This window comes from Oncorhynchus masou, chromosome 9 (assembly GCF_036934945.1).
Source record: "Oncorhynchus masou masou isolate Uvic2021 chromosome 9, UVic_Omas_1.1, whole genome shotgun sequence".
Classification (NCBI taxonomy): domain Eukaryota; kingdom Metazoa; phylum Chordata; class Actinopteri; order Salmoniformes; family Salmonidae; genus Oncorhynchus; species Oncorhynchus masou.
Genome location: NC_088220.1, coordinates 61,365,045 through 61,480,620, shown reverse-complemented (window position 1 = coordinate 61,480,620; position 115,576 = coordinate 61,365,045). Strand labels below are relative to the sequence as shown.

At 43.2% G+C, this 115,576-nt stretch overlaps 3 protein-coding genes across 6 annotated transcripts in view; all 3 read right to left on the bottom strand.

Moving 5' to 3' along the window:
- Window positions 1-3,509: 3,509 nt before the first annotated feature.
- LOC135546390 (Golgi SNAP receptor complex member 1) lies at window positions 3,510-51,240 on the bottom strand. 4 transcript variants are annotated; one of them, XR_010456576.1, is made up of 10 exons: window positions 51,152-51,240; window positions 50,367-50,478; window positions 49,982-50,072; window positions 49,765-49,872; window positions 49,482-49,573; window positions 41,059-41,133; window positions 15,111-15,140; window positions 10,104-10,186; window positions 3,833-4,235; window positions 3,510-3,725 (listed from the first exon to the last, which is right to left on the bottom strand). XR_010456576.1 is itself a non-coding variant. In XM_064974769.1 (10 exons), exons 4-10 carry the CDS (start codon window positions 50,024-50,026, stop codon window positions 4,111-4,113), a joined length of 558 nt encoding a protein of 185 aa, XP_064830841.1. In that variant the 5' UTR covers window positions 50,027-50,072; window positions 50,367-50,478; window positions 50,662-50,709; window positions 51,152-51,186; the 3' UTR covers window positions 3,510-4,110. The 4 variants fall into 4 exon arrangements, 2 of the variants coding, with proteins under 2 accessions (XP_064830841.1, XP_064830840.1); XM_064974769.1 differs by adding an exon at window positions 50,662-50,709 and having other exon boundaries at window positions 3,510-4,235; window positions 51,152-51,186; XM_064974768.1 differs by having other exon boundaries at window positions 3,510-4,235.
- Window positions 51,241-51,780: 540 nt separating this feature from the next.
- On the bottom strand, window positions 51,781-83,942 carry LOC135546389 (carboxypeptidase D-like). Its single transcript, XM_064974767.1, has 21 exons — window positions 83,151-83,942; window positions 81,731-81,978; window positions 63,812-63,954; window positions 63,353-63,522; window positions 62,641-62,964; window positions 62,399-62,511; window positions 61,731-61,922; window positions 59,255-59,422; window positions 59,058-59,167; window positions 58,769-58,871; window positions 58,547-58,689; window positions 58,194-58,363; window positions 57,768-58,070; window positions 57,022-57,217; window positions 56,622-56,757; window positions 56,349-56,495; window positions 56,171-56,269; window positions 55,974-56,038; window positions 55,584-55,715; window positions 54,871-55,159; window positions 51,781-54,339 (listed from the first exon to the last, which is right to left on the bottom strand). The coding sequence occupies exons 1-21, from the start codon at window positions 83,807-83,809 to the stop codon at window positions 54,107-54,109; spliced, it is 4,143 nt and encodes a 1,380-aa protein (XP_064830839.1). The 5' UTR covers window positions 83,810-83,942; the 3' UTR covers window positions 51,781-54,106.
- A 27,369-nt stretch (window positions 83,943-111,311) lies between these two features.
- Window positions 111,312-115,576, bottom strand: part of LOC135545054 (geminin coiled-coil domain-containing protein 1-like) — a 16,649-nt gene continuing 12,384 nt past the window's right edge. Inside the window, exon 5 of the mRNA XM_064972707.1 lies at window positions 111,312-112,208. Within this exon, the coding sequence (XP_064828779.1) occupies window positions 111,312-112,208 (897 nt within the window). The remainder of the gene's footprint in view (window positions 112,209-115,576) is intronic.

The window sequence follows — 115,576 nt, the reverse complement described above, 5'->3', positions numbered from 1 at the left end:
ATTACCATGCATGGTCTCCGGTGAGTTGGATTGATTTATGTGGGTTTGGATAGCATTGATCTGTGTGTTTGTGCTTGTGTATGGACAAAGTATGTCAGAGGAATGGTCTAGGGGTAGTGTGAGAGAGGGGGTGTAAGGGGTAGTGTGAGAGAGGGGGTGTAAGGGGTAGTGTGAGAGAGGGGGTGTAAGGGGTAGTGTGAGAGAGGGGGTGTAAAGGGTAGTGTGAGAGGGGTGTAAAGGGTAGTGTGAGAGAGGGGGTGTAAGGGGTAGTGTGAGAGAGGGGGTGTTATGGTAGTGTGAGAGAGGGGGTGTCAAGGGGTAGTGTCACAAAATGGGACAAAGGGGTAGTGTGAGAGAGGGTGTAAAGGGTAGTGTGACAGGGGTGTAACCAAATAATGCATGCAGAGCAGAATGTAAAGGGTACCCACTAATTATCAAAGGGGGTGAAAAGGGTAGTGTAAGGGGGTATAACCACCTAGTGTGAGATTCCCAGGGGGTTCCACAACAAAGCCATCACCTACAGAGGGATGAACCTGGAGGTAGTGTAAGCAAGCTGGTCCTGGGGCTCTGTTCACAAACACACCCTACAGGGGTAGTGTGACAGCAGGGGGTGTAAAACCAAGTGTGAGAAAACAAAAGGATAATTACTTGACACATTGGAAAGGGTTAACAAAAAAACAGAGCAAACTAGGGTGCTATTTGGCCCTACACAGTGTACAGAGCGGCAGAATACCTGAGGGGTAGTGTGACTGACCCAGGGGGTGTAAGGGTAGTGTGACTATGTACAGACTGTAAAGCATAGCCTTGCTATGTGAGAAAGGGGGTGTAACATGGGTAGTGTGAGAGAGGGGTGTGTGGTAGTGTGAGAGATGGGGTGTAAGGGGTAGTGTGAGACCTCCTGCCTGTGTAAAGGGTAGTGTGAGAGACATATTTCCCTCAGATTACACAGATCCAGAAGGGGTGTCGAAAACAAGGGTCCAATTTTGAAAGAGGGGGTGTACTGGGGTAGTGTGCCAGAGAGGGGTGCAAGGGGTGAGTGTTGCCACGAGAGGGGGTGTAAAGGGTAGTGTGAAGACAGGGGTGTAAAGGGTAGTGTGACATAGGGGGTGTATTTATTTTATCTTGTGTCCTTTAGATTTGCACATTGTAAAGGGTAGTGTGAGATAGGGGTGTAATATGACATTTGTGAGAGGGGGTGTAAAGGGTATGTGTGATGTCTAGGGGGTTAATTTTTAGTGTTATTTCACTTTATATATTATATAGGGGGTGTAAGGGGTTTGGAAGGGGTTGACACAGGTTTCCCATGCCAATAAAGTGTAAAGGGTGAGTGTGAATTGAGAGGGGTGTAAGGGGTAGTGTGAGAGAGGGGGTGTAAGGGGTAGTGTGAGAGAGGGGGTGTAAGGGGTAGTGTGAGAGAGGGGGTGTAAAGGGTCAGACAACCTGCCTTTTAAAGTGGCATCTGGAGTAAAGCAGCAGTAGCTTCACTGACAATGATCAAAGTGAATGTTCCTGTCTGGAACACTAGAACAGGGAAAGCTGTGGAGATAAACCCTCATGTTAGCATATACACACTCTAACTACTCTAAGAATGAACATTTTTTGTAATTTTTTTGATTGATTATTAAAGAATAAGATTGGATCTCTTTAGCTACAGCAGTAGCCCCTTGGTATATCCCGTTGCTCTGAAAAATGGGTTGAACCCATAAACAGAACGAGCCTCGCAAGTCAAGTGTGCTTGAAAGGTCTATGGACCCACAAAAACGTTTGCTTGATTTCTCAAATAGTCGTGTTTTTTGGTGACGCCACCTTTACTTGTTTGTGGTTCTACACGTCATTAGACACACTCACGTGAGCTGCATCTGTGAGCTGTGCTACAATCAGCCTTTTAAACTCACTTTATACTTCTTTGTGGAGGAACTTGAGTCAGTGAAAGTTCACAATACTTAGTTCTGCTCCAGTGATCTTCAAACCAGACAAAAGGATATGAAATATTCAGACTTTATACTGTAGCACCAGAGTAGGCTAGCTGTGTTTACTGTAAGGATGTTTGTTGAACCAGTTATAGACCAATAGCAGTACTGCACTCAGGTGCCAAAATACAGTCCCCATTTACCCTCAGAGAAGAAACCTGAAAATAGAGATAAAGAATGAAAGGAATAAAGGAGTGACATAACATGAAAAAGGAGAAGATTGGTGTACTTTGAATGGTTATCGATAATCCCACTTCATGTAGCTATACAAATATAACAAACTTCAATATTTCACAGTCAACTAACACTAAAACATCCTTGTCTAGTTACCAGATGATAAATGGTGAGATGTAAAACAGAGACAGAAAGACGAGGTAATTAATTTAAAACTCAGTAATTGACTATGGAGATGACAGGGGAGACATGACAGGTTCCTGTAGAGTCCTGGGGGGAAGCCGTCACCCCCCACAGACTGCAGTAACATCTCCCCTGCAGTGTGGCTGTCACGACACACACACATGCTCACAAGCAGGCAGGTGCACACAGTTTTACAAAACAGAGGTCTGAGGGAGTGTGTGCGGGTGACTCAGATTCTGTCAGAGTGAATTAATGTGAGAGCACCTCATTCCTCCAACAGTAATCTAGCTGCTGCAGCTTTGTTTACTGTAACATCTTCAGCCACTTCCACTAAAACCACTTAAAATGCCACTGACAATTTCAAGCGAAAGAAACTAAACTTCTTAGAACTGTAGCATCTTTCAAATCAACATTCATATTAGTGATGTTAAATGTTAGTCGAATAAGCAATTATTCAGCCTAGAGCTGGGGGAAATTTCAGTTGACATCAATGTATGATCTAAAGTTTGTTGACTTTTGCCTATCTCAAGGTAGGCCTTAGCAGTATACGATCCTAGATCATGAAGAAGGACAGAGGCCTGAATGCTGGTCACTCTTCCAGATCTCTGGATTTCAAGTGATCTTGTGTGGCTCAGTTGGTGAAAGCATGGTGCTAGCAACACCAAGGTTGTGGGTTCCATCACCACGGGGGAGCACATACACAAGAAAAAAAGTATGCATGCACTCCCTGTACTGTAGATAACTTTCTGCTAAGTGGCATATTAAGCTAAATAGATTAATCTTAGAATGTAGCCCAGGGCTGCCCTCTTCCTGGAGATCTGTAGGTTTTCAGTCCAACCCTAATTCAGCATATCAGATTCAGCTAGTTAAGGTCTTGTTGAGCAGCTAATTAGTAGAATCAGGTGTGTTAAATTAGGGTTGGACTAAAACCCACAGGACAGTAGATCTCCAGGAAGAGGGTTGGGCAGCCAGGGCTGGGGTAGAGGTTGTGAGTTGAAGGAAACACGTGATGAAAGAGGTCTGAGACTTTCAGTTTAACCATACACCTGTGTGTGGCCTTTGTTTAAAGAATAACTGTACTTGCAGCACTGGAGTTCCATCATGGTCTTCAATGAAAAATACAATTTATCAATACATGTCAAAGTAAAAAAAAGACAAATAAAACAAGTGCCAAGTATCACATACTGTAAATGAATAATTTATTAATAATGCAATGTACAGCCCATGATGAATACGAACCTCCTGAATATCCCATCACGAAAAAGGACCATTCAACTAAAAATCCTTCCATCACAGAAATCAACAGACAGACGGGGGAAACAAAAGAGAGGGACTCCTTAAAGCAAGTGTTATTTTTTTATTTTCTTTAATATATAATTCTTTCAAATATATTAGTACCTTGAGATAGGCGAAAGTCATATGACCCATCTCAAGGTACTAATATATTTGAAATAATAAATATATATATATATATATAATTCTTTCAAATCTAGTCATATCAGTACATTTTGTCTCTGTTCCCTTAACCAGCGTTGAACAGAAAACTTTTGATAAAAAAGAAAAAAAGTGCTGCTCCATCTCACATATCCTTCTCCTCCTTCCCTCCCACTGCTAAATACAAAATCAGGTAGTCCATGCTGCCTTTGATCAATCTTGTTAAGCGATTGGGTCAAGAGGGTGTCTTTCTGTCCAGTAGCCTCCAATCACTAAAGCCCATTCTCCAGAGTTCTGATTCCGATGTTACAAACGCAGAGTAACGATTGTTCGACCGGTCTGTTCGTCATCAGTGGAAGGCGTAGAGCAGCAGGAGGATGGTGCAAACGCCGATGACTCCGCCCAGGATTAGGGAGTCTCGTCTCTTCCGCAGGTTGAGTCGCTGGACGAGGTTGTTGATGGCTGGGAAACGATCTGGAGGAGGAAGTTAAGGCAAACAGAAACAAGTGCCAACCACCTCTTATTACAAGTACTGTTCAAATAATCATTACATTGTAAATATAAACTGGGTGGTTCGAGCCCTGAATGCTGATTGGCTGACAGCCAGGGTATATTCAAGCAATAAGACCAGAGGAGGTATGATATATGGCCAATATACCACGGCTAAGGGCTGTTCTTAGACAACACGTCGCTGAGTGCCTGGATACAGCCCTTAGCAGTGGTATATTGGCCATATATCACTACGCCCCGACGGGGGCTTTTTGCTATTATAAACTGGTTATCAGCGTAATTAGAGCAGTCTGAACCCCGTCCTGCGCAACCGGGTCCTGAACTTCCTGACGAGGTCGCCCCCAGGTGGTGAAGGTAGGAAACACCTCTTTGTTGATCCTCAACACAGGGGCCCCATAAAGGTGCGTGCTCAGCTCCCTCCTGTACTCCCTGTTCACCCATGACTGCGTGGCCAAGCACGCCTCCAACTCAATCATCAAGTTCGCAGACAACACAACAGTGGTAGACTTGACTACCAATGATGAGACTGCCTACAAGGAGGAGGTGAGGGCTCGGAGGGTGGTGCCAGGAAAACAACCTCACTCAACATCAACAAAACGAAGGAGATGACCGTGGACTTCAGGAAACAGCAGAGGTAGCAGCACCCCCCCCCCCCCCCAATCCACATTGATGGGACCGCAATGGAGAAGGTGGAAAGCTTCAAGTTCCTTGGCGTACACATCACTGACAAACTCAAATGGACCACCCACACAGACAATGTGGTGAAAAAGACACAACAGAGCCTCTTCAACCTCAGGAGGCTAAAGAAGTTAGGCTAAAAAAAGAACACCAAAAACCCACACAAACTTTTAGATGCACAATTGCGAGCATCCTGTCGGGCTGTATCACTGCCTGGTACGGCAACTGCACCGCCCACAACCGCAAAACTCTCGATGAGGGTGGTGCGGTCTACCCAACGCATTACAGGGGGCAAACTTCCCACCCGCCAGGACACCTACAGCACCCGATGCCATAGCAAGGACAAAAAGATCATCAAGGACATCAACCACCCGAGCCACTGCCTGTTCACCCCGCTATCATCCAGAAGGCGAGATCAGTACAGGTGCATCAAAGCTGGGACTGAGACTGAAAAACATCTTCCATCTCAAGGCCATCAGACTGCTAAACATCTTCCATCTCAAGGCCATCAGACTGCTAAACATCTTCCATCTCAAGGCCATCAGACTGCTAAACAGCCATCACTAGCACATTAGAGGTTGCTGCCTATAGACATATAATAGGAATCACTGGCACTTTAATGTCTCCATATCTTAAATGTCTCATCTCTTGTGTAAACTGTACTCTATACTATTTTACTGTATTTTAGTCACTTTAATTGTTTGTAAATATTGCATCACCCATCTCATTGGTATATACTGTACTCTATACTATGTGACTGTCTCAGTCCAATGCTGCTCTGACATGTGTATATACACTGCTCAAAAAAATAAAGGGAACACTAAAATAACACATCCTAGATCTAAATGAATGAAATATTCTTAGTAAATACTTTTTTCTTTACATAGATGAATGTGCTGACAACAAAATCACACAAAAATGATCAATGGAAATCAAATTTATCAACCCATGGAGGTCTGGATTTGGAGTCACACTCAAAATTAAAGTGGAAAACCACACTACAGGCTGATCCAACTTTGATGTAATGAACCTTAAAACAAGTCAAAATGAGGCTCAGTCCACGTGCCTGTATGACCTCCCTACAACGCCTGGGCATGCTCCTGATGAGGTGGCGGATGGTCTCCTGAGGGATCTCCTCCCAGACCTGGACTAAAGCATCCGCCAACTCCTGGACAGTCTGTGGTGCAACGTGGCGGATGGAGCGAGACATGATGTCCCAGATGTGCTCAATTGGATTCAGGTCTGGGGAACGGGCGGGCCAGTCCATAGCATCAATGCCTTCCTCTTGCAGGAACTGCTGACACACTCCAGCCACATGAGGTCCAGCATTGTCTTGCATTAGGAGGAACCCAGGGCCAACCGCACCAGCATATGGTCTCACAAGGGTTCTGAGGATCTCATCTCGGTACCTAATGGCAGTCAGGCTACCTCTGGCGAGCACATGGAGGGCTGTGCAGCCCCCCAAAGAAATTCCACCCCACACCGGTCATGCTGGAGGATGTTGCAGGCAGCAGAACGTTCTCCACGGCGTCTCCAGACTGTCACATGTGCTCAGTGTGAACCTGCTTTCATCTGTGAAGAGCACAGGGTGCCAGTGGCGAATTTGCCAATCTTGGTGTTCTCTGGCAAATGCCAAATGTCCTGCACGGTGTTGGGCTGTAAGCACAACCCCCACCTGTGGACGTCGGGCCCTCATACCACCCTCATGGAGTCTGTTTCTGACCGTTTGAGCAGACACATGCACATTTGTGGCCTGCTGGAGGTCATTTTGCAGGGCTCTGGCAGTGCTCCTCCTGCACAAAGGCGGAGGTAGCGGTCCTGCTGCTGGGTTGTTGCCCTCCTACGGCCTCCTCCACGTCTCCTGAAGTACTGGCCCGTCTCCTGGTAGTGCCTCCATGCTCTGGACACTACGCTGACAGACACAGCAAACCTTCTTGCCACAGCTCACGTTGATGTGTCATCCTGGATGAGCTGCACTACCTGAGCCACTTGTGTGGGTTGGAGACTCCGTCTCATGCTACCACTAGAGTGAAAGCACCGCCAGCATTCAAAAGTGACCGAAACATCAGCCAGGAAGCATAGGAACTGAGAAGTTGTCTGTGGTCACCACCTGCAGAACCACTCCTTTATTGGGAGTGTCTTGCTAATTGCCTATAATTTCCACCTGTTGTCTATTCCATTTGCACAACAGCATGTGAAATTTATTGTCAATCAGTGTTGCTCCCTAAGTGGACAGTTTGATTTCACAGAAGTGTGATTGACTTGGAGTTACATTGGGTTGTTTAAGTGTTCCCTTTATTTTTTTGAGCAGTGTATATTCTTAATCCATTCCTTACTTAGATTTGCATGTATTTTGGGTATATGTTGTGAAATGCTAAACCCGTGTATGAGACCAATAAAACATGACTTGATTTGATCAGCATTCAGGGCTCGAACCACCCAGTTTATATTTCCAATTTAATTATTATCTGAACATTACTTGCAATAAAGAGGTGGTTGACACTGCTGAATTAGAATCTAAAAATGCCTAACTGCCTGCTTTTGTTGTATCTGCAACATTTTTATCTGTTCTGAAATTGTCTCTGAAAGGCAACTGATCTCTTGACAGCAAAGTGAAATAGTATCCTATACATTGCCTTCGGAAAGTATTCTGAGCCCTTGACTTTTTCCACATTTTCTTAGGTTACAGCCTTATTCTAAAATGTATTAAAATAGTCAACCCACACACAATACCCCATAATGACAAAGCAAATTTATATTTTTGCAAATTTATAAAAACTAAAAACTATTCAGACCCTTTACCTAGTAATTTGTTGAAGCACCTTTGGCAGCAATTACAGCCTCGAGTCTTCTTGGCTATGACGCTACATGCTTGGCACACCTGTATTTGGGGAGTTTCTCCCATTCTTCTCTGCAGATCCTCTCGAGCTCTGTCAGGTTGGATGGGGAGCATTGCTGCAGGTCTCCCCAGAGATGTTCCATCAGGTTTAAGTCTGGGCTCTGGCTGGGCCACTCAAGGACATTCAGAGACTTGTCCTGAAGCCACTCCTGCATTGTCTTGGCTGTGTTTAGGGTCATTGTCCTGTTGGAAGATGTACCTTCGCCCCAGTGAGAACCTGCTCCAGAGCGCTCAGGACTTCATCAAGGATCTCTCTATATTTTGCTCCGTTCGTCTTTGCCTCGATCCAGACTCCCCACAGCATGATTCTGCAACAACCATGTTTCACCGTAGGGATGGTGCCAGGTTTCCTCCAGGCATTCAGGACAAAGACTTTCACCTTGGTTTCAGCAGACCAGAGAATCTTGTTTCTCATGGTCAGAGTCCTTTAGATGACTTTTGGCAAACTCCAAGTGGGCTGTCATGTGCCTTTTACTGAGGAGTGGCTTCCGTCTGGCCACTCTACCATAAAGGCCTGATTGGTGGACTGCTGCAGAGATGGTTGTCCTTCTGGAAGGTTCTCCCATCTCCACAGAGGAACTCTGGAGCTCTGTCAGTGTGACTACTGGGTTCTTGGTCACCTCCCTGACCAAGGCCCTTCTCCCCCGATTGCTCAGTTTGGCCAGGCGACCAATTCTAGGAAGAGTCTAGTAGTTTCAAACTTCTTCCATTTAAGAAGGATGTAGGCCAGTGTGTCCTTTGGGACCTTCAATGCTGCATAATTTATTTTCTACCCTTCCCCAGATCTGTGCCTCAACACAATCCGGTCTCTAATTACAATTAATTCAACCTCATTGCTTGGTTTTAGCTCTGACATGCACTTTCAGCTGTGGGACCTTATATAGACAGGTGTGTGCCTTTCCAAATCATGTCCAATCAATTGAATTTACCACAGGTGGACTCCAATCAAGTTGTAGAAACATCTCAAGGATGATCAATGTAAACAGGATGCACCTGAGCTCAATTACATGTCTCATAGCAAAGGGTCTGAATACTTAAGGAAAAAATTTATTTAAAAAAATCAAAATATCTTTTCGCTTTGTCATTATGAGGTATTGTGTGTAGATTGCTGAAGACCCATTTTTAAAATCTATTTAAGAATAAGGCTGTAATGTAACAAAATTTGGAAAAGGTCAAGGGGTCTGAATACTTTCCGAAGGAACGGTGTTGTTCACAGAAAACCCTAGCAGCAGTGAAATCCCCCCCCCACACACAGTTAAATGGACCAGATTGCTCAGATATTTCCTTAGACAAGAGTTTCTCTCTCCAGAGGCTGGTGTCCCATGTGCGGAAACAATGGAATCGCCGGCCAGAAGGCCTGATAACAATGCTCTCTGAGAAAAGAGAAGAGACCAGACAGAATCAGGCACCCATTAGTGGTGCTCCAGAATCCTTTTCACCTCATTTAACACCTGATTTACTTAACAAATGGCACATCTCAATAGGTGGTCCAGGTATGTCATGACATAGCACAAGTCGGGGGGTGGGGGGGCTTTCCTCTTTTTTTCTCCTCAATTGTTCCTCAAGCAAGGTGGGAGGCAGATGACGTCACAAATTCACACCAGACCACCTCATTAAATACCATACTCCTTGAAGTTTGCAGTTGTGTGTAAAAATAACAAATTTTGCTCAAAACATTTCACTGTATTTATACTTGGGATATCACTTTTCAACAGGAAAAGTTTGAAGACCACTGGAGAATGTCTCTGGGGCCTCAGACTGAGATAAAGCATTCTAATTGAAACATGCTCAGTGTGCCTTTCAAACAGTTAGGATGCGTAATGTGAACCGACAGGCACTCTGGCTTTCATAGTTTATGGGACTCTATAGCTGTATTGTGTCTGGTTGCAGCTCACAGGAGGTAATAGTACAGTAAAATAAGAAGCCTAATGAGTAAGAGTGTTGCGCTAACAATGCCAAGGTCATGGGTTCAGTTCTTGCAGGGATCAGATAACATGTACTCACTTCTGTAAATTGCTTTGGATAAAAGTGTCTACTAGGTGGCCTTAAAAGACAACAATGATCTAATAAAAGTTAATCTCCAGAAGTTATTGTCTGATTAAAAGGAAAAATATGGCATATTTGTGAATTTGTTCTCTCTCACACAGACATGAACATTGGGTTGCTTTCCCAGACAAAGAGTCTAGGACAAAAATGTGATTTTTAATGGAGAATCTCCAATGTTCATAAGGTTTGCTTGGTGTTGTAAAGGATACTGGCCAGAGTGTTGACTCTGCTTTGTATGGACTTCAATAGCCCTCTCTGGGATGTCATGTTCTCCTTGGTCGCCATGGCAATACTGCAGGGAGAGAAGACAGTGACATACACTACTGTTCAACTGTTTGGGGTCACATAGAAATGTCCTTGTTTTTGAAAGAAAAGCAAATTTTTTGTCCATTAAAATATAAAATTAATCAGAAACACAGTGTAGACATTGTTAACGTCTTATGGCTAGGGACAGTATTGAGTAGTTTGGATAAATAAGGTGCCCAGAGTAAACTGCCTGCTACTCAGGCCCAGTTGCTAATATATGTATATTATTAGTAGATTTGGATCAAAAGCACTCTGAAGTTTCTAAAACTGTTTGAATGAAGTCTGAGTATAACAGAACTCATAAGGCAGGTAAAAACCAGAGAAAAAATCCAACCAGGAAGTGGGAAATCTGAGGTTTGTAGTTTAACTCATTGCCTATTGAATAAACAGTGTCTATGGGGTCAAATTGCACTTCCTAAGGCTTCCACTAGAGGCCAACAGTCTTTAGAACCTTGTTTGATGCAACTACTGTGAAGGAGGGGGGAATGGGAGCTGAATGAGTCAGTGGTCTATTATAATATTTTTTTGTTGCTTTTCTAAGACATTTCTAAAATGACCCCAAACTTTTGAACGGTAGTTTACATAGGTTAAATAAGAGAGGTGACCCACCTTACAATATCAACCCTGTAAGACTTCTGCTATGTTATAAACAGCTTTTTTCTAGCAGAGAGTATGAGCCACAATTGTGTGTGTAGGTCCCCCAGGTGCAACTACCATGACAGACAGAAGGTGTGTGGAGGAGGAGAAATCCATTGGGGGGGGGGGGGGGGCTTTCACATTAACTTAAAATGCAGAGAGCATTACAGGGGGAGCTGAGTCACTGAGGACCGGTGGATATTAGCGCATGACTTCCCTTATAATGTGTTAAGACCTCAAATAAGACAGTATTTGGCAACATACTGAGTTGTTTTTAAGTGGAATTCCTGGATTTAAATACAGGTGTATTCAAATGTATTCACTGGCGTTGTGCTCTGGATATAGGCAGACTCTTTTTGGGGGGCAGCGAGGAGAAAAAAGGTTGGGATCAAACAGATGTAAACTATTTATCCCTGGTTACAAATATGGGAACAAATCTGTTGTCGCTAATTGCCTAGCTGCAGGGACAGGTAGGATTACGCAACAGTCTGCCCTGGCCTCAGAGACTGTAACAAGGTGACAACAGTAAAACACGAAAGGGTGTCCTGGGGGCCCCCATTGCCAGGTATGGCCCTTGGTGAGCAGAACCCATGGGGGGGGGGGGGTCTACCAGACTTGTTTACATGGCTGTCAGAACCTAGTATACTGAGCCTGGTTGTCAGATTAGTGACTTGGTCAGGTGAGTGAGCATGTGTGCGTGTTTGGTGTTTTGGGTGAGTTTGACCAAGCAAGGATGTGAGTGCACTGTGTGTTTGAGTGTGTATGCATGGGTGCGAGTGTGTTTGATTGAGAAAGTGTGGTTGTTTAAAATTTGTACTCTGTTTTCTTTGTAAGTACAATGTGATTCTGAGTAAATACAGTAAGCGTGTGCAACACCTCTTGCAGGGTATTGCTGACGGGACAATCTCTCTCTATGCCAAGGGTCTAGCTCATATATCATGTTCTCCAGAGTCAGAAGGGAAGACTGATCGCCTCTCTTCCCAAAGCCCAACACTGCTGACGGACTGTAACACTGGGCCAGCGTTAGCGCTACGCTAATGTGCTACTGGCAATCAGAGCTGCTATCTGATAGGGGCTAGTCTAATGCTAACTCATACACACACCGACTCAACCTGGCTGAACACCAGCTCAATGCTAAACTAGCTTAGCTCATCACCGTTAGCATCTCAAGGAAAATTACCTAAAGTAAACTCGCTGTGGGGCTTCTAGATATGCTTATTGAGACCAATTCTCGCCAGTTAAACTGCAATTTGAAAAACCTAAATATGGAGATGTTAATGTAACTACCACAAACAGCAGCATTTTTGGGCTGTAAGAATCTCACCCTTTCCTTTCTGCTTCGGGGCACTCACTGGAGTACCTGATCAACTGTTACTCTCAAAAATTTGCGTGTGTGTCTTGTTAGGCGTGTTCAAGACTTTGAGAGAACCGGTAATGATGGTGACTTTCTCATCCAGTGTAATTTTCTGCTTCACTTAAACAAGAGGAAGGAGAGTGGGAGAGGGAGGCTGGGGGGGAAGAGGCGCTGCATGGCTCACAAGTCCACTTAATGAAGCACCTGCGCCAGTAGCCTCCCCTATGGGCAGCAATCTGTGGGTGGACTGCGGCAAGGAGAGAAGATGGATATGAGGGGGAGGGAGGGAAGGATGGATAGATGGAGGGTGGGTGGGTGGAGGAGGTTGGCCACACATGACTGGGGACACCCCTTATGGCATATGAGGCAGAGGCAACAGGGAGGCTGAGATGGTGGGAGGGATAGCGGCAGTCCACTTCCTCTCTCCTCAAACTGTGCTTGACCATATCAGCCCACTTAGGCCTGAAAGCTGATCTTGTATCCATCTCTGGGCTAATGGTGTAATCTCTTCATCTAATGGTGTCACAGTGGATGTTAAGAGGTGGGGTCAGAGGCAAAGCGCTCCACACAGGTCACCATCTGATTTGTCAGGATCACTAATGTCTCTGTACTCGACTCTTTAGACTTCACCTCATGCCCATGGAGATGTCTAACATCCACTGTAGCTATGTGGAGGAAATTGATATTCACAACATACTATGCTGTTTTTTTCTTAAATATTGTACGTTGTCATATGGGAGTATTGTTTACTGATACAAACTTGTCTTGTGTGACACCGCAGTGTGAGCTTCTGTGTTTACAATTGGCAGGAATTTAGCTACGTGGGAATTGCAGGGAAAAAAGAGAATTCAGCTAACTGTCACATGACAAGAAGATGTACTTTCTATAAAAAGGAGAAAGCCAACTCTGTTCGTTGGGCTAACTGTATAAGGTGAGTGGATTGTTAAACTGCTCCATTTTTGCATATCTTATAATAAAATTGTTGTTTGAAAGAATCTTCAGTCCCTCTTCCTATAGAATTTTTACCACACCAACCCCTGTGGTAGCAATTCTATAGGTTGTGGTAGAAATATTATATATATATATATATCAGTACCAGTCAAAAGTTTGGAAACACCTTGTCATTCAAGGGTTTTCCATTATTTTTTACTATTTTCTACATTGTAGAATAGTAGTGAATACATCAAAACTATAAAATAACACATACGGAATCATGTAGTAACCAAAAAAGTTTTAAAACAAATCAAAATAAACATAAACATACATGTACATATATATCTTAGATTCTTCAAAGTAGCCACCCTTTGCCCTGATGACAGCTTTGCACACTCTCGGCACTCAACCAGCTTCACCTGGAATGCTTTCCCAACAGTCTTGAAGAAGTTCCCACATATGATGAACACTTGTTGGCTGCTTTTCCTTCACTCTGCAGTCCAACTCATCCCAAACCATCTCAACTGGGTTGAGGTCAGGTGATCGTGGGGGTCAGGTCATCTGATGCAGCACTCCATCACTCTCCTTCTTGGTCAAATAGCCCTTACACAGCCGGGAGGTGTGTTGGGTCATTGTCTTGTTGAAAAGAAATTCTAGTCCCACTAAGCGCAAACCACATGGGATGGCGTATCGCTGCAGAATGCTATGGTAGCTATGCTATGCTGGTTAAGTGTGCTTAATCTAAATAAATCACTGACCATGTCACCAGCAAAGCACCCCCACACCATCACACCTCCATGCTTCACGGTGGGAACCACATATGCAGAGATCATCCGTTCACCTACTCTGCGTCTCACAAAGACAAGGCGGTTGGAACCAGAAATCTCAGATGTGGACTCATCAAACCAAAAGGACAGATTTCCACTGGTCTAATGTCCATTCCTCATGTTTCTTGGCCCAAGCAAGTCATCTTACTGGTGTCCTTTAGTAGTGGTTTCTTTGGAGCAATTTGACCATGAAGCCCTGATTCAAGCAGTTTCCTCTGAAGAGTTGAAGTTGAGATGTGTGTTACTTGAACTCTGAAGCATTAATTTGGGCTGCAAATCCTGAGGCTGGTAACTAACGACCTTATCCTCTGCAGCAGAGGTAACTCTGGGTCTTGCTTTCCTGTGGCAGTCCTCATGAGAGAGTTTCATCAAAGCGCTTGATGGTTTTTGCAACTGCATTTGAAGAACCTTTCAAAGTTCTTGACATTTTCAGGATTGACTGACCTTCATGTCTTAAAGTAATGTCTTTGCTTATTTGAGCAGTCCTTGCCATAATATAGAGACTTGGTCTTTTACCAAATAGGATCTTCTGTATACCACCCCTACCTGTCACAACACAACTGATTGGCTCAAACGCATTGAGGAAAGAAATTCCACACAAATTAACTTGCACAAAGGCACACCTGTTAATTGAAATGCATTCCAGGTGACTACCTCATGAAGCTGGCTGAGAGAATCCCAAGAGTGTGCAAAGCTGTCACCAAGGCAAAGGGTGGCTACTTCGAAGAATCTCAAATATATTATGATTTGTTTAACACTTTTCTGCTTACATCATTCCTTACGTTATTTCATAGTTTTGATGTCATCACTATTATTCTACAATGTAGAAAATAGTCAAAATAAAGAGAAACCCTTGCATGAGTAGGTTTGTCCAAACTTTGACTGGTACTGTATGTGTGTGAGTGTGTGAGTGCCTATACTCGTGGGTACCGAAAAAAAAAGTCCCAACAAGGATAGTAAAACAAGGAAAATTCTCCCGTGGGGATCTTTCTCAGTTATTTTAGGCTTAAAGGTTAGGTTTAGGGTTACAATTAGGGGTAATGGTTAGCTTTAAGGGTCCGGGAAAATTAGATTTTTGAATGGAAATACATTTTAGGTCCCCACAATCATAGTAAAACATATGCTGTGTGAGAGAGAATGTCTGTCTGCATTAGGCTTACCTTATTGTGTCATCCATCAGGCGGTCAGAGCTGCAAGGAGAGAGAGGAGAAAAGACAAGGAGATGGTTAGTTTCTGAGGTGAGACAGCATTAGTGTGGTGATATGGGGGAGACTGACTGACTTTATCTCCACATCTCTCTGGGAGTCGGATCAGGGAAGAAGCAATCGATGCCAAGCTACCCAGAGTTCTGATCAGGTCCATGGGCTCGCTGCGCTTGGCTGGGAACCCCCTTCCCTCCCTCCCCAGCAGCACCCAGCCTAACAGAGCCGATGAGCTGAAATACTCAACTTTGATTTATGTTGTGGGCCTTCATTCCAATTTCTCATTGACTTCAATGCATGATTTACAAGAAAATACAGAGTTGCTTTTGTGCATCTTGAGTTAGGATGAGGAACCACTGAATGTATCACATGGCACAGATGGTGTCATAAATACCAAATGATTTGATGGGATTGCTTATGACAGCTGTTGTGTCACCTTTATAACAGCTCTATGGCATTGCATTCACTGAGGTGAAAGGTCACATGAAACATTCATAACAGGAGTCATGTCCTGTCCACACACATCAGCCTGCAGTCAGGGATAGCATTGTCAACACAGTATGGTACTACTATGGCTTTCTCTATAGCCGACAGAGTAGACTTTATTGGCTACAGCAGCATTGCGGTTATCTTCACAAATCAAATATTTCTTGAATCAAAAAACATATTCCCAACAGATATAAAATGTCATCTTGTCAATTTTTTTGAACTAAAACAACCTCTCTCAGAGGCGCATAAAACAGTGTTAAATAAATCTTCGGCCTAATTCTTTAGAATGTCATGTCATTGTCAGGTGGTTTCAGGGGAGGTGTGGAAAACATATCAATACTGTGATCTGTCCATCCATCTCTACATCTCATAAAAAGGAGGAATGACTGTCTAACAGGTTTCAGCTCCATTACATGTATAATACGTAGAAGCGAGAGAAAGGCCGCACTAAGCTCCTAAAGTGCTTTCCTTCACTCTCTCCCTCCAACCCTCGCTCTGAGCTAGCCTAGCACCAAGACCACAGCTAACACTTTGCATGATAATGCTGCATGACCAGACAGGAGGGGGTCGAAGGAGGGAGGGGGTGAGAAACGCTCTCCTGAATGTACAGTTGAAGTCGGAGGTTTTCAATTAGCCTATTGGAGGTGTACCTGTGTCTGTATTTCATGGCCGACCTTCAAACTCAGTGCCTCTTTGCTTGACATCATGGGAAAATCTAAAGAAATCAGCCAAGACCTCAGAAAAGAAATTATAGACCTCCACAAGTCTGGTTTATCCTTGGGAGCAATTTCCAAAATGCCTGAAGGTACCACGTTCATCTGTACAAACAATCTTAAACAAGTATAAAACACAATGGGACCATGCAGCTGTCATACCGTATCAGGAAGGAGATGGTCGCAAATGGGTCTTCCAAATGGACAATGACCCCGAGCATACTTCCAAAGTTGTGACAAAATGGCTTAAGGACAACAAAGTCAAGGTATTGGAGTGGCCATCACAAAGCCCTGACCTCAACCCTATAGAACATTTGTGGGCAGAACTGAAAAAACGTGTGCGAGCAAGGAGGCCTACAAAACTGACTCAGTTACACCAGCTCTGTCAGGAGGAATGGGCCAAAATTCCCCAAACTTATTGTGGGAAGCTTGTGGAAGGCTACCTGAAACGTTTGACCCAAGCTAAACAATTTAAAGGCAATGCTACCAAATTCTAATTGCGTGTATGTAAACTTCTGACCCACTGGGAATGTGATGAAAGAAATAAAAGCTGAAATAAATCATTCTCTACTATTATTCTGACCTTTCACATTCTTAAAATAAAAGTGGCGATCCTACTTCAACTGTATGCATGTATTCCTACCACTCCTGACTTCCTACTACACATGGTACCTCATCCTATCCCAGTCTTGTTGTTTATGTGGGGTGTCACCCAACCCATTGAAGACAAAGCCTGTGAGATTAGCACTGTTAGCACTGTGCTGCTAATTGTTATTAATGGCCCAGTTGCTGCTGACGAGGCACTTTACTAGATCTCTCCTTCTCTCAAGCTATAGTCTCTCTCCCTGTCCTATATTGTTACAAAGCTCTCTTTAGGCAGCAGCATGGAAATGGCTAACTCCCTAATTTCCCATAACATCATCTCTCCTTTCATCCCTCTCTCTTTCAGCTAGCCTAGCGTTAACACCCCAGGTAACACTTTGCATGCTAATGCTGCATAACCAGACAGGAGGGAAGGAGGGAGGGATGGAAGGGGATGAGGGACCCTCTCCTGAATGTACATCTGAGAGGTGTGCTATATCATTTTCACTGTCGGTCAAAGTCAGGCTTACATCATAGCTTCCACCTAAATTCACCTTGTCAGTCTAGGTCATTGAAAGAGCAGGTGTTCATAACGTTTAGTAAACTCAGTGTATACTGGACTTGAATATGAACACACAGCCAAAATAGTACCATTCCAAACCTCTTACTGCCCACAGTTCCCAATCCTATCCTTCAAACAAATAGCTTTGCTATCATCCCTAGCCCCCATCACCGTGACACAGTACCAATCACCTCAGAGCTCGTCTTCAGACACAGCTAATAGCCTGTTTAGCTGGTGTGTCACCTCATACAGTGTCATTCATCTGCAGCCAACCCGTTGATGACATACAGTGCCTTGCGAAAGTATTCGGCCCCCTTGAACTTTGCGACCTTTTGCCACATTTCAGGCTTCAAACATAAAGATATAAAACTGTATTTTTTTGTGAAGAATCAACAACAAGTGGGACACAATCATGAAGTGGAACGACATTTATTGGATATTTCAAACTTTTTTAACAAATTAAAAACTGAAAAATTGGGCATGCAAAATTATTCAGCCCCTTCACTTTCAGTGCAGAAAACTCTCTCCAGAAGTTCAGTGAGGATCTCTGAATGATCCAATGTTGACCTAAATGACTAATGATGATAAATACAATCCACCTGTGTGTAATCAAGTCTCCGTATAAATGCACCTGGACTGTGATAGTCTCAGAGGTCCGTTAAAAGCGCAGAGAGCATCATGAAGAACAAGGAACACACCAGGCAGGTCCGAGATACTGTTGTGAAGAAGTTTAAAGCCGGATTTGGATACAAAAAGATTTCCCAAGCTTTAAACATCCCAAGGAGCACTGTGCAAGCGATAATATTGAAATGGAAGGAGTATCAGACCACTGCAAATCTACCAAGACCTGGCCATCCCTCTAAACTTTCAGCTCATACAAGGAGAAGACTGATCAGAGATGCAGCCAAGAGGCCCATGATCACTCTGGATGAACTGCAGAGATCTACAGCTGAGGTGGGAGACTCTGTCCATAGGACAACAATCAGTCGTATATTGCACAAATCTGGCCTTTATGGAAGAGTGGCAAGAAGAAAGCCATTTCTTAAAGATATCCATAAAAAGTGTTGTTTAAAGTTTGCCACAAGCCACCTGGGAGACACACCAAACATGTGGAAGAAGGTGCTCTGATCAGATGAAACCAAAATTGAACTTTTTGGCAACAATGCAAAACGTTATGTTTGGCATAAAAGCAACACAGCCCATAACCCTGAACACACCATCCCCACTGTCAAACATGGTGGTGGCAGCATCATGGTTTGGGCCTGCTTTTCTTCAGCAGGGACAGGGAAGATGGTTAAAATTGATGGGAAGATGGATGGAGCCAAATACAGGACCATTCTGGAAGAATGGAAGAACCTGATGGAGTCTGCAAAAGACCTAAGACTGGGATGGAGATTTGTCTTCCAACAAGACAATGATCCAAAACATAAAGCAAAATCTACAATGGAATGGTTCAAAAATAAACATATCCAGGTGTTAGAATGGCCAAGTCAAAGTCCAGACCTGAATCCAATCGAGAATCTGTGGAAAGAACTGAAAACTGCTGTTCAAATGCTCTCCATCCAACCTCACTGAGCTCGAGCTGTTTTGCAAGGAGGAATGGGAAAAAAATTCAGTCTCTCGATGTGCAAAACTGATAGAGACATACCCCAAGCGACTTACAGCTGTAATGGCAGCAAACGGTGGCGCTACAAAGTATTAACTTAAGGGGGCTGAATAATTTTGCACGCCCAATTTTTCAGTTTTTGATTTGTTAAAAAAGTTTGAAATATCCAATAAATGTCGTTCCACTTCATGATTGTGTCCCACTTGTTGTTGATTCTTCACAAAAAAATACAGTTTTATATCTTTATGTTTGAAGCCTGAAATGTGGCAAAAGGTCGCAAAGTTCAAGGGGGCCGAATACTTTCGCAAGGCACTGTATTAAGCCTGTGAGCACTGTTAGCAATGTGCTGCTAATTGTTATAAATGGTCCGTTGCTGCTGACGAGGCCCTTTACTCCGTCTCTCTTCCTGTCCTTCAGCAATAGTCTCAGTGACATTGGACCCCCCATTTTGTGGTTGTACAGAGAGCCTCACACACAGGTTATCCAAAAAAGTATGGAGCTTAAAAACAGGTAAATTACTACTAGCTTACCCTAGACTCATTCATCTACATTAAGTTAAATGAATCAAAGTGTAGGCTGCCTCTCACCTTGGGTGGGAGTTCTGGAACTAAGTATTTATTGATGAACCAAACAAGTCTTTATTGCTATTATCCCAAATTGTTGTTAGAGCTCTCTTTAGGCAACAGCATGGAAATGGCCAACTCCCTCATTTCCCCTAAGATCACAGAAAATTCCAAAATGAAGTTGATCTTCCCTTCTCCCTCCCCCAGTTTAACTTGAACACATTTGTCGGATGGCTGTGCTTTGTAGGTGTGATGAGAAAATGGCTAACGTCGTGAAGTGGCTCAACAGACAGAAATAAAGTTGTGAATCTGAACTACAGTGAATTTTTATTTTATCTTTATTTTACTAGGCAAGTCAGTTAAGAACAAATTCTTAATTTCAATGACGGCCTAGGAACAGTCAGTTAACTGCCTGTTCAGGGGCAGAACGACAGATTTGCACCTTGTCAGCTCGGGGATTCGAACTTGCAACCTTTCGATTTCTTGTCCAACGCTCTAACCACTAGGCTACCCTGCCGCCCGAATGCAACACAGCCAGCTGCACACAGAGACCAGGCACTGCTTCACAGTATGTCTCAAATGGCACCCTATTCCCTATATTAGACAGTGAACTACTTTTGACGGGCCCTGGTCAATAGTGCACTATATCGGGAATAAGGTGCCATTTCTTCACTGTGGAAGAGATAAGAGCCAGGAAGCATTGCACTTCCTGTATATATTACAGCATTATGGATGCTAACCAATTAGAATGGAGCTAATGGTGTGGAATGGTGGTGGGATGGGATGACTGTTACAGTATATGGGCAATGGGCAGCATCTTACAATAAATAATGCTGTAATGGAAATACTGTACGCATACTGAAGACAAGGCAATCTGCTGCACCTGTAGCTCTGTGTGGCTTTTAAAAAGGAGCACCCCCGCCCCACCCTTTTCCTGAACCGACCGAGAGCGAGTGTGTGCGCACGCGCGTGTGTGTGTGTGTGTGTGTGGGGACAGGTTAATTAATCCCGAGGTATATTGTTGTGATGTTGATGGAACCAGGCAGTAGCATCTAAGCGAGAGATAATGAGCTTTAGCTGGAGCCAGTCAGAGTAAATAATTTGTTTGGTCTTCCAGGCCCTGGATGACTAAGAGGGATAGGCTCAGTAGAACCAGGATCTTGCTCCCCTGAGTAGGAGAGTCCCCAGAGTCTTCTTCCCTACCCTGGAGGAAGAGGACATGGCGAGAACTCTCCTCCATCTAGTTCCACAGACCCTAATAACCTCTGAGCAGGCACACATATTCTTCTAGTGTCACAGTCCCCCCCTTGCGGCTCAAGTTGCTCAAAAACAATTGTCACAGCACTTTATTTCCTAATTTAAATCAATACTGGTAATGTCTCAGAGAAAAGAGGATAAACAAAAACAAAGTAGCAGTCAGTAGTGAGTTTAGTTCTCCCTTCACGGGAACAGGACACCAGAGAGTATTGCTTGGTCTTTGGTGGACAAACCTCAATTATTGGTCAGAACAATTATGATTTTATATTCTGCTAGACAGGATGCGATTGTGATAGTCAAAGCAATTGTAATCATGTCGTACACAACAGTACTACACAATGTCTCAGCTTTGTGAAAGCACACACACTTCATCCCATAAACCCCCCTCCCAATGATTCATGTCCTCCGGGGGCAGTAGGGGATGCGGGCTTGGCCATCCTTCCATCCTGTGCCACCTGGCTTTACTGAGAGAGACAGATCTGACTGGCTAGGCCCCCTTTTTACTAATGGGCTGACCCCTGCCTGACAACCACATCTTTTATGGTTAGGACAGGAAGGAACAGCACAACTCGAGGAAGGGGAGAAAGAGAGTAGGAGGGGCAGCACGACAGAGGGAGGAGGACAGCGAGAGGGAAGGGCAGCAAGACGAGGAGAGAAAGGAGGGCGAGGCGAGTATAGAGCTAAGTTGGTCTGGCTCGTGTCCAAGGGGAAGAAATGGGTAGTCAAATCAGGGCAGAGCTCTTGATCATCAGGGTGGAGAGAGAGTGTAGACAGAGTAGGAGGGGAAACAATATTAGGGTTATTTAGTGAGATGTTTTAAGATCATCTGTCTCACTTTCAACAAATATACAAGTTGTGTGTTCCTACACAAAACTGTTATAGCTTCTTATCAAACCATTATGGGTACAACTGCATTTAGTGAGATGGTTTAACTAAACATGGTTTTGTCATTTCATTGCTCCGAAAATAACATGTCCGTTATGTCTTGATTCCTGTTTTAAAACTTACTGGGACATAAAAAGGGGGTTGTTATGGGACATTGGCTGCGTTAGGATTATCTACCCTTCCTGAAGCGTGTACTTTTAAATCTCTGATCCACCTCCACGCAGACGACACCATTCTGTATACTTCTGGCCATTCTTTGGACACTGTTAACAACCCTCCAGGCAAGCTTCAATGCCATTCAACTCTCCTTCCGTGGCCTCCAATTGCTCTTAAATACAAGTAAAACTAAATGTATGCTCTTCAACCGATCTCTGCCTGCACCTGCCCGCCTGTCCAACATCACTACTCTGGACGGCTCTGACTTAGAATACGTGGACAACTACAAATACTTAGGTGTCTGGTTAGACAGTAAACTCTCCTTCCAGACCCACATCAAACATCTCCAATCCAAAGTTAAATCTAGAATTGGCTTCCTATTTTGCAACAAAGCATCCTTCACTCATGCTGCCAAACATACCCTTGTAAAACTGACCATCCTACCAATTCTCGACTTCGGCATTGTCATTTACAAAATAGCCTCCAATATCCTGGATGCAGTCTATCACAGTGCAATCCGTTTTGTCACCAAAGCCCCATATACTACCCACCATTGCGACCTGTACGCTCTCGTTGGCTGGCGCTCGCTTCATACTCGTCGCCAAACCCACTGGCTCCATGTCATCTACAAGACCCTGCTAGGTAAAGTCCCCCCTCATCTCAGCTCGCTGGTCACCATAGCATCTCCTACCTGTAGCACACGCTCCAGCAGGTATATCTCTCTAGTCACCCCCAAAACCAATTCTTTCTTTGGCCGCCTCTCCTTCCAGTTCTCTGCTGCCAATGACTGGAACGAACTACAAAAATCTCTGAAACTGGAAACACTTATCTCCCTCACTAGCTTTAAGCACCAACTGTCAGAGCAGCTCACAGATTACTGCACCTGTTCATAGCCCACCTATAATTTAGCCCAAACAACTACCTCTTTCCCTACAGTATTTATTTAGCTCCTTTGCACCCAATTATTTTTATTTCTAGTTTGCACATTCTTCCACTGCAAATCTACCATTCCAGTGTTTTACTTGCTATATTGTATTTACTTTGCCACCATGGCCTTTTTTTGCCTTTACCTCCCTTATCTCACCTCATTTGCTCACATTGTATATATACTTGTTTATACTGTATTATTGACTGTATGTTTGTTTTACTCCATGTGTAACTGTGTCGTTGCATGTGTCGAAATGCTTTGCTTTATCTTGGCCAGGTCGCAATTGTAAATGAGAACTTGTTCTCAACTTGCCTATCTGGCTAAATAAAGGTGAAATAAAGTTTTTTTAAATCCATGAGGGGGAGTGTATAAGGAATGGACTGGTGTGAGGAATATGGTAGAAACTCCTTCCAGCTAGGCTTGCACCAATCCAACGCATGATTGTTAGTGAACGAGTGCACACCCCGAGAACAGTAGAGAACTGGATCGAAGCCAGGTTGTCCATATGAAGGGACCATCTGGACTATAGGTGTCAGGACAGGAGGACCAACAGGAATGCAGCAAATGACCATGAGGAGATGGAGGATAGTGGTTTAAAATAATTACTCTGCAAAGTCACTGGTGGAGGGACACCATAGCCAAAAGGCCGTGTTCTCATATGGTACCTGACCAGTCAGACCTCTGAAGTCCAGATGGGTCACACACATAAACAGGTGTTCCATTCCAATACAAAACAGTCTTAAACTCGCACAATTACATCAACCACAGCATCACACATGTACCACCAAAACATAGCCCATGGTAAAAAATACAAAATAAAGGCTGGATACTGCATTATGAATAACCATATAAGGTATTTACCCCTTTGTTGCAGTTTTCCCATTTAGTCAAGAATAGATAAATGTTGCCCCAAGAGGAGATAAAACATTCAGTTTTAAAGCCGTTTTGGTAAAAGTCTGAGGGATGGGGCTGGAGAACTACTCTTACATTCATAGATAGCTCTGGATGTAAAGACTGTCCATCTACGGAATGAAAATGATAGTTTACCATGTTTTGAATAGTTCTGATTGGGTAAGAAAGTTGCACTAAGCTCATGTGGCATAATCTATATTCTTCAAGAATCAATGGCTATATCTCAGAAAGTATTGATCTCACAGTAGCTTTAAAAAGTTGCTAAGACCAAATGCTTCCAGGGTCTAAGGCAACAAAATTGTGAAAACTGTGCAAATCCACCTACAATCATAGATTATCAAATTGTAAGGCTGTTTTTGTCAAACTTAGCATGCACACACATATTGGTTCAGGAAAATACACAGGCGTCTGATTCTCACCATGGCTTGTTAGTCAAGAACCAAAAAGCAGTACTGGTACCTTGACGTCAATGAACACACAGCTACAACATTTCCACCCAGTTAACTGCATACAAATCTGTAATGTTGATCATGTTATTTTGGGCTCATCACAGGCATAAGAGTCCGAATCAATCAGAAAAACCATCAAGACAGAAAACTAGAAGACAGAAATCAACGTGAAACAACTCTCCATCCAGTAGAAAGAAGGTAATGTTGCTCCAGGCTCTATTGGCTCCTGTAGCCGTCCACTCTCATTAAACCCTGCCTTTATACTGTGCTGACATCTACAACCATGACAACACCCAACCCAGCAGCATCTACAGCTTCTACCTACTTGGCCCAACGTCCGGCGTGCAGGTGTACTGGCCACTGACGGCAGGATGGACGGCACAGGCGATGGGATCACTACAAGAGAGGGTTTGGCAACGCAGATGGAGAGTATTGGCTGGGGCTGGAGGACATATTCCATCTCACCCGGAGGAGGAAGTATGAGGACGGACATGAGCTGAGGAAGGACATGGAGGACTTTGAGGGGAAACGAGAGTTTGCCAAGTACTCCTCCTCTGTGGGTCCAGGAGCCACCGACGACACATTGCACATCACTGGATTCACCAACGGGGAAGCAGGTGATTCAAATGTCCTACCACAGCGGTCAAAATTTGACAGAGATCAAGACGTGATACTGATTTAAACTGCACTTGAGAGTTATTGAGGGCATTTTGGTATAATGTGTGTGCTCTGACAAGCCCTAATGGTGTGTATGTATGGGGAGTTGATGATTACTTCCTTCCCGTTGGTGTTAACTAGCGTTCCCGGAAAGATGACCTTTCTTAAGTCTATTAGCATGAGACCTGCAGTCTCTCTGGCCACTCTAGAGGAGTAGTGTGACAGTGTCTTCCCATCGGTCTTACAGCTGTTGATGAACTAAAGCCTCATGTATACCCTACGCAAGTATGTAATGTAAGACTGCAATTAGCTACTCATTGGAGCATGAGTCAAGATCCAAATCAAATGAGCTTGTAAACTTTTTAGGACTAACTATTTGGCTAGAGACAAAGACTTAGGATGTAAGCCATATAAAAAGGTTCCAAAATCAATATAAAAAGTGTCTTAATAGGGTGTTGGGCCACAATGAGCCGCTTCAATGCACCTGTGCATAGATTCTACAAGTGTCTGGAACTCTATTGTAGGGATGGGAAAAAAAGTACAAAATCAGAAAAATGACATTCTAGTGCAAATTAATGAGCCAATGAAATGGCCCAATGCTGCCGTTTTTGGATCAATATGAAATCATTTCTGGGTAACAATTAAGTACCCTACTGTAATAGATTTCCATTCAAAAGGAAAAATGTTTTAGCAAAAATAATTCAAGCAAGAATTGTTCTAGGACAGTCTGGGAGTGGTCTGAGCAGGAAGGGGTAACTGAAAACTAGCTGTTATTGGCAGAAAGGTTTAAATTCTTTGTTATTGGCCTATTAATCATGGTGACAGCTGGGTGAGGATAGTGGTGAGGGGGGTAAGGAGGACAGCCGGGTAAGAGTGAGGGGTTGACACCCACCTGACAAAGCTGTTATTAGAGGTTGGTTGAATTAATAAAAGGCAAGGTGGCCAATGGTAGGAAGAAAGGATGACTCGTAAAAGTCTGGACCTTCACCATCAGTCTGCTGTGGTGCTCAGTTAGTAAATCATTAGGTGCAGAAGGGGGGGGGGGGGGCGTTGAGAGCTGCGGCGGAAGCTGATTCATGGCATTTTTATAAGCGCCAATGAGACTGGGGACGGATGTGTGTTGCGCACTCGCTCTCAGGCTTTATGGTTCAGTTGTAGAGGGGAGGTAGGACAAGATAGGGATGTGTGTATCCTCGCGGCGGGCACAGCTACAACCGGGGTATTCTCCATCCTGCCTCTTAGCTCAGTGCTCTGTTGTTGCGGTCATTAAAATCAGCCATTAGAACAAAGCGAATTCTCTGTGGTATTGCAACTTATCCTCTAGAAACCTACCTTTTCTAGGAGCAAAACTTCCCAGCAAGTGCAGAGATCAATGATTCAGTGAAGCACCAATGTCCAGGAACAACTGCATTGCGGAAGGCATCCACACACTACTGCATTCTGTCACACACTGTCCACAATGCCTCCTAAATCAGAAAGAAACTACTTGGATTAACCTTCATAACTTTTTCAGATAGTACAGAAGTTTCTGTCTTGATAACTTTTCTGAGACAAAGGGGGTGAGGGAGGAGATCGATGCCAGATTAGGAAATCAAATAGCTAATTAAACAGGCATGGCTCCAAGGCTCAGTGGTGCTGTCAATCATCCAGTAAGGAAAATTGACCCTGTTATGTGATCAATCAAATTGGACCTCATGTGATTCCTCAACCATGATCAATCAGCCTCAGCTCTGCTAGGAGTATGTCCGTTTCATTGATGGATCAAACAAAATAGATGCACTATTGTAAAGTGGCTGTTCCACTGGATGTCAGAAGGTGAATTCACCAATTTGTAAGTCGCTCTGGATAAGAGCGTCTGCTAAATGACTTAAATGTAAATGTAAAGACAGATATTGGAGAAAGATACTATTTAAACAAAAATAAAAACCAGTCTTGTTACAGCTTCTCATTGGGACTGTGTGTGTGAGAGAGATTTATGTCCACGCTACTGAGAACTGACACAAACGGAGGGAGGGAGAAATGGTGTGTGTGAGATCGTACTGGCACGAGAGGTGATGGGGAGACACCATGAGGAAGAAAAGGAGGTAGAGGAAATCACGTGAGTGTGAATAAGACTGGAAAAACACAGTGTACAAAACATTAAGAACATCTTCCTGATATTGAGTTGCACCCCACCCTTTGGTGTCAAAAACCTTCCACAGGGATGCTGGCCCATGTTGACTCCAATGCTTCCCATAGTTGTGTCAAGTTGGCTGGATGTCCTTTGAGTGGTGGACTGTTCTTGATACACACGCAAAACTGTTGAGTATGAAAATCCCAGCAACGCGCCTACCACCATACCCCGCACTTAAATCTTTTGACTTGCCCATTCACACAATCCATTCCTCAATTGTCTCAAGGCTAAAAAAAAAATGTCCTTCTGGAAGGTTCTCCCATCTCCACAGAGGAACTCTGGAGCTGTCAGAGTGACCATTGGGTACTTGGTCACCTCCCTGACCAAGACACTTCTCTTACAATTGCTCAGGTTTGGACGGGCAGCCAGCTCTTGGAAGAGTCTTGGTGGTTCCAAACTTCTTCCATGTAAGAATGATGGACGTCGCTGTGTTCTTGGGGGATCTTCAATGCTGCAGAAATATTTTGTTACACTACTCCAAACCTGTGACTCGACACAATCCTGTCTCGGAGCTCTAAGGACAACTCCTTCAACCTCATGGCCTGGTTTTTGCTCTGACATGCTGTCAACAGTGGGACCTTATATAGAGAGGTGTGTGCCTACACAAATAATGTCCAATCCACTGAATTTACCGACGGACTCCAAACAAGTTTTAGAAACATCTCAAGGATGATCAATGGAAACAAGATGCACCTGAGCTCAAGTGGGTCTTATAGCAAAGGGTCTGAATACTTAAATAAGGTATCTGTTAATTAATAACATTCGCTAACATTTCTGAAAACCTGTTGTTGCTTTGTCATTATGGGGTAATGTGTGTAGATTGATGAGGAATTAAAAAACATGTTTTAATCCATTTTAGAATAAGGCCGTAACGTAAGAAAATGTGGGAAAAGTGAAGGGGTCTGAATACTTTCCGAATGCACGAATACACGTTTGTTTGTGTGTCTCAGTCACAAAGAAACTCATGCATGGCGAAAGATTACTCCAGTCACGATACCAACATGATTCTCCAAAGTTGTTCTGTCTTTCTGCTGTGTCGTGAGAGGAATCCAAGGTCATTTTGATTCTCCTCTATCCAACGGAGTGGATTGCTAAAGGGCCTGTGGATCTGCAGTTGTTTAGTAGTTTTATCTCTTCAGCCACAGATATTGCCTCTAGACTACAGTCCTACTGAAATATCCCTGAAAAATGTGCGCCTTATGTAGAGAAATATGGCTTTGTCTGAATGTGTCCAGATGTTTTCTGCTACACAAGACAAAGACAGAACGACGACAGATGCACACACACATCCTTTACCATCTAGAAATGAATCACCACATGTAGTAAGAGTACTAACAAATAATGTTAGCAGTTATATTATAAGGCAAAAAGCTTCAGCAAAAAAACATGTGCTCTGCTATGAAAGGCAAGGTGGGTTTACGTCAATATCAACATTATGCCTGGAGCGACACTGTGGAAGTGTTTGTACAGTGTTCGTAAAGGCCATCATGTAAACACATACAAGGACACCTTACCCTTCCTTCCCTCCCACATACACCTAAACTTCCATACCCAACACACATTTAAAACAGTCACCCATAAGCACAAGGAAACCACTGATGCAGTGCAATACAATGCATTATGAATTGGATTTAAAGAATTATAAAGTGTGCGTTTAAAGCATTATGAAGAGAGTATCCAGACTTAAAACAATGAATTTGGAACATCATCCCATAGTGGCAGGTAGATACTCAGCACAGACTGGGTAACGATGATGCTATTGCTACCTCCAGTACAGGGTGGGACTGGCTCTACCCACCCATGAGCAGTTCCTGGGCAGAGAGGAGGAGCAGGCGCGACTCCCTCTCTGGTTCCCCAGGGCTTTCCCCACTCATGCAGAGTATATATCTGGAGCTAGCATGATATGCACCAGGCCAGCCGCAGGAAGTGCAGTGGTCGGAGAGAGCAAGATGAGGCAATATAAATGGAGAGAGAGCACCAGTGGGAGACAGCGTGTATGTGAGTGAGACACACAGAGATAGTGGGTGAGGGAGAGAGAGGGAGCAGACAGAAGATAACATAGCTGAGAGAGTGGAGGGAGATACAGAAAGAGTTAGAAGCGGGAGGGGAAAATGGAGCGAGAGAGGGGGAGAAAGAGCATGAAGACGAGGTAAATTCACAGAAGCAGGATAGATAAACATAATGAGATGGGAAAGGTTGACAGAGAGCGGAAGGGAGGGGAAGAAACAGAGGAAGAGATTGAGGACCAGGGCTATTACCATGACCGTATTACCACCACGCCCGCGGTCATGAGTCTTGATGCCAGTAAAATTCCACTTGACAGTTTAGTCATGGTATTTAGGTTTCTACCAGCTCTGGTGGTCATTAGTAGCCTACCAAACTTGCTAACTGCGTGGTATTCAGAACTCTATTGTAATTCTAATCACTCTGACATTAATGCAAATGTAATCGAAAATCTAAATCAAAAACACTTCATTTGAGCCCATGAGTTCATGTTGCTCAACATTTCTACAGGCTATGCAATTGCGTGAGAAGTTGATGGACTCTACTAAAAAGAGTAGGGTCCCATTAGATTGTATTTAGACTAGGCCTACTATATCAATTTTCCTAATAGTAAGCACATTGCTTGGCTTTAAATAGGTGTATAGCCTACCGATCTGGCATGAAAATGTGACTTGTTTCAGGAAACTAGGCGTATGTCACACGTCACTTATTCACAGGAGCATCATTTGAATGTAAACATTTAATTTATCAAAATTTGTTGTCCATAAATACAAATGAAAGTTAAATTACGAGCCTAGTTGGTTGAGTCACGGAAAAAGGATGGAACCTTCCCGCTTGCCATGATTGGCTGAGATAATGGATGGGCTGGACATGCCGGGAGATGAGTGAGGTGCTGACCTGTTGCAACCTCTACAACCACTGATTATTATTATAATTATTTGTCCTGGATGGTCATCTATGAACGTTTGAACATCTTGACCATGTACTGTTATAATCGCCACCCGGCATAGCCAGAAGAGGACTGCCACCCATCAGAGCCTGGTTCCTCTAGGTTTCTTCCTAGGTTCCATAGGCAGGATGCAGTAGATGGTATAGAGTACAGTACATACATATGAGATGAGTAATGTAGGGTATGTAAACATTATATAAAGTGGCATTGTTTAAAGTATCTAGTGATACATTTATTACATCAAATTTTTAATTATTAAAGTAGTTAGAGATTTTACTCAATATGTTGGCAGCAGCCACTCAATGTTAGTGATGGCTGTTTAACAGTCTGATGGCCTTGAGATAGAAGCTGTTTTTCAGTCTCTTGGTCCCAGCTTTGATGCACCTGTACTGACTTCGCCTTCTGGATGACAGCGGGTCGAACAGGAAGTGGCTCGGGTGGTTGTAGTCCTTGATGATCTTTTTGGCCTTCCTCTGATATCGGGTGGTGTATGTGTCTTGGAGGGCAGGTAGCTTGCCCCCGGTGATGCGTTGGGCAGACCTCACTGCCCTCTGCAGAGCCTTGCGGTTGTGGGCGGAGCAGTTGCTGTACCAGGCAGCCCGACAGGATGCTCTCGCCTCATCGGCCTCCTGAGCTGTAGTCAATGAACAGCATTCTTATGTAGGTATTCCTCTGGGTTAGGGCAGTGTGATTGCGATTGAGTCTTCTGTGGACCTATTGGGTCGGTAAGCAAATTGGAGTGGGTCTAGGGTTTCAGGTAGGGTGAAGGTGATGGTGTAGTCTCTCAAGGCACTTCATGGTTGGAGCCAGCCATGGTTGAAGCAGTTTTAGGTTTGGTATATAAAGACCTGGTATTCTCTGTATGATTCAAGCACTCGGTCCGATAGTCAAGACTGTACGATTGATGCCTTCATTATTGCAATCATTAAATCGATATAAAATAAAGAAGAAATGACCAAGTCTCTCTCAGTACTGAATTTTCCACGACAGGCGGCAGAAAACTCAGTCACCACATCCTAGCCACCGTGCTTCTACATCGGTGTTCCGTTCCCCAGTTTCTGTGTTGTTGTGGGTTTGTATGTGTGCATTTCAGGAAATGGCTTCCTGAAGCAGCCGATTGGTCGGCCCCATCGCTGATTGGCGCTCTGACCCCTCCCTCTCGACAGGGAATACAGCTTTCTCTTCCTTACCCACTCCTTCTCCAGCTTGATAAAAGCCAGTATTCCTTATTCAGGGAAGAGAGCTTTTTTTATGTCCTGTGTTGATTGTTGTGGTGGTCTGAAAGTTTTTGAAATTTTGTAGCCACTCCTTCAGAGTTGTGTATGACAATAGGATTTAGTGTTTTTGGTTATTTACATTTTTCACTTAAAGAACCGGCAAATTATTCTGTTTCATGTGTTCCCGGGACACACACACACACACACCCTGGGAGTGTTTAGGCAAGAGGGCTGCGGGCATACATAACCCGTAGTATTTAATCTGTCTATGTACACTAGGTAAGACCTGGGCGGACCACCCCGTATTTTGGTTAGCAAGCCAGGTGGTGCTTAAGGTTATGTAAGGAGTGGGAAGGCAGGTAAGGTAGGAGGGGATTCCTTAACTTTTACCATCTTTGCTTTGGTTCCGTCCAGCCACTTCTCCCCACATTACCGTGTTAAGGAATAATAACTTCCCTATAAACGGTATTTCTCTCTGCCTCTGCCGTCCTTCCCCGCACCTACAATCACATACTTTTTTCACTCCACAGAGATTTGATGTAGTGGGGTGTTGCGTTCCCCCCTCCAAGAGGCGTACGTAACAATCTGCATTGCTTGCTGTTTGGGGTTTTAGACTGGGTTTCTGTATAGCACTGTGACCGGCTGATGTAAAAAGGGCTTTATAAATACACTTGATTGATTTGTCTGCCATGTAGCATGCGTTTGTCTATAACGTGAGCTGTTCAGTATGTGATGACAGTTCTTTCTACCGCGCCATTTTTTAAAGATAAAGTTAGCCATCGAGAACTACAAAAGTTGCTGCTTTTTTCAACATTGACGCTCTGAACTTAGCATGCGCTATCAACAGATCAGTCGGAAAGTGATGGGCTACTTTCTGCACACGCCACAGTCAGTATGAACTGGATTGACTTGACAACGCTGGCCAAACAATACGTAGCTACAAACAAAATTGAGTTAAATGGTTCCAGTCTGCCATAAAGCGTTTGTCCATGTATACGGGTAAGGGTCTAGCTACATTTACAGATAACTTTCTGAAAAATGTGAACTTGTTTTTGTTGCTAGTTAAAGCAACATGTTAGTTAGCTAGCAAATGTTAGCTTGTTGGCTCGCTAGCTAACGTTACAGGTATGATCTGTGTAGTAATATATGAATCAGAACTATTTGCATTGCTAGTTATAGCCCAATGTTAGCTAGCTAACATTACATCTAGTTGGTTAGCTTTTAGCTACCTGCAGATTCCTACTACTGGAATGACAATGTTTGTATTGGTAGTAGCATGACTTGGGATTATGCCGGTTCCTTGTCTAAAAATACATAAATAAATAAACTCAGACTCCACTTCGGCCGGATATTTACTTAAACTATTAAATTAGCCAGGTGTGTCTGCCGGTGATTACGGCCATCTATTGTGTGTACATGTCTCGACAACAGTGACCCATCCTCTTAGCTATATGTGGCTGGTTATAGCATTTCTTTCACATGACCCATCAATTTGGACAAGTGTGTCGGGTAAGCATCATCTAATAATGATAAAATATTTTATCTGTACACTTGTTTTTGGTACCACTTCACTGTACCGTTTACACGATCTGTATCATGTGCATGAGAAAATATCCTGTGTTTTATTAAGCTACGGTCAATTGTATTGTTCATACTATAAAATAAAGAATTAAGCAAATATTGTCTGCTAAATGAACTAGTGTAGCCCACAGCCATGTTCCATATTACTTCATATTATGTTTCTTTAGACTTGTCTAAAACAAATAATGGATTTATTGTGATGGTGTATGCTATATTACATTGATTTAGACTTTTTTAAATGTAAAATGTTTGTTCCAAAAGGTCTGCATCAGTGACTTGTAGGCTATGCGTGGAAGCCAGGAGATGAGTGTTTATGCTAATTAACGCTCAATTACCGTGAGACTGGCAGTTATTTTCTTGACAATCACTGGCTGAGAATATAGACACAGCTCTAAAGAGGATGAGAGAAACATCTAAGCCATATGTCTGTTTAGCCCTGAGTTGATACTGCAGACATTCACTCACCAGTGAGAAAGAGAGAATCAATTATAGAAAGAGAACAAAATAACGAGAGCAGAGAATCTCTCACTGCTAGTCTCTGAAACTGAGTGCTGAGTCACTGGCCTGCAGGCCTCCAGCCACGTTTGTTTCTCCTGTTCACGAGAGACTACAGATTGACAGACACTGATTTAGTGTGGAAATTATATTTTTCCAGCCCTGAAAAGGTATTTCCCAATAGAAAAGAGAGGACTGGATCTCTTGCCCCTTTCCTGTCTCAAACAGCACATACATAATAGGAACATGTTCTGCCTTTAAGCAGTACAGGATTCTGCTGGAGGCAAGACTGAAATGGCCAGGGATGGATGATTACCAGGCTGGAAACAGAATGAGAGAACAGCAGAGAAAGAGAAAAACAAGAAAAGGAGTGGCGTGAGAGTGACAAAGGGAAACATCTGTAAGGGAGCTGCGATCAGCAGAGCCACAACCAACATCAGTTTGTCACTCTGGACTGATTGGTTCTGCAGCCTGCTCCTCCCTTCCCCTCATTTAAATCATGACCAGACCTCTCTTTACAGATAGAAAGAGGCTGTGTAATGGAAAGCGCACATGAGTGGGAGACAGTACGAGGGTGTGTGTCTGAATGCATGCGAGAGAGAGAGAAAGACATGGGCCTAAACACTACAGCACAACACACATCAGGTATGGCCGGGGCCTTGAAAAGACAAGTGTTCTCTTTGGGGAAAACAAACAGACTCTCCCGCTCTCCTCTTCTTCTCTGAGAGAGGGGAACTAGGGAGTAACGTAGTGGAGGACAAAACACACACAGGAGTTCCCCTAGCCATTTTGGTACACAGTGAAAAGTCTCTCAAACTTCACACTACCAGTCACCTTCCACCCAAATCTGATTACAACATGGATAGGTTTTATTAGATATTACATGTACTGTACTCTGATTTAAAAAAAATTGTATATGCTATAACCTCTTAGGTATGGGCCTATAGTGTTTTCAGATCCCCTTTCAATCAATGAGTACCCACATCCAAAACTAGCCTTCACCATTCACAAATACTATGGTCTCAGATGGAACAGTGGTGAATTATGTTTATAATATCTCACAGTGACACCATACTAGGACTGTGGCGATCATGACATTTTCAGCCGTTGATTGTCAAGCAAATAAACTGTTGGCCTGACAGTAATTGACCGTTAATGAACATGAACACATTTAGCATCTCCCGTCTTCCACACATACCCTACAAGCCACTGATGCAGACTTTTGGAACACCTACATTTTAAAAAGGTCTAATAACGCCATGTAATATAGCCTACAAATTCACAACAAATCCATTATTTTAGACAGGTCTAAAGAAGCGTGATATGAAGAAAATGTAGTCTATTTCAGAAGAACAGAACAGCCTACTCTGAGTTGTTCTTATGCCGATGACAACAGTGGTAGGCCTGATCACCGACAACGACGAGACAGCCTATAGGGAGGAGGTCAGACCTGGCCGTGTGGTGTCAGGACCACCTCCTCTCCCTCAACGTGATGAAGACAAAAGGAGATGATTGTGGACTACAGGAAAACGACGACCAAGCACGCCCCGATTCACATCGACGGGACTGCAGTGGAGCAGGTTGAGAGATTCAAGTTCCTTGGTGTCCACATCGCCAACAAACTAACATTGTCCAAGCACACCAAGACCATAGTGAAGAGGGCACGACCAAACCTATTCCCCCTCAGGAGACTGAAAAGATTTGGCATGGGTCCTCAAAAGGTTCTACAGCTGCACCATCGAGAGCATCCTGATTGGTTGCATCACTGCCTGGTATGGCAACTGCTCAGCCTCCGACCGCAAGGCACTAGAGGGTAGGGCTGGGCGATAAGGCCAAATTCTCATCCCGATATAGGTAATTTCATATCCCAATAGCGATACATATCACGATATAGCACATTCTGTAAATTCAATGAATAAATCATACATGAAAAGTGACCACATGTAAAGGCCTATTTCTTATTACATTGAATTATACTCAACAAATAAAAAAGATACTTAATCAAATATGAGAATTTCTCCTTTTATTTAGAACCTTTGTGCACATTTTCAATTAAGCAATGAATGTATAAAATAAAGGTAAATAGAAAACACTTCAACTAGTTGCAAACAAAATAAATGTAGGCCTAAAATATAGATTTGTAGGGGCTTGCCCGTTTTGCATGTTATTTTGGCATTAATGCGTGTCATATATCAATTTGCATTTGTTACCTTGGGTCAAGTGTTAGCGCCAACTCACGAAACCACCGTTTCTCGACTGTGTAAATTGGGGCCATGTCTTTGCAAATCTAAGTTGCAACAGCAGCTGTTATCTCCTTCCATCTTCGTGATTCTTTGCCATATGGTGTGCCGCAGGCAAAAGCCTCTTGCAAGATTTGAGTCGGTGGTTTGTTTTGAGTAGGTGGTAAGAGGTTAGTGGTGTTTGAGCCTGTTGTCGGGACCGGCCTGTGGCATATTTTGCAGAGAACGGTTTTCTGGTCCGTGTCAGACTTTTCATACTCAAACCACGTCCATGCGACCGAAGTAGCACCTCTTTTAGGTACGACCTCCGTGTCTCCATGCTCTGCATCACATTCACTCTCCTCCATATTTGTTTGTGTTGCAATTTTTTTTCCAATTGACAAAATATATTGCAGCAGGGTAGCCTAGTGGTTAGAGCATTGGACTAGTAACCGAAAGGTTGCAAGTTTAAATCCCCAAGCTGACAAGGTACAAAATCTGTCGTTCTGCCCCTGAACAGGCAGTTAACCCACTGTTCCTAGGCCGTCATTGAAAATAAGAATTTGTTCTTAACTGACTTACCTAGTAAAATAAATAAATAAAATTGCCGTAAAGAGCGATTTGCGACAACGAAATAAACGATAGAGCATAATATGAAACGATAGAAAACAGTCTATCATCACACGACATATATCACCCAACCCTACTAGAGGGTAGTGCGAACGGCCCAGTACGTCACTGGGGCCAAGCTTCCTGCCATCCAGGACCTCTATACAGGGCTGTGTCAGAGGAAGGCCCTAAACATTGTCAAAGACTCCAGTCACCCCAGTTATAGATTGTTCTCTCTGCTACCGCACGGAAAGCGGTACCGGAGTGCAAATTCTAGGTCCAAGAGGCTTCTAAACAGATTCTACCCCCAAGCAATAAGACTCCTGAACATTTAATCAAATGGCTACCCAGACTATTTGCATTTGCCCACCCCCCCTCACACCACTGCTACTCTGTTGTCATAATCTATGCATAGTCACTTCCAATAACTACATATAGGGAGGTACCGGTTAGTTGAGGTAGTTTGCACATGTAGGTAGTCTCGCTATTGTGGTTTTACTGCTATTCCTTAAATTACTTGTTACCTCTTATTCTTGTCCATATTTTTGGGGAAACTGCTGGTTGGTTGGGGGCTCGTAGGAAAGCATTTCACTGTAAGGTCTACTATTGTTGTGTTCGGCGCATGTGACTAATAACATTTGATTGGATGTTAGGTCCTGATCTGGCTATGCCAATTGGCTGTGGGATACACTGGTCCATTTAACAGACAATATTTGCTTAGAATTCCATGGCATTATTTTATAGTATGAAGAATACAAAGCTAAATAAATTAAAGGATATTTTACCCAAACATGTTGAGGCTTATTCAGTGGTGAGCGGTTAACAAAGACATAGGTACTCCTATATGCTTAATTTAGAGTTAATGAAAATGTAGTTGTTCTACGAACATTGGGCTATATGTTTTGATTTTTAATACATTGTAAGGCTGCATGATGCGACTAATGATGATTTGAAAAAAGGTAGCATGAAAGGCATGAGCTCTGCTTTGGTTTTTTTCTGCAGACTGTACACACTTCATCAGTCTCTCATTCACAATTTGACAAATACTTGATAATGCCTCAAACTTCACAGCGGCATCCCCTTTGTGTGACCCTAATGCACCCTAAACAATCCATGCCTTTTGCGGCCAGTGGACGTTATGTCCTTCTCCCTGAATGCTGCACACTCCAAATCACCTCTCACTCACACGGCTCTCCATCATGTGATCGGGTCTTTCTAAAAGGCTACAAGTGAAGACCGACACATCGAACACAACTACGTGCGTCTTTATCATACGTGCATATTGAAGATATTGGAAGTGTCCACATTTACTTTGTCAGCTAACAAGATGAGTAGGCCTAACAAACAGCAAAAGGACTAGCCTATGTCAATTTACTGTTGACCTATTCTATTCTGTGCAAGAAATTAATATTCAAAACAGTCTGGGACAGTTGTGGGATGCGATAGATCCCAAATTATTACCACCACTGGCATCAAAAAAACTTTTAGCTTAAAATGTTGATAAACTATTAGGCTATTTCGTCACATTATAAGCTCAGGAATGAGCACATGGCAGTAGGCGCGAACGTTCCATTAGAGGAAAACACCATTATCAAAAGTCACTGCAAATGCAATTATAAAAATGTGCATTTGAATGGTGAAAATTATCTTCCCCAAATGTTAACTCTCGTGCTGCTTATGTACGCAGGTTAGGCTTTACACAAGTGGATTAATTTGTTTCATTTTACATATACATGTGAAATTAGTTGATTTAGAATGGACCATTATCATGCACCTGTCTCAAAACAGGGGCAGCGGGAAAAAAACGTCATCTATGCACTTAAATAACGACTGGAAGACGCTTTTCCGTGGTTATTTTCATGCCAGCCAGGTAGGCTATTCTCCTGTTGAAAAGATGAACAATGTGCTTAATATTAGGAAGGATGAGAAATAAATTTAGTAGACCTAGCCTTATAGACAGCTGATGGGATGCTCTTTTTGAGGCCTTCACTGTTTTCTCATGCAAAGGCATAGCCTATAGAAATGTTGAGCAACATGAACTCTCATTAAGTGTTTGATTAGATTTGCGATTACTTCTGCATTGATGACAGAATGATTAGAGGGACAATAGTGTGCTGAGTACCAGGCGGTTAGCAAGTTTGGTAGGCTACTAATGACCATCAGCAGCATCAGAGCTTGGAGAAGCCTAATTATCATGATTAAACGGTCACGTGGAAATTGACTGCCTTCATGACCGCCGGTGTGGCGGTAATACAGTCACCACAACAGCCCTACAGACTGCACCAAGCAGGGGTCTCAGGAAGTATTATGTTCTGTGTGGTTTCATATGGTGCCCATTCATTTAGTCTGTTCCTCAATGAAACATTGTGTGTCCTACAGGTCAACCAGTGAATGTAGAAATTGGAGTTGGTAATAAATAAATACAACTCCAGCAGGGACAGTGCCTCTGCATTTCTGGCCTGGGCGTTCGGTGTATATCCTGACAGCCTATCATTTTCATCTGCCAAGGTAAGGTTTACCTCCTGTAGAGTAATGTACTTAGGGCAAGGAGTTTTTCCTGACCATGGGAAACTGAGCACGCACGCACACCCAACCTCAAACATTTCCACTGCTTTACGGAGCAGAGCTGAAAACCTTGATAGGGGCCGAAGGAAGAAATACTTCCCATTTGTTTGTGTCTAAACCTCTTTAGGCCATTACCACAGCAGCCAGTAACATATTTCATCTCTTCTTTCCTCCATCCCTTCCCTGCCCTCTCTTTAATACAATAGCTCTAAGGTAATAGAATCACGCCCACTAAGCTACAGCTTTCTCTCCTCCTTATCCATCATTGGTGCAGTAAGGGAAAGTCATCCCTGTTATCTCCTGTGGTTAACATGGTATTATCCCGAAATCACATCAAAATATCATGTGTTGCTCCCAGCTTTGTCGTGTGGTGAGGCTGTGTACCGGTACCGCGACAGCAAATATTAACGCATTTTCCTAGATCGTATTGAATGTTTGATTATATGTCTGAGCTGGCACAGAGCTCAGATACTACTAATGACACAGATGGCCTCCGCTCTTAGACAGGCTCTGGGGACTGGGGTCTAGGATCAGGTTTCAAAACAAACCAAGGTTCTCTACCAAAGCATCGTGAGACAGAACTTTACCCAGATCAGCTCCACGTGCCATATTTTCTCAATGTAATGAGGGCAACAATAATATGCGCACTATGCAGCTGTGACATTAACAATGGATATTAGAAATGATAAACTAGGTGGTCTGAGCCCTGAATGCCGATTAGCTCAAAGCCGTGGTATATCAGACCGTATACCACGGATATGACAACAAAAGAACACACTTGTTCTTGCACTGGCAGTTCTGTTCATGGGCCATCTCTTTCATTCACAGAGAGGGAAACTGGCTGCTTCACAAACAAAACCTGCATCAGCAGCACCCAGTAAAATAATACCCAGTCAAACAGGTCTTCCACCAACACAGCGTTTTGTAAGGTTTCCTTTGGTACTAAAGTAAACAGCACACCGGGTGTAATGCTGGTGATAACAATGCTGAGAAGTGGACCCTGCCGTCCGAGGCAACTGCTGAGACAGTCACACACACAAAAACCATTGGTCCCCTTACACTACCGTTACTATCAAATTACACACAGAAATATACAGTACTTGAATGAGCACATTCAGTGCAGTGACTGGAAAAATACTATTCAGCAATTGTGAAAGAATAGTCAGACAGGTTCTTTAATGAATGGAGATTTGTGTGCATCTGGAGAAACTGCTATTTGGAGACAATCGTTTAGTTTAGCCAGGAAACACCAGGGTTAGAAGAGAGCAGACCAATCAGAGATCTTTATAGTTCTCCGTTATGCCTAAATTGTCCCCTAAGTCAGATCAGATGAAGGTTTGCAAGGCCTCCCTCCTGACACATGCAACTCTGTAGTTAATGTATGTGTTTGTGTCCCACGCTGATAGCAAATTGACTACACAGAGGTAAACAAAGAATTAACCCTTGAATCCAAGTGCTCCATGTCAGGCCATTAGAGTTGAGATATGATAGTTCTATTGCTGTGTTGCACTGTGTGGTGCTTATGGTCTGACCTTCTACAGTATGTCCACACTGACTGGGAGTAACCTTCCTGAACTCAAATGTATAGTTGTACTATAATGACAGGAGTTAGTGCCTTGCTATATTTATGGGAGAATAATACATAGCATTAATTATTTTATTCATTAATTAGTCTGAATTAATTGACTTGTATGAAAAAGCCAATTAGGCCTAAATGTCCCTTTACCCTAAATCTCTTTTTTCCTCTTACATTTCCTTAATTACAACAGATCGTTAACTTCAGCAGCCAAGTTGCTGTCTACTAAAAAAAAAAAAAAATAGACAGAATTGCCCATGAATCAAGAGGACACTCACTGATTTATACACCAAAACAACCTTACCTGAGCTCAACCTTTAAAATGAAAAACCCAAACCGTATTTTTGGGATCAGAGCTGCTTAAGCAGTGGTTAGCAAGCATACAGCAAGAGCAGGGAGATCATTTCAGAGTTATTCAAAATGGCTGACTTCACCCATCAACATGAGTTATCCCAGCACTGTGCTGCTCTGCAGACTGCTATTGGCTTCTGGGAAGTAGCATCTCCTCTTGAGAAGTGATACAGTTCTGAGAACTGATACAGTTCTGAGAACTGCTCTGAGAACAGCAGAGACACTGGACTTGTTTATAAGAACTTCAGAAAAAGCTTGAGAGAATAATTGTGAGATGATAGTATGGGTAATTGGAGAATACTGCAAGATGATATTGCGAGGTAATCTGGTAATTTAGGGGCACAAAAAGTCAGGAGCAGTGTGTGTGTGTGTGTGTGTGTGTGTGTGTGTGTTCGTTCAGGATCGTACTTTCTCAGGTGCTCATGCTCCTTCAGAAACAGTTCTGTTCGTCTGTTGTTCACTCCTGAGCCACTCTTGTATGTCCTGTTGGACAGAAAGAGAGAGAATGGGTTTAATTCATATAATATTGTGCATATAAATTAGTCAGACACACAAACAACTCAAGATGACGTCACTGCTATGACCATCTGAAATATTTACTGGCAAATTGATCCTGATTCATCTAAGGTATTAACCAAATTCAGCCACGATTGTATTAAACACTTCATCTATGGATTCCTCATTGTGACCATTTGAAACAAGGTTTGTCTGAATCAAGGTTAGTCTATGCAGCTACAGTCCAAGCAGACAGGCACAGTGTGGTAAAAATGACTACTTCATGTATAATAGGAGTGAGGTGGTTGTTTAAAGAGCCAGCCTGGCCTGAATGGAAAACACTGAGGGTTTCTCCTGTTGTCAACATCACCATGTAAGCTAATGGGTAGGGTCATGCAGCTCGCCCTCTCTCCCTACCACTACTGCTGCTGGGGGGGAGCAAAAGAGAGTAATTAGAGAAGAAAAACAGCATGGGAGAAGTACAATGGAAATAGATGTGAAAAGATAGTAATGGAATGGTCCACATCTCAGAGGGATTGGCTCATCATTGCTACAGTAACAACCTTAGTGGTCCTGCTGGTCATTACGCTAACATTTGCTCGCGAAACTACCTCTAACTTCCTCCATACTGGACACAAATGCTTAAAATGAGAACCAAAAGTACAAATGACTCTTTGGAATTAGATACCATTGCCAAAACCCCGAAGTATCCCTTTAAGATGTCTGGAGCCATGTGTGTGTATGGTATTGTTAACAGACAGAGAGAGCCCTCATCTCCTGACCACTTAACCAGCCACACACACCCAGTCAGGTCTGCGAATGCAGATGGGTCTACTGCCACCCAGTGGGTAACAGGGGAATGTGCGCTGTATTTCCATATGCTTACGCTTGTATAACAATGGTTTATAGTTACACAAGACAGACACCACTCAGCCCCACTTGTCAGGTTTTCTAGAACCATTTCAATGATAGTTAACTAAGTTTGAGCTGAATGGTAAAAAAAAAAATCACAAAATATGCAAAGACGCTATCAAAATCCCATCAGCTTTACGGGATTGGCTTTAACAAACCACACACCGTTATAAACTGGGTGGTTCGAGCCCTGACTGCTGATAGCTGTGGTATAGCAGACAGTATACCATGGGTAAGACAACATTTTTTTACTACTCTAATTACGTTGGTAACCAGTTTATAATAGCAATAAGACACCTTGGGGGTTTGTGGTATACGGCCAATATACCATGACTAAGGGCTCTATCCAGGCCCTCTGCATTGCGCATAAGAACAGCCCTTAGCCGTGGTACATTGGCCATATACCACACCCCTTCGGGCCTTATTGCTTAAAAATATACTAGGGGGTCTTAACACGGAATGCTGATAGGCTGAGTGCTCTATACCATAGGGTTGAAAAAATATATACATTTTTACTGTTCTAATTATGTTGGTTTACGCCAGCAATAAGGCACCTCAGGGTTTTGTGGTATATGACAATACACTACGGCTAATGCAGGCACAGTGTGGTAAAAATGACTAAGCTAATGGGAAGAGCACTTAGCCGTGATATACTGGAAATATACCACACCTCCTCGTGCCTTATTGCTTAAGTCTACACTGTTCGCCAAGTAGCCTATAGAACGGCAGACTGCTGTTTAGGCCACTCAGAGTGGATATGAGCACCCAGCAAACCGTGCCGAAAGCTCCTTAGCACTACTCTCAAATCCCACTGCAGTGGCTTCTATAGGAAATGGATGCTGGACTAGCTATAGGCTGTAAGCCCATAAGCACTTTAGTGATGCTCTCCTCCTCTCCAATGACCTGGGGAAAGGAGAGGCAGCCATTGTTTCAATTCTTGATCCAGGAAGGGATGAATGCATAGAATTAGGAGTTAGAATTTCAAATGTAATTTAAATAGATCGAACGTCTCTGCTGTAACCAAGAAGCTTGATCTTGACATCTAGCCACTTTGCTAGCAAGTTAGCAAACCAAATGCATAGCTGGAGCCCTGAGCTGGATATAATTTAAATGTGACACATCTTAGATTTCTTATTAGTTATAACTAACTTCTAGTTAAAAGCAGCGACTCATCCCCATTTTGTTTTTACAGTACCGTTTGTATTTCAAAATATACTGTTTATACCATATACCGGGGTATCTCCCAAGCCTACTAGAGAGGGAACATCCATGGTGGATAATGTGTTATTATACAATGGGTGGGTCTAATCCTGAATGCTGATTGGTTAAAAGTGCATTCCAGACCGTGTCATTCCACAAGTTAACACCGGCTAAATCTATGACGTTAAAATGCCTATTTACTCAGTTCCATCTGACTGCGCAATCCACTGTCTCATCAGCCCAGGCAGGGAAGTAAACCTGATCACTATAAAAAAAAAGCATTTAGACATCTCACATTTCTTTGAGACTAACATTTAGTTTAACAGTGGAGATTCGTATAAACCTTGCTGTCTGTCTCACTGACATTTGCAACATAGAATTTGAATATTGAAATAGAAACCATCTCCAACTGTCCCATAGTAATGAATGTGGCCGAAGTTGGGACAAGACAGACAAGCAGCATTTCTCAGCCTGCCAGTCAAAATCATGAATTAGCTGGCATAATTTTTATGAATATATACAAACTTTATATTTTTAAAGTCTAACAAAATGAAGTGCAACTAGTTTGCAGTTTTTCCAGCTTCAGTTTGAAGTTGTGTTAGCTGTAGAAAACAGCTTAAACAAATGCACCTATTGTTATTCTGTCTGCACTGTTTGACATGACTAAGTTAGCCATAGTTGCCTAGCTAGCATTGTACAATAAATGGGTAGAAAGAACAAGAGAATACAACAGTTCTTTAACTAGAAGAGATGCTGAATTCTCCTTTATAGCAAGTTCAGCAAAAGTAGCAGAGTGAAGACAAAAATCGCTATAAGTTTATTTCATACTCTATAGTATCATGTATAGCTGTATCAGAGAAACTGAACTTGTGGACCTTGACAAAATGGACAACTTAAAGAATAGTGGTGAAGCATCCCAGTGGTGCCCTAACAGTCTACCACCTCCCCCTGTGTCTATCCATATCTGTCCCTCTTCCTTCCCTCACTGTCTCAATTTCCCTGGAAATGGAAGCTCCGAGTCTCCGTATCTGCATGACTGCCTGCATCTCTTCTCCAGTGGTGCTGTGTGGGACCATGACTGCAGCTAGAACCACAAGCTGTCAGCCCAGCCTAACATCACTCCAGTCTAGTGCGCATGGCTCACTGCAGCGCTCTAGCCTCCAGGCATCCACCTCACTGCCCTCCCCACTCCCAGGAGGAGTTCCACTATGATGCCAACTCAATGCCTGATAGTATACAATACCATAGGGGTTGTTGTTAGCCTAGTGTTGTAGTGATTATTAGCACTGCTGTTAGAATCAGTAGCTTGGCTATTAGTGTGTGTTAGTTCAGCGTTCGCACGCCACAAGACTCAAGCACGTGGGCTTTGAAAGCATTACAACACCAGTCTAAATCCTTGAGGAACAGCATGTATGTAGTTTGTCATTTCCCAATGTGTACATTAATGCTTACAGTACATCATGTAGGCTACATGGATCAGAATGCACACAATAATTAAAACTAAATGGTCCTTTGGGGACTTTCGTTTTTTTGAAAACCGTGATAACTCAGACAGGACTACCACTAAAATAAAGCTCACATTTCCCATCACATTGTGTGGGCAGTAATGTCATCTTCCCAAGCAGAACAATTATAAATTCAGTCCACAGCCAACAGAACAGTGAAAGGTTCATTCCCAGGCACTATGATGTACGGTTAATGTGGAGCACATGGAAAACAGACATGAGTGCATGGAACAGTGACCACTGATGAATAAGGCTATCTGCATATAAAAGGAGGGGAGTTTGCCGTGTGCGGGTTTGCTCAATAGGAATCCTGCAGTGGTCTCGAGGTGCGGCCTGCTGCATCCTAGATCAATAAGCCATTAAAGCAGACAAGAGTCATAGTCTGGTTGCCCAGCCCTCATTTACTACCAAGCCAATCAGTGGAGCACCTTCTCTCGCTCTCAGTACAGAGGCCCATGGAGGTAGGGCGGGGCAGTAAACCATAAAAACGATATCGGTATCAGTGGCGGTCAGTGCCATTTATGATGACAGAAGAGCTTATTTTTTTAAATCATGAGCATGGCTTTATTACTATTACAGCATGTTGGATGACTTTCCCTCACATTCCATTCACCCAGTTCAATGTAATTTAACTAATTTGCCCTATACCCATCATGAGGTTGCTACAATCTAGCCTACGAATAAAAGTGTACAAAGTAGGTGCACACAGGTCGATAGAAAAATTTGAGATGCTAGACAACGACACATTCAATACAGCCTTGCACACTCTTGCCTGCATCTAACTTATCGAGGGTAGAATCATTAGTCCAACAGTTGCAAACGAGTTTCGCGTCACCATTTAAAAAAAAGATTTGTTGAAAACTGTTCAACTATTGTATTTCTCTTTGAGTCCACTACTCACCACATTTTTTGCACTGCAGTGCTAGCTAACTGTTGCTTATGCTTTCAGTACTAGATTCATTCTCTGATCCTTTGATTGGGTGGACGACGCTCGTCGGATGTGGCAGGGCTCGCAAACTATTAGACTACAAAGGGAAGCACACCCGCGAGCTGCCCAGTGACACAAGCCTACCGGACGAGCTAAATTACCTCTATGCTCACGTCAGGGCAAGCAACTCTGAAGCATGCATTAGAGCATCAGCTGTTCCGGACAACTGTGTGATCACGCTCTCCGCAGCCGATGTGAGTAAGATCTTTAAACAGGTCAACATCCACAAGGCCAGAGAGATTACCAGGACATGGACACCGAGCATGTGCTGGCCAACTGGCAAGTGTCTTCAATGACATTTTCAAACTGTTCCTGACTGAGTCTGTAATACCAACATGTTTCAAGCAGACCACCATAGTCCCTATGCACAAGAACACTAAGGTAACCTGCCTAAATGACTATCGACCCGTAGCACTTACATCTGTAGCCATGAAGTGCTTTGAAAGGCTGGTCATGGCTCAACAACAACATTACTCTTGGAGCTCAGATGCAAAAATTTAATACCAACGTTTCGACAGCCAAGCTGTCTTCATCAGGGTATAATCACAAACACTGCGGGATGACTCGTTTATAGTGTCCAAGGACACAGGTGTCTGTAATCATGGCCAGGAGTGGCCTAATATCATTGGTTAATAATCAAATATTAAAATGTCATACAAAGAACAGCATACAAACAAATGGATAGCATACGATCATAGATTAATTTGACTATACAAGTTTACACACAATTACAATGGCAAAGTCACAATAATCACAAGAATGGCTTCAGATCAAAATCTACGTTGAGACCGAAGGGCGCAAGGGTCTTTAAATTAAAGATCCAGGAAGCCTCTCGTTTTAACAATAAATTATCAAGGTCACCCCCTCTCCTAGGGAGGGTGACATGTTCGATGCCAATATAACGCAGAGACGAAATCGAGTGGCCTGCCTCCAAGAAGTGGGCCGCAACTGGATAAGTCAAGTTTTTACACCTAATGGTACTACGGTGCCCTGAGATACGTACTTTTAATTTGCGCTTTGTTTTACCTACATCATTTTTACCACAAGGACAAGTTATAAGATAAATAACTGCCTTAGTGGAGCACGTAATAACACCTTTTATTGGGATCGATTTCCCTGTTTGTGGGTGTTTGAAGGATCTACATTTATAAGTGCCATTGCATTGAGCACAGCCATTAGATTTGTAATTTCCATCCAGTAGGGGCGCAAATAGACGTTGTTCAGGAATATCTTGGGGTGGTAAATCAGAGTGTACCAATTGGTCTCTGAGATTTCTGCCCCGCGAGAATACGACCAAGGGAAGGTCCAAAAACACATTACCAAGACTATCATCGGATTTTAGGATGTGCCAATGTTTGTGAACAATTCCCTTAATTTGTTCAGAGCACTTTGAATAGCGGGTAGTTAGAACGCAAGAATGCGTCTTTTTGCGAGACTTACCTTGAAAAAGGTCATGTTTTGTTTTGAATTTTCTCAATGGCAATATTAATCTGATCATTCTTGTAGCCCCTCTCCTTGAACTTTCTTTGTGTCTCAGCCATATTTCTGTCGATTACAGACACCTGTGTCCTTTGACACTATATAAACGAGTCATCCCGCAGTGTTTGTGATTATACCCTGATGAAGACAGCTTGGCTGTCGAAACGTTGGTATTCAATTTTTGCATCTGAGCTCCAAGAGTGTGCGGCTCTCTTTTATTTTTATTTTCAAGTTTCTACTCCGCTAGCCAGCACCTCGTCTTAATAGGTGTGCGTTTCTTTTTCTTCTAGATCACAACAACATTACCCCAGAAACCCTAGACCCACTCATTTTGCACACCTCCCCAACATATCCACAGATGATGCAATCTCTACTGCACTCCACACTGCCCTTTCCCACCTGGACAAAAGGAACACCTACGTGAGAACGCTATTCATTGACTACAGCATTCAACACCATTGTGCCCTCAAAGCTGAGGACCCTGTGACTAAACACCTCCCTCTGCAACTGGATCCTGGACTTCCTGACGGGCCAGGGTAGGTAACAACACATCGGCCATGCTGATCCTCAACACGTGGGCTTAGGGATGCATGCTCAATCCCCTCCTGTACTCCCTGTTCAACCATGACTGCATGGCCAGACACAACTCCAATACCACCCTTTTCAGTCTCCCCCTCAGGAGACTGAAAAGATTTGGCATGGGTCCTCAGATCCTCAAAAGGTTCTACAGCATCCTAATTAGTTGCATCCCTGCCTGGTATAGCAACTGCTCGGCCTCCAACCGCAAGGCACTACATAGGGTAGTGCATATGGCCCAGTACAACACTTGGCCCCAGGCTTCCTGCCTTCCAGGACCTCTATACCAGGCAGTGTCAGAGGAAGGCCCTAAAAATTGTCAAAGACTCCAGTCACCCTAGTCATAGACCGTTCTCTCTGCTACCGCATGGTATGCTGTACCGGATCGCCAAGTCTAGGTCCAAAAGGCTTCTTAACAACTTCTACCCCCAAGCCATAAGACTCCTGAACAGCTGACCAAATGGCTACCCAGACTATTTGCATTGTACCCCCACTCTTTTACACTGCTGCTACTCTTATCTATGCATAGTCACTTTAACTCTACCTACATATTACCTAAATTACCTCAACTAACCTGTGCCCACGCACATTGACTCTGCACCGGTACCCCCTGTATATAGCCTCGCTACTGTTATTTTACTGCTGATCTTTAATTATTTTCTATTTACATATTTTACTTAACACTTCATTTTCTTAAAAGTGCATTGTTGGTTAAGGGCTTGTATGTAAACGTTTCACTGTAAGGTCTACACCTGTTATATTCAGCGCATGGGACAAATACTATTTGATTTGATTTGCAGCAAGAGCTCTGATAGGTTGGAGGACGTTCTACAGACGTTGTCATAATTACTGTGTAAGTCTATGGAAGGGGGGTGAGAACTAAGAGCCTCCTAGGTTTTGTATGTAAGCCAACGTACCAAGAGGAGGACGGAAACTAACCACTCTCCGGCTACACCATGGTGCTACCCTACACAGTGCTGTTGAGGCTACTGTAGACATTCATAATGACAATTTATAGACATTAAATAATGACAAATCACCCGTAAGCATATTTAGAACTTGTATTATTCAGAAATATAAAATACTGTAAAATAATTGAAAAACTACAGTGATATGATCATTTTGGCCATGTCGCCCAGTCCAACACGGAGGACATGATTCCTGAAGGTTTCACAGGTCTGAATAACATGGCTATATACAGGGAGTACCAGTACCGTGTCGACGTGCAGGGGTACGATGTCATTGACGTAGCTATTGTACATATAGGTTGGGGTAAAGTTACTAAGCAACAGCATAGATAATCGGCAGTAGCAGCAAATGTGGTGAGTATGAAAGTGCCTATAAAGGTTCAATGTATATATGCTTGTGTCATCCCACCCAAAGTGGGTGAAATGTCACTAAAACCTTTATTTTTAATTTTCACATAAACTTCAGCATCTAAATAGCATACAGGACTGGTATTCTATTCTTTCGTTTTTACTGGCATCGATTTGGAATTTGAGACAAATGAGGGAGTGTTCTTACATACAGAACCATAATAAATCATTATAATCATATGCTTTATCAATCACCCCTTTCAGTTGAAATAAAATCAACAACCTGTCGTTTCAAGTCAGTAAAACATTTTATGGTAAGAAAGGATCTATGGAGGGATGGCTGGAGGGAGAGATACTCACTCAATGTCTTTGCGGACGGACCCCAGCAAATCTTCTCTCTCCCGGATGGCAAGGAAGTTGGCTTTGGTTTTGTGGAATTCGTGAGTGTAGTCCTTGGGTACAGCAACAAAAAACAGGAGTTAAGGGGATGCAAAACTTTTAACCCCATGGGAGTTAAGTGAAAATGTAAATAATGCATGCAGATCTCAAGTTAAGACTAAGGGATGAGACACAAGGGGAGAGAAACAAAGAAAGAGGGAGGGAGAGAAAAAAAAGGTAGAAAGAGTAAGAGACAGGCACAGACTTGCAAGATGTCTCTGTGTCTCTGGAGCGTGTGCATCAGGGCTGCGTTAAGGGACGTCACCCCCGGGGTGCTGGTGTACTCAGCCATCTTGTCATTTACACCTGTGAGCTGAGAGACACAGCACCATCAATACACATATACACAATGCAAGATTCAACCATGTTGACATGCCTATGATAGTGAAGCTGAATATGAAGTATTTGGTGTTTAGTCTTACTTTGGCCAGCAGCTGTTCAATCTCCCCAGACATGGTCTCAAACATTCTGTCCTGCGTTGAGTTGTTGAGGAGGGGAGCATTATCTGAGTTGCTATAGCGCGGAGAGGAAGACAAGGAGGCCATTAGGACTCTCAACATGTGGGCTTGGTGGAGGTACTATATCACCATATTTGTAACACCTATCAGTCCAATCAGATCCAAGACACCAAGAAAAAGCATGTTTAAAAGAGAATCTCCATTGAAAGTGCTTTATAGTCCAGGAAAAGGCTTAATCTCTGTTTGGGAAACTGGCCCGGAAGGTGTAGAAGGCTAGGATCTAGAGGAAGGGGCTAGAAACCTGAATGGGATTGGGCACTCATCTAAATGAAACTGGTTTTAGTCTTACCTGTCTCCTCGACGGCCATCTCTGGAGCTGCTGTAACTTGTACACAGTTTACTGAAAGACACCAGCTTCAGGTCCAACTCATTCTCCAGCTGCCTGGCCTGCTTTCGCAAATCTGGAATGTGCAACACACATAACACACACAAAGTTTGGAATTGAGAAACAGGGTTGATTTGAGTAATCTAAGCCTACAGAAAGACTAATCCACATAGCTAATGAGTCATATTAATATGTTGTATTGCTGTCATTTTCATATAAAACGTTAGTTAAACATCCAACTTTTTCTGAACATAAGTACCTTATTCAATTAGCCATCTATACAATAGTGGTAGGTAGTTAACGTCAGCTAAGTGGAGACAAAAAACAAAACAATCAGGCAGCACTTCTCTAATCATCCTGCTGCTGTTGACAAAATAACTTGGCTGGCTAACCAACTAACGTTAGCACACAAACATCATTTGGCCAACGTTGGCAGCACATATTGATAACTAAATAACTAGCTAGGTGAAATTGAAATCACAATTTAGCTACCTACATTTTTATTTCGTTAGCTAGCTAACTATACAACGAATCTAAAACAGCTAGCTAGCTACAAGATATTTGAAGGTAATTCGCTAGGCTAACCAACATTAGCTAACTGAGCTCGTGGACAGGCCACACGACCCAACGGCGTGTCGATTTGACAACACTTTTGGCATGTAAACCCCGTTCAAATGTATCAAACATCGTTGCAAATGTATCAAATAGCTGTCTGATCGCACCCTAGTTGTGCTAGTTTGCCACCTCACCTTCCCAGTAGTTGCTGCTTCCTCCTGCCATTTTTGTTGTCCAACGTCATCAACTGACGCACGGCCCACCTACAGGACATGGAACTTGAAAACTCCTACCACACTATAAATGCGCCTCCCGGTGCGGTTATCTAGTCATGTGCGGCATCCACTGACAAACTGGTCAGCGAAAGACAGCTACAGACCACACCTGCCAGTAGAAGATATGTTGCCTTGAATGCCTTCTTTCAGATAATCTGTGTCCACAGAAGCAATGAGGAATACTGTGAAACTGGTCCAATTCTCTCAACATTCTGCTTCCCCTTCCCATAAAAATAAAATGGCAAATGCCAGTAGTTGCACACAAACAGCATTTTGACATCTCAAAATCCAGTCTATTAAATTGGCTAAACCTAATCTGCAGTAACACATTTTTCACCTCACAGCAGCCACCATGCAAATTGTCTTCAAACAAAACATTAATTCATTAGTTGTCCCCTAGTGGCAATGGTGGGTCAATAGAAAATGCTACAATTGCTACAATTCAGCTTTAACATTTTGCTGCCATGTTGCTGCTGAATGACATATACAGTAATCTGGTTGATAAAAGATGAGCAGTGTCGAAGCAACAAATTAGGACATAATTCATTTTCTTTCCATATTGTTTAATTCATCAATGTCTTGAAGTGTTCATGTTAGCATGTCTGTTATATCACCACATACAACGTAACAGGTTGGTTTGTTATGAAATGTGTGTTGTAGTCAGGGTTAACATGAATTGCACTTATTTTTCTCATTCAAATAAACTTGGCAACAGTTCATTATCTACAATCAATTCAGTTTCATATAAAAAGAAACAAAAATAACCATTTACATCAAAACCCCAACATCCATTCAGATAACACTCTCCATCACTCTCAAACACACAATGTAAAACAAATAGAAAAATAACTTACTTTCTCCCCCTAAGATTACCTGGCGTTGCTACAATATTGATTATGTGCAACTGAGATGACTAGTGGTCCTTCACCCTGGTCCTGGAAAACTACATAGCGTACAGGGTTTTGTTCCAGCCCAGCACTAACATAACTGATTCGACTAACCAGCTACTCAAAAAGACCTTGATGAGAGTAGAATTGGGAGGGTTAGTGTTGGACTGGAACAAAAGTCTGCACACCTTATACTCCTCATGACCAGGGTTGGTGACCACTGTTGTAGAGGAAGATGCCCTCCTCTCTAAACACTCTCCCACAACTGCTGGATGGTTCTAGAGCAGACGTTCTGAACCTATTCAGTAATGTAGGGTTGACATCTAGCACAAGGATTTGATAGAATTATGATTTGTACAAATAAATCATGAATGCATGAAAAAAAATACAAGTAAATTACAACAAAATATACATCTATATGTTGTGGCTGATTATTAAAGCATGGCTAAGTAATTTGCCATCTTAAGGGTCATTTTGAGATATGAAACGTGTGTAGAAAGAAAAAGCATAGATTCTCTTTCAAATGGAAAAACATTAAGAAAACCATCCATTTGTGATTTACAGTATTTGCATCTATTTCAAACTGCTTTCCCTGAACAATTAAATGGGGAATCTTGTATTTAACATACAGTGCTTGTAGTAAAATGCAGAGGGCCTTGTGCTGTATGTCCAAGAGGGCACATGAATAAGCAGAGGGCAATAGAAGTGAAAACACATGCAGCCTGTGAACCCAGCCCATTGTAAGTCTTCTGCTCTGAAAGAGTGCATCTCTTAAAATACTCCCGACCCCTGGATGAATCCTGGATGACTAATGTCTTCCATATCACCTGAGTATATGATGGATCACAGATCATAATCTGTACTAGACCATAATCTGGACAAGATTCTAGTATATCTAGTACCCACACCATCACGCTTCTGTACTGTAGCCCTAAAAGAGAGTGGCGTGTCTAACTCTACATCAGCCAAGGCACTGTGTTTAATGCTCCCTCTGAAAGACTGGCTAACTGACTGTGACAACACAGACAAAAACCTTGAGAAACAGACATTTCTTTAATAATTTCAAATGACTGCAATTGGTATATTAATTGGTACTAGTTCCAAGTATAGGTATCAAATAAATATATGGACAGGTTGATGAGTGGCTAACTGCAAAAGTGTGCATGAAGAAATAAAAAGGTTGCCCAGCTCCACTAGACCTTTAGTGTGCATCTGTAAACAGAGCAAAGCAGGTGTTAATTTGGACGATTTGGCTTGGACACCAGCCATGGAGGACTGTTGTGGTCTCTGAAACAGCGCTCTCTGGTGGGCGGGAGGACGACAGGCAAATGGGACCTGGAGAATCTTATAGGGACGGACAAGAACAAGCCCTCCCTGCTCCACCTCGACCTCTTCAGTAGAGCAGAGCCACAGAGCACAACAACGGCCAACTCAACAGTCACAGGGAGGGGCAGTAGTAGTAGCGCAATTCCACAGTAACAGGGTGAGACTCAGATTTTTCACTTTAAAATGTATTTCAAACAAAAACTATACAACTCTATGCACTCTAACTCTACTATAATTTCCACAGAACATAATAAAAAAATGTAAACAGAATGATGGCCCCAACAGCACAAACTGTAATTCTGCTACTAAACTTTGTATCTGCACTGTTCTTCAAGTAAATGTGTTATTGTAAAATGTTCTATGGAAATTATTAAAAGTAGTCCTTGTGCATCGAGTTTTAGTGTGTTCAACTTTGCAATCAATGGTTTTTGCTTTAAACTTTAAAGTGTAAAATCGGAGTCTCAGCATCACTCTGTTAATGTGGAATTGCCCAGTACTAACAGGGTCGTATTCATTTGGGCACACTGTAGCAAAATGTTTTCGAACAACAAAGTAAAAACAAGCGTTTCTGTTTCCGTCCGTTTTAATCTGTTTGGTGCCTAATGAATAGGACCCAGGTTGGCCATGTATGTATGTCTATAGTATACATGTATGTGGGATCTCAGAGTTTGTTGACGTTGGCGTAGAGCGTGTCCTCATCGCTTTCGCTCTCATCCTGGAACTCGTTGGAGAGCAGGGACTTCTTGGAGCCCATGGAGGTAAGGCGAATCTCGTCCTCGTAATCGTCACGTTGCTGCCGCAGCCGGTGGAAACCATCCTTCTGCTGGTTGGATTTAGCAGAGCACACACACCAGATGATACAGGCTGTCACCACCAGGGCCGTCATGGAGGCCGCTGCAGGGAAGGAGATAAGAGAGACAAGCATATATAAACACGAGGCAGAGGCACAAAACAAACATATGTCCTAAAAACCTACAAAATGTAACTTATTCACCTTGTTTTACTCCCTACAATAATCCCCGGGCCGACTACATGAAAAATCTGTCGATATGCCCTTGAGCAAGACACTTAACCCTAATTGCTCTGGATAAGGCCATCTGCTAAATTATATATATATATATATTATATATTTTTTTACCTTTATTTAACTAGGCAAGTCAGTTAAGAACAAATTCTTATTTACAATGACAGCCGAGGAACAGTGGGTTAACTGCCTTGTTCAGGGGCAGAACAGATTTTTAACTTATCAGCTCAGGAATCCGATCTAGCAACCTTTCGATTACTGGCCCAACGCTCTAACCACTAGGCTACCTGCCGGATCCAATAACTAAAATGTTGTTGTTTTTTAAATTAATTCTCTGCAATCATCTGGCAACATTACACAAAAGGTAAAATCTCCAAAAAAACAGTTCTCCTCATGCTTACCTGCAGTAGCCACAACAAACTCTCGAGGCAGACCAAAAATGCGGTTGTCCATGTCAAACTCTATGATGATGGAGCTGGCAGCTTCATATGACGACACAACCACCTCCTGCCGTTGTTGCTGGTAGCCATCAGCCACAGCCTCTATGTTGTGGTTTCCTGGTGCCAGAAGAGCATGGAAGTAGCCTCCCTCTGCAGTGAACACCCTCACACCCCCGTTCAACACTATCATGGCCCCCACGATGGGCTTCCCACTCTTATCCTTCACCATGCCACGCACACCTTTATGGACCTGAGGGAGAGACAGAAACACAGATTGAATGTAAAGTACACAGAACAAAAATTAAGTAGCCTTGTCCTCACTAGAACTGCCAATAGGGCAGGAGCCTATATCCTGTTACTGTAGCGTAAGGCAGCTTGATCTACAGAACAAGTATACCCCCTAAACAGGATGCTAGTCTATCGCAGGAAGATAATGTAATAGACTAAGTAATATTATGTTAATTTCATCTTCTGTGGCAATACCTGCACATGTATGCCATAAATGCATTCAATAATGTATCAAACACACGTGTTTGATTAGTAACCAATTGGAGCCCCGAAATGCATTAATTATTATTATCAAACACACTCAATAACTCATCAAAGCATTTGTAAACTTAATGAATGCATTTGTATTACATGACCCCAGGTCAGAGGTCAAGTGTATTACTGACCTCCACCAGCATGCTGAGCAGTGCCTTCCTATTCTCAGCCCACAGCGTGGCCAGCTGTTTGGCCGGGGGAAACAGACAGCAGCCTGTATAAACCGTGATCTCTGGACAGTGGCCAAAGTCCACACTGAAATCCTAAAAAGACAGGATAGGACAGACACATCAGAATAGCCATACTGACGACCAGTAAAGCTTAGTCCAGAATGGCTACTGTACTTTAAAATCAAACAATTGATCAGGCTCTTACACAGTTAGTTGAAGTTCAATACAGACTTAGCAGTGGAAGTCGTGTTGTTCCAGGACTCAACAAGCAGATGCCTCTTTGGGCCGGGTGACAGAACAACCTTTCTCTTGTGAGAGATATAGCATTAGGAAGCAGGGTATGAAACATACCTTCATACTGCCCATGTGACTTTGTCTCTCTGCTGCCCTGAGTACTCCATCTGGGATGTTACCCACTGGGGAGAGAAGATAAGAGAAGGATGAAACATAGGAGTCAATAGATGTATATAAGCCATCTTTTCCAATTCACCACTTGGAATGCAGTCTATAGGTCACAGTGGTCTATTTGTGGTGCTGTTGGTACATACTCTGGCCATTGCTCGGACATCCCGTATCCCCCAGGTGCATCTTGGGATGGTTGCTGGCATACACATTGGCCAAGTACTTCAGAGTTTCCTCATTTTCAACTGAAAGAAAGTACACTATTAGTTAACTATTTATTTGATAGATTTCTACTATTCTATATTTGGAGCCCCATGTTCCTACCTGGCTGTACAGGCTTGTCGTAGGGGTAAGTAGCCAACAGGGAGCCTCCATCCAGGGCTACAGAGAGTGTGAAGCCCCTTTCTAAGATCAGGTCCATCACTGCCCTGGTCTCTGGCTGAGCCTCCACCACCCGCTGGGAGGCATTACCTACAACAGCAGCACACAGACAGGACACACAGACAGGACACCATCAAACATGTAAGGGCATGCAAGTACACACACACACACAACACGAACATCTCCGTCTATACACCAACCAGAGCAGGTACTGACCAAAGAAGTCAGTGTCCAGATCTTTCCCGTGTGTGTTGGTCATGCCCACAGTAGAGGTGCACTGTTTCTCTCTGGCCAGCTCTCGTCCATCTGGGTTGATGGAGGGAAGGATGACGATCCGCGTCTCGTTAATCAACTGTGGAGATAAGAGGGAGAAGGATAAAGAGGAATGAGGGGTAGAACAACAGGACAGTTATATTTAAAGGGAGCTTTTTTATTTTCGAACATTAAACTTTTTTGCAAGTATTCCTTCCTTTTTAAAGTGTGGGTGATACAAATATCAAAATTGTATGAATATTTAGTAATTTTAAGGCTACACAACTGTGCAAGGGTGTGAATAATTTCACTAGACACTATAGTTATGATTGGTGTAGTAAAAACATCAGATAAATCATCTCACTCTGGTGATGGTGGGGTTCTTGTCGTAGTTGATGCAGAGGAAGGCAGCGAACTCCAGCAGGAGCTCTGTGCCAACGGGGGCGTTGCCATGGATACCTCCCACCAAGCGTATCTTGGGCTTGGCCGTTTCAGGCTCATCTGGTTTGTTGGAAATCTCCAAGGCCCAGATGGTCCTGTACTCCACACTCTGGCCCAAACTAGACAGAAGAATGCATGTTATCATCAATTCCACTGTAGATTATTACCTAGCAGACTCTTCTGCAATGACACGTAGACTGTAATTCCAACCATTTGGGGGGGAGGTTTTGAGGTTAGCCATTAGGGGTACAGGTGGGCAGGTAGCCTACCGGTTACAGTGTTGGGCCAGTAACCGAAAGGTCGTTGGTTTCGAATACCCATGCCGACAAGATGAAAAATCTGTCGATGTGCCCTTGAGCAAGGCACTTAACCCTAATTTGTTCCTTGGGCACCTTACAACCATGGCAGACCTTGTAAAACAACACATTTCACTACACCTATCTGGTGTATGTGATAATACATATACACATATTTTTTTGCATGACAAGCTAAATTATTTTGATTAAGGGCAGTTACACTAGGGGTTAGAGGTCAGGGTTAACCTGTGCAGAGAGGTGACATTTGATGAGGAGGTCAGAGGTCATAACTCGGGCCAGTTTCCTCTTAGGGAAATTAAGGTCTAGATGTTAGACATCAGGTTAGGGTTTAGAGGTCATAATTCAGGCCTACCTATGCAGGGAGGTGATCTTGGGGAAGTTGAGCGTCAAACCCCTCAGGAACTCTGACAGCTCTTTGTAGCGTCTGTATCTGAAGCTGCTCTCTGTGATGGTACTCTGAACCAGCTGCTCCAGCCCCTGGCCCAGAGACAGGTCCTTAATGAAGCTCTGGAACACCACCTCTGCAGGGTCCTGGGTGGCTCCAGGATCCTTGGGGGCTTGGCCATTGGGCTCCGAACGCACCCGCGTCAGCCGGAAGTCTACCAGCTCCACCCCCTCCTCTGGCACTGTCGCGTAGATCTTTACTGAGTTGTACCTGAGAAGAAGGGGAGGGAGGGTTAGGGCATAGAAGGTTGTTCATTCTAGTTCTGTTTCTATGGGTTAGGGTGGGGTTAACCCTCTAATTTATCTCAGTTACTTCTACGGTTCTGTCTCTCACCCCCGTGCAGAGGCGGTGAGGTGATACGTCCCAGGGACCAGAAGTCTCCAGTAGTCTCCAGCTAGGTTGGTTGTGATTGGATGATCAATCTCCTCCACCATGATGGTGGCATTAGGGATGCCTGTACCATCTTTAATATCTATCACCATGCCCTTTACTCCTCTGTGGACCTGCAGAGGGACACACACACAGAGACAGAGGATGAATACCTCAAATTCAAGTTGGTGCATTTGAGACAAAGTAAATGGGCAAAGGGAAAGAGAGAAATTATACGTTTACATTTCTTTTTTTGAGAGAGATGAATGAATGAGCGAATGATAGCATAGTGAAGGACAGTATGTAAATATGCTGACCTGGTGGATGTACCGCAGTAAGGCTCTGTGGTTCTGGTCCCAGTACAAAGGCAGGTGCTGGGCCTTAGGGTACTTCACACAGCCCAACTCTATGGTCACCTCAAAACAGTTAGTGTTCAGGTAGTTCCAGTCCTGCATCCCACCTGGCGAGAGAACACAAAGAGAAGTCAGATACACACATTGTTCCTCTTAGTGTGTGTATTTGCATGGGAAGGCACGTACCGGCAACATTGTACCAGTTGGCGCCGTTGGTGATGCCGTCCTCAAAGAACTCCGAAGGGTAAAGGTCCTCACAAGGGTGTCCTTTGTGCATCAGAGCATTTTCCTACACACACACACACACAAAAGGGAAAAGGTGACAACGCAATACAAACAGCAGAATTGAAACAGTAAACTTATCAACAACTGTTCAATGTTTTTATTAACTTAATACACAACTTCACAACTGCATGAATATATTTAGTAAATGGCGTGATATAAGGACCCAAATTGTGTGTTGAAGTCCACTGACCTGAGAGTAGGATCTGGCCAATTGTTTAAAGACCTTGTCATCAGGACACTTGCTGTACTCCGTACGTCCCTGCTTGTCATCATCATATGGGTAATTGACCACCAATGACCCTGTAGTGGGCAGAGAGGAATTACCCAATGAGAATACAATATACATTTTTTTATAAACATTGAAAAATGGAAGAGCTTAGGGCTTACCTCCATGTAGGTTGGCTGAGAGTACAAAGGGATAACTCTTGAGCCAGTTCATCACAGCGATGGTCTCTGGCTGCCTGGGTTCAGTGATGGTAGTGAACTGGTCAGGGAAGTTACGGTTCAGGTCAAAGTTGTTACTGTTGTTGCGTCCCGTGTACCCTCTGACATCACCTGCGAGAGCAAAAGAACAACAAAATCTTAGCTAGCAAGCTAGACAAGTAGTCATCATCGTGAATCAAGTCGACAATCTACTGGCAAATTCTTTTCAATCCTTATGAAGAGAAATTATAGACAAAACGTATCAGTGCTCAATTGGACATCAACATTACACAGCAAGTTGGAAATCGCAAATTAAACAATGACTGATTTGGAATGAATCAGTGGCTAACTGCAAGCGTTGCAAAGCAATCACTAGCCTGCTAGTCAGTGGAGTGGGTGTGTGGTTCAAGTCTGGATTTAAGGGTCTCTTTTCCAAGCTTAAAAGGATAAACATTCACATGCAACACCATGGGCCAGAAAAGGTTGAAAACATTGGCTATGCTGTCAATCCAGCATGACTTCTGCCGCGTTCAAGACAGCTGGGAACTCTGGGGGAAAAAAACAAGCTCCGACTGCGAAAATACCTTTTGGTCATCCAACTCAGAATTCCAAGTTGTGAACTCGGGCCTCTTTCAAGAGCTCCGACCTGAAGATCACTGACGTCATGATTCAACCTTGTTTTTTCCAACCTTGAGTTCCCAGTTGTCTTGAAAGCACCATAAATACAGAGAATGCCATACTTTGATGACAAAATTTGCACACATGAAGGACCACCGCGCCACCTTCCTGTTCAAGTGAGCACAGCACAACAAGGTGAGTCCAAAAATGTACTGTATGCTGCTGCATAAATTAATTAAATTATAAATTATGTAATATGCCAGGGACATATGTATACTGTAGCTAAGAAAGTAATACTAAGTGTATGTTGTGTAGTAAGCGGTTAGTAGCCCATGTGCCTCGACCATAATAATTTGGTCCCTTTCCCCCTCGTAACTTAGCCTACTGTTATGACTTGGTGGTGTACATGTAGCTTACCTGTGTTAGAGAAATGTAGTCATCAAATATTGTAAGAGCTTTCATTGTCTGCTTATATGCCCCCTTTATTTATCTTATGGTTCTGACTTGTTGTACAGGGAGAGCGCTGTAAGAATGGCCCATGTTCTAAATTCTGTCATTGTATATTTCAAAAGTGCTGAACAAATGGTTAGATTGACTATGTCCATCCAAGCTCGCTCATTAAAGTCATAATTGAAATTACAGATTGCCTCTTATCCACTCGTCGTCCCCTTATGCCATAGCTTGTACATATCAATTGTCAGTAGAAACAGCATTTGTTTAAGCAAGTCAGCCATAGGTTTTTTCAAAAGGCAGTAAATTAGGCTGAATAAACTGTTTTGCTGCCAGACAAGGCTCCGCTGTAGCAGTGGTAAGGATTCACTCCAAGGTGCTGAAAAGAAAGCTCTGCTGTTGAGACAGCTTTATGTCTGACACTTGTTTTTGTTTACAGCTAGACAGTAACTTAGGCCAGGTGTTCCCAAACCTTTTCACTCAGGCCCCCATTCCAGCACTGGGGAACATCCCGCCTATACATTTTGCCTTGTCTAATGTGTATTCCTGTGATATTTCAGTGACTCAAGCATTACAAATGTTGGGTTCGACATTTTGAACATTGAGATATTAAATAAATGATAGAGAAAGAAGCATAGAATCAAAGGAGAAAGTGAAGGGTTCTCTGTAGAAGGACAGATAGCTGTGGAATGTGTTGGGGGACGGGAGCAGAGCACCATGTTGATATAGGGAAGACAGATGGATATCTGTGGATCAGGAGGTGAGGGGTGAGGTCAGTTCCCCTTAAGGGAGTAATCAGGGTTAGTATCTGATTACCTTCTTTCTCTTGGGCATAAACTAAGGATTGGAGAGAAGGAGTGTCTTACGTATATAGAGAAATGTTTTGCTGTCTGATTACAGCTGTACAGAATCTTTGGGAAGAATTCAACTTGGTTAAAGCTTCTCTAGTGCCAGTGGGTTTTTTACTCCGAAAAATAAAACCCTAACACAACAAATCTATGGGCTAAAAAACCTAGCTGAAAAAAATGACATGGGCAAGTTGATCAACTGGACATTTCTTCCAAATAGCTCTCTAAGGTATGCAATGACTGACATGAGAAGAGACAAACTGATGATGCACTTCCCAATTTATAAATTGTTCCTTGTGCGGATACTATTACAACTTTCAAGAGTACGTTGAAAGCCGGACTGAGATCCTTCAAAAATAAAATAAAACAAATATATCTTCTTTTTTTTGGGGGGGGGGGGGGACCACTGACTTTATGGTACTGGTAATCATGTTTAATGTCTTAATTTAGGGGTACACTGTATTTTTATTGTGGACAGGCAACATCTTTCACAAATAGACCCCACACACACATTCCTCTCTTACCCTCCCTGGCGATCTCATAACCATCTGGGTTCATGGAAGGCATGATGTGTATCCGGGTCGTGTTGACCAGCTGGGTGACCTCAGGGTCGCTGCCATAGTTATGGCACAGGTACTCAATGAGGTTGAGGAGCAGCTCGCGTCCCACCACCTCGTTTCCATGCATGTTAGCTATATACTTGAACTCGGGTTCACCTAAAGGGGAGAAAAAAGTGGGAAAATACATTTGTTAAAGTGTTAGTGCTATTAAAAGAGAAGAAGGGCAGAGTCGGCTGGGAGAGAATAAGGACGGAAGACTCCTGAACAAATTCACACTCAATTAAACTAAAGCACACCATTCATTTGAAAACCCTCCTTATCCTTGCACTGTAATTTCTAGGCCAACCACTATTGAAAGAAAATACAATGCTGTAATGGGCCTGCGGATAAGAGTGAGTACCCCCACATTGAAAAGGATATGAAGCTACGAGATCATTGAGCTGAAGCAATAGTATCAGGATCTTTTACAGGAAAAACTGCTATTTGTTTTAGACTATGAATTTCTGTGTATGAACACAATCCAGTTACTGTAAGAAGTTAGATCAACATAAACCACACAGCCGTAGATTGAAGGCATTGCTTTAGAGTTTAGTCTTTTCTGGAGCTCCAGTGTCACCAAAACACATCCATACCTGGCTCGTGGACGGTGGGGTTGTCTGATATCACCATGACGTAGAGCTCACGGTCCTCTGCAGACTTCCCAATGGAGTAGAGATGAGCGATTGAATGGAACCTGTTGCTGTACCTGTTGTGTTGAAAGAACAAGGCTTTTTCACATTTTATTAAAAGCTCTCACATCCTAACATGACTTGCTAGCATAACATTTGAAATGCTTAATTGCAAAGGCAAGCCTATAAAGCAAACATAACAGTACATGCGCAGGAACAGCTCCATGTCATTGTAATGGTGGTGGCGGAAGTCCTGTGGCTGGATGGGCTGGTGCTCAGGCTGGGCTGGGGGCCGAGCCTCCTGGGGAGTGGAGCTCTCGTTGGCCCCAGAGGTCCCCATCTCAGAGGTGGTGCTGGTGGTTTCGATGGTGGTGGAGTCAGGGTCAGAGGTTGTGGTAGGCATAGTGGTAGTGGTAAAGGGTACGGTTATGCCACCTGTGGGTTCATTTCCCAGGGGTGCCAGGGTGAAGTTGAGCTCGGTGGCCTTGCCCTCCACCACTTGAACCCCAACTACTGTCATGGGCATGTACCTATGAAGACAGAAATATTGAATATGTTTCTTTTGTTGCAGTTAAAATAAAACATATTATAAATGCAAAAAAATGAAGTAAAAACCCTGTGCACAGCAGTGTGTCTAAATCCAGGTGATATGTTTTGAATGTATTTCACCAGGAAGTTTCAGGTATAATGGGAAAGTACCAGAACAGGGAAATATCTTAGAGGAAATAAAGCTCTAAGATGTGCATTTACTTCGTGTAAGAAAACACAAATGCACTATTCAGTTCCAAGGAAAACAGACAGGAACTAAAAATCAGGAGTAGAGTATGCTTCTTTTGTTAAAGACTTTATTTTCTGTACCCTGTGCCTGCAAGTTAGTATAGCGGCAGGAGAGGTGTTCATTCCTCCAGCAGTACTCACCCTGTGGCTATAGCTGAGACATTGTATGTCCCAGGAAGCAGCAGGCGGTAGAAGTCACCAAACTTGGCCGTGGTCAGGTTATGGTTGATGCCTGCCACCACGATGCTGACATCAGGCAGAGCTGTCCCATTGGTAGCCTCGTTCACATAGCCTCGAACTCCAATGTGAACCTGGGAGATCAACAGGATAACGTCAGAAGAGATCTCAAACACTGTTTCTATTGCCTCAGTAGCTGGGAACAAATGAAGCTCAAATAACTGAAGTGCTTCCTAGAAGTAACTAACTACTGCAAATGGATGTCAAGATGGAACAATCTCTTCAAATAAATAAATAGATCGAGTACAGTCGTAAGAACCAGAGTGTAGTTAGAAATACTACAGCTTGTCATATTTGCAATGAAAGTGTGTGTGAGATAGTTTAAAAAGTTTGCGTGTGACACTGTGTCTTGTGAAAGCCAACCTGCTCCAGGTAGGCAATGAGTGACTCCCTGTTATAGTCCCACTCTTTCTTTAACTCGGAGGCCGGTGGAAATTTACAGCAGCTCAGTTCCATGGTGATCTCCAGGCAGTTCCCATTCAGGTAGTTATAGTCCTGCATGCCTCCTGAACAGGGATGACAAATTGTACCTTATGTCAAAATGTTTTCTTGCAAACATTTCAAGATCTCTCTGCTTGAAAACCACTCACGAGGACATCAGTATTCATTTTAGAGGCACAACCTAAAGAAAGTGGACAAGCATACAAAATAAACTGTCAAAAGAAAGTGTGCTGACTTCTGCTGAGTTCATGAAAGCAACAGCATGAACACAGGCCTAATGCTTTGAGTCAGGAACATCCTTAAATCTACACCAAACCCAGGATGTAGGCTAAAGGTGTTATCAATGCAAAGTGCCTCTGGCAGAGCAGAGTAGGCTGTGGCCAGCACCAGCCTTTCCTCCAGTCCAGGGCTGCCTGGTGGAGGAATGTGTTTGCTGTGGCCTGGTGCCACCTGCCACTCAGGCAGCATTCCCAGGTTGTTTTCAGCACAAAGCCTGACAGCAGGCAAGCAGGCAGTAGGCCTCGGGAAGTTTGCCATGACTGGGTTTGACCGGCAGCATTTTAATTTATCAGACCCATATGCATTGGGTGCCTAACCGGACTAGGGCGTCCATCCATGGTGCTCAGAAAGACAGAAATCAACCAGTGTAATCCATGTTAAAAGAACATGCAAGACGAGGATGCAACGATGTGTGGTTCTTATTGAAATAGAATGTCCACTTTGAAAATGTTAGAATAAACTGTCCACATGTACTTTTCCTCTGCCAACAAGCCGAGCAAGGAACAGCTAGACACTAGCCTGTCAATATACCATCTATGCTTTACACATGTGATAAATAAGATGCATAACAAACGCACACGCCAATTTAATTCCACTAAATTATGCAAAGTAACCTATAGAGTATAGACCGATAAGCATGACCAATCAAATCTATTTCCATCAAATAGTACTTCAATCAACGAAAAGTCTAAAAAAAGCATTATTTCGCAAGGAGATTTTTTTCTTCTCCCGGACATTTGGCCTGCATCAATTTTATTTATCGCCTTTTCTATTTTTGTAAATGTTATTAAAATCATCCAAAAGCTGGTTATTACCAGCTAACGGAAATCCTGAACCCAATAGGAGTAGGATACTCAACCCTCTTCCTCATTCACACAAACAAGGCCAACTCATCCTTAAACAGACGCAATCCAGGGTACAAATGCACGCACCCACACACTAATTCACAGGAGACAACCAGCACAAACAACGCCAGCTCTTTCATCTGAATGTGTGAGGCCTACCAGCCTCAGGTTAGAAATGCTGCTGTGTGCATATGATATTAGACAGCATGATGTGGGCAAGATACAACACAGCAGATTCAGCATTTACATAATCAAATGACACACACAGCAGAGACAGCTAACGTGACTGCTTGTGATTTAGCCAACTACAGGATGTGGCCCTAATGCAGGAATCTTCAGAAGGTATTTGACACTTGACACAGAGAGGGAAAGGAGGGGAACAGGAGGAGGAGAAACAGAGGGGAGAAGAAGTGAGTGTCCATCCAGCCAACATTAGTTAGTGACTAATAATTTACCAGGGACCAGTTAATAAAAAAGTAATATCCAGTATGGCGGCTGTTTAATCCACACACATCGGCGTTGAAGGTGTGTGTGTTAGGCAACTTCTCACTGAGAGAGGAAAGGTATCAGAAAGCACAGAGTAAGCCCTTACTAACACAATACTGAGTCAGCCCAGGACAAGCTAGAATACAAGCCAGAGTGGTACACAGAGTGGTACAGCTGTTGAACATCCTCTCAAATGGCTGCATCACTGTGACTGCCTGGCCTGCAGATTCATTCTGGGTACTGTGGTTTTGGTTGACTGGTAAAGACTGTTGTAAAATGGCACAGTAAGAAATGGCAGCAGTTTTACGGGCACCCAACCAATTGTGCTATCCAGAGCTTCTGGATATCAGGACAGCGATCGTTCACCTCGAATTAGACAAAGATGTTTTCTACAACAAGGACGACGCACAAGACATTCTCCAAACACCCCACAGGGCCGACATCCCCGTTACTTGCAAGAGGAAGCGACGCAGGTACAGAGGACAAAGAGCCAGATGCCTGGTCAGGACCCGGCGAGGGCGACTGGGAAAGCTGCCGTTACCATCAATACTACTCGCCAACGTAGCGGGATATACGCTGCATATTTGTAAACATCAGCTGGTGCACAAAATCTAAGGAAGTCTCTAGATTTTGCTCGCCTGAAGTAGAGTATATTGTGATACATTGCAGGTCACACTATTTGCCTAGAGAGTTTTCAGCCATACTTTTCATGGCTGTTTATTTACTACCACAGACAGATACTGGCACTAAGACCGCACTCAGTCAGCTGTATAAGTAAATAAGCAAACAGGAAACCACCCACCCAGAGGCGGCCTCGGTTTGCTTATTTCCTTATACAGCTGACTGAGTGCGGTCTTAGTGCCAATATCTGTCTGTGTTGGTAAATAAACAGCCACAACAAGTACGTCCCCACAGTGACTGTACATACATACCCCAACCATAAGCCATGGATTACAGGCAACATTCGCACTAAGCTAAAGGGTAGAGCTGCCGCTTTCAAGGTGCGGGACTCTAACCCGGAAGCTTACAAGAAATCCTGCTATGCCCTGCAATGAACCATCAAACAGGCAAAGCGTCAATACAGGGCTAAGATTGAATGATACTACACCGGCTCCGACGCTCGTCTTATGTGGCAGGGCTTGCAAACTATTACAGACTGCAAAGGGAAGCACAGCCGCGAGCTGCCCAGTGACACGAGCCTACCAGACGAGCTATATCACTTCTATGCTCGCTTCGAGGCAAGCAACACTGAGGCATGCATGAGAGCATCAGCTGTTCCGGACGACTGTGTGATCACGCTCTCCGTAACCGACGTGAGTAAGAACTTTAAACAAGTCAACATACACAAGGCTGCGGGGCCAGACGGATTACCACCACGTGTGCTCCGGGCATGTGCTGACCAACTGGCAGGTGTCTTCACTGATATTTTCAACATGTCCCTGATTGAGTATGTAATACCACCGTGTTTCAAGCAGAACATCATAGTCCCTGTGCCCAAGAACACAAAGGCAACCTGCCTAAATGACTACAGACCCGTAGATCTCACGTCTGTAGCCATGAAGTGCTTTGAAAGTTTGGTAATGGCTCACATCAACACCATTATCCCAGAAACCCTGGACCCACTACCATTTGCATACCGCTCAAACAGATCCACAGATGATGCAATCTCTATTGCACTCCACACTGCCCTTTCCCACCTGGACAAAAGGAACACTTGTGAGAATGTTATTCATTGACTACAGCTCAGCGTTCAACACCATAGTACCCTCAATGCTCATCACTAGGCTAAGGATCCTGGGACTAAACACCTCCCTCTACAACTGGATCTTGGACTTCCTGACGGGCTGCCCCCAGGTGGTGAGTGTAGGTAGCAACACAAATAATCGGTTCCCTCTGCCACGCTGATCCTCAACACTGGAGCTCCACAGGGGTGTGTGCTCAGTCCCCTCAGTCCCCTGTACTCCCACAACTGCATGGCCAGGCACGACTCCAACACCATCATTATGTTTGCAGACAACACAGCAGTGGTAGGCCTGATCACCGACAACGACGAGACAGCCTATAGGGAGGTTAGGGACCTGGCCGGGTGGTGCCAGAATAACAACCAATCCCTCAACGTAACCAAGACGAAGGAGATGATTGTGGACTACAGGAAAAGGACTGAGCACACCCCCATTCTCACCAACGGGGCTGTAGTGGAGCAGGTTGAGAGCTTCAAGTTCCTTGTTGTCCACATCAACAACAAACTAGAATGGTCCAAACACACCAAGATAGTCGTGAAGAGGGCCTGACAAAGCCTATTCCCCCTCAGGAAACTAAAAAGATTTGGCATGGGTCCTGAGATCCTCAAAGGGTTCTACAGCTGCAACATCGAAAGCATCCTGAGCGGTTGCATCACTGCCTGGTACGGCAATTGCTCGGCCTCCGACCGACCACAAGGCACTACAGAGGGTAGTGCGTACGGCCCAGTACATTACTGGGGCTAAGCTGCCTGCCATCCATGACCTCTACACCAGATGGAGTCTGAGGGAGGCCCTAAAAATTGTCAAAGACCCCAGCCACCCCAGTCATAGACTGTTGTCTCTACTACCGCATGGCAAGCGGTATCGGAGTGCCAAGTCTAGGACAAAAAGGCTTCTCAACAGTTTTTACTCCCAAACCATAAGACTCCTGAACAGGTAATCAGATGGCTACCCGGAAAATTTGCATTGTGTGCCCCCCCAACCCCTCTTTTTACGCTGCTGCTACTCTCTGTTTATCATATATGCATAGTAATTTTAACTATACATTCATGTACATACTACCTCAATTGGGCCGACCAACCAGTGCACCCACACAGTGGCTAACCGGGCTATCTTCATTGTGTCCCGCCACCCACCAACCCCTCTTTTAAGCTACTGCTACTCTCTGTTCATCATATATGCAGTCTCTTTAACCATAACTACATGTACATACTACCTACATAATCAGCCTGACTAACTGGTGTCTGTATGTAGCCTCGCTACTTTTATTGCCTCGCTACTGTATATAGCCTGTCTTTTTACTGTTGTTTTATTTCTTTACTTACCCATTGTTCACCTAACACCCTTTTTTGAACTATTGATTAGAGCCTGTCAGTAAACATTTCACTTTAAGGTCTACACCTGTTGTATTCGGCGCACATGACAAATAAACTTTGATTTGATTTGAAGAGTTTAGATATAAATCCACAAGACAGTTGTTTGGTGGGTTATTATAAATCTATTTGATGACAGGCCTTTTGGCGGAGGCATAGCACAAATTATTTTTCTACAGTTTTCATAATATTTTGCTTGAGTCATGGTAGAGGAAACATTGCAACACTTGTTGGACTGCCTTGCATGGCTGTTAAATGTCAGGGTGTGTGCAAGCCCCAGTCTAGTTATGCTAAGCCGACAGCTGTGGTGAAACAGATCAACAGGGCAGTGTCCCATGTGAGCCTGTTAGAGAGTACTTTAGAGACGTTAGTTAGAATAGTTCCCAAGGGCTTAGTCCCCTATGGTGACACCAGCAGGGTGCAACAGGCCTAGGCTATGTCTCTGACAGTGCCTCTATGGACACTGGCGAATAACCTTAGCGTGAAAAAGACTGTACAGTGTGCATTGTAAGAATGCTCCTAATAATAGTAATCTTATAGTGACTTTTTCGTGTTTAACGATTTGCCTGGCGGAACCTGTAATGTGAGAATCATATGACACGTCATAGTAGGCAATATCTGAGAGCAAACATCCTCCAGACATAGGCTAGAGATCCTGTTATGAGCGCTATCAGCCCCAACCTCTACATCCTCCCTCCCAGCAGGATACACCAATGACTGTATATACACGATATATACAAAAGTATGTGGACACCCCTTCAAAATTTGTGGATTCGGCTATGTCAGCCAAAACAGTTGTTGACAGCTGTATACAGTCATGCAATCTACACAGACAAACATTGGCAGTCGAATGGCCTAACTGATGAGCTCAGTGACTTTCAGCGTGGCACCGTCATAGGATGCCACCTTTCCAACAAGTCAGGTCATCAAATTTTTGCCCTGCTAGAGGGTCAACTGTAAGTGCTGTTATTTTGAAGTGGAAACGTCGAGGAGCAACAATGGCTCAGCCTTGAAGTGGTTAGCCACACAAGCTCACAGAAAGGACCGCCGAAATGGTGGCGCGTAAAACTCTGTCCTCAGTTGCAACACTCACTACTGACTTCCAAACAGCCTCTGGAAGCAACATCAGCACAAGAGCACTAATGCTCGAGGCTGAAGGGAGGCAAGTCCCCGCAGCAATGTTCCAACATCTAGTGGAAAGCCTTCCCAGAAGAGAGGAGGTTGTTATAGCGGCAAAAGGGGGAGAACAACTCCATATTAATGCTAATGATTTTTTGAATGAGATGTTCGACGGGCAGATGTCCACATACACTACATGACCAAGAGTATGAATGGACAAAGCCATCAATCATGTGACACCATTCATTCCTATATGAATACTCTATAGTACATTAAAGCCAAATTAAGTCAGTTAAGATTACATCTCATGCTATTTGAGCTACTCCAGGAAGTGACATTGCAGTCTGCCCCCTCTTCATTGAGTTGAAGGCCGACCGGGTATTTGTACTGTAGCAACTAAAAATTATCCTTATAATTTCTTCAGTGTGCTATTTTTAAAATAAATCGGTGCAATGACATACATCTGGTGTATTAGAAGCAATTATTGATGCCATGATTGTCTTAGAAGTTTTTTCAATTTACATAAAGTTTGCCCATTTTTCCATTCACTTTAATGGGGATCCTGTTTTCTGCTGACAATACCTGCAGTACCGTGGTCTGCCTTGAATTTCTGTGGCTTCAATGAGAGAGGGAAGTCATTCTCTCCTGGAATAGGCTAAACACACCCTCATCCAGTGTTTTCCCTGAGTACATGGAGAAGCCAGCCAAATAGGGAAAAAGTAGCCAGCCAGGAAGTTCCAGCTGGCTACTAGCTCTATTTTGGTAGCCTCTGGTACATTCTAATGGCTTGATTCCATCACAAATACACTGCACTAAATGATTTAGTACTTTAAAGATTTTACTTCCCAGATTGATCAAAAGAGTTGTGGTCTTGAGTAAAAATGAATTCAGTGTGTTCTTCGGATATCGTCTAGGCCTAGCCCTATATGATCAGGACCATTTAAGATAACCTTTTAACATTAAACCTGTCCTCTTGAGAATAAAGTCATATGTACAGACTGAGAAACAATATAGAATTGCAGGAAAATGGTTTTAAAAATGCAAACATTTTCAGTGGTAAGACCACCGGACATAGTGTAAATATATACATTGGGTGCCCATGAATAGAACAACAGGTTTTGAAGAATGAAGCAGGTGTTAAAATTGGGCTTTGCTACACAGAAAGCAGCAGTTGACTACTACATTTTTGACACCTTAATGAAATCAGTAGGCCTATATCAATATCTTTAATAATACCATAGAAGTATCATTACCTTTTATAACCTTCAATCGGTTATCATATTTTGGACCAGAATGAGGCTCTCTTAACACTACCTACCTGTTGGCTTGCACGATTCTTGCCATTTTACTTCAACCTCTCATCAACAAGCTTTTTTTTTTCCGCCCACAGGACTGCCGCTGACTAGATGTTTTTGTTTGTCGCACCCCTCTTGGTAAACCCTAGACACTGTCGTGCGTGAAAAGCCCAGGAGCCAGGCCGTTTGAGATACTGGAACAGGCACGCCCTGTACCGACGAGTATACCACGCTCAAAGTCACTAAGGTCACTCATTTTGCCCATTCGAACAGTAACTGAATGCCTCGATGACCTGCTTTATTTAGCAAGCCACAGTCACGTAACTCATTGGCTGTAGGAGCGAACCATTTGTGAACAAGGTGGTGTACCTTATAAACTGGCCAAAAACATGTCCCAATGCGATACCATGGACATAACCATATTGTATGATTTAAAAATAGCGAAGGGATATAAGGAGATTTACTTTATTTAGTCAGTTCGACACCTTTTATAAACTAGTCAACATTCGCTGTTCGGTTGCCAATCAAAGGAAAGTAAATAGCCTATGCACCCGACTCCGTGGCTGGCTATACGAAAGTTGAAACACTCAACATAAAATAATTACTGTTTTTTGACACATTCATTTAAGTGGATTTCAACTCATTGTTGACCACTTCCATTAAATGGGATGTGTAAATTCACTCACAGTACATGAAGGAGCATCATGCTCTCCCTCCTCCGTGAAATGAAATTTGACTGCAGCCAACCACAGATAACAAAAACAACACAGGTACCAAGCAGAGGGACAGACAGCCGACTGACAAACCAGCAGTGTTTCCAGTTCATCGCTCGCTTTGCGCCTGTCGTATCAATAGATCACTAGAAGATGAATATCGTTCATTCTAGCGGGAGAAGGCTATACAGACTTTTCTGACTAGCAAACTTGAAACTTTTAAATGAGCAGAAGCCTGAAGTGAAGTGGAAGAAGTGAAGTGGAAAAAGTAGCTGGCCGACAATGAGTCTGTTATCGGCTGTTTAGACGACGGCTGGCAATTAGGGAAAACACTGCTCATCATCTCACTGTGAGGTAACCATTGGGTCTATATCTTCCACCTGACCCATGCCCTGCCCAAAGCCCCCAGCTTTCACAGATGACAACGATACATAATATAAGAACGAATGGCGTTAAGAGGCTACGTGGGTTACATGTAAAGACACTAGGCCTGTTAGTTACTCCCTCTTTACTTTACTCTGAAGTGGTAGAGGACAAAGAGAAAGGTGAACAGGAATGAATGTAAGATTACACTGTAAAAAAATCCTGTTGTTTTTATGGTAACTTGCTGGCAGCCAGTTAGCTGTAAGTTACTGTAACAAAAAACAACAAGTATGGTATTTTACTGTAAATTCGAAATAAACTATGGTTTAACACTACATATTAATGTAAGCTCCCAGGAAGTTTTTGTTCAGGTAACTTCCATGTAAAAGAACCCATAAATACCAACATGTGAAGATCATAGGAGCATGTCAAAGCTAAGAGTCCATCATTTTTTGGGGGGGGGAATTATGGCGTATAGCCATTTTCAACCATTTCTTATTTAAAAAAATATTGGAATAAGCACAGGCTTTGGTTTCATGTCAAACAGACTGAAAAGGGGTCTTAGAAAAAGTATTACAAATGATTAGAAATAGAGTTTGGACACACCTACTCATTCTTTATTTTTACAATTTTCAACATTGTAGAATAATAGTGAAGACATCAAAACTATGAAATAACACATATGGAATCATGTAGTAACCAAAAAAAGTGTTAAAACAAATATATTTTATATTTGAGATTCTTCAAAGTAGTCAAAGTAGGAGGTGGTGTGATGGTGCTTTGCTGGTGACATTTAGAATTCAAGGCACACTTAACCAGCATGGCTACCACAGCATTCTGCAGCGATACCATCTGGTTTGCACTTAGTGGGACTATCGTTTGTTTTTCAACAGTACAATGACCCAAAACACACCTCCAGGCTGTGTAAGGGCGATTTGACCAAGAAAGAGAGTGATGGAGTGCTGCATCAGATGACCTGGCCTCCACAATCACCCGACCTCAACCCAATTGAATGAACGAGAAGCAGCCAAGTGCTCAGTATATGTGGGAACTCCTTCAAGACTGTTGGAAAAGCATTCCTCATGAAGGTGGTTGAGAGAATGCCAAGTGTGTGCAAAGCTGTCATCAAGGCAAAGGATGGCTACTTTGAAGAACCTAAAATATATTTTGATTTGTTTAACACTTTTTTGGTTACTACATGATTCCATGTGTGTTATTTATTTATTATTCTACAATGTATAAAAAAATAATACAAAAATAAAGAAAACCCCTTGAATGAGTAGGTGTGTCCAAACTTTTGACTGGCACTGTACATCAAAATAAAACATTGGCTTGTGTCTTGGAATTCCGTTACCAAAAACCCACATATCTTTACGATATGTTCTAAATGTTCTCCCATATAAGGAGGGAGGATAATTAAGAAGTAACAAGGTAGACCTATCAATTAGTTGATGTTTTTACTGATAATAATTCATAAAAATAATTGATAAGTGACTAAAACAGGAAATTATTTTACCAAATCAGTAACAGAAGTTCAGAAAAAAAAAATTCAACGTCCACAGACATTGTTTTTTGGTCTGGTCCCAACCAGCCTTGATTTAAAATGTCCACAGACGTCTAGATCAGCCTTAATTTGGCCCAAACATATAATTCCATTTGGTCCGGATCAAATCTGAACTAATCATAGATGTCCATGTTTCACAAGTTTGGACGGAACAGTAGAGTACAGTGGAGCACAGTACAGTAAAGAGCGGTCGAGTATAGTTCAGTACATTCCTGTACAGTAGAGGAGTACAGTACACAGTTGAGCACACGAGTTGAGTACACTATAATGTACTGAAGTATACTCTACTATACTGAACTCTACTGCACTGTGCTCTACTTTGATGTTTGTTTCACAGGTTTGGACATCTATGATTTATTCAGATGTGGTCCAGTCCAGACCAACCACATTAGGTCTTGTTTGGTGGCGGAGCTCATTCAAATAATAAAATCAAATAAAAATATTATTTGTCACGTGCCGAATACAACAAGTGTAGACTTTATAGTGAAATGCTTACTTAATAGCCAATGTATAGAACAATACCCAAATATGCAATCTACCAATGAATATGTTTTTGTAAAATGTTCTGTTTAAATTGTTAAGAGTAGTCCTTATGCATAGAGCTTGAAATCAATGGTTTTTGTTTGGCATACATTTTAAGTGAAAAATCTGAGTCTCAGCACAATTCCATTTGAGTGGAATTGCCCTACATTAACCTCACATCTCAAGACAAGTAGATAATTGACTGACTTTGATAATCATAAGAGGACAGACCTTCGACAAGACAAGTGGGAGTCTTATGGCAATTGACTTCTAAAAGAGAGAAATTCCCCAGAACTAACTTTGTCGAAGGTCAAACTTTGTTTGCAGTGACGAATGTTTGTAGCATTTGGCTACCAACCCTGCAATACTGTTTGTATTGGCTTCCTACCCAAACCACAGTGGCCTACAACCTTGCTCAACCAGCCCTGTTCTCAATCGCCAGTAAAGAAATGATTCATTCCAGAATCCAGACAAAAGCTACAAACACATAAAGCTGCAAAGCCTATGAATAGAGGGTACCTAATCCGGCTAGCAGGAAAACAACCTTGTTTGAATAACATTCAGTGCAGAGCTGGAGCAAATCAGCTTTCAGTATTGTAACCGTAAATGAGGCCACATATGTTCTTCAATATAGTTCTCTACTACAGCATAAGGATTTGTCCCGATGGCTGTTAACAGGTTAGCTGTGATGTCAGTGAGCTAGAAAACAACAGCCCATCTATGAGATAACCATCAGTTATGAAAAACAAATAGCAGACCTATAGGGCTCCTGAGTGGCACAGGGGTCTAAGGCACCGCATCTCAGTGAGAGAGGTGTGACTACAATTGGCCAAGCGTCGCCCGGGTTAGGGTTTGGCCGTCATTGTAAATAAGAATTTGTTCTTAACTGACTTGCCTAGTTAAATAAAGGTTAAATAGTCGGTAGGGATGTGCATCTTTCAAGATGATTCGTACATATCATGGAACCGATACAATGCAGGAACAATACGCTTGAGTTTGAAATGATTCGAAGCGATGTGGTATGATTAGACAAACAAATCAATGAGATTCGGTTCAATGTACTAACATTTGGTGAAGAAACATTAATTTACCATACTAAATTAAAATCTGCTTCTGATGGAGCTCATAAGCGGGATCTGTTTGAGCTGACGTCTGTCTGCCTGTGGTAGTGGGCATCTACCACCCCACTATTAGATTAGGGGGATTTAAACCATCACCCACTTAAAAGTGAGCTAGTAATGTATCAATATGTATCTTTACAAATTAGCCATGACATAGCCAATGAATATATAGCACAACTTCGGGTTTTCACCCAGTCTCAAAATGAAATGGTTTTGACCGTTTGGAAGTTTCTATGGAGTGAGCGTCTCCCGTTTCGACAATGCAGTGCCGCTTCCCTCGCAAAAGTGATGATGGCTGTCATCATTATGAAATTATCAACTTTACCCTGTATATCTAAAAATGGCCATATACACTGATTGCATAAAGAAAAACTACCAAAACTATTACTGATGGTGAACCTGATTCAAATCAAATCTGATGTAAACCCTGTTCAGCATTTGGGCTATTAGCCAGATGAGTTGTGCCTCTGGTACCTTACTTATATTCCGGTAAAACACCACTTTCAACAGCGCATTTGATATCAATAACCTATCAAATCAATTGGCCGTCACTCAGTAATAAAGCCTAATATTGCGCAATCCATTTAACAAGCATTTGAATGCTGAAGGTGCAGCGCAGATGTGCAAGATCAGGAATAAGTTGGTCAGCGCATGAAGCAGAGCATAGTGCACAGTGTGACTAGGCTGCTGATATTGAGATTGTCACAAAATATGAGGTATTTTTAGAAGGTAGAAAAAAAAGTAATATGAGCAAAAACAAATTGGGAACCAACGATTCGTGACGTTTTTCTGACAGAGTATATAGATTTGGATCGGTTAAGGATTCCACGGACCGATACATCTTAAAAGGTCCTTAACTGTTGTTCTGGGATTGATTTGCACTTTTCGCACCAAAGTACATTCATCTCTAAGAAACAGAACGCGTCTCCTTCCTGAGTGGTATGACGGCTGCGTGGTCCCATGGTGTTTTTACTTGCATACTATTGTTTGTACAGATGAACGTGGTACCTTCAGGCGTTGTGGAAATTGCTCCCAAGGATGAACCAGACTTGTCGAGGTCTACAATTTGTTTTCTAAGGTCTTGGCTGATTTCTTTTGATTTTCCCATGATGTCAAGTAAAGAGGCACTGAGTTTGAAGGTAGGCCTTGAAATACATCCATAGGTACACCTCCAATTGACTCAAGTTATGTCAATTAGCCGATCAGAAGCTTCTAAAACCATGACGTCATTTTCTGGGATTTTCTAAGCTGTTTAAAGGCACAGTCAACTTCTGATCCACTGGAATTGTGATACAGTGAATTATAAGTGAAATAATCTGTCTGTAAACAATTGTAGGAAAAATGACTTGTCATGCAGAAAGTAGATGTCCTAACTGACTTGCCAAAACTATAGTTTGTTAACAAGAAATTTGTGGAGTGGTTGAAAAACAAGTTAATGACTCCAACCTAAGTGTATGTAAACTTCCGACTTCAACTGAATATGTATGCAGCCTCCTCTGTCTTACAGAGACTGGACTCTGTTTATCATGCATCCTTGCACTTTATTTATTTTATTTTTTCAATTTTACCCCCTTTTTCTCCCCAATTTCGTGGTATCCAATTGTTAGTAGTTGCTATCTTGTCTCATCGCTACGACTCCCATACGGGCTCGGGAGAGACGAAGGACGAAAGCCATGCATCCTCCGAAACACAACCCAGCCAAGCCGCACTGCTTGTTAAACCTCTTACGGCTGCAGGGGCAGTATTGAGTAGCTTGGATGAAAGGTGCCCAGAGTAGAGGTCGAACGATTATGATTTTTCAACGCCGATACCGATTATTGGAAGACCAAAAAAGCCGATACCGATTCAATTAGACGATTTTAATTTTAATGAACACTTATTTTAACTTAATATAATACATCAATAAAATCAATTTAGCCTCAAATAAATAATGAAACATGTTCAATTTGGTTTAAATAATACTAAAAAAGTTTTGGAGAAGAAAGTAAAAGTAAATGTTTAAGTTCCTTGCTCAGAACATGAGAACATATGAAAGCTGGTGGTTCCTTTTAACATGAGTCTTTAATATTCCCAGGTAAGAAGTTTTAGGTTGTAGTTATTATAGGAATTATAGGACTATTTCTCTTGATACCATTTGTATTTCATATACCTTTGACTATTGGATGTTCTTATAGGCACTTTAGTATTGCCAGTGTAACAGTATAGCTTCCGTCCCTCTCCTCACCGCTACCTGGGCTCGAACCAGGAACACATCGACAACAGCCACCTTCGAAGCAGCGTTACCCATGCAGAGCAAGGGGAACAACTACTCCAAGTCTCAGAGCGAGTGACGTTTGAAACACTATTAGCGCGCACCCCGCTAACTAGCTAGCCATTTCACATCGGTTACACCAGCCTAATCTCAGAAGTTGATAGGCTTGAAGTCATAAACAGCTTGAAGCACAGCGAAGAGCTGTTGGCAAAACGCACGAATGTGCTGTTTGAATGAATGCTTACGAGCCTGCTGGTGCTTACCATCGCTCAGTCAGACTGCTCTATCAAATCATAGACTTAATTATAACAGAATAACACACAGAAATATGAGCCTTAGGTCATTAATATGGTTGAATACGGAAACTATCATTTCGAAAACAAAACCTTTATTCTTTCAGTGCAATACGGAACTGTTCTGTATTTCATCTAACGGATGGCATCCCTAAGTCTAACTAGGCAAGTCAGTTAAGAACACATTCTTATTTTCAATGACGGCCTAGGAATGGTGGGTTAACTGCCTTGTTCAGAGGCAGAACGACAGATTTTCACCTTGTCAGCTCGGGGGACACTATATAAAAGGTAAAATAAATAATAATAATATGAACGTTCAGAAAGAGAGCAGTGGGTATTTCTGGTTAGTAAAAGGACTAGGCTACTTAAAATTATTTAGGCTATAGGCCCAAGTAGTTTATAAACTGTTCATTAATTAATATTGAGTTGAAAGGAAAAAGGAGACACAAGGCCAGGGTTTCCTAAACTCGGTCCTTAGGACCAATAGGGGTTCACGTTTTGGTATTTGCCCGAGCACTGCACAGCTGATTCAAATAATCAACAAATTATCAAGATTTGATAAATCGGAATTAGTTGTGTCGTGTTCAGGAAAAAACAAAAACATGCACCCCTTGGGGTCCCGAGGACCGAGTTTGGGAGATGCTGCACTAGGCCCTCCATGGAATGAGTTTGACACCCCTGGCATACAGGAAAGAGATAAACTAGCTATAAAATGAGTCTACAAAAAAAGCTTGTCAAAAGGTTATCGGTCATCTATTGCAATTATCAAAGTCAACCCCACCGCCAAGTACCTAAACTTCCCTCCCTCCCTCTCCCTATTACTATTTCTCAACAGTCACCTCCCGGAATGTCATAATGACAATTATCTAGATTCTAAACTCACATTCGTAATGCTCTAATAAGATCCTACGATATCATTGGGTACATTTCAGTCCTGTCATTTCCTCATTGAGCATTGTGTAAGTCTATTCTCAAAGTTCATCAGAGAATGGATTCATATTTCATTAGACGACACCATTCTGTATACATCTGGCCCTTCTTTGGACACTGTGCTTACACACCTCCAAACGAGCTTCAACGCCATACAACACTCCTTCCGTGGCCTCAAACTGCTTTTAAATGATTACTGCCCGCACCCTCCCGCCCGACTAGCATCACTACTCTGGATGGTTCTGACCTAGAATATGTGGACAACTACAAATACCTAGGTGTCTGGTTAGACTGTAAACTCTCCTTCCAGGCTCACATTAAGCATCTCCAATCCAAAATAATCGGCTTCCTACTTCACAACAAAGCCTCCACTCATGCTGCCAAACATACCGTCGTAAAACTGACTATCCTACAGATCATTGACTTCGGCGGTGTCATTTACAAAATAGCCCCCAACACTCTACTCAGCAAACTGAATGTAGTCTATCACAGTGCCATCTTCTTTATCACCAAAACCCCATATACTACCCACCACTGCGACCTGTATTCTCTCATTGGCTGGCACTCACTACATACCGGCCGCCAAACCCACTGGCTCCAGGTCATCTACAAGTCTTTGCTAGGTAAAGCCCTGCCTTATCTCAGCTCACTGGTAGCAACACCCACCCGTAGCACATGCTCCAGCAGGTATATTTCACTGGTCATCCCCAAAGCCAACACTTCCTTTCCTTTCCTTCTAGTTCTCTGCTGCCAATGACTGGAACGAATTGCAAAAATCTCTGAAGCTGGAGTCATATCTCCCTCCAACTTTAAGCATCAGTTGTCTGAGCACTGTACACTGCCCATCTGTAAATAGCACACCCAACTACCTCATCCCCATATTATTACTCACCCTCTTACTCTTTTGTACACCAGTATCTCTACTTGCATATCATCATCTGTACATCTATCACTCCAGTATTAATGCTAAATTGTAATTATTTTTGCCTCTATGGTCTATTTATTGCCTCCCTCCCTACATTTGCACACACTGTACATAGATTTTCTATTTTTTGTTTCCTTTGTGTTATTGATTGTACGTTTGTTTATGTGTAACTCTGTGTTGTTGTTTTTGTCGCATTGCTTTGCTTGGCCAGGTCGCAGTTGTAAAATGAGAACTTGTTCTCAACTGGCTTACCTGGTTAAATAAAGATGAAATAAATAAAATAAATAGAAGCTTGTTAAAACACCTAATCCTTACACCTCCTCGTTACAACTTTAAATGACACCTCTGCTGTTCCTTTAACAGTGCTTATAGAAGACAGAGATCTATGCATAAGATGAGATATCTCCTGCAGTCTACATTAACCACATAGGCAGTCAATTTAGATTCAGGTAAGTAATGATGAAGAAACCAGAATTAGTCTTCTGCCGAGTCATAATTTACAACTGAAGCAGAGGCAGTCTGTTAGAGCAGATTCAGGGATTATTGAAGAATGTCTGAGAATATACATGGAACTCACAATTCCCTATTGGACTCACACAGACACATGATAAACAGTCTCACTGTAAATACGCACGCGCACACACACACACAGTGATGACCGCACATGTCTTTACAGGAAAAGCCATGACGGTCACCTTAAACCTTCAGACTCAGATTACAGTATCATCTCATCGTCCCTCGTCTGGCTCTCTTCCCAACCCCGACCTGACAGCAGCCACACAGAGACTGGGGGTCCGGTTACTTCCTGTGGACCACAGACACTGGTATTCCTGAACATGAAGGGGGGACAGCAAGCAGCATGGACAGGTCATGTCTCACACACACACACACACACAAAGCCTGACTGGTCTCAGGTTATCCTGTGAGGAGAGAACAGAGAGCAGGTCTGTCCGGCAGGGGTGAATAAAACAATACTAGCTAGCTGGGTCTGTTGTCCTCTGCCACAGCTGCTTTGCTAGATAGTGAAGTCATTGCAATGGAACACCTGTAATGAATGAATTCATGACATTATGAATTAATTCAATTTTATTTTGGTGTCAAATCGCCAGTTGGCAACCCATCCCTTATTGCATTAATTGACACAAACAAACATTACAATAAATCACTGTGTAAATTCTGTGCTAATTCTGTAATGGTCAAAGCCATACTCTGATTAAATTGCCTAATTAGTGGGGTTTTAAATGAATACTAGACAGACAATCCCAGCTGTGGATCTGCTGGATTGGTTCTCAAATAGACCCAAAATGAGTGGGGGGGGGGGAGATATTCTGTGAAAATTGGGCCATGGAAAATGACAGAGGAAACCATCACACCCCTTTTCATGGCAACACATAGCCTATACATCACACATCAGGCTTTGTCCCAATGACAAAAAGTAGGCCTGTACCATGGTAGTGAAGTGAAAGCCCACACTATACATGTTATCAAATACCCTTTATTACCCTACTATAAGTCTACAGTACATGTCATTCGATATTCATTTCAAGGTGTCGCCATGAACTCATACAACACTGAGCTGAGTAAAACCTGATCTCCAACTGATTATGAACGCCTGAAAAGTAAAATTACCACATAATTTTGTCAGTCCCTGAGAAGAGACAAAGTCAAAATAGACACCAATCTATGACTTAATCTATGACTTACTCGTCATGGCAATCCAGCACTCAGCTCTCTGTCTCAACAATGTGTCCGATTATTCTGAGAGTGATGAGGGATAATGAGTTAAACAATCAAAAAAGCAACTGAAGAAGCTTTTCTCAAGAAATGGAAAGCCAAGGAAACAACTTACGAAGAAGAGAAGAAAATATATTAGAAATCAAGAAAGGAAGATATTGGAGCTGGTCTAGGCTACTTTGTGTGTGAACCATCACCTCTTTTCAACAAACGAAGGAAAAAGAACATGACCTGCCTAAAAAGAGCATCATCAGTGGTCTGACAGTTAAGAAGGAAAAAGTCTTACCGGGTACATCGTACCACTTTGCCCCGTTGACGATGCCATCCTCAAAAGTTTCATCGGGGGTATCTGGGCACTTGGGTTCCCCGGTCCTCATGACGGGGTGGTTCTTGGCGTAGGTCAGCGCCAGGTGTTTAAACAGGTTGTCGTCCTCAGAGCTGCTGTAGTAACCCTGCATCTTGTGGGAGGCCGAGTCATCAAAGGGGTAGCTGGCCACCACAGTGCCACCATGCAGGTTCCCTGACAGGACAAACCTGGAGGGACATAACAACACAATGTTATCAGGAGGCAGGGGATATATAGTACGCCTGGTATCTACTGTCTGCAGTCTACATACTATTGTCAAGGCCAAGGGGGGAAACCTTTCACTATCCAAGGCTGATCTGAAGTACACACACGAGCACGCCCCCATTCACATCGATGGGGCTGTAGTGGAGCAGGTCGAGAGCTTCAAGTTCCTTGGTGTCCACATCACTAAGGACCTATCAAGGTCCAAACACACCAACACAGTCGTGAGGAGGGCACGACAATGCCAATTCCCCCTCAGGAGGCTAAAAAGATCTGGCATGGGACCTCAGATGCTCAAAAAGTTATACAGCTGCACCATCGAGAGCATGACTGGTTGCGTTACCGCTTGGTATGGCAACTGCTCAGCATCCGACCGCAAGGCGCTACAGAGGATAGTGCGTACGGCCCAGTAAATCACCAGGGTCGAGCTCCCTGCCATCCAGGACCTCTATACTAGGCGGTGTCAGAGAAAGGCCCTTGAAATTGGCAAAGACTCCAGCCAACATCATTAGATGTTTTTCAACAGCTGTTTGTCTAGTGACAGCTGGAAGGTATAGTGCTTGTTTTGACAGGTCTTTAGACAAAGGTGGCCGGCCTAAAGTTGTATGGCAGGCTACTTATGTTGGCCTATTGGAGTCTAATGTTGATCAAGGGCATTCCCAACAGTTAGCTGGCAACAGTGGGCCCTTAGGTAAATGGAGAGATCCTTCGCGGGGGAGGTGGTATTTGGGGTCCATGAGGAGGTGCTTAAGAACAATAGGAACAACGACAGATGCAGGCTGCCAGTAAATTCCTTGGGTGCAGCAGTGTACCATTTGCAGTAAGCGATGTCTGTGGAGCCCAGGGTCCTGGAGTTCCGCAGTCACTTCAGATTTTTTACTTAACCGACCTGGAAGAACAGGTGTGTGATGTGTTGAATTTAGGCAATCAATCACCTCAGTTTGTCAGGTGTAGTGCCTATGTCAGAACAAAACTCTGCAGTACCTGTGCCACTCCAGGAAAAGGGTTGCCTACCCCTAGTGTAGCCCATACATTTGAGCCATCTGAATTAGGTTATAAACAATGTGAGCTAAACAAACACAAAGAATGTTGTATGTAGGTCTACGGAAATAGACGAGAGAGATAAATAAATACATACTTTTTCTCCAAGATCCATTTAATGACAGCTGTAACCTCTGGAACATCGTCTTGCTGGACGTTGATTTTGTCAAACTGGTCAGGAAAACTTCTATTGAGGTCCATGTTCTTGGCGTTGGAACGACCCCCAGCGTCGCCACTACAGTCCCCCTCTCTGGACCTTTCGAACCCATCTGGGTTCATACTGGGCATAATGTAAATATCCGTGCTCGTCAACAACTCCGTGATACGCGGGTCCTCTCCATACCTCGTCAGTAGGTAGTTCACAAGGTACACCAACACCTGCCTCGAGATAGTTTCGTCCCCGTGCATGTTCCCCACGTATTTACATTTGGGTTTTCCAGGTACGTCAGCGTTGGGGTCCTTTGTGATTCGCATAACCCACAACTCCCTGCCCTGCACCGACTGGCCTATACTGGACAGGTTGGAGATGTAAGGGTATTTCATGGCCATGAACTTCAGTAGCCGGGTCATTTCGACATAATTGTAGTATTTTGTATAGTCTTCTACCTCCACTTCCGCGAAGGTGTTGCTTCTGACAAGCCTCGCCACGCCGACGCCAAGAGCCGTGATGGGGCCAACAACAAAAAGGAGGAAGACGAAAAGTAAGACGCATAGTTTCGGCGCTGTATGTCGATGCTCAAGCAAATATGTTGCCATGTTTCCTACTCTCCTACCTCTTGAATATCCAGTCTTGTGAAATAAAAAGGTCAACGATTAGAACATTGCTATCTAGCTAACCTAGAGTATTGTCTCTCCGGTCAGCCTGCCTGTATGCATTCAACTTCCCGTTAAGCTTTCATAGGGGCGGGGCTTTGGTTTGATGTCACTCTTCTTTTATTTTTAAATAATATATTTATTACAATGAAAAATCTAATAAAAAAGACAGCAATACAGCACAGTACAGCACAGAGTAGCAGCATATCGTCAACCCAGTTATGAAGCGGGACTAGACCATTTATCCAGTATCGGCTGCAATATTTTGTAAAACACTGAACTTCTATTGGAGGTATTGTATCGGATCTTTTCCATATGTATTACATTCCCTAAATCCCATAACCACATTTCAAAGGTAGGTACAGGCTCCAGTTTCCAAAATTGCAATATGAGCCTTTTGCCTAATAGAGTACAGAGACAGCTTTCCATTCGTGGTTATTCCCATCAACTGTACCAACCAGAGCGGTCAATGGGTCTGGGACTAGAACTCTATCAAAGGCTCTAGATAAGTAATCAAAAATGAGAGGCCAGTAAGCATGTAATTTAATGTCCAGAATAATGTAATGTCCAGAATAAGTGGGCCAACGTCCCCTCATCCTGCTTGCACCTCTCACACAGTGGTGAGGTGTCCGGGAATATTTTATGCAGTTTCACTTTTGAGTAATGTAACCTGTGTATCACCTTAAACTGTACAAGGTTGTGTCTGGCATTCACTGAACTGTGGTTTATATTCCTGAGAGCTTCTACCCAGTCCTCATCTGAGATTTCTGACCCAAGTTCTTGTTCCCAAGCCCTTTTAATGGTGTCTGTGGATACCTCTATGTGGGCCTGAAGCACATCATACAGTCTAGAGACCGACCATTTTGAATGGGGTTTGACAAGGATCAAGCTATCTAATGTGGGACTATTTGGCTTCATGCCATACTGTGGGATATGTGTCCTTACGAAATTCCTGATTTGGAGGTATCTGAAAAAATTTGTTGTTGGCATGTTGAACTTTCCCTGTAATTGTTGAAATGAAGCTAACTAACCATCTATTTATAGATTTTTTCACATATAATGGGCTATTAACAAGTGCAGGGAGTGAGGAACGTTGACAGGAGGCCTGCTCAATCAAAAGCCATGCAGTCATATCCTTCTGTCTCATCGCAGGTGAACTTTCCCTCCAGAAAGACACAATGTTCAGATTAGCAGCCCAATAATACAGTTTAAAGTGAGGAAGGCCAAAGCCCACTCTATCTTGTACTGGCATAAATGCTTCTTTGAAATTCTGGCTGCCTTGTTATCCCATAAAAATTATTTTATTTTACTAGAACAAATTCTTATTTTCAATGACGGCCTAGAAACAGTGGGTTAACTGCCTGTTCAGGGGTAGAACGACAGATTTGTACCTTGTCAGCTCGGGGATTCGAACTTGCAACCTTTTGGTTACTAGTCCAACGCTCTAACCACTAGGTTACCCTGCCGCCTCAATAGCTGATCAAGGTATCTTGTCACTACAATGCCAAGGCTTGTGAACTTGTCCATCACTGTTCTAAACGGGGTAGATTGCAGAAATTGCATATCCACAGGCCGTGATATTGGCATCAACTCACTTTTTTTGCCAGTTTATCTTGTAGCCAGAGAAGGAGCCAAATGTGTTTATCAAGTTAAGTAAGGGTGGAATAGAAGTTTTAGGCTTGGACAAAAACAAAAGAACATCGTCTGCATATAGGGACATTTTGTGCTGTGTGTCTTTTATTTTAACAGAAGCTATATCGGCACATGCCCGAATGCGAGTAGCAAGGGGTTCCATGGCTATAGCGAAGAGAGCAGGCGAAATAGGGCACCCCTTAAACAAGCTGAATGACTACGACATTTCTTGATTGGTTACCACGGACGCCATTGGGTGTGCATAAATAATTCTTATCCAATTAATAAATTCCTTTCCGAACCCGAAGTGATCCAGAACCGACATCATATACTTCCACTCAATCCGATCAAACGCCTTCTCTGCATCAAGAGCTATTACCACTGCCTCAACCTTATGATCGTGATACATTACGTTGAAAAGGCGTCTCAAATTGTAGTATATATGTCGGCCCGGGATAAAAACCTGTCTGGTCAGGGTGCATGATGTCAGAAATATATGTTTTCAATCGGTTTGCCAATATCTTTGTCAACACCTTGTTTTCTATGGGGAGTAACGACACAGGGCGATAAGACGACATCTCCATGGAATCTCTCATCTTTTTTCAAGATCAGTGCTATTGTAGCCTCATACCGTGTTTGCGGGAGTTTGGCATTTTCTTTGGATTGTTTAAACATTCACAACAGAAGTGGAGATAGACTGGCGCAGTACTTCTTATATAATTCTATTACATATCCATCGAGCCCAGGGGCCTTGATGTTTGGAAACTGTGCTATCGCTGTGTTAATTTCCTCTAAAGTTATCCCTGCATCGAGTGCAGAAGCTGCCCCCCTGTCTAGTTTAGGAAGTTCACATTCAGCGAGAAAGCGTTCCATAGTTTGTGGATCAGTAGCATCGCATTTTGATTGGTATAGCTCTGAGTAAAATTGCGCAAAGCATTTATTAATATCCTGCGGATCTGTTACTATTTGACCCTTCTTGTCTTTTATTTTGTGAATAGCTCTAGATGCCTGTACATGCCTTAGCTGTCTTGCTAATAATTTATGTGGTTTGTCACCCAGTTTAAAATAACTTTGTTGCGTTCTAGCAAGTAAATAGCCCACCCGTTTCGAAAGGATGGTATTGAATTCATATTTTAACTTTGTGATCTTCTCAAGGACTGTATACGAGGAATTCGTCAAAAAACGTTATCCTGTTCCCCTAACTCTATTTTAATTTCTCTCAGCCTAGTATTGGCGCGTTTCTTCCTCTCTGATGTATAAGAAATATTGTAACCTCTAATCACAGCCTTTAGTAATTCCCAAAGGGTGGAGTCGTCAACATCCCCCGTGTCGTTAGTTCAGAGGAAAAAGGCAATCTGCTCCTTCAAATACTGACAAAAAGCAGGTATGCGTCTAAGCGCCACGGTCACCGACCTGTCGACATATTGTCGAGTTTCAGCACCATGGACACAGGAGAGTGGTCCGTAATTAGAATAGGGTGATAGGTAACCGACTCAGCTGCTGAAATTAGTTTGGAGTCCAACAAAAAATAGTCTATTCTGGAATATGATTTATGAACTGATGGAAAGAAAGAATAATCCCTGTCTGTTGGGTGCGTCAGTCTCCAAATATCGACAATGTTAAGGTTCGTCATCAATGTATTTAGACAGACACTGGCATTTGATTGGTGAAGTGACCTTGATAGCTGTTTATCTAAAAGAGGATCTAACGTACAGTTAAAGTCCCCTCCAACAATAACACTTGTATCCAAGATATTTGGTATGTCCTTAAATACCCTTTGAAAAAATAATGGATCATCGAAGTTGGGTCCATATAAATTGACCAAGGTTACTGGTTTCGAATTCAGTGTACCAGCCACAATAATATACCGACCATTAGGATCTGAAATCAAGGATGAGTAAACAAACGGAATGTTTTTCCTTATCAGGATTGCTACCCCTCTCGCTTTTGCATCAAAGTTAGACTGGTATATCTGACCGATCCAGCCGACTCGTAGCTTGGCCTGAGCGGAGCGTTTAACATGAGTTTCTTGAAGAAACACTATGTCAGCACCCAGTGATTTAAGATGAGAAAAAACCTTAGCTCGTTTCACCACATGCCCTAAGCCATTACAGTTCCAGCTGACTATCTTTATTCCACCTGGTCTACTCTGTGCTCTGTCACTATGTGGCATTTCTTATTTTAGAGCAAATTGTTGCTGTCATACAAAACTCAGAAGAAAAACGTCCCGCCGTGCGGGAGCTTGTCATGCCACCTGTACTAATAATAAACGTGAACATAAAACACAGACCCCATCCCCCCTCCCGTCCCTTTACTGAGTGACTTCCCCAAACGAAGCACTCCTTGGCTAACACACAAACCTTAGGGTGTCTAGACATACAGCTTGAACTAACTCGTCGTTTATAGATGCTCCGCATATACGCTAATATTAAATAACACAACACTTAACTCTCACGTTAGGGGGTGAGTGGCGCTAAAACATGATGTGCTAAACAATGATATATTAGCCACAACATCTCACCTATCATATAAGTCCCAATTTCTGATCTTCTAATCGAAAAGACATGGGCCGGAAATCCTAACATATTCCTGGCCTGTATTTGGTCATTTAGCCGGCGGACACAGCCGTTCTGTACCCTCAGCCAGGGATGTCACTCTTCTTGAGGAGGATCCTCTCTTTAAAGTGGCTTGCAGAATATGTCATTTCAGACTACAGTACAGTGTATTTTAGTTCTGTAAAATGTACATCTGACAATATTAGTCAGTATTCTAATACCCCCCCCCCCCCCCCAAAACGTGGTAGGTTGTAAATTGTCATTGTTTTTTCAATATTTATTTATTTCACTTTTATGTAACCAGGTAGGCCAGTTGAGAACAAGTTCTCATTTACAACTGCGACCTGGCCAAGATAAAGCAAAGCAGTGCGACAAAAGCAACAACACAGAGTTACACATAAACAAACTTACAGGTAATAACACAATAGAAAAATCTATATACAGAGGTGAAACAATTACAATTTAGCATTAACACTGGAGTGATAGATGTGCAGGTGATGATGTAAAAGTAGAGATACTGCGGTGAAAAAGAGCAAGAGGATAAGTAACAATATGGGGATGAGGTAGTTGGGTGTGCTATTTACAGATTAACTGTGTACAGGTACAGTGATCGGTAAACTGCTCTGACAGCTGATGCTTAAAGTTAGAGAGGGAGATATAACACTCCAGCTTCAGTGATTTTTGCAATTCGTTCCAGTCATTGGCAGTAGAGAACTGGAAGGAAAGGTGGCCAAAGGAAGTGTTGGCTTTGGGGATGACAAATGAAATATACCTGCCGGAGCATGTGCTACGGGTGGATGTTGCTATGGTGACCAGTGAGCTGAGACAAGGCGGGGCTTTACCTAGCAAAGACTTATAGATGACCTGGAGCCAGTGGATTTGACAGCGAATATATAGTGAGTGCCAGCCAACAAGAGGATACAGGTTGCAGTGGTGGGTAGTATATGGGGGTTTGGTGACAAAACGGATGGCACTGGGATAGACTACATCCAATTCGCTGAGTAGAGTGTTGGAGTTTATTTTGTAAATGACATCGCCAAAGTCAAGGATCGGTAGGATAGTCAGTTTTACTAGGGTATGTTTGGCGGCATGAGTGAAGGAGGCTTTGTTGCGAAATAGGAAGCCGATTCTAGATTTAATTTTGGATTGGAGATGTATAATGTGAGTCTGGAAGGAGAGTTTACAGTCTAAACAGACACCTAGGTATTTGTAGTTGTCCACATATTCTAGGTCAGAACCGTCCAGAGTAGTGATGCTAGTTGCAGCAATCGGTTGAAGACCATGCACTTAGTTTTACTAGCATTTAAAAGCAGTTGGAGGCCACGGAAGGACTGTTGTATGGCATTGAAGCTCATTTGGAGGTTTATTAGCACACTGTCCAAAGAAGGGCCAGATGTATACAGAATGGTGTCGCCTGCGTAGAGGTGGATCAGAGAATCACCAGCAGCAAGAGCGACATCATTGATACATACAGAGAAAATAGTTGAACCCTGTGGCACCCCTGTAGAGACTGCCAGAGGTCCGGACAACAGGCCCTCCGATTTGACACACTAAACTCTATCTGAGAAGTAGTTGGTGAACCAGGCGAGGCAGTCATTTGAGAAGCCAAGGCTATTGAGTCTGCCGATAAGAATGCGGTGATTGACAGAGTCAAAAAGCCTTAGCCAGGTCGATGAAGTACTGTCTTTTATCGATGGCGGCTATGATATAATTTAGGACCTTGAGCGTGGCTGAGGTGCACCCATGACCAGCTCGGAAACCAGATTGCATAGTGGAGAAGGTACAGTGGGATTCGAAATGGTCGGTGATCTGTTTGTTAACTTGGCTTTCAAAGATTTTTAGAAAGGCAGGGCAGGATGGATTTAGGTCTATAACAGTTTATGTCTAGAGTGTCTCCCCCTTTGAAGAGGGGGATGACCGCCAGCAGCTTTCCAATCTTTGGGGATCTCAGACGATACGAAATAGAGGTCGAATAGTTTAGTGATGGGGTTGCAACAATTTCAGCGACTAATTTTCATTGTCTCAATATCCCTAACATAATCCTCATACAGTATAGACTATTAGCTACCAAATTGCATTGGATAAGCCTGACAGATACCATGCATTTAGGCACGATTGAACTTGAACTTGGGAGGAGATTATGGACAGTAAAGGACCCTGGGCACAGCTAGGGGAATATCGCCGTCCCAAGGCAGAGCTGGAGGCAGCGAAGGCAGAGAGGCGCTGGTATGAGGAGGCAGCACGGCAGCGCGGCTGGAAGCCCGAGAGGCAGACCCCAACATTTCTTGGGGGGCGGCACACAGGGAGTGTGGTGAAGCCAGGTAGGAGACCTGCGCCAACTTCCCATGCTTACCGGAGAGAGAGAGGGACCGGGCAGGCACCGTGTTATGCGGTGGAGCGCACAGTCTCCCCAGTGCGTGTGCATAGCCCGGTACAGTACATTCCAGCTCCTCGTATCGGCCGGGCAAGAGTGGGCATCGAGCAAGGTGCCATGAAGCCGGCTTTACGCATCTGGTCTCCAGTGTCTCCAGCGAGAGTCTCCCGTCTGTGCTGAGCTGCTAGAGTCTCCCATCTGTGCTGAGCTGCTAGAGCCGCCAGTCTGTCCTGAGCTGTCAGAGCCGCCAGTCTGTCCTGAGCCGTCAGAGCCGCCAGGAGCTGCCAGAGCCGTCAGTCAGCCAGCCAGGAGCTGCCAGAGCCGCCAGTCAGCCAGGAGCTGCCAGAGCCGTCAGTCAGCCAACCAGGAGCTGCCAGAGCCGTCAGTCAGCCAGGAGCTGCCATAGCCGCCTGTCACGTCGGCGATGCCGGAATCGCCCTTCACTTCGGAGCTGCCGGAGTCTCCCGCCTGTCCGGCGCTGCCGGAGTCTCCCGCCTGTCCGGCGCTGCCGGAGTCTCCCATCCTTTCGGGACCCGTGGCGTGGGTCTCCAGTCCAAGGTCGGCAGCAAGGGTCGCCGCTCTAAAGAGGCCACGGAGGTGGGCTAAGAGGCGCACTAAAACTATGGTGAAGTGGAGTCCACGTCCCGCGCCAGAGCCCCCACCGCGGACAGACGCCCACTCAGGCCCTCCCCTATAGGTTCAGGTTTTGTGGCCGGGGTCCGCACCTTTGGGGGGGTACTGTCACGTTCTGACCTTTATTTCCTTTGTTTTGTCTTTATTTAGTATGGTTAGGGTGTGAGTTGGGGTGGGCAGTCTGTTTGTTTTTCTATGTTGGTTTTTGTGTTCAGCCTAGTGTGGTTCTCAATCAGAGGCAGGTGTTGTTAGTTGTCTCTGATTGAGAATCATACTTAGGTAGCCTGGGTTTCACTGTTGGTTTGTGGGTGTTTGTTTCCGTGTGAGTGTTTGTCGCTTCATAGTACTGTTTCGTTTTTTCGTTTTCATCACATCGTTTATTGTTTTGTATTTCAGTGTTCAGTTCATTTTTAATAAATCGTCATGAACACTTACCACGCTGCATCTTGGTCCGATCCTTAGTCCTCTTCAGACGAAGAGGAAATCTGCCGTTACAGGATAATGGCACTGAATGGTACTGAATTGAGACAGATTGGGTTTTTTAGTGTTTGCTGAGAGGGGCAGTGTTGGATAAACACTTCATGACATCTCAATAGAGCTGGTTTAATTGAAACATTTTACCTTACAAAGTATTTAATTGGACTCATGATTGAAGCTTTGTATATTCTTTTGCATTATGGCTAAAATGTTTTAGATTTCTGGGGTTTGTAATTGTGTGCTATAGGGTGTAATATAGTTTGATATTTATATTTCCTATATTTTTTATAACCAATGGTGGAAATGGTTTGTTCAAAGAGATGGGACACTGAGAACTGCTGAAACATATACTAGTAGAGAGTAGAGAGAAACAACTGTTAAAACAAGTAAAGACAATTGACACCAGAGCAGGTTAATAGCACTCTTATAGCACTGTTTATTTTTGTTGCTCATTCTCTCTTTATTGATCACTGTTGCTATGAATTCCCCATGACAACACTGAATAACAGCATCAAAGTCTGGTTTGTACCACCACACCACCCGAGACCCTCCTCTTCGCTTGCTGTGGGGTGGTTCAGTCACTTTTATTTTCTTTCTTCTGCTCTTGTTCTCTCTTTTTTTTTCAACGATGGAACAAAACAAAAGTGCAGGTAAACATGGTTGTCGCTGTGGAGCACTAGAAGCGTCAGGAGACGTTGGTATTGGTCTGACAAGACTACTGGCCAAGCTTGGAATGATAGGGTGGAGGATAAGAGGAGGAGGCGAGGAGGATGAGGAGGCGGCTGTGGATGCGCTCACTGTTGGATGCGGCGCAGAGACTGGACCTGGAAGGTCTGAGCGTGGGAGCCCCACTCCCTGCAGTTTTTGTACTATCCGCCATGACAGTCGCACTCCATGATGTACTGGTAGCCACGGTAACCAGGGAACTGGTAACACACCCAGCTAAAAGAGGAGAGGGGAGAAAATATCCCAAAACAAGCCCCAGCCCTTAATCTAGGCACTTGTAGATCAGAAAGAGCCTCTACAGTGCATGTTAGTCCTCTGTATAATATCCAGGGACACCATATAATAGCTCATTGTTTCAAATGTTTCACCATAGTGTCCCATAGTGTCCCACACATTTGACAGAGGGAGGTCAGTAAGGTCACAGGACACTCATTTCGATAATTCATCATTTCAGGCCTGAAATTGTTTTTCGCTTAGTTCTATTATGATCAATGACAGAAAGGATTATCCTGTCACAGTTTATCTAGTAGATCAGACTCACCAACCCGCCAGAACACTGTTGAAGGGGAAAGGACCGAAAAGTAATGAAGTTGTTTTATATACATTTCACAGACTTTATATAGACTTTGTAGCTTTACAATAGTGGCTTGTGTTATATTTTATATTTAACTATTCTGTGCTATTCTTACTGCATACTGCACTTTTTTGCAGTTTGTCCAAGTTTTGCGACCACTAGACTCAATTGATTCTTCTATTTCTGATTGTTATGAGCCTAATCTTCTGTATTGTGAAAAAGGAAGCCAGGACTTTTACTCATTTTACTTACACTCTGTTCTGGACCTGCATGGATCCAATCTCGTTGTTGCCCCAGCCCATGGACTGCAAGAGGGGGAGACATGGTTCACTGTTTGACAATTAAATTCTCCCTTTCCAACACCACAATATTGGACTCATGGTTCTGTGCAGTTCAGACAGAGGAGTGGTCAATTTCGGGGCACATTCAACCTGTTTCAGCCCTATTTACCATAGATATACTGTATAGAATTATGATGGATGTACGAGATCTTTATAATTATGTGTTTGCTTTCCATGATGTCCTACATCTTTAATTAATTTAGTCATTCAATGCTTTCAATAACGCTGGTAGAGGCTATGAAGGGTAGCTACTTGTATCTGTTAAATGTAATGATGACAGTGTCAGTAACAGTGAGTAGAGCCAGACTCTGTCAGTGTCAGTCACAAGAGCCAAAGACATGGACTGTGGCCAGAACCTGGGCTTCTGTTCCACTATTGGGCCTCTGTTCCAATATCAGTACTAGCATACTATGTGAATGAAGAAATGTATTGGGTATTCTAAGTGGAATGCTAGACTGGCTATTGGAACGTAGCCCACATAGTGCCTGTCTGGCAGGAACAAGAAGTTGGCTTCAGGTAGTTATAGTCCTGCATGCCTCCCGAACAGAGATGACAAAAAATTGCCTATGTCAAACATTTTACCTGTAAACACGTCATTGCTTCAAAACCACTCACTTTTGGAAGCACAAACCAAAGAAAGTGGGCAAGCATACAAAATAAACTTGACTGTCACAAGCAAGTGTTTTGACTCAATCTTTCTGTTTAGGTCATGAAAGCAACAGCATGGATACAGGCCTAACAGTTTGAATCAGAAACCTTAAATCCTCACATAACCCAGGATGTAGGCTACAAAGTGCTGATCAATGCAAAGTGTCTCTGGCAGAGTAGAGTAGGCTGTGGCCAGCACCAGCCTTTCCTCCAGTCCAGGGCTGCCTGGTGGAGGAATGTGTTTGCTGTGGCCTGGTGCCACCTGCTGCTCAGGCAACATTCCCAGAATGCCCTCAGCACAGAGCCAGACAACCCTAGCTCCTAACCCTAAACCTAACACTAATTCTAACCTTAACCCTAAACCCATTTGGAAATATCATTTGACCTTATGGGGACTAACAAAATATCCATAGTCGGTCAAATTTGAGATTGTTTACTATTCTTGTGGTGATTTCTGGTCCCCACATTTATAGTCACACACACACACAGAGCTGCAGAGACAGCTAACATGGCTGCTTTATTTTTGGCCAACTACAGGACGTGGCTTTAATACAGGAATCCTCAGAAGGTATTTGACACAGATGCAGTGAGAGGAGATGAGGTGGGGAGAAAAGGAAAAGAGGAAACAAGTGTCAGTCCATCCATCTATCCATCCTCAGTGAGTGACTGTAATCACTTACCAGGCACCAGATAAAAACCATCTCTAGTAAGGCTGTTTAATCCACACACATCAGGGTTGAATGTGTGTGTGTTTGGCATCTTCTCACTGAGAGAGGAAAGGTATCAGAAAGCACAGAGTAAGCCCTTACTAACACAATACTGAGTCAGCCCAGGACAAGCTAGAATACAAGCCAGAGTGGTACACAGAGTGGTACAGCTGTTGAACATCCTCTCAAATGGCTGCATAACTGTGACTGCCTGGCCTGCAGATTCATTCTGTGTTCTGTTGTTTTCATTGACTAGTAAAGAGTTTAGATATAAAACCACAAGACAGTTATTTGGTGGGTTATAATAAATCTATTTGATGCAGGCTTTATGGTGGCAGCATAACATATAGTATTTCTTGAGTATTTTGCTTGAGTCATGGTAGGGGAAACATTACTAAATATGTTGGACTGCCTTGCATGGCTGTTAAATGTCAGGGTGTGTGCAAGCCCCAGTCTAGTTATGCTAAGATGACAGCTGTGGTGAAACAGATCAACAGGGCAGTGTCCCATGTGAGCCTGTTAGAGAGTACTTTAGAGATGTTAGTTAGAATAGTTCCCAAGGGCTTAGTCCCCTATGGTGACACCAGCAGGGTGCAACAGACCTAGGCTATGTCTCTGACAGTGCCTCTATGGACACTGGCTAATAACCTTAGCATGAAAAAGACTGTACAGTGTGCATTGTAACAATGCTCGTAAAAATACCAATCTTATACTGACTTTTCGTGTTTAACAAAATTTGCCTGTGAGCAGCTGTGATGTCTATCATATTTCAACATGTCATATTAGACCATATCTGAGAGTAAACATCCTCCAGACATAGGCTAGAGGTCCTGTCATGAGCTCAATAAGCCCCACCCTCCACATTCTCCCTCCCGGCAGGAAACACACGGAGTGATAGCGACACACCCTCATCTCACTGTGAGGTAACCATTGGGTCTATATCTTCCACCTGACCCATGCCCTGGCCAAAGCCCCCAGCTTTCACAGATGACATCGATACATAATATAAGAACGAATGGCGTTAAAGAGGCTACGTGGGTTACATGTAAAGACACTAGGCCTGTTAGTTACTCCCTCTTTACTTTACTCTGAAGTGGTAGAGGACAAAGAGAAAGGTGAACAGGAATGAATGTACCACTACTGTTATCAGACCTTGTTGTGGTTTGTGGGTTTTCTGACATTCTGATTCCGAAATGTGCATGTGTGAAAACCAGACCTAGGTTAAAATAGTAAGGCAATGAGGCCTCCCGGGTGGCGCAGTGGCTCAGAGCGCTGTACTGCAGCGCCAGCTGTGCCACCAGAGACTCTGGGTTCTCGCCCAGGCTCTGTCGTAACCGACCGGGAGGTCAGTGGGGCGATGCACAATTGGGTTTGGTAGGGTTAGGGAGGGTTTGGTAGGGATATCCTTGTCTCATTGTGCACCAGCTACTCCTGTGGCGGGCTGTGCACAGTGCGTGCTAACCAAGGTTGCCAGGTTGGATGCACGCTGTGGTTGGGTTGTGTATTGGAGGAAGCATGACTTTCAACCTTTGTCTCGCCTGAGTAACTACTAAAAAACAATTGGATAGAAGAAAAAGGGGTAAAATTCACACACAAAAAAAATAGTAATGTAGTATATTGTAGTAGCTGAATTATATATTTTCCAACGCAATTTCACAAAACACATCCTTAATGTAACACAGCTATTGTCCAATAGTCTCCCAGGGAGTTGTTGTACATTAACCTCACATCCCAAGACAAGAGGATCATTGACTGACTTTGATAATCATAAGAGGACAGACCTTCGACAAGATTCACTTCAAGACATGTAATTGTGTTATGGCAATAAACTTTTAAAAAGAGAAATCCCCAATAACTACGCTCCATCATGTCTGTAGTTCCCTCTGTTTGCAGTGATGAATGTTTGTAGCATTAGGCTACCAAGCCTGCAATACTGTTTGTATTAGCTTCCTACCCAAACCACAGTGACCTATTTATTGCCTTGCTCAACCAGCCCTGTTCTCATTCGCTAGTAAATAAATGATTCATTCCAGAATCCAGACAAAAGCTGCAAACATAAATCTGCAAGGCCTATGAATAGAGGGTACCTAATCCAGCTAGCAGGAAAACAACCTTGTTTGAATAACATTCAGTGCAGAGCTGGAGCAAATCAGCTTTCAGTATTGTAACCGTAAATGAGGCCACATATGTTCTTCAACATAGTTCTCTATTACAGCATAAGGATTTGTCCCGATGGCTGTTAACAGGTTAGCTGTGATGTCAGTGAGCTAGAAAACAGCAGCCTATGAGATAACCATCAGTTATGAAAAACAAATATAACCAGAAAAACAGACCTATAGTCGGCCTTGCATTTCTCAATTCAGCCTCATGCTAAATCATGATAAACGCTAAACTAGACACAAGAGAGACCACAGGGTACCAAGATCAACGGAACTGACTGTTGTTGTCATCCAACTATGACAACATTTGTTTCTAGTGAATACACCCCTGAAATAAACCTTTTGTCTGTCTCAGACTGTAGACTCCCAGTCATAAATAACACGTCATACCATTCCTACTTACTATCTGTAGCAGGTAAGACCCAAGTGCAGACTGTGTTGAAGTAACAATGTTTATTGCAACAAAAGGGGCAGGAAAACGACAGGTCAAGGCAGGCAGGAGTCGATAATCAAATGAGGCTCAGTAGTGTGTGTGGCCTCCACCTGCCTATATGATTTCACAGAAGTGTGATTGACTTGGAGTTACATTGTGTTGTTTAAGTGTTCCCTTTATTTCTTTTAAGCAGTATATATATATATATATATATATATATATACACACACTTTTTAAAATTCATACATATACACATATATACATACATATACACACTTTTTTAATATACTGTGGCAAATTGCAGGGAGAAGTGAGGGGAGTGGTAATTGAGGAGAGATATCTTCCACGTCTCTGGCTCCACCCCCAAGCCTTATTTGGACTTCCTGCCCCAACGAGGCAAGACTGTGCTTCGTTAAGCCAAGGAATGATTGGCAATAAAAGAGGATGCAGCCTGCGCAGAGTGGGGGAGAACCAAGAGTGGTATGAAAAGTGAGAAAAGGGCCTCATGGGTGGTGCAGTGGTTAAGGGCGCTGTACTGCAGTGTCAGCTGTGCCATCAGAGACTCAGGGTTCGCGCCCAGGCTCTGTCGTAACAGGCCATGACCGGGAGGTCCGTGGGGCGATGCACAATTGGCCTAGCGTCGTCCGGGTTAGGGAGGGCTTGGTCGGTAGGGATGTCTCATCGCGCACCAGCGACTCCTTCGGCGGGACGGGCGCAGTGCGCGCTAACCAAGGTTGCCAGGTACACGGTGTTTCCTCCAGCACATTGGTGCGGCTGGCTTCCGGGTTGGATGTGCGCTGTGTTAAGAAGCAGTGCGGCTGGTTGGGTTGTGTATCGGAGGATGCATGACTTTCAACCTTCGTCTCTCCCGAGCCCGTACGGGAGTTGTAGCGATGAGAGAAGATAGTAGCTACTACAATTGGATACCACAAAATTGGGGAGAAAAAGGGGTAAAAAAAGAAGTGAGAAAGGTAGCAGTGTGGCTTTGTTCCCTGGACTGTCAGATTATTCTAGTTGTGTACCGGATTGGCTGAGGACCTGAGTGTGAATAGTACCACTGGAAAATGGAATGGACAATGACAATGGCTTGTGGACTGTGAGGTGCATTTCCCCCTCTTCCCCAGTGTACCAAAACCCCTAATAAACTTTACATTTGCAGTCTATTTGTGCTGCCTGTTTTGTTATTGAACTTGGTGACAGGGAAACCCCACACCCTTGAGCCTGCTTGTTACGGATACAGGTATCCTGTGTTGTGTGTGTGTGTGTGTGTGTATGTATCCTGTGTTTGCTCTCCTTCTCCCCTCACAGGTGAAAATCATCACTCCCCAATCAGTCACCAATCAATCAACAATCAGAAGACACACCTCCTACCCTATCACAGTTCCTTTCCCTTGGTTTAAAAACCCTGTCAGTTGTTTGCTCTTGAGCTCAATCTCTCTGTAAATGCCATGTCTGTAGGTCTCTGTGTTTCACTCTCTCGTTGTGTATTAACCTCTCTTTTGTTTTAGCACCTCCATAGCACTTTGTCATCACCTGTGAGTATTGTTATGGTGTTTGTGTTTGATTGCTGGTGGGAAAAGGGGAAACCAAGACAAGTCGCCCATGGGCATACACTACCCGTAGGTAGACTTTTTGTTAAATACACTAGTTAGAACTGGGCGGACCACCCACTGTATTAGTTAGTTAGTTAGTTAGTTAGCTGTTAAAGTAGGCTAGTCTAGCTTAGGGGTGTTTTTGAATACTTATTGTTTCTTTCCTTGGGTCCAGCTCAGCCCCTTTTCCTGCACCCCCCCCCCCCCCATTACCGTGTGTTTTCAAATAAACCTTGAGTTTGACGGTAGATTTCAGTTGTCCTGGTTATTTCGTTCACACTTTTGCTTTGTCACTATTATAATTTGCATGAGTTATGTTACGGGTCTCATTACCACCCCCCCCCCCCCCCCCTAGACTGTCGGGCCAAAAAGGGATCCGTAACATAAGTGGGGGCTCGTCCGGGATCTATCATAACTGACACCCATGCCGCTCATGTAGATTGTGATGGTGGTATAGTTCAGTGTTGAGCGTCATAGCTGAAGTAGCATTAGTGTTTTCTATTTTCTTTGGCACTTGTGAAGTAGTGTAAAATGACTACTTTCGATTTGAAATCCTTTTTGGATAACCCTTCATGGGAGGTTTTTGATAAATGTCGTAGAGATTAGTTAATGACCTTGGCTGACCATTATTCAGTATCGATTCCACAGAATGTAGTTAAGTCTGAGGTTAAAAAGCTGGTGTTAAATGTATTGTTGGAAGAGCAGGTGCTTGTTTTACCGCTGCCTGAGCCTACTACCCCTGTAGCGGATGTTGCTGCTCCTGTAAGCCCATTGGTGTCTGATAATGAGGGCGAGGCTAAAACATCAGCCACATTGTCCCGTTTTGATCCACTCTCCCCACTGTCAAACGTTGATGCCAGGAGGGATGTCCGTTTAGCACAGTTCCAACTGGAGGCGGAAGAGTGAGCCCAAATTAGGCAAGAGACTCTCCAATTGGAGACGTGTAAAATTGAGGCAGAAAAAGAAAGAGAACAACGGCATTTGGAGATGTGTAAAATTGATGCAGACAGAGAACAAAGGCAGTTGGAGTTCAAAATGTGCCAGATGGAACTGGAGGCAGAGACAGCAAGGCTCGCCTTTGTTCCTACTGTGCCTGTTTGTGAGCCGTCCTCACCAGCTGTGTCCTCAAACACGTTTGACATTAGTAGGCAGATTGCCTTAGTACCTTTGTTCAGAGAGTCTGAGGTTGACTCCTATTTTTGCATATTTGAGCGTATAGCCGTAGCATTGAAATGGCCTGAAGAGGTATGGTGTCTATTACTTCAGTGTAAATTAACTGGTAAAGCCCAAGAGGTTTTGCCAGCGCTACCTCTGGAGGACAGTTTGAATTATGAAGTGGTCAAAGCTACTGTTCTTCGTGCCTATGAGCTTGTGCCTGAGGCATACCGACAGAGATTTAGGTCTCATAGAAAGTCTTCTAGTTAGACATGTGGAATTTGCTAGAGACCAGGGAAATCTGTTTGATAAATGGCATGCTGCTAGTAAGGTAACTGATTTCAACTCTCTCTGGGAGTTAATCTTGTTGGAAGAGTTTAAAAATTGCTTACCTGAACGCATTGTTGTTTACCTAAACGAACAGAAAGTATCCTCCCTGGCAGAAGCGTCTGTGTTGGCAGATGAGTTTGTGTTGACGCACAAGAGCGTGTTTTTGGCTCATACTGAGAGTAGATCCACAGAGTTGCCTACTTTTAGCCCTTATCGGCCAGCAGTAGTATATCAAGCACGCCAGAAGAATGAGCGTCCCTGTTTCTATTGTCATAAAGTGGGACAGTTGATTAATGATTGTTTCCTGCTAAAACACAAACAAGGGATGCCTCTTCGTGCCAAGCCACCAATAGGTGTTGCTCTAATACGTACGGTTGTGAGGTCTGCAACAAAACAGGTGCCTCCGGGTAACTGTAGTTTGAAAGTCTCAGTCCCCGACCGCAGTTATGAACCATTCATTTCCGAGGGGTTTGTGTCCCTAACGAATGACGAAGCGTCTCAGCGTCCGGTTAAAAGTCTTAGAGATACTGGTGTGGCGCAGTCGTTTATATTGTCTGATGTGTTGCCCTTATCTGATGATACATACTGTGGTTCCAGTGTGTTAGTGCAGGGTATTGAAATGGGTTTTGTCCCAGTGCCATTGCACTTTGTGAAAGTACACTCTGAGTTAATCAGTGGAATATTCAGAGTGGGGGTACGTCCTATGTTGCCAGTGAAAGGTGTGACCTTTATAATGGGTAACGATATTTCCGGAGGAAAGGTACTACCCGTATTGGAAGTATTGGATAAAAGTTACCACTCTCTCTCGAATGAGCTGGCACAGAGTTATCCACATGTGTTCCCCGCTTGTGCTGTCACTCGTGCTCAGGCACGACAAGAGGGTGACGTGATAGATTTGTCGAACACTGTTCTGTTCAGAGGTTGATCAAGAGGATGGATTGTGTGATACCTCTGAGAAGCTGATCACCACTGATAAACAGCCCAGGAAAGAATCAAGAAGAACGTTGAACTTATTGCTGATGCAATACAGTTACCAGTCACTCGTGAGCAGCTGATTGCTTACCAAAAGGTTGACAACAGCTTGCTAAATGTTTTTCTAGTGTTACCTTTATTTATTTTTACTAGGCAAGTCAGTTAAGAACAAATTCTTATTTTCAATGACAGCCTAGGAACAGTGGGTTAACTGCCTGTTCAGGGGCAGAACGACAGATTTTGTACCTTGTCAGCTCGGGGATTTGAACTTGCAACCTTTCGGTTACTAGTCCAACGCTCTAACCACTAGGCTACCCTGCCTCCCCAAGTGTTGTCTCATTGGAAGATTGATGGTAATCTCCTCATGCGTAAATGGAAATCCCATGTTGACGCGTGTGGAGATTGGAATGCTGTTTATCAAATAGTGATTCCTACAGCCTTTCGACAAAATGTATTATCCCTTGCTCATGATCACCAGTGGTCTGGTCATTTAGGAATTGCAAAGACTTATGATCGGATCCTCCGACATTTCTTTTGGCCGAGTTTAAAACAAGATGTGGCTCAGTTCTGTTGGACATGCCACACATGTCAGATAACAGGAAAACCCAATCAGGTTATTCCTCCCGCTCCTCTTTGTCCCATACCTGTCATAGGTGAACCATTCGAGCATGTGGTGGTTGATTGTGTCGGACCGTTACCGAAGACAAAATCGGGTAACCAGTTTTTGTTAACGATTATGTGTATGGCTACAAGATAACCCGAGGCCATTCCTCTGCGAAGGATTACAGCCCCGGTAGTGAGTAAAGCCTTAATAAAATTCTTCACGACATTTGGGTAACCTAAAGTGGTACAAAGCGATCAAGGTACCAATTTCCTATCCAAGCTCTTCAGGCAGGTGTTAAAATCCTTGTCAATTACCCACCGTGTGTCAAGCGCCTATCACCCAGAGTCTCAGAGTGCGCTTGAAAGATGGCATCAGACACTGAAGTCTATGCTACGTAAATATTGTTTGGAATCTGAGAAAGATTGGGATGAGGGAGTTCCTCTAGTTTTGTTTGCTGCTCGTGAAACTGTGCAGGAGTCCCTAGGTTTCAGCCCGGCTGAACTAGTGTTTGGTCACACAGTGAGAGGACCAATGAAAGTCCTTAAAGAACAGTTCTTGTCCCAAGAGTTGTGTACAGGAGACCAGAATGTGTTGGACTACGTTAGTCGCTTTCGTGAGTGCCTACACCAAGAATGTGCTCTCGCAAAGGAAGCTCTGTCTTCCTCACAGAGGAGCATGAAAAGACACTATGATAAAGAGGCTGTTTCTCATCCACTACAGCCAGGTGACCAAGTACTGGTGTTATTACCTGTTCCAGGATCTTCACTGTCAGCTCGTTTCTCTGGTCCTTATTTAATTGAAAAGAAAATAAGTGAAACTGACTATGTGCTTCAAACTCCTGATAGACAATGCCAATCTCGTGTGTCTCACAATAACATGTTGAAAGCTTACCACACCCGACCCATCACACAGTTAGAGAGTTCAAAAACAGAGGAAGGTACTGCTGTCTCCTCTGCTACTACTGCGATGATAGTGGACTGTCATATTGATGATGTTGATGGATTGGAGTTGCGCAATACTCAGCAGCAGTGTGTTAGATTGACCAACTCAGAAATGCCGCTGTCTATCCAGTCAGGTCTGGTTCATTTAACGGATGGACAGGCCAATGATATTGTGAGGCTACTACACAATGTCCATGTCTCTTTAATGACGTTCCTACTCGCACAAACGTGTTGGAACATGACATTAATGTTGGAAATGCTACACCTATCAAGCAACACCCATATCGTATCAACGCTTCCAAGAGGAAGATAATGAGGGATGAGGTGAAATATTTGTTGGAGAATGACCTGGCTATGCCAAGTTCAAGCCCTTGGAATTCTCCTTGCATTCTGGTTCCTAAACCTGATGGTACGTCCAGGTTATGTACGGATTATCGAAAGGTAAATTCTGTCACAATGCCAGATTCGTACCCGTTACCCCGATTGGACGACTGTATCGACACTATTGGTGCTGCTAAGTATGTAACTAAGTTGGACCTCTTAAAAGGTTACTGGCATGTTCCGTTAACTTCACGTGCTTCTGAGATTTCTGCCTTTGTGACCCCAGACAACTTCCTACAGTACTCAGTCATGGCTTTTGGGATGCGAAATGCACCAGCCAATTTCCAACGACTGGTTAACTCCGTATTAGCCGGCGTTCCTAATTGTAGTGCATACCTTGATGACCTAGTGATTTATTCGTCTGAGTGGTCAGATCATGTTGACTCTCTAAGGGTAGTATGTGAACGGTTGGCAGCTGCTTCTCTAACCCTGAACTTGGCAAAGTGCGAGTTTGGGAAGGCTACTGTTACCTATCTCGGTAAAGAGGTTGGCCATGGACAGGTGCGCCCTGTTGATGCCAAGGTCTAGGCTATAACTGCATTCCCTGCACCTACCACCAGTCGAGAGCTACTCCGCTTTTTAGGGATGGTTGGCTACTACCGTAGCTTCTGTAAAAATTTCTCTGCGGTAGTTGCTCCATTGACTGATTTGCTTAGTCCGGCTAGATCATTTGTGTGGTCCCCTGGTTGTAAGAGAGCTTTTGAATCTGCGAAAGCACTCTTATGTAGTACCCCTGTACTTGCTGCTCTGGATTTTGAACAACTGTTCAAACTTGAGGTAGATGCTAGTGCCAGAGGTGCTGGTGCTGTTCTACTGCAGCAAGACAAGAGTGGAGTAGATCATCACGTTTGTTATTTTTCCCGTAAATTTAATAAATGTCAAACAAACTATGCGACAATAGAACAAGAACCTCTTGCTTTGTTGTTGGCTCTGCAATACTTTGAAGTATATATTGGTTCCAGTGCCCTACCAGTGATTGTATATACTGACCATAACCCCTTAGTTTTTCTCCACCGAATGTACAACCAGAACCAGCGCCTTATGGATCCGTAACACTGCTACAATACCTTTATTATTTCCCGCAAACCCTACCACCCCTCCTCCAATTGGAGTAACCTAATAAACAATAACACTTAGGCTTCTACCTTCAGTTTATACATATTATACACACTTTACAAACAATCCATTTTACAATGGTTATATTTTGTTTTTAGTCCTTCCTCTATTTCTGATGTCCATCCAGTTTGATTTCTATTTGTAACTATGCTATTTCACAATTTCAGAACCTATATACATTTTACAGACCGTGTATGTTTTACATTGGTTCTTGTTATTAGTCCCACCCTTCAGCTCCATTCAACCCCTCCCATCTATCTCTCAACATTATCCATTTTGGATTTCGATTTGCCATATATTTTTCAACTGTGCTGTGATGCTTCACAGAATTCCTGAACCTTTTATTTTTGGTGATTGTAGTGATGACCATCGTAGTTATTGGGGATTTCTCTTTTTAAAAGTTTATTGCCATAACACAATTACATGTCTTGAAGTGAATATTGTCGAAGGTCTGTCCTCTTATGATTATCAAAGTCAGTCAATGATTCTCTTGTACATTAACCTCACATCCCAAGACAACAACTCCCTGGGAGACTCTTGGACAATAGCTGTGTTACATTAAGGATGTGTTTTGTGACATTGCGTTGGAAAATATATAATTTGAAATTCAGCTACTACAATATACTACTATATATATATATATATATATATATATATATATATATATTTTAAAGAAAAATTGGTGTGAATTTTACCCCTTTTTCTCCCCAATTTCATGGTATCCAATTGTTTTTTAGTAGTTACTCGGGCGAGACGAAGGTTGAAAGTCATGCATCCTCCGATACACAACCCAACCCAACCACAGTGCGCATCCAACCTGGAAGCCAGCCGCACCAATGTGTCGGAGGAAACACCGTGCACCTGGCAACCTTGATTAGCGAGCACTGTGCCCGACCCGCCACAGGAGTCGTTGGTGCACAATGAGACAAGGATGGTAGCAAGATCTTATCTATTTTTGCTAACTTTCTATAAAAATGTATTGGAGTGAGATCATTTCTTTCTTTCGGGACATGTTTACCGAGTATGTCCCCATCCCATCAGACTATTTTATTGGTAAACTACATGGTAATGTAAAAGTTTTAGATCCAATAAGTATGATATTGTGCATTTATCATAATTTGGTTTTCATCCAGAGAGGTTAGCAAAAGTATCTAGATCCTCTATGAGGGTGTGGAGGGATTCAAATTTTGGTTTTAAAAGAGAACCTGACTCATCAGTGTACAATGACACCTTTGTTTTTAAACCACGGATTTCTAATCCCTTAATATTATTGTTGGATCAAATTTCAACTGCTAACTTTTTGATGGCAATAATAAATAGATATGCCGATAGTGGAAAACCTTGTTTTACTCCTCTAGATAGTTTTAAACTTTCTGAGATGTAGCCATTATTTACTATTTTACACCTAGGGTTACTAGGGTTACTATATATAACTTTAACCCGACTCTGGCAGCGCAGCGCCGGGCGACTCTGGCAGCGCAGCGCAGCGCCGGGCGACTCTGTCTGGCAGCGCAGCGCCGGGCGGGCGACTTTGGCAGCTCCAGACGACTCTGGCAGCGCAGCGCAGCGCCGGGCGGGCGACTTTGGCAGCTCCAGACGACTCTGGCAGCTGAGTGAAGGGCGACTCTGGCAGCGCCGGACTGGCGGGAGACTCTGGCAGGAGGAACTCTCTAACTACACATTCAGGAACTTCTCCTTCTTTCACTTGGATACCTGTAAGTGCCAGATTCTCTGTCATGGATTTAGTCAGTATGTCAAGTAAGGCTTCTCTCAGAACAATGTTCATTTAAGTTCATTAACTTCGGTTTCAATCTTATTGACTGAACCTTTAGCTTTTTTGTGTCTTTCTCCAATGTCGCAGCTTTTTCGTTACTCATCTTGAGGCTTGCCTTCAACTCTTTTATATCCTTACTGACTAGTTCAAGTATGCCCAGTTTGTCATTTATTGATTTTACCAGATCGGTTTCAACCTTTACCATTCCCAGTGGTGAAAAGATTAAATCGTCTGTGTCTGTAGAAGTCATGTTTTCGTTTTGAAATAGGTTCCAGTCTTACTCTCCGTCATGTTTGGGTGTTGCTTGTTTTCGTAATATTTGTCGATAAATTTCTCTAGTCTTATGATTTGTTTTGTGTTGTTATCCAGATTGAAAGTTATTACCCACCAGATTGTGTCGTGCTAATATTTAACTTACCGATATTGAATATTACGTTTTTATCTTGAGGTGGTCTACATAGCTGAGTTCAGTCCGCCATCTTGGTTTTCCACAAACTGTTGCCACAAAGTTGGAAGCACAGAATTGGAGCATAGAGGTTGGTGATGTTCTCTATTTGCGCCGTGATTGACTCAGTGTTCTGTCACTCATGGGGACACTACATCACCGCAAAATCTACCGGGAGAGCTCGAAAACTCAAGCCCCTTGGGTGATTCCATAGAGTTACATTAGAAGTGCTCATCCAAGAAGGCTCAAGGTCATTGGCCACAGATAAAATGACGTTAAATCACATATATACAGTAGCTTTGATTGGACTGATCATGTCAACATCATACTTTCAAAATCTTAGCTAGCAGTCATCATCATGAATCAAGTCGACAATCTACTGGCAAAGAGAAATTATGAAGAGAAATGATAGATAAAACGTATCGTGCTCATCAGCAATTGGACATAAACATTACACAAGTTGGAAATCGCAAATTCTACAATGAGTGGTTTGGAAGGAATCAGTGGCTAACTACAAGCATTGCAAAGCAATCACTAGCCTGCTATTCAGTGGAGTGGATGTGTGGTCCATGTCTGGGTTTAAGGGTCTCTTTTCCAAGCTTAAAATGATGAACATTCAACGTTGGCCATGCTGTCATTTCAACATGACTTCTGCCGCTTTCAAAGCAACTGGAAACTTGGAACTGGGAAATCTGACTTCAGAGAGACAACCAGGAACTCAAAAAACAGCTAACTGGAAAAATACATTTAGAACAGTCATCCAACTTGGAATTCCAAGTCCAACTCTGGCCTCTTTTTAGAGCTCCAACCTGAAGATGAATAACATCATGATTCATCCTTGTTTTTTTCCGAGTTCCCAGTTGTCTTGAAAGCAGCTTAAATCCAAAGAATGCCAGACTTTGATGACAAAGTTTGATGAGAACATTTGCCCAAGGAGGACTGGGCACAGCACAAGGTGAGTCCAAAAATGTCTTGTATGCTGCTGCACAAATAATGTAATATGCCAGGGAGATATGTATACTGTAGCTAACAAAGTAATAGTAAGTGGATGTTTTGTCATAAGCTGTTAGTAGCCCATGTGCCTCACCCTAATAATTTGTCCCCTTTTCCCCTCACAATTTAGCCTACTGTTCTGACTCGGTGGTGCACATGTAGCCTATAGCCTGTTTTGGAGAAATTTCATGGTCTAATATTGTAAGAGCTTTCATTGCTTATATGCCTCCTTTATTTATCCTAAGACTCTGACTTGGGGTACAGGAAGAATACTGTAAGAACGGCCCATGTTCTGAATTCTGTCGCTGTACATTTCAAAAGTGCTGAACAGATAGTTATATTGACTACGTTCGTCCTAGCTCTCTCATTAATGTCTTAAGAGGCAATCTGTAATTTCGATTATCTGCTCGTCGTCCCTTTATGCCATAGTTTGTACATCTCAATTGTCAGTAAAAAACTAAAAACTAACTCCTGTCCGGCACTGCCGGAGCCGCCCTCCTGTCCGGTGCCGCCGGAGTCTCCCTCCGATTCGGGGCCCACTGTAAGGGTCCCCAGTCCGGGGTCAGTGGCGAGGGTTGCCACTCCAGAGGCGGCACAGAAGTGGGCCAAGACTAAAGTGGAGTGATGTCTGCGTCCCGCACCAGAGCCGACACCACGGGGAAATGCCCACCCAGACCCTCCCCTATAGGTTCATGTTTCATGTTTTAGGTTCACCTTTGGGGAGGGGGGGTACTGTCATGTCCTGACCTTAGTTCCTTTTTTAGGTCTCTATGTTGGGTTGGTCAAGGCGTGAGTTGGGGTGGGCATTCTATGTTTTGTTCTGTTTTGTATTTATGTGTTTGGCCTGGTATGGTTCCAATCAGAGGCAGCTGTCATTCGTTGTCTCTGAGAACCATACTTAGGTAGCCTGTTCCCATCTGGTATTTGTGGGTAGTTGTTTCCTGTCTTGTGTTTTGTCACCTGATAGGTCTGTTTCAATTTTCGTAGTTTCACTTTGGTTATTTTGTATTCAATGTTCAGTTATGTTTCATTAAAATGGACACTTCCACGCTGCGTTTTGGTCCGATCTTTCCTACTCCTCATCAGAAGAAGAAGATCGTTACAGCAATACTGGGTGCATTGGCTAATTCATTGAAAACTTAGTCTTTGGCTTGCTTGTATATAGGGGGTACTACCTGTTTGCTGAAATGGGTGCAAGAGTGGAATTCGTCACGTGGCTCGAGCACTTTCATGAGGTGCTGAAACCCCCTATTCTCGACCACAACCCCCTATTCTCGACCACACATGGGTGCCTATTCACAGCTATAAACCAAAGACTGTAAAAAATGTAAACACAGCCTACCTATCGCTATTGTCATTTATTTTCAAGGGCTGCTTGAATGCAGAGAAGAGGTGATGTATAGTTGTTTCTTTACATTCAGTCTTGTTCCGGTATACTGGGAGTGATGTAAATGTGTCAACACATTTGAGGTATTGGCAGCTGCATAGGCTATTCTCATTGAGCGAAGCAACATACTGTTAAGAGTTTTATCCTCAACTCTCTGGCCATTGTGGTTGTACTGGGAAGCCAAAAAATTTATCAAACTAGAGCTTTAAACGATGATGGAGGACCCTCCAATTCTGGTTTATTGACTCCACCACTCACCATTGTACAGAACTAGTTCCCGGGTGAGCCTCACAAAAGGACCGTTTTAAAGGTGCCAATTAAGATAAAACATTTGATAACAACAAGCGCATAGGCTTTAGTTGTTTTTTAACAGAATAACCGGAGTTTTAAGCTTAAATTTATTTAAGAGGCATAGGGTAGGGCTGTGGCGGTCACGGAACTTTCAGCCGGTGATTGTCAAGCAAATAACAGCCGGTCTCACGGTAATTGACTGATATAGGTGTGCCGCTAGCGCCCGGCCTCGACAACATCCGGTGAAATTGCAGAGCGCAAAATTCAAATGACAGAAATCGTAATATTAAACATTCATGAACATACAAGTGTCATACATTTTAAAAGCTTAACTTCTTGTTAATCCAGCCGCTGTCAGATTTTAAAAAGGCTATACGGCGAAAGCACACCATGCGATTATCTGAGGACAGCGCCCCACCCACAAAAGCATTACATACATTTTCCAACCAAGCAGAGGCGTCACGAAAGTCAGAAAGAGAGAAAATAATTCACTTACCATTGAAGATCTTCATCTGGTTGCAATCACAAGGATCCCAGCTACATAACAAATTGTCTTTTTGTTCGATAAAGTCTTTCTTTATATCCCAAAAAAGTCAGTTTCATTGGCGCGCTAGTCTCAGTAATCCACCGGTTTCCCCTCATTCAAAATGCATACAAATGAATCCCGTAAATTACCAATAAACTTCTTCCAAAAATATCAAACAATGTTCCTAATCAATCCTCAGGTACCCTAATATGTAAATAAATGATCAAATTTAAGATGGAGTATACTGGAGACCATTACCGGAGATAAATAACAAAGTATGCGCACTCACCGGAGCACGCAACAAACACTACAGTCAAAATGGGAGTCACTTACTAAAACTACAAATTCTAGCTCATTTTTCAAAAAACAAGCCTGAAACTATCTAAAGACGGTTGACATCTAGTGGAAGCCCTAGGAATTGCAATCTGGAAGGTATTCCTTTTATATTCCCATTGACAGCCATAGTAATCAAGGGTGAGCTAGAAAAAATACATTTCTGGATGAATTGACTTTTTTGGGATATAAAGAAGGACTTTATCGAACAAAAAGACAATTTGTTATGTAGCTGGGATCCTTGTGATTGCAACCAGATGAAGATCTTCAATGGTAAGTGAATAACAAGTATCCTGTTCTAGACTCAATTTACAAACCAATGAAAACATGGGACACGTAGCTCTGAGTTCAGGACTGACATTCCACAGATTCTAAACAGCTGTTGAACTGAAAACCAACTATTTCCATTGAGAATTCCCTATTGATCATTATTCTAGTCCTCTCGTCCTATACATTGTGTATTTATCTTCCAAATATTCTTATAAGCTGATGGCAAAACATAAGTCACACAGTATTTCTGCCTCATACATCAATTCATGTTGTTACTCCTATGACCAGAGAAAATGAAATATTCCACGATATTAAAAAAGACAAGCCAAAAATAATAAAAACATACGTTTATTGCTGGTTGTAGCGTGAGTGGAAGTAGGGACAACACACATTTTATGGCTTATAAAACATAAGTGTTGACGGTGCTGAATAACAACTTAAACATGAACTTACTCATTAAAAAAAGTTGCTCTTTGCTGTATTTGTTGAGTCTCTCTCTAGTCATGGTTTTAATAGTTTTGAAATATCACATTATCAAAATATTTTTGAAATATCACATTATCAACTTTGCTGTGCGTTCAAGGAAATTGTGCAGACACTGATCTGAGCGATCTGATTGGCCAGTGGTAGGCCTAATAGGTGCACTTGATTTGTTCTCAGGACCTGCTGGATAGGCAGAGTTCTACCTTCAGACACATTAAATGGTTCAACATGGGAACACTTTACATTCCTGGCACTAGGGCTGCTGAATCAAGTCAAGATCGTGATCGACTGGTGGGTGAGCACTGGGTACTGGTTTGATTGAGCCCTGATTGGATGACAGGTTGTTTCTGGTCTGTAGAAGGGGGGTAGGATAATAGCTAGGGTCACACGTCTTTCCTATCCAATTGACCTGGCCATGAAAAACTCAGGTCCCTATACAGGAACACAGGAAGTTCTTACCATCATCACTGCTATCATCATTGACACTCAAAGTAGGGTTAACATGTTTTTGCTATCCAACTACTTAGGGTCTGCATTTTGCATAGCTAATTGTAGAGCTTGTGTTTGTACGTACGTAGGGTATAAATGAGGCTTTACGGGCCTTGTTTGGGGACCCAGGTAAAGTTCCAGCCTCCCTGGGTGTTCTTGCGGACAAAGGCCTGTCCCTGAGGAAAGCTGTGTGTCTTGAGTCTGACGCTGCTGGAAGGGTTTAGGGACACGCTGAAGGCCAGCTCTGTCTGGTTACGTGGGGTAGACAATGGGGTATTCATCACGTCACCCCCTATGGGATTGGAGAGGCTACGGCAGTGCAGGCTGGGAGTGTGGTGCAGCCCGGGACTGCTGTCTTGAGACAGGTTGGGTGAGGTGGCTGAGATGGGCCTGAATGACTGTATTGGATCAGGTGGTGAGAGAGTGTTGACCGATTGGGGCAGTGGGGGTTCATAAGGGGTGACGTGGAAATTGGGGAGGACTTCTATGCTAGGGCTGTATAGGCCAGACAGCACAGTTCCAGTGAAGTCAGAGCCTGAGTCTGTAGAGAGACTGTAGTCATTGTTGGTGTTAAAGCAGTAATCATTGGATAGTACTATACTGGCACCATTGCACAGGCCATCAGTATTTGAGTCATAGGCTGTATTTTTGTGATCGGTTGTTTGGCAGTAGTCACCAGAGGTGTCTGTGACAGAGCTGCATTTGGTGAGGGAGCTAATGGAGCAGTTGAAGCTGTATTCAGTGGATGATGTATCGATGGTGTCATCATCCTTCAGGCCCAAGGTCTGCAAGATCCACAGGTCCACAGAATCTGTACATGCTAGCTCCTCTTCGGGACAAAACTCCAGGGACAAGTTCCGGCAGGTCCGTTTCACCTGAGAACCAAGGAGCAGCTGACTGGCACTGAGGTTCTGGAATTCTCCAACACCATGCAGATTCTGGATTTCAGAATTCCGCTTCCGGTTCCTCCTCCCATCGCCACTCTGAGCAGAGAGAAGGCTCTATGGAAAAGGAGGAAGAAGCGAAAGAGGGAAAGAGACGGTTTGAGAGAAACTACACCTCTGTAAAGTGGGAATATGAAGTCAATGCACCATCATGTTGCAGGCAATATTCCCCCCAAAAATGTTGGGCACTGACCAAACTTCAAGTCTACAGAGCACAAACTTGAATGTTGTGAACACTGAGGCTGTACCTGCTTTAAGTTAATAGTGGCCTACCTACTAAAACAATGGAGAAAATGCATCCCGTAACATTTGAACATGGAAATAGCTGTTCTATAATTCAGCATACAGTAGCAGCCAATGTGTTGTGTTCAATGTAGGCCTACGTTCCATTAGACTTTTGAAAAAACATGCAAGGTTTCACATAAACCTGTTTATCCACTTGTCCTTCAGGTGAATGAAAATGTTGTGTTGTTTGATGCAAGAAACCACTTTACAAAATAAAATGCATTATTATTCCAGCCTCCCTGATGAACATACCATTATTTAAGAGAATCAGAAAAATTATGCTACCCTCTGACTATTGGCTACTAAGCTTATTGAAGCCTGTCTCAAAATACACCACTGTCCTTTTAAAAACAAAAAAAGCTCTTTACCTGACTTTTCAAAGAAGTCTAGAAATGTACGTTTTGTGCTCTTGTAGGAAGCAATCACTCCCCTATTGCTGACTACAAATTACCTATAACTGGGCTAATAACTCACAAACTAACAAAGGATTTTAACTAAATGTGCACACGTGGCTACATGCTACTCACTTTGATCTCAAAACAAGCGCATCCACTCAAGACCACTCATGCTTTAAACAGTCCAGTTCAAAGTAAATGGCACAGATCCATATATGGTAATGGTTTAATTGCATTTATAAACTTGGTGTGTCGAGCCCTGAATGCTGATTGGCTGACAGCCATGGTATATCAGACTGTATACCATGGGTATGACAAAACATGTATTTCTACTACTCTAATTATCTTGGTAACCACTATAAAATAGCAATATTTGCTCGGGAGTTTGTGGTATATTGCCAATATACCACGGCTAAGAGCTGTGTCTAGCATAAGAACCGTCCTTAGCTGTGGTATATTAACCATATACAACACCCCCTCGGGCCTTATTGCTTGATTGGTTATGCAGCACCGGTCTGTGTAGAGCATGTCAACATTAATATTGTGTTGATTTGATCACAATTGCCACAGTAAATGGAAACGTTGACAGTGTTAACTATCAAGACAAAATCTAGAAAGTTGAGTGAAGTTCAATCTCGTGTTCAAGCCTCTATCCATGGGCTGATACTGCATTTCTTCTACCCCGCAGTCCAAGGGGAGCGGCGTGGCAGTCTCGGGTCTGCTGCGCGCCAGGGGGGACACGCGCAGTTTAGAGTGAACATTGGTTGCAGGCTTTCCAAAGGGCAACCTTTTTTACTATGCTATTTTTAGAGATGAACCTTTTTTTTAAATTGTATTTCACCTTTATTTAACCAGGTAGGCAAGTTGAGAACAAGTTCTCATTTACAATTGCGACCTGGCCAGCATAAAGCAAAGCAGTTCGACACATACAACGACACAGAGTTACACATGGAGTAAAACAAACAGACAGTCGATAATACAGTCGATAATACAGTATAAACAAGTCTATAAACGATGTGAGCAAATGAGGTGAGATAAGGGAGGTAAAGGCAAAAAAAAGGCCATGGCGGCAAAATAAATACAATATAGCAAGTAAAACACTGGCATGGTAGATTTGCAATGGAAGAATGTGCAAAGTAGAAATAAAAATAATGGGGTGCAAAGGAGCAAAATAAATAAATTAAATACAGTAGGGAAAGATGTAGTTGTTTGGGCTAAATTATAGGTGGGCTATGTACAGGTGCATATATGGGGCTTTGGTGACAAAACGGATTGCACTGTGATAGACTGCATCCAATTTGTTGAGTAGGGTATTGGAGGCTATTTTGTAAATGACATCGCCAAAGTCGAGGATTGGCAGGATGGTCGGTTTTACAAGGGTATGTTTGGCAGCATGAGTGAAGGATGCTTTGTTGCGAAATAGGAAGCCAATTCTAGATTTAACTTTGGATTGGAGATGTTTGATGTGGGTCTGGAAGGAGAGTTTACAGTCTAACCAGACATCTAAGTATTTGTAGTTGTCCACGTATTCTAAGTCAGAGCCGTCCAGAGTAGTGATGTTGGACAGGCGGGTAGGTGCAGGTAGCGATCGGTTGAAGAGCATGCATTTAGTTTGACTTGTATTTAAGAGCAATTGGAGGCCACGGAAGGAGAGTTGTATGGCATTGAAGCTTGCCTGGAGGGTTGTTAACACAGTGTCCAAAGAAGGGCCAGAAGTATACAGAATGGTGTCGTCTGCGTAGAGGTGGATCAGAGACTCACCAGCAGCAAGAGCGACCTCATTGATGTATACAGAGAAGAGAGTCCAAGAATTGAACCCTGTGGCACCCCCATAGAGACTGCCAGAGGTCCGGACAGCAGACCCTCCGATTTGACACACTGAACTCTATCAGAGAAGTAGTTGGTGAACCAGGCGAGGCAATTATTTGAGAAACCAAGGCTGTCGAGTCTGCCGATGAGGATGTGGTGATTGACAGAGTGGAAAGCCTTGGCCAGATCAATGAATACGGCTGCACAGTAATGTTTCTTATTGAATGGCGGTTAAGATATCGTTTAGGACCTTGAGCGTGGCTGAGGTGCAACCATGACCAGCTCTGAAACCAGATTGCGTAGCAGAGAAGGTATGGTGAGATTCGAAATGGTCGGTAATCTGTTTGTTGACTTGGCTTTCGAAGACCTTAGAAAGGCATGGTAGGATAGATATAGGTCTGTAGCGGTTTGGGTCAAGAGTGTCCCCCCCTTTGAAGAGGGGGATGACCGCACCTGCTTTCCAATCTTTGGGAATCTCAGACGACACGAAAAAGAGGTTGAACAGGCTAGTAATAGGGGTGGCAACAATTTCGGCAGATAATTTTAGAAAGAAAGGGTCCAGATTGTCTAGCCCGGCTGATTTGTAGGTGTCCAGATTTTGCAGCTCTTTCAGAACATCAGCTGAACGGATTTGGAAGAAGGAGAAATGGGGAAGGCTTGGGCGAGTTGCTGTGGGGGGGTGCAGTGCTGTTGACCGGGGTAGGAGTAGCCAGGTGGAAAGCATGGCCAGCCGTAGAAAAATGCTTATTGAAATTCTCAATTATGGTGGATTTATCAGTGGTGACAGTGTTTCCTATCTTCAGTGCAGTGGGCAGCTGGGAGGAGGTGTTCTTATTCTCCATGGACTTTAGTGTCCCAGAACTTTTTTGAGTTAGTGTTGCAGGAAGCAAATTTCTGCTTGAAAAGGCTAGCCTTGGCTTTTCTAACTGCCTGTGT

Coding starts and splice junctions, on each gene's coding strand:
- LOC135546390 (XM_064974768.1), bottom strand. CDS start 51,182: ATGGCAGGAGGAAGCAGCAACTACTGGGAAG. Junction 41,134..49,481: donor TCCGTCCGCAAAGACATTGA/GTGAGTATCTCT, acceptor TCTGTCCAACAG/GACATACAAGAGTGGCTCAG. Junction 4,236..10,103: donor CAGAGTCAACACTCTGGCCA/GTATCCTTTACA, acceptor TTCCTCCTCCAG/ATCGTTTCCCAGCCATCAAC.
- LOC135546389 (XM_064974767.1), bottom strand. CDS start 83,809: ATGGCAACATATTTGCTTGAGCATCGACATACAGCGCCGAAACTATGC. Junction 56,270..56,348: donor CGACAAGCCTGTACAGCCAG/GTAGGAACATGG, acceptor ACTTTCTTTCAG/TTGAAAATGAGGAAACTCTG. Junction 55,160..55,583: donor TGCTCAGCATGCTGGTGGAG/GTCAGTAATACA, acceptor TCTCTCCCTCAG/GTCCATAAAGGTGTGCGTGG.